Source organism: Perissodus microlepis, chromosome 19 (genome assembly GCF_051167445.1).
Source record: "Perissodus microlepis isolate ML-2025 ecotype Zambia chromosome 19, ASM5116744v1, whole genome shotgun sequence".
In the NCBI taxonomy this organism is placed as follows: domain Eukaryota; kingdom Metazoa; phylum Chordata; class Actinopteri; order Cichliformes; family Cichlidae; genus Perissodus; species Perissodus microlepis.
The window spans coordinates 5,427,106-5,556,838 of NC_140479.1; the positions used below are offsets into that span (position 1 = coordinate 5,427,106).

The following is a 129,733-nucleotide window of genomic DNA, read 5'->3' on the forward strand; positions in this document are numbered from 1 at the left end:
TTGCAGTGCTTTCAGAAACTTTAACAGAATTAGGCAATAGTGCTTTTTTTCCCATCCAGTCCTGCAGAAGCTTACTAAGAGTTGAGTTAGTTAGTTCTCAGAGCTGATCAGGTAAACCTATGTGCCTTTCAGGTGCCCATTCCTTCAGATGAGGAAGTCCTGCTTTCCAACACGCTGGAAGACCTCATCTCTGCTGCTAATACCGAAACCGAAAAGCCCCCTCATCCAGCCACTGATCAGTCAGAAACCCCTATGGAGCTGCAGGAACACCAGTACTGCTCGTCAGCTCCAGACTCCACCGCAGTCCAGACAGTGAAGGAGCACACAAGGAGGAAGACTGTCATTGAGCCAACTTTCACCACGTACAACCATGTCGCCAGGTATGTGTTTGATGACACGAAAACTTCACACCCATGTGACGCATGTTCGTTTAAATTAGCATGTTTTCTTTTGCATACTTTAGATATCTGAGCCACAGGATTTTACCAACGCAAAGCAAGAAAAATAGAAGTGCCTTAAAAAGGATGGCCAAGCGCTTTGGCCTAATAGGTGAGTGGAAAGGGTTTTAAACACAACAAGCAATACTCATTTTTATTTGACTGCTTCAGTGCTCTAAAGGAACACATTAAAGCATTTATAAAGGTGCTGAAATGTTCATAGTCAAACTTTAGAAATATGTCTTTTCTTTTTAAGATGGAGTGCTGATGTACACACGGGCTTCTCGACCTCTCAGCGTGCCACGCAGCAGAGAGGAGGTAATTGCTAGCTTACAGATTTCAAATGAAGACCTTTTGTGCCGGTGGTCAGTGGTCAGCGGAGGAAACACTTTGTTTTATGACAGTTTACGCCTTATTATAACACATCTGGACGTGTTAATTTCAGAGACTAAACACAACCGGTTAAAACCATCATCTAATCTGTATCTTTACATCACTGAGGAGAGGATAATGGCATCTTAAAACTCTTTAAAAAATACTTTAAGGAGAAGAGATTTTCACTTTAAGTACAGGTTATATTCTTTATTTAGTTCTTGCAGAAGCTAACAACAATGAAAATTTGTTCAGCAGTTATAAATGGAATCAAACAAAACAATCAGCCATTAATTTCATCTGACCCTCATCGCTTCATCTGCTGCTCTTCTCATGAACCTCTGAGATTGTGTGAGCTGGCAGGTCCCCGTTTTCTGCAGGTTGTGGTCCTGTATGGACCAGCTCCGACTCATAGTCAGACCACATCAGGATCCTCTTCAGTTTGCGTTGAGAACGCCATCATCTACCTGCTCAATCGTGTCTACACCCATCCGGACGAGCCAGCGAGCACTGTGAGGGTCATGTTTTTTAACTTTTCCAGTGCATTCAACCCCATGAGGCCACACCTCCTGGGTGACAAGCTGACAATGATGCAGGTGGATGCTTCTCAGGCAGATGTTGTCCAGGATAAAGACAATGCTGGACAATACCTCCCACCCACTCCATGACGGGCTGGCTAGTCACAGGAACACATTCAGTGAGAGACTGAGATTACCAAAAAGCACCACTGAACGACACAGGAAATCATTCCTGCCTGTGGCCATCTCCCTGTACAACTCCTCCATCTAATACACTGTAAACACTGCAATAGTTACACCCTTTTTGCACGTGCTCTTTTCTACTCTGTAATATTCTTGTGAGTTATTGATATTTATTTATAATGATCTCTGTTAATTCTTGATATTTATAATTGAGTGATTTGTATATATTAGCGCTATCTTTTTAAATTAGTAAAATCTGTAACATATTGTATTGTTTAAATGGCTTAGTCTGTTACTGTTACTGCCTTGGAGCAACTGTAACCCACATAATTTCCTTAGGGATTAATAAAGTATTCTGATTCTGATTCTGTATGGGCCACTTGGCTCTGTCACCTTTGCACCTGGAGCACTACACCAATCTCCTTTTTGCAATGAGCATTAAGGTGTCTTCGTGTTGTTGGAGGAAGCCTCCTAAGAGCTCCAAAATCCAGGATTTTTTAAATACTGTTAACATCTCTATTTGCACATCTTTCCTCAGCCCATGCCTCAACTATTACTCAGACTGACATTGCATGATCACATAAGTCTTATGTGATCTGTAATTTGCATAATGGTCTTACAAATACTATTAAATATCCAACCATGCTTTGCTAACCAACTGTGCTTCCTTTTGATCCCAGGTAAACTCAATCCTGCGAGAGTTCCATGACAGCAAGGGCCACTATGGTCAGGGGGTCTGCCAGCAAGAAATTTCAAAGCACTTCCACTGGGGCAGCATGACTCGAGACCTGGCTAGTTGGATCGCCAACTGCCAAACCTGCCTTAACAGAACCAAGAGGAAGTGGATGCGCTGCAGTGTTCTTGGGTGCACAAACTGCTGTGGACCAGTAGAGAGACGCCTGGGCCTCACCTTCCACAAGTATGAATCGTTTTTTCTTGATTGTTTTCTGCTTATACTACGAAAGTAAACAGAGAAACACAGAATTAATTAATGAAAAAATAATAGTCCTAAAACCTTTAGGACTTCTGTGATAAAACATACTTTGTTTGCTCCTGTTCTGGTGAGAGTTTAGTGTGCAGATTATGCTTTATTTTTGCTTATTTCTGTTATTTTATCATGAATGTGATGTCACAAAGGCAGATGTTATCCCTCTAAGTTAAAAGTTCAGGCGTTTAAGCTAACTGCTGGGTTAGCAATGTTTTTATTTCATACTTATATGTTGAGCTGTTTTTTTTAAATAGGTTTATCTGGTGCAGATAAAGTACATGCACAAAGTATACAGAGTTTTGCTTATGTTTATACCAAGTGCATTTGGAAGGTGGTCGATCAGAAAATTAAACTGGGTTTTAGAGAGGTTGTTATTGATAAGCTGCTGCTTTTGTTTTAGCTATAAGATGAACCTGCCCTGAGCCAGAATAAGATAATATAGTTTGTGTTTTTGAAATTTGAAGCATGGAGAACATAATAGAACCACTTTAACCACTTCTATATCTTACTTTGTTCTTGAAAGGACAAAAAACCCCCAATAAATATTAGTTTTTGTGCTATAGGTTTTGGACCATTATACATTAGAAATCAGTAATGGTGCATTTGACTGAATCTAATTGGTACACTTAAGAATTGATGTTGCTTTTGCAGCACAAGGATGCCCAAATATTGTTCAGGGAAGGTTTGAAGAGCACAATAGCTTTGAGGTGTTGACTTGGTCTCCAGATTCAATCAATCCAACCAAGCATCTGTGGGATGTGCTGGACAAACAAGTCGGATCCGTGGAGGGCTCACCTTAAAACTTACAGCACTTAAAGGATCTGCTGCTAATATCTTGATGCCAGATACCACAGCACACCTACAGGGGTCTAGTGGAGTCCATGCCTTGATGAGCCAGAGCTGTCTTGGCAGCAAAAGGGGTACCAACACTTTGTTAGACAGGTGGTCATATTGTTATGCCTGATCGGTGTACTCTGACATGTTACTTCTTGGCTACTTAATGCAATACCCCAAATAAGGCTAAAGGTCTGCCCTTAAACCCATATTAATCATGTAGCTGTGACTTCAATGTGCTTTGGTAAAGTGTGCGTACTTCTTCATCATTAATATATTACCCTAGGTTTCCTCTTCACAATGCAACTCTGTTGGCAAAGTGGTTGAAGGCTACTGGCCGTCCAAACTGGCATCCTCGGCTCCGGTCTTCCATTTGTTCGATACATTTCACTGACGACTGTTTCAGCCATAGTGGGGAGGTCATCACCCTAAATCCAGATGCTGTGCCTGCACTCTCGGTCCACACTGACTCCGCAGTGAGCATCACAGTTACTTAGTATTATTAATGCAACAGTGTCACAATTCTAATAACTGATCTGTTTCCTCCAAAGGTCCCATCCAGAGGTCCGAGCCAGCCTGCGGTGGGGGAGGAGGTAGATTTGTCAGGTTGACAAAATTTTATTTGCTGCAGAGATTCATGAACCACATGTATTTACATGATCTACGTCTCTGTGTTAGCAGGCCATTTTTGCCAAGTACGATGCTGTGGAGCTCTACCTTACCAAACGCACTTACCCACCTGGACTGAACTATGTAGAAAAGAACACCTTTAGGAGGTTCTGCAAGAAGTTTGCCATTAAAGGTTCGTACAAATCTGTGTGTTCAAAACTCGGCTACAAAATACTAATAATGCCTGTGTAGTGCATTTTCCATGATAAAACACAGGCATGCATAACAAAGGAGTTTTAATTCCAATATTATTTAGGAAAAGAATGTCAATGTTTTATACTATGCACTGCTGGGAACACAAACTTTAAAAAAGGTGGTGGGAAAAAACTCCTTAATAAAAATAGAACCCATTATGCTAATGTCCAGCTTCAGATTTCTGTTCTTCATCTTTGTATTAGTCATATTTTAAATTAGTGCTTGCTTATCTTATAATGGCCTTTGATGCATTCAGTCAGTTCATACACTGTCTGAAACATGCTGTTTTTGCCTCTCTCTCTTTAAGGCCAGTCACTTAAGCCAATTTTCTTCTGTTTCGCTGCCCTCACAAACAAAAGGCTTAAAAGCTGAACTTTTGCTGTTCTAGTTCAATCCTGTGGATTACAATCCATCTGATACCAAATGTATTTTCAAAAATCCAAATATAATGATACAATATACACAATGGCACTTGTGCCTCTGCTCAAACATAACTGGAAAGACAAAGGTGTCAATTAGTCTGTTTCACACTGTGCTGTAACATTTACCCTACCACTGCTTTCCCAGACGGTGTTCTTCATACGGTGAAGGGAGACCAAATGCGTTTGGTTCTGAGGAACAGGCAGCAGGTTGAAACCGCGCTGGTGGACTATCACAACGAGCTCAACCACCTCGATGTCAACAAGTGTCTCAGACTGCTGAATGAGAGGTTTCCCCTCGCGCTGTTTCTCGTTAGTGACACGTTTCAGTCAGAATCATCAACACGGTCTCAGGTCTGAACTTTCTTACAGATACTTCTGGAGAACCATGAGGCCTGATGTTGTGCAGTGGATCAACAACTGCTCTCAGTGCAGCATGAAGAAGAGGAAGACACCGAATCACCAAGCAGAGGTGAGAGGTTTAGCGGTTCAGACATCAGCTCAACTACAGGAACTGACATCTCATGACTTAGACAGGTAATTTCTATCTTAGTATCTAAAAGTACTAGTGAACTGTTGATATGGTTTCCCCATTTTTATGTATAATATCTACCTGCTCTTCTCTCTCTGTCTGCATGTTGGCAGTGCGAATGATGAGGATACTGATAGTGATGGTGATGCAGAGGAGCAGCTGACAGTGAATTCCAAGGACACAGTGGTGGGTTTGCCAAAGCTTTAGCTCCTTGACTGACCACTTAGACAGGCTCCAAACGTGAGTCAGAATTAAAAAGCACTTTTGCAGCTTCCTACTCAAACATTGTAGGATAATTTCTGCATTCAAACATACAGTGGCTTGCAAAAGTATTCGGCCCCCTTGAACTTTTCTACATTTTGTCACATTACAGCCACAAACATGAATCAATCTTATTGGAATTCCACGCGAAAGACCAACACAAAGTGGTGTACACGTGAGAAGTGGAGCGAAAATCATACATGATTCCAAACATTTTTTACAAATAAATAACTGCAAAGTGGGGTGTGCGTAATTATTCAGCCCCCTGAGTCAATACTTTGTAGCACCACCTTTTGCTGCAATTACAGCTGCCAGTCTTTTAGGGTATGACTCTACCAGCTTTGCACATCTAGAGACTGAAATCCTTGTCCATTCTTCTTTGCAAAACAGCTCCAGCTCAGTCAGATTAGATGGACAGCGTTTGTGAACAGCAGTTTTCAGATCTTGCCACAGATTCTCGATTGTATTTAGATCTGGACTTTGACTGGGCCATTCTAACACATGGATATGTTTTGTTTTAAACCATCCCATTGTTGCCCTGGCTTTATGTTTAGGGTCGTTGTCCTGCTGGAAGGTGAACCTCCGCCCCACTCTCAAGTCTTTTGCAGACTCCAAGAGGTTTTCTTCCAAGATTGCCCTGTATTTGGCTCCATCCATCTTCCCATCAACTCTGACCAGCTTCCCTGTCCCTGCTGAAGAGAAGCACCCCCAGAGCATGATGCTGCCACCACCATATTTGACAGTGGGGATGGTGTGTTCAGAGTGATGTGCAGTGTTAGTTTTCCACCACACATAGCGTTTTGCATTTTGGCCAAAAAGTTCCATTTTGGTCTCATCTGACCAGAGCACCTTCTTTCACATGTTTGCTGTGTCCCCCACATGGCTTGTGGCAAACTGCAAACGGGACTTCTTATGGTTTTCTGTTAACAATGACTTTCTTCTTGCCACTCTTCCATAAAGGCCAACTTTGTGCAGTGCACGACTAATAGCTGTCCTATGGACAGATTCCCCCACCTGAGCTGTAGATCTCTGCAGCTCGTCCAGAGTCACCATGGGCCTCTTGGCTGCATTTCTGATCAGCGCTCTCCTTGTTCGGCCTGTGAGTTTAGGTGGACGGCCTTGTCTTGGTAGGTTTATAGTTGTGCCATACTCCTTCCATTTCTGAATGATCGCTTGAACAGTGCTCCGTGGGATGTTCAAGGCTTGGGAAATCTTTTTGTAGCCTAAGCCTGCTTTAAATTTCTCAGTAACTTTATCCCTGACCTGTCTGGTGTCTAAATCCAATCGAGAATCTGTGGCAAGATCTGAAAACTGCTGTTCACAAACGCTGTCCATCTAATCTGACTGAGCTGGAGCTGTTTTGCAAAGAAGAATGGGCAAAGATTTCAGTCTGTAGATGTGCAAAGCTGGTAGAGACATACCCTAAAAGACTGGCAGCTGTAATTGCAGCAGAAGGTGGTTCTACAAAGTATTGACTCAGGGGGCTGAATAATTCCGCACACCCCACTTTTCAGTTATTTATTTGTAAAAAATGTTTGAAATCATGTATGATTTTCGTTCCACTTCTCACGTGTACACCACTTTGTGTTGGTCTTTCACGTGGAATTCCAATAAAACTGATTCATGTTTGTGGCTGTAATGTGACAAAATGTGGAAAAGTTCAAGGGGGCCGAATACTTTCGCAAGCCACTTTATGGTGGTTGATTTTTTTGTGTGTTTATTTCAGTTCCATTTGGACATTGGTAGCTTTTGGCTCCAAAAAAACACAACAACACAGTGGCAGTCAAAATGCTCATATAGGAAGCAATTTCGTGACATCATCAGTCTCCTATGCCTGATACAAACATTTTTATTAAAAAAAAGAAGAAAAATCTGTCAGCTTGTCTTGGGATCCAAGTTTTTTTTTGTGTTGGAGCTGTTCAGTTGTTGGGCTGCTTCAAGCTAATTGGCCTTTCCATCCAGCAATCACTGGCTATAAATCAGAAACCTCATAAGAGATAAGTATGGCACTCAAAAATCTTGATTTGATAATTCTGCAGCAGTTCATTGAAGAAATTCTAGAGGAAAAAGAAGCTGTACTAAAAATCTCAGACAAGATCAAATCTGTCGCCGGTCAGCTTTTCTGAAAATCTTGTGAATGTGATAACTTAAGAACAAGCCAGCGTAGGATTTTGAAATTGATACCATTGGTGTATCTGCTAGGAGGCTGAGGGCTAGGACTGGCAGCTGGCAGTATTTTTCAATTAAGATTAGACAGATGATTCTATGCATGCACATTTTATGAAACAGAAGTTACTTAGATACCAGAGCTCAGATAAATGGCTGCAGGTAGCACGAGTTGTTTCCAGAAGAACAAAACAGTAACAGTTCAGCCTCTAGTAAAGAACTAGCTCATGCTCTGCCACCTCCATAATTATGTTGTAAGTTATGAAGTTGAACTGACTTTGTCTCCCATCTCACTTGTAGGATGAACCTTCTTCCAGTTTGTCCTCCCAGACTGAAATTCACGATAATCCTCAGCCCAAAATTCCCATCCTCCTTCACCTGAAAAATCCCATCAACTTACAGCCCAGGTCTCCCAAAATCCCCTTTGTCACAAAGCTCTTGTCTATGCAGAGAATGACTTCTTCGCATTTTGAAATACATAAGGATCCTGAAAGCTCTAAGAAGCAAAAAAGGATAGAGAATCCGATAAATCCCCAGCCAGAGAAGCCTGCACAGCCCCAAGAACAGGAAAAAACAAGTAGCCCTCAGGGCAACAATGGGACACAACACTGCATCCAAGCACAGCTTGTTTTAGAGCAGCATGCTCCACTGCAGCACATTCAGGCTCCAAGTCAAAAAAGTCCTCCAGAGGCACATACATCAACACAAATCCAAAGTCATTGCAGTGTCCAGCGCACAGTGAAGAAGAAAAGAGGCCCAGAGGCAGATTCTTCAGCTAAATGGAGCTCTAGCAGTGGTCTGGAGCCTGTGATGGCCCTGAGCACCAAACCCTGGCCTGTTTTCACCATCGGTAGCTCTGCTGTGGAAAAAACTGCAAAACCCTCGCCTAATGCTGACAGGTGCAGCACAAAATATCAGTCTTTTTATACCTATTTTCATTATTTCATATTCTGATTTTGCTGGCAGGTGGTGTTTGTCAGAGGTTTAATGGGTTTGTCGTCTGTATTTGTGTGTCTGAGCAGCTCAGCTGTTTTTTATAGGCCCATCAGGCTTCAGGCCCGAACTGTCATTCAGCAGTGTAGTCACGCAAAGATTAAGCTCAAACCTGCTGTGGATGGAGCAGATGCTCAGTGGGCAGAGGTGGGTGCGTTTGTTTTTCAATGCATTTTATTTAATTAAGTCTTTGTCTTGTCGTGGAAATGTAATAATCATGTCCTGCTGCCCACTGCTTTGGATTTTGGTGTACTTTTATCATACATTTGATTAATACAGTACATTATATTTTGTGTGATGGTGGTTTATTAACAGTTACTGGATTAATTTAATCAATTGTCATAAAACTACTGTATTTAAATCAGTCTAGTCACACACTGTTCGGTGAGTATAACCCCATCTCGTGTGGATATTGAGGTTTATGACTACTCAAACCTTTTCCATGTTCAAAAAGGATCTACAGTGTAACAGGCTGAAGGACGAGGCATAATGTGGCACTTTATTCTCATAATTAATGAAATGTAAATGCTTACTTGAGGTTAACAAAACATTAATGTGTGAGACTTTCTCTGTTTCTTATGTGGGATCCTGTAAAGTACCTAATTAATTATTGTTTCCACACTGTGCCTCCCTCTCCTTAGATTCAGCAGGGATTGGTTGTCTATGTGTGTTTCTTTCACGGAGCCACTGAAGATGTGACAAATGAGATGGGTGAGTTACTGCTGCACATGTTAGCTGACTCACAGTAGCTAATAACCAGAAAATGGTAATAGCAGCTTAGACAAATTAATTTAAATTAACTTTTAAAAGTTGCTCACCTTAAATTTCTTATAGAGATCCAGAAATTGGTCTTTGAGCCACAGTGGAACAAAAAATAGTGTCAAACAGCACTTTGAAAAAAAACCCACAAAACATGTAAAAGTTATCCAAACAACTCAAACACAGTATGTACGCTCACTGCTCTTAAAGGCAATGATCTTATCAGCTAAGAAAAGGAAACTCTGGCTACAGTTCACACAGGCTGATCAAATTTAGACAACAGAAGACTGTGAAAGCATTGCCTGGTCTGATGAGTTTTTCTGCTGTGACATTCTGACAGTAAACAACATGAAAGTGTGGGTGGTGCATGCGTGAGTGTAGGATATTTATCTTGGCACACTCTGAGCTGCTTGGTACCAACTGAGTGTTGTTTAAACACCACAGCCAACCTGAGTATTATTGCTGAACATGTCCATCCTTTAGTGATCACGCTTTACTCATCACCTGATGAGTAAAGTGTGATCATGTGCGATTGTGTTATGTCACAAAGCTCGGATCATCTTAAATTGGTATCTTGAACATAGCATTGAGTTCATTGGTGGAACTGGAGATTCATATTATGGATCAGCTGCAGCTGTGTGATGCTTGCATGTAAATATGAACCAAATTCTCTGAGGAATGTTTCCAGCACCTTCCTGAATTTATGCTAAGAATTAATCCAGGTCTGAAGGCAAAGGGGGATCCAAGCAAGGTGGACCTAATATGAATTTAAGGGGTAATCTTATGTTAACAGGATGATAAATTTATGTATAACTAAACGTAACAGTCAAACAGATTTCCATCTTGTGGCCTAAGGCTTTGTCTGTTTTCCACCGTGTCCTCAACAGCCAACACTCTGATGACTACCAGGCTTTTCCGGAAACATTCCGGGCATTGTGTGTCCCTCCTGGATCTTCCTGGAAGTATTTTATTTGTCCCCCAAGACTCCCTGCTTGGGAAGCCAGCACCCAACAGAAGGATGCAGTACAAGGGTGGATGCGAGCTGTGGTGGGGTGCTCAGCTCTTCTCAAGTCTGGTCTCCGCCTGCAGAGAACTCATGACAGGTTCAGCGAAGTGCACAAATGCAGGTGCAAAGGTAGAACATGGACTCTATGGACGGAAACAAGAAATCGCCCTGAACTCTGTGGAGCCGCAATCTGTGCTCCTGGAGTTCTGAGGTACATCTTAACATCAGTGTGGGACATTCAGTACTTCATCTGGGCTTTCTTCCATCCCTCATGTAAAGGTTAAACTAGTGTTGTGGAATTTTCCTGTTAATAAAATCTGCAACAAGGTCAGCTGTGGTCAAGCTATTTTAATTACTGCATGAAGGAGAGACAACACATCAAATATCAGAGTTCTGCAGAATCTTGACTAAAATACTCAAAACAGTTGGAAGTTCTATATCAATTTTTTAGGACTCTTCCATATTGTATAAATTACAGAAAAAAAATGTTCTAATGAATTTTTATTCATCCATAAAAGTAAAACACTCAGCAAAGAAATGTAACATTAACCCTGTTGAACAAAGGAGTTTTTAAAACTAACCCTTCTGCATTTCTTGCTACATTCAAATTGTAAAGCTAAAAAAAATAAAATAAAAATCTGCAGACATTTAGAAAAATGTTACTCTTCAGAAATAACTGTAGGGCTTGTTGAAAAGCAATAAATGAATAAGAAATAATTAGCTTACACAACCTGAAAGCTGAAATATTGCAATGATCAATTTGAAATCAAAAAAATTAAGTCACCTGGACTCAAAACGTAACAATAATGCGTTTTTGCAGTAACACAGAAGCCGTTTCTGGTCCTGACTTTTCATTGTAATGGTTTCAAAACAAAAATATTTTGACCACTAGACAACTTTGAACCTGAGGTCTTTGTCCTCTTACCCAGTTTAGTTTTTTCTCATATTTCCCCCTTTCTGTCAAGGACACAAAGATCTCCATTATTAAAATAATGAACCTATTTTAGAGTCTTTTCAGCTCTTCAAACTATCTTTAATTATTCATCCAGAAAGCAAAACTCAGATGACCCAACAGATAAACGTTTGCCTCTGACAGATGTGTCAGACACACAGGCTGATCCCAGCACAACTTTGTTTAAGAAAGAATTTTTTAAGGAGTTTTCAACGTAAACTGCCTTCTCAAAACATGACTTGCTGCTACTGTTCTTCATGTGTTACATTAAGTAAACAGTACTGTCAGATCTTACAGAACAAAACAGGCTACTTGAATCAGTCACTTTGGGAACTGGAATAAACTGACAGATCTGATTATTTAAGAGCTTCTTATGTCTTTAAAGACCATGCCTGAGCATGTAAGGCATCGTTTAATAATGCACATAACTAACGTATTTTGTATGTTGATTGCACCATTTTACAAACCAGCCAGACATAACATGATGCAACTTCTACTCTGCTCTTCTGTTTGTTGCCAAAAATGTGTCACATTTCGGACTATTTATTAGCTTTATGACTGAGAAGACCTTCAGTACTCCTGATCCATGGCTGCCTTCATACGTTTTCCTTCAGACAACGGGTGGCTCTTACCTCAGGTCTTCTTGACACTGCTCATTCTGGTGCAGTGCTTTTGGGAAGAAAAATTACTTAATTCCCACATTTCTGCCTCGCACCAGTTCAGTCTCCTTCCCACACACAGTCACATTCACGCAGTGGGTTCCTTTGCCGCATCGTTGTTATGACCGTGATCCTGTTCTCAGACAGCTCCTGCAGCTCACTGATCAGCCCCTGCACAGATGGGCTCGGCCAAGGGTGCCCGTTGAGGTAATCTCGGAGGATGAACGAACGCTCCACGATCAGCTCCAGCCGCACCAGGTGTCGCAGCTTGTGGAGGCTCAGCAGGTCTTTCTCTGGTTCCCGGCGGAAAAATCTGCAGGAAACAGGACAGGACTCGTTAACGTACCTCAAGAGCAGGTTCACAATATCTTATAGGACTGTAGTAAGGTCATTTTCTCGTTTGCTTGTTGAAACGTCTTTAAACAGTAAATGGACTGGTACTTAAATAGCACCTTTCTTCTCCAGCTGAGAACTCAAAGCTCTCATTCACCCAATCGAACACACACACATCCATACAAGTGCTTTTCTATGCCCAGGCGTCTTAATCCAACATCTTACGCACGCACACATTCTGATTAAGGCATCAAAGCAACTTATGGTTCAGATTCTTGCCCAATGGAAATCTGACCACTGACTTTCTGATTGGTAGACAATCCACATCCTGAGCCACTGCCACCCTCATTTACTTATTAATAGGTCTATTGTAGGTCTTTGGGTCATGTGGACCTCATACCCTGTTATACAGATACTAAAAAAAAAAAAAAAAACAGGAAACAATTTTTTCCAGAAAAAAAAAAAAATCTTATAGTTAATTTAAAATAGCTGATGCTAACTGAGCAATTGTAGGGGGGAGTTCCCGATGGACACATGAAACAACTTGCACAAATCAAACTGCCACATCCGATCACCACTGAACGGACTAAGATTTCATCATGTATGGATGCTTTAGTGCCCTGTATATTTTGAGGCAGGTTATATAGAAGAGAAGTGCAGATTTAAACAATCAGCATTTCTTAAATGACTGATTAATGCTTATTTTCATTTTTAATTAACAGTAGTTTGTTGAGACCTCTTCACTGGGATTTTATCCAAATCTTCCCTTACTTAGATCATTACATTTCTTGAAACATAATTTTATTACAGGGATTAGACACATTTAAAAAAAAGAACTGTTCATTCACTGCAGAAAGCTGTCCCCACAGATTTAGTTCCCTGCAAAATCTTGAACTGACCAAATTTATCCAAAGAATTTTGGGTAACCCAAATTTTCATCATCTTATGGGATAATCTGTTAGTTGAAAATGAATCTAAAATGTTTTATAACTGAATACTTGTTTTTAGCCATTCTTAAGGAAAAACCTAATGTTCTCAAATGAGAAGACATTATGCTTTACTTTATGATAAAGCATAATACAGTCTGATCAACATTCTCCTGCTTAGACTGCCAGGCAGAAAAACTAGGATGAACTAAGGCTCACCGTATCCTGAGTGTCTTGAGTTGAGGAAACAGCATAGGGATCCGTCTGCAGAGACTGCCACTGGAGCGGTTCTGTTCAATGTCAAGGTGCTCCAGTCCTGGGACTTTAGGCGCAATAGAGTCCATGTCTTTCAGCGTTATGGCTACTCGCAGCGTCAGCCTGGTCACACTGGGTGGGATGGTGGTGGTATAGGTAGTGAGAGAATTCCCACCTACAAGGACAGAAAGCAGCACCAAGAGTTAAGGAGAAACTTGGATTTCGGGCGATCGTGGCTCGAGAGTTGGGAGTTCATCTTGTAGTCGGAAGGTTGTCAGGTCGAGCCCCGGCTCGGACAGTCTCGGTCGTTGTGTCCTTGGGCAAGACACTTCAACTACCGCCTACTGGTGATAGCCAGAGGGGCAGATATGGCAGCCTCGCTTCTATCAGTCGGCCCCAGGGCAGCTGTGGCTACAACTGTAGCTTGCCTCCACCAGTGTGTGAATGTGAGTGAATGAATGAATAGTGGAATTGTAAAGCGCTTTGAGGGTCTCGAAAAGTGCTATATAAATGCAATCCATTATTATTATTATTATTATTATTATTATTTCCCCAGCCTGAGGCTCAGTTCTGCTTTGAAAACCAGGAATTAAGATACACTGACATTGCCAAATAAACTGCATATAACGATGCAGAAAGATGCTTTTTAAACCTGCGCAAAAAATATTAGTTGCCTAACAATTATGCAGTTGTCCCAGATCAACTAAAAGAAACCCACACAATCTGCAGAACAGCAGAGTTACTCACCGATGATAGCGAGAGATTTTAAGTGTTGCAGAGGACTCAGCCAGGCCTGCAGGCGACACTCAACGCCCTCTCTGATGTACCTGTACCTGACAGACAGCGACTCAAGAGAGGTGAGACTTCTCAGCGCATTCTCTGACAGGGTGGTTTCTGGGTAATCCACCAGTTCCAGAGTGGTCAGCACAGGGCCACCGTAGCAGAACACTGCAGGATCAAAAAGTATGTTTATTTCTATATCCTAGCACAGGGGCGTCCAACTCCAGTCCTCGAGAGCTACTGTCCTGCAGCTTTTAGATGCATACCTACTCCAACACAGGTGAATCAAATGATTGGATTACCTCTTCAGCATGCCATCAAGTTTGGCAAAGTCCTGGTAACAAGCCATTCATTTGATTCAGGTGTGTCAGAACAAGGATGCATCTAAAAGCTACAGGACAGTGGCTCTCAAGGACTGGAGGTGGACACAACGGACTTTGACCACAGTGCTGCACAGCAAATAAAACCATCTGCAGTTGTAATAGTATAAAACGTTGGGTAAAAGTTGCAGCAATTAAGTAAGAAACAGAATACTGCAGTATGCAGTAAGGGAAGCTTGTCTTTAGTCACCTAATCTGCAGCTTGGCAGCAGAAGTATTTTTCTTTTGTTTAATCATCCCTTTCAGGATATGTTAGTTTGTTGATATAGTGGCACAGCCATCTCATTATGCTGGATACTTGTAATAAAAGCATTTACACAAACTAATCTGTTTGGCTTAGTTCTTCTCCTGGTTCTTACCATTGTTGCTGCGCTCGTCCCTCTGGCCCTCGTTTGGAGACAACGCACACTGCTTAAGCTGATGCAGTGGACAATGAGGCCCACTGTGTCAAATGCAGCACTGAGATACAGTAATACTAGCACAGCAGATTGGCCAAGATCAACAATAAAAGGTCATTAGAAAATCTTTAAAAAACAAACAAACAAACAAACCAAAAAAAAAAAGCAGATTCTACACTGTGGTGCAGAATCAACCTAGACCAGGGGTGGGCAATCTCAGTCCACGAGGGCCGGTGTCCCTGCAGGTTTTAGATCTCACCTTGGGTCAACACACCTGAATCACATGATTAGTTCGTTACCAGGCCTCTGGAGAACTTCAGGACATGTTGAGGAGCTAATTTAGCCATTTAAATCAGCTGTGTTGGTTCGAGGACACATCTAAAACCTGCAGGGACACCGGCCCTCGGGGACTGAGATTGCCCACCCCTGACCTAGACTGAAGACTTATCAGTATCATAAAACTGCGGTGGCTGGGAAACAAATTTCTCCAACACACTAAATTAAGTCTAAAATTTGGATTTTGAGTCATTTTCCTTTCCACTGCCATGTTTAAAACAAGCTGTCCCTGTCACTAAACAAATATTTGAAATTGTCATTTGAGGTAAAGTGAACTGACCAGCAGTAGTTCGTGTGATTAGGCTAGATCGCGGATTGCATTTAAGGTTTGTCTATGTGTAAGAGTGCAGGTACAAAGCACACTTCTACAAAAAGTTGTTTCAACCTAGACAAATTCCCAGGAACAACTCAGGGCTATGTGGCAACTTCAGCGTCGTCTGTACTGGGATTTGTAATGCTGTAAGATAATGTACACTTACAAATAATAGTCATAAACATTATCCTAAACACACTGCATTGGTGTTACTGGTGTTGCAAGTTTGCAAATAGGGCATTTTTATGTAATTTACAAGCTAGATCATGTCTATGTGCAATATTAGAATATTTACGGATTGTTAATAGTGACCTCCTGAGCCAACGTGCGTTAGGTCTCTTGATGGATGTGAAGGATAGCATAGAAAATCTTGAGGACAATGGCACAGTTCTTGTCTTACCAGCTCTAAAGCCTGGTTTTGATGCTTTGATAGCCTATACCACAGCAGTTTCCCGTTGGATGAGTGACGAGACTCACCTGGTTGGTCCGGGTCCGCGGGGTTGAAATAATCATCTGGCAGGGGCTCCGGCGGCTCCCCTTTCATCCCCCAGGATAGGTGTTTGAGCTTGGTCAGGTTCAGAAGCAGGTTGTGGAAAACACTGCAGGGCACCGGCCTGACCGTGTCCAGCCCGTAGCCCTCTCCCTGCTGGTGGAAGAGCAAGTACCGCAGGTTGACCAGGTGCGACACGCTGTTGATGAACTGCACCGTGTTGGGCAGACGGACGTTGCACACGCTTAACTGAGTCAGCCGCCTCCCCAGCTGGACTGCCAGATTGTGCCCCAGAACCGGCTCGTCCCAGATAGCGTTTCGCACCCCGACACCCCTCAGGTCGGGGAACCTGGAAAGGGCGTCCAAGTATTTCTCCTTATACTGCCGTCCTCCGTCCACAAACACAATGGTGGAGAGTGACGGGAGGAACTTCACGAGGCGTCGCCACTCTTTGCGCCCCAAATGCCGCACCGTTACTCGGGTGAGACTGCGGTAGCTTAAAGTGTCCCAGAAGCCGTACGTATAACGTCGGAGGTCGGACAGCACTACCGTGTAGTCTCTCCACAGAGACGGGTGGTCGACGAGATTCTTTAGGTGCTTGCAGCAGAAGCGGACAGTGTGTTTTTCCTCCGTGTTCAGGTAGCTGAGAACATAGACCCAAACTTCTGGTGGCAAAAGCTGTATCTGTTCCATAGTTAAGCTAGGAATTAACAACCACGGCTCTGTTTAGAGTTTTACGTTAGCTCCCGCCTACTGGTGGAAATTCAATCAACGGGGAGAGTGCATCTCTTCACTGGGCCAATAGCGTTTCACTCCTGGAGGTCGAGACTATGTGAAACTCAAATGCCGATTGGTTTAAATCTTGGTTGGAACCGGAAAGGGAATAGTCACCAAGTTTAGTAGAGGAAAAAAACAGACTTGACACAACCAACTTAAAAAAAACCTACGTTATTAATTTCCATGGTTATTCAGTTGTTTGCCAACCGCCAATAACATTTTGAAGAAGAAGAATTTTTGTGGTTGTACATCCTCGAATCTGTAACAGTCGTAGAATTTATGCTAACAGATTGCAAACACTGCATATCATTTCAGATCCATAATATTTTTTTATTTTTACAGTGGTTAGAGCAGGGGTGTCGAACTCCAGTCCTCGAGGGCCGGTGTCCTGAAACTTTTAAATGTGTCCCTGCTGCAACAAACCTGAATTAAACTAGTAGGTCATTAGCAAGACTTGACTTTATGCTGAGGTGGCAAGCCCCTAACCCTAGGGTAAATTTAATAAATGTAAGTAAATTTAAGTGTTTGGAAAAATGAACTTCTAAGAGTACTTTTATTGCACCATGTTCATTCATTCACGAGCTGCTGTAACATGAATCAAATGGCTGAACTGCCTCCTCAACATGCAGTCAAGTTCTATAGTCTTGCTTAAAAAAAAAAAAAAAAGACTTCTATAAATTATTATTATCATTTCGTTTCAACAGGTATACTGGAAACTGATCTGCAAGCATAGCTTTAGTCCTCATAATATTGTATTTGTATGTTGAATGTGGTATTTAGGAAAAAAATCTTTATTTTATGGAAACAGGCCCAAAAAATGAATGTGGTCTGAAATTCAATAACCGAATTAAAGTCGCTCAACATCACAATCTGGAAAGTTTTTATCAACGAATTTCATTTATGATGTCTATGTAGTCCTTTATTTTTTGTCCAATGTCTGATATGTCCTTTGAAATTGTTATGCCATATATATTTATATGGGGTTTGTTTTAGTTTTTTTTGTTTGTTTGTTTTTGTATCAACAGCTATATTCACCTTGGGGAAAAACGCGTGAGGCCAAGCAGCCAGACCCAGCTAGGTCTGGATTCATGGATCCAGAAGTTTCTTCCCTTTCATGGATTATTCATTATAATATTTAGAATTTATTCAGTGTATTATGAGAACTACAAAGATGAGATAATGCTGCAGGTTTCCATTCAGGTTCAGTTGTGCTGCATTGTAGTCACCTGCAGGAAACCAGAGCAAAACAGAAAGAGGCATTATCACCAGTATTTTCATCAGCTGCCTTAATGTTTGACAGATTAGTACTTGTTGTTAAGCTGTACAGAATACTGCACATGTAGTCTAGATTTGTGAACAATACATCATTAAGAATCATTCAGACTGATTTGAAACCTGAACATTTGAAATAAACTCAGTAAAAAAACAAACAAACAAAAAAAACCACTGGAACAGCTGTCTTACAGTTTGTGAGTGTCAGCCGAGAATACTGTGAGAATATTTACAGTCCTCTCAGTAATTCATCTTTTTTAAAATTCTGTGTTAAATCTGACATTAATACGGGATTGTCGAAGTGTATGCTTCTATTTATTTTAGTGTTGCTCTCCTTAAAAGTGTGGAGAGAGGCAGAAACACGTTGCTGTTTGCAGATCTTTAATAGTCCAATCTGCACAGAAGCTGAAGAAGAGTCCAGCATAATGCATAATATTCACAATAAGTGCAGTAACAGTTATTAGTTAGTGACCTGGGAGGCCCGATGACTCTCTAGTTGTAAACAATTATTAGAAGCGAACATGCTTCAGGTCAGTACAGTCAGTGAAGTACAGCTAATGTTTGAACTTCAAACAGACTTCATAGAATTCAGTGTCTGGTGGGACACTCCCATAGGGCTTAAAATCTCCACCAGTTGCTCTTAGAACTGAAGAAGCTTCTCAGATGAGAGGTGAAACGTCTTGAAGGAAGCTTAAAGATGTCCAGACGCTTTTCTTTCAAAGCTCCTTAGACTACAATGACTGATAGCCTTCTTGACAATTCAGTGTAAAAGCATGTCCTTCGAGCCGGATTTGAACCAGCGACCTAAGGATTTCAGCTACTGCCTCTACAGTCCTCCGCTCTACCAACTGAGCTATCGAAGGTACGTCGATATTTCCCCTCACACAGGACAGGCTGATGGGTTCAGTCAGGGTGAAGTTATCCATGCGTGTGGTTTGGCTAAGGAACGCCGGCTTTCACCTGACTGCTCGTCTTTAGCTAATGATGTTTCCTTTTTCCTCCAGCACGTTTGAGGTTTGTGGTGATGACCACGTGACTGATTCAGGAAGTGGTTCTCAGGTTTGGCGTGCGATTCAAATTCTTCTCTTTTCTTGGCAAATCTTTTGTGTGTGATGAAACCAGCAAGAAAGCGGAGATTTTCCCCTCTCTGGGGAGATTTTGAACTGATCTCGCCTGATAAGGTATTGCTTAATAAGGTCATTTATTAGTAATTAAACTAAGTAATAAAGTATAAAGAACACAGCGGATCCCGTGTTGTTATTTATTTCTTCTAATTTCTGGTATATTAAAAGGCGAAGTGTCTGTTGTGTTCAAAAGAACTTGGATTCAAAAATCCAGGTAAGCCGTTTAGGACGCAGTGATAAGACTGTATACAAACATAAAATTGCACAGTTCGTTTGTATTAGACACCATTAATTTATGTTTAAAATGTGACTTAATTAGGGACATCTGTAATTGAATATTGCCTTTTTCTTTCCTCATCAGGGGAGAAGAATTTTCTCTGAAAACTATGGTTTTCAGGACACACATCCAAAGAGAAAGCCAAGGTCATTGTGTCCAAGGCATCTGCAGTTAGTTCATCAGATATGTGGACCCTTATCAACACTGATGCATATCTAGCTGTGACATGCCATTTTATACATGCAAGCAGCTCTTTGCATTCTGTTTTCCCTGCAGCAAATGCTGCTGAAAATTTCGCAAAAGTAGAAGCAGCACTTGTGTCAGAATGGGGTATTACACACACTTTTAATGCCTTGTGACTGATGTGCGTGGCACAAATTATTGTGTGGCGCAAAGTTTAAATTGACACATTAAAAAGGGCTCCTGACTATATAACTCTGTTGCCTGACATCTGGGCAAACTGTAGGAAGACAGTGGATTATTTCAAGAGCACTTTCCACTGGAAACATCACTTTACTTATTTTATTGTAATATTCTACACAACACCATGTTGTTTAGGTTGCTGCTGCAATGACACTGGAAATAATCATTTTTGTTGGCTACTTTTATAGAGGCTGACACAAGTGCTGGAGCAAATGAGCCAGCTAGCACTGAAGCTAATTCAAGAGGTGGATACATGCTAGAACAGCACATAGCATAATGCGCCGACGTGTTCATGACCTCAGGGAATGTGTAAAAGTAGCTTTGGCAGACTTACACACTGACATTGCCCCACTCTCATCAGAACACTTTGAAATTATTGCAGGATGTCTAAGAGTGCCGTCCATATTTAATGATACCACAGGTAAGCTGTTAGAGGAGAAGAGAGGGTCATCATCAAATTTCAGTCATTCAGAGGTTTTACAAGGTAAAGCAGGAGATGCAGGGAAGAGGCTAAATTCTGAATATACTGCTGTTATAAGAAACAGCGTCCTTCCTCCTCCTCCTCATCATTACAACCCCATATATCAGAAGCATTTCAGCCTGTGACTCAATGTATATGGATACATTCTAATTATTTTTTGTATTTAGTCACTTGGAACCTGTTTGCTTTGGTAGCAAACATCATTTGGACCCCACAGTACTGCAGATGAGGAACAGTACTGTGGAAAAGATGTTATTTTTGTTCACAAATTAATAAATGTTGTCCCTATTTTACATGTAGCATGTCCTTAATAATAAAAGCACATTCACATCACAACTTTCTCCCTAGTTTGTTTCCACCATATTCATAAGTTCAGAATTCATGTATTGGCATCACAAACATTCATTTCATCAATTCAAAGCTCCCTCCTGGACTCCCACTCTCTGTTGGGCTCACTTTTTTTTTCTTTGCAAGTAACATTCGTCCCTCAAATTTTTGCAGGTGCACTTTCTCTCAGGTCAGTAGTGATAGTTTCATTAAACTCCCTCTACTTGCTGATTACAAGTCCTTATATTAAGGCTATGAATATTGTTATACTGAGGTGATGATTGTTATTTGCTCACTGATAAATTAAAAAACTGGTGAAAAAGTATCTTGAAATGCACAGAGGAAATCAACAGCAGGCTGGTTACAGTGTATCTACATGCTTCATTTAACACAGAATCATAAGTCCCCCATCTGTTTGCCTGGTAACCAAATACCAGTCGATCCAGGTGGTGTCCTGTGATGCTCCTCAGATGGGTCAGCGCCAGATGTTCATACGCCTGCATGACTACAAATGTCAGTGATACAAGCCTGTAGTTATTTAATGCTATGATGGATGTGTTTTTTGGGGATTGGAATTTAGGTGGACCTTTCAAAGCATGATGGCGTTTGACAGGGTTGAAAAATGTAGATAGAAGCCAGCAGGTCAACACAGATGTGGAGGGGTGAGGTTTGTGGCTCCGCTGCAGAGGAGGGGGGTGACAGGGAGGCTGGCAGGGCATCTGGGAACTATTTGCTAATCATGCTCTCCCTATTTCAGTAGGGACACGACAGCTGGAACGTTGTCATGAGCAAGAGCTGGAGTTTTTGTGGTGTAATCACACTGAAAAATAAACCATCACTTCCCTGCAAACACAGGCTGTGTGTGTGTGTGTGTGTGTGTGTGTGTGTGTGTGTGTGTGTGTGTGTTGTACTTGGTCTGTAACACCTTTTGTTACAACAGACTTTAAAATGAAATGGCAAAACTCTCTCTGGGCATGATGCTTTCCTAATTTTGTGTCACTTCACTACTACTTCACTTGTTATGTATGCAGGCTGAGTTTCAGGAGGAAGGGTAATGCTTGGTTTATGCTTCAGTGGGAAATCTACGCCATACCTTGCACCATAACCGGAAACTTCTTTTAAACCTATGACGTAACCTTCCACATAGCCTGAAGTGCACCTCCACAGAAATGTAGCTACATGTCGGGTCAATGCAGCCTGAAATGACCCAAATGGCATTAAAGGTTGCGGTGTAGGGTTAGAGGAGTTTTTGTTTATGTCGTAAGTGAGGACATACGTTTCCTGTAGAAGTCTAAATCAAGTTTAACAGAGGCGTATTCTTACCTGAGGTGGGGTAGTGTGTGGACAAGGGCAGGAATGTGTCCCTTTTAAAAGTGCATTAGAACATTTTCTAAAGTTCTTGGCTGGAGGGGGATGGTTTCCTGTAGTCCTGTAGGCTTTTCCACACTGATGCAGGGTCATTACTCAAGAAACCTGCTGTCAGCTTTTCAACACAGCGTCTTTCGGCAACTTAAATCTCCTTTCAATTCCCCAGTTTGTTGTCGTCTTGGTGCTTATTTTATCGAAATGAAATTATCATGTCTTTTTTTTCCTTTTTTCTTTGAGAATTTGGGGGAATGGAGATGAGGAGTAGTCAGTGCAGAGCAGCCTTGAAATAGTTTTCTTACCAGTGTTTCATATCTTTATGCAGCTAGATGGAAATAAAACGACCACGGAGAGATGCAAAATGTGTTGGGGTTTTTTAATTTTGTGTCTCTTTTAATCAGTCTATGTCACTAATACCAAAATAGACCAACATATGCAGTGTGTGTGCTCTCTTACTGTCATAAGTTGCCTGCATGTTTGTAAAACCAGTGTGTAGACACCTGACGTAGGAAGTCTTTTTTTGTCCGCTAGTAAAAACATATGGAAGCATAAGGTAATGGTACTTTTCAAAAAATGTTCATTGTGAAACATTAACTGACATCAGGTCAGTTAAACAGTTGTTTTTTTAAATTTATTTTATTGATTTAAACATAAACATAATTAAATGAGAAAAAATGAACCCACGGTCCTAAAGGACAGTCCTTCGTCTACTGACTGGTCACATAAATTAAAAGGGTGAGATTGTGTTTATATAAATTTAAAGACACAATCATTGTTTTGTTTCTTATCAACTTAGTTTCAGTTACTAATTTCCTACCTTCCCCAGAATGCCCGTTCAAACCCAAAAAATACAGCTGCAGTACATTGTGGTCTTAAATTTTCCATTTATGACCCATCATCAATATGCTGCAACAAAACGCTTATGAATGAAGAAGCAGTTGGTCAGGTGTGTAAAACTAATACAATTCTCTCTTCTCTTTCACTGCTAGTTCTCCCACAGATGTGACTTACTTGATCCCAGCTGACCAAACCAACCCAAATACCAACTTTCTTATTTTTGCTATTAGCTCAACCTTTAAGTTAATTTCTTTATTCATATTTGTTTTGTTTTTACCTTTAAAAACAAAATCCAAATTCTAAGATCAAACAAAGTCCAACTGAAGAATTAAAAGTCAAATCGAAAAGTTAACTCCCTCCAAAATAACATAAATGTACAACTTTTCATCTAACTTTTTTACATTTGTCTCTTTATCACATCATTTAGATTAAAAAAATGTAACTTGGAAAATGTTTAGCCTATTATTCTTTTTTAACAGGTTATTTTTTATTCTTCATCTCATTTCAAGGTTGGGTGAGTGAGGCCTGCGGTTCAGAGTAGAGCCACCGCTCCTCCACATCAAAATGAGCCACTTGAGGTCATTTATGGACCTGACTAGGTGAGCTGTTTATGGTACGTCCGACCAGGAGGATACCCCAGGACAGACACACGACACGCTGAAGAGAGCAAATCTCTCAGCTAATTAGGGAGCGCCGAAGTATTCCATCGTAGGAGCTGGCAGATGGTTGGGAAGAGAGTGAGCTTGTCATCTCTCCTTAGACTTCTGCACCTGTGACCTGACCTAATCTCTATTTTAAATTTTAAATCCAGAGTACAAAATAAAAAATAAAAAAAAAACTAAATTATGATTTAAAAGTCTAATTCACATGTTGTATGAAATATCACACAGAAAATGTTAAAAATTCAGGGTTGTTGTTTCTTTTTAAGTTTGTTTGCCTGATGATTTTGAATTTGATATTTTTATTCAAGAGATAAAATCTGATTAAAAACATATTTTAATAAAAAATGGATGAAATAATGATTCTCTACATTTCAAATGGTTATTTTTTCTCTTTTATAATTTCTTTAAATTTTTTACTTGAATTATTTGAGTCAAGTAAATTAATCATTTTATTATTTTACAACAACTTCTTTTCTATTGGCATACATGGTCTTCCACACTTATCATCATGCCTGTTTCACAGGAAATACCTGCTTACTACTAAAAAATCTAAGATGTGGGCAGAGACTTTATCATATAGTTTCTTTATTTATAGCTGATAAACCCCTGTCTAATACTTTTACTCAACTGTTAAATAACTGCATCCTTAACTCACTGTAACTGTCAGTAATAAAGCCGGATCTGGCATTTTTATGGTTTGCTTTGCACGGTTTCAAAGAGGAAACATTGATGGAAAAAAACAAAAAAAACAAAAAACAAAAAAAACACACAAAAAGCTCAAACCAGTCTACCTATAATCATCCATGTCAACTCTCCCCTGTCCACTGAGACAAAACCCAACAAAATACAAAAATAAAATAAAAGAAGACTTAGTGAAGGAATTAGTTAAGCTGCATAATCAGATCAGCTAAATGTTGTTAAAAATTAATTCAGTGTGAAAATATGTGCTGTCCATGTTCTTAAGACAGGAGATTTCGATCACACCCAGAGAGATCAAGAGAGAAAGAAAAATAACCATTGTAGCCCTGGTAGTCCAAACATTCATGAAGTATTTCCACATACACATTTTTTCTTTTTACACAACATAAAACACATCAGCGACACAAACTGGAAAAATAAGAACATATTCATCAGCTTTTCCACTCTGCAGCCCAACATTCCCCACTACTCCAGAAAGAGTCCTAAATTTGGTGTCCTTCATGTCTAAATGCTGTTTCAGAATTGCTCACAGTCAGTTCAGTAGTTATTCATCTTTGTTCAAAGGCAGATTCTGGTATCTGTCTACGGTTGTAGACGTTCCAAGAAAACCTTCGCCTACTGTTGCGGCGAGTATGTCAAGATCATCCACGCAATCACAAAGTAGAAGAGGAACACCGGGTACACCACCAGTGCCTTGCGGTTGGGAGGCTGGCTGTCGGCGAGGAAGGCTGTGGACGCGAAAGTCGACCAGCCGAAGGACGCTGTGACCACCGCCAGCCGCACTGCGAATACGACCCTCCCGGAGCTGATGACCAGGACAATCCTACACACTACCATGGCCACTGTAAGAGGCATGATGCAATATCCCAACACGCACAGGCTCTGGAAGAAAGAGATGGTGCCACCCAGCAGCTTGGAGTTGAGGGTGATGATGATGGAGCCAAACCACACGATGACGAAGACCTGGGAAGAACAATATGTTTTTGTTAGCAGGGAGTCAGCAGAGGCATTTACTTAAAATACAGAAAAACTGCACATTTAATCCCTGAGGTATCTCAATATATTTGAACAGTGCGTCTCAGCTGTTCTACATAGTAAAGAAATGGTGCTGTGGTAAATGAACGCAACAACTCTTTGGGCCTAAATTGTAAGAAATAAACGTTTAAAATTACAGAAATAAATTTTGGAGCTCAATGCCCAGACTTTCCTGTAATTATAAAGTAGAATTCTTTTGCTAATTCAATTCACATTTTCCAAAGACGTCCAGTGGGCTGGACTGGCCAATTTTGGACCCTGAGCCTTATGTTTGACTCCCCTGCTCTAAGCTATTGCACTTTTGGCACAATCTTACACATAAAAGGAAAAACACCGCCACTTTTCGCCTTTTATATGTGTTCTCCCTTCATTTTAGTCCCTGACACGCGGACACTGTGATTCACCTCCTCTCAGAAGCTCTCGATCTGTAATCCTGTCATGAATAATCTACGATTTACATTTAGCTAATAATACTTTTAAGAATTTTCATACGACACAGTGTATGTTACTGTTCGATATTAGTAGTAATGAGCAGAATTCACTAATAACTTTATAAATGTGGTTGAAACGGCTCATTAATTCACGGAGGGATACGCAGTAAAGTTTGAACTGTTGGATCCAGAGATGATGAACCCTCTAACCTCAGCGAACTGCGGTCCTCCCTGGTCCTCGTGGTCGGCCGCACCGCCCTGCAGCAGCAGAGCCAGCGTCACGCAAAGCAGCAGCGGGCCCCACAGGTCCCAGTCCCGCAGCAGAGCCGAGCTCCGCTTCGGGTAGAGGACGTGGATGAACTTGTTCCCCACCGCCCGCAGGTCCCTCATGATGGTGTCCTTAACCGGTTCGTCCAGAGTGGAGAATTCATCATCTCTTCTAGACGGGCCGACGGGCACCGAGATATCCCCTTCCACCGGGATGTCCTCCGAGATGGAAACGTCTGACAGCCCGCCGAACGGTCTGCTGGCCTCCTCCGATGCCGCCATCTTACCTCGCTGAGAAGCTTTGTGAAAACGTCGTCAGAGCTTCTGGGAGATTAGTCAGAAAACTTCATTTAACTTATTTAAAAGAAAAAAAAGCAGACAGAGCAGCAGTTACTGGTGAGTTTAAATCCTGTTCTGTGACTTGGTCTGACGGCGTATGCTCCACGTCAGCTGAGGATTGTTTACTTCCGGCAGACGCTGGATATCCGTGTGGTACGTTCAGGTTCACCTGCGTCAGTTCCACCAGCTATCGTTAAACAAAAATCTGTTCTGAAAGAATTCGAGAGTGAGGAAATTAAATTTATACGAAGAATAGATATATTTACTTCCCATTCATCCTAAAGTAAAAGAAGTAAAGTCCAAAGTCATAAATGAGATGTACCGAATAAATGAATTCCTAAAATGAAAATGTAATCTAGATGGGAACAAGTGTATGATCTGTGAAAATGAGAAGTCTGGATCACTTGTTTTTCTGTTGTGAGTCGGGGAAAGCTGGAATGACGTGTAGCTGGCTACAGTCCAGAGGGATTCGGTTACCACATTTAGCAGTCACTCTAATTACATTTATGGATATGTATTGCAAATCTAAATTTGGAGTCTGTTATCAGTACAGTGTTGTTATTAGGGAGATATTTTATTCATAAATGTGGATATTTTAAAGCTAAACCATGCAACAAATGACTGAACAAATATAAACTCCCGATTAAGAGTCAAAACTTGCAAATAACACGGTTTGCTCTATTCAGTAATAGTTTCTGTATTCAATAAATTAAATTAAATTTTAAGATGACCCCACCTTTTCCAGATACAGTGCAGGATTTGTCATTTCTTCACATTTTGTGTCTATTTTTCACGTTTCACTTTTTGTTATTCTTTTTTCTTTCCTTTTTAATGCTATACTTTGTGTATATTAGTTTCTTGAATAACCATTGTTGGTGCCTTTTTGTCTGTAGCGAGGTTCATAAATAAAGTTCTTTAAAAAAAATGTGACCTCCATTTTTCAAGACGGTCAGTGAAGGTGTCGTCAGCCGTCGAGGACTGGTGACGTACTAAGTGGTCGACGGTTGTTTAATCTTGTGTTTAAATTTCGGTCTCGCTAACCAAGAGACATTTTCTCGCTGCAGAAGCTTGAAAATAAACGTAAATAAAAATAAAAGTCGATGATGTCCACGACGTAAGCTCCTTGGTGTTGTGTTTTCACGTTGACTCGTGTGTGGAGGCATCAGGACGATGGATTTCTGCGGGAAACAGGTGAAAGCAGACTGCGAGCAGCTCCTGAAGCGCTTCCAGCGAACACAGTCCGTCCGCTTCGAGATTTTCGCCAGAATATGGAGAGAGATGAAGTTCTCACAGATTTTCTAGTAGGTTTTCTGCTCAAAACATCCCTTTGTTTTCCACCAAAGGTGTTTGAGTCTTCTTACCCAAATTCTTTTGAGGTTTTTTGTGTGTCAGAATGAGAAAGCTTTTCTTTAACTTCATGTCACCCTTATTATCTTTATTATTAAAAGGCAAACATTTCACACACAAGTGTCCAATTTATAGACACACTTAATTTCCAGGAAAGCAAAGTACACAATAATTAAGGTGAAAGGGCCATGAACAAATAATCTCAATGGTGAAAACATGGATAAACACACAGGAAACAACAGAATAAATTACATTTAAAAAATTAAACTGGAGATCATGTATCACACCAGCAGCAGCACCACTGAGCTCTTAGACCCCTTACTGGTGAAATCCTTTCTCAGTGTTGTATGTTTCTCTCGCTGTAGTGGCACTGTGAATCACGAGAAGCGAAAATTCAGTCGTCTGATACTGGACGTGGCCTCTGTCTTCTTCCTGCCACCCTTCAGCTTCCAGATCCGAGTAGGAGGACTTTACCTCCTGTACAGCTTGTATCAGTGCCAGAATGCGTCACCCTCTGAGCAGGTCAGGACCGACAGCACATGTACTTTCTCTTTAAAGTGATCAGCAAACTTGAAATAAAGCTCTTGCTGTGTCTCTGGCTGCAGATCCGTCTGGCACTGAAGGACTGGGCGGACGTGAAGACGTTTGAGAAAGACGCTACAGTTGCTCAGCACTTCGACGTGATCTACATCCTCCAGCAGCTCATGTTCTGTAAAGCTTTCCACTTCACCGCCACACCCTCTCTGGTTAGTTTCCTGTCTAAATATTTTAAATATATTTTAATGTGGATCTATTTTATTTTATTTTCAGCTTCCATGATATTGTGCCCACAGCAACCTCAGAATTCTGCTCTCAGCTGACAGGAATTGTGGTCCATCCAAGGCTAGAAACATTACATCACCAGTTAGAGTAGATATATCTTCTTTCCTTCCCCCAGCTCACCTACAATAAGAAGAGGAAGGTGGAAAGGTCGCCAATGCATGAGGAGTTCATGGAGCGAGTGTCCCGTCCACAGGAGCTGGTTAACATCGAGCTGCTGGAAGTAAGTCGATCCTTCCTTCCCCCTACTACCCAAACCCCACCAAATGTAGTTACATAGCAGTCAAGCTGCATCACATTTCAGGCTGCATTTCTCTGCAGAAGCATCCTATTCTCTCTGTGACATTAAAAATACTCAACTCAAAGTGATTTTAGCTGCATAGGAGGGCAGGAAAGTGAACACAGGAATGACATGGAGCATCCTTTCAGATTTCAAAATAAAAATACTGCGGTTTGTGAAAAGGGGGGTGGACATCAACAACACAACATCACAAACAGGTATCTTTGTTGTCTTGCAGGAACTGGACAACATTCACCAGCACTATGAGAATCTGAAGGCATCCACCCTCTCTCTGACTTCAGCACAGCAAGATCCGTCAGTCAGCCTGATCCGTAAAAACCTCGTCCCTCAGCTTCGCAGCGCTGTGGTCGACTTCTACAATTGGCAGAAAAGGAAGGTCTGAAAACAGAACATATCTCCTGTTGTTACAGTTTATTTTACCATGTTATAGCTTCACTTTTTGTGTGTTTTCCCACCTCTGATGTGATGCTGTGTCATGTTTTGTCCTGACAGGACAGTGTGGATGAAGAAGAGGACAGCAGTGAGGGAACATCATCCCAGCAGGAGGTGAGATAGCCATTTCAGTGTCTTACCTCATGTCTCTTGCAGGTTTAGGTGATGAATCACAGGAAGTCAGTCAGTTTTCCAAAGATGCTGTAACTTTCTCCAGAGACACCTCTGTTGACCCGCTGTCTTTGTGTGTGTCCTCAGTGCTCCAAAAGGGCAGGGCTCCTTGCTTCCATCAAATCGAAGGCGTACGGACAAGCAGCAGAGGTTTGTGTCAGTGGATACAGTCTTTACTGATTTTTATATTTATTGTGACAATTTATTATTTTATATATGTTTTTTTCCCTCAGGCCTCCAAGTCAAGGCGTCACCGCCAGGTGGAAGTGGATTTCACCAGTAACGAGGCCAGATCCGCCCCCACGTTAGGTCGCTCCAGAATAACCAAGCCGTCACTCAAAGCCAGAACCAGTGAGAATCTCCATATTTCAGGTAATCTTCCTGTAACCACTAAAGATAAACATTTCACACTCGTTCCTGCTTTATGTGCGATCCCAGGCCCTGACATTGACAAACTGGTTTGCATTAGACTTACCTTCAGTAAGTTGTAGGAAATTATCAGCATGCTTTAAGATGCCATATTTTAATAAATAAATAAAAAAACTATTATTGCTATCCCCCTTCTGTTCTTTATTGCGGATATAATTAAGTCCTCCGAGGCACCGGTAAAATTAAACAGTGACACTGAAGTGCTAAAAAAACACACAGAAACAGCCCGGATTTAATCTATAAAGCGCCTCAGTTAGGCTAATCACTGCACATGTACACTATGCTTTATATTTTCCATCTGCTGATTATTAAAATAGAATTAGAATAGAATTTTATTACATGGAAACTCTTTATGAATGAATCCTTTGTACTTCTCAGGTGACTTGTGGACGGAAGCAATGACGACCACTAAGATCAGTCGGCTTGCACAGCTCGAGTCTGCTCGTGATGGTAAGCGTGATTAGGCTCGTTTATATTTCATGTGTTTGCTCACTGGCCTCTGCTGTGTTTTCGTTGGCTGGCTTGTGCTCTTTATGTTCTTTTTCTTGCAGATAAACCGAAACAGTACAAAAAGTTCAAGTGGTCCTGAAGAAACTGCACAACACTGGAGCTGCTGTTCAGAGCATCCACTGAAGTCTGATATGTGCTTTGCTATTGTAATAAATCATGTTGACATATTTACCTTTTTTTTTAATCATGTTTTTAAATTATTTTTTAATCAGTTCATTGGTGGTTACATTACAGTTACAGTAAATTAACAGAAACATTGTTCATAGTAAAGCTTATCGCTATGTAGCTTTCTCTCTGAAGGAAACACCATCTGCTGAAGCATTTTCATTCATGTGTTTATATATTTCAATATTTGATAAAATTTGATAGTTTAATATAAAAACTCATTTTTTTTACAGTTACAGTTGTCTGTCTCTTTCTTGTGTAACATTCCATGTGTTTGAAAATGTGGACATCTGGTTTTCAGTAGCCTGTCTTGCTATTTAGTATAACCTCAAATTTGTTTTTCATTATCTTCTTTTTGCTTGATTTGTTTTTCCTCGCAGTGCTTATAATTTTTGGGCAAATGCCAAGATGTCATCTGGAGGGAGGTTTGTAAATGCAACTTTAGCCTAAGCGATGCCTAAGCTATGTTTAGCAGCTTTAGAACTGTAAATTTACTATTTAGCACTTTGTTTTCATTTTTTTTGGACATTTTTAGTAATTAATAAATTAAGTAATGGACTAATTAATAAATAATGTATGACAGATTTTTTTAAATATGACTTTTATATGCTTGAACTATACATTTTGACAAAATGAGAGCCCAGACCTCAGCATCAGGCAGCAAACATCCAAGAAAGCTGTGGTGGAAAGTCTGCAACGAGGTCAGCTGTGGTCAAGCTTTTTAATTATTGCATGCAGGAGAGAAAAACAGACATCGACCATCACAGTTACACAGTCAGGAGAGCTCTGCCCTTGAGACGTCGCAGCTCCCTTTTCACACACAACTCTCTGTATCGTTTCAGTTACAATAGTTTCTTGTCGACCTGCGCTGTTGCTGGGCAGAGAGCTTCCACACTATGCTCCAGGAAGCACCTGCCTCCCTGGGAGTTTCATACAGTCAGCACAGCAGATAACATAGTTAAGCTAAGCTAAGCAGGTCATATTGACACATGCATCCTTCACCTAAGAAATAAAAGGCTATGCAAAGTTCTACAGTGAACTTGAAACCACTTAATCTAAATGTGAGAATAAACTAGAATTTTGCCTTCACGCGTTTTTAAAATGTCTCTGAAGAAGCCTGGAGAACTGTTCCTGAAGACTATTTAAGGAAATTCCAAGAAAGCTCGCCTAAGGAAGTTCAGGCTGTGTTGAAGATTAAAAATTGTAATATTAAATATTGACTTTCAACCTTATTAGAACTGTACAAACTCTGCATTTTGGTGTGTTTGCACAAGACTTTTACATAGTACTGACTGTATGTGTGAAACAATATTGTTAACTCATTATAACTTACACCTATTTGGCCAAAAAATAAAATAAAATAACAAGATCACAAAATATTGAGTTGTAAAACAAATAACCGATAGACTATTTAAATTAATCAAATGTCCCACAGTCAGTGAACGCCTCACCGCTCACCGCTGTGTGACTGCAGATCTGCGGGTCTGGAGGATGAGGAGCGGCGGGGATGCTTGCTGCCCCCTCTCCTCCGATGATACATCCGATTCTGCTCGTAGTCTGAAGGGAAACAGCCACAGCCATGGCCTCTGACAGTAAGTATACCCACCTCCTCACCGTGTGACTGCATCTAATGTTTTTAGTTTGCTTTTTTCTCTCCCTGTCTGCTGTTTTCAGGCTCCCCTCCTGGTTTATTTTGACTGACTGGGAGCGCCAGTACATGAAGGCCAATTTATCAATTCCTTTGATTTGCTACAGATATTTTTCATATGGAGCGAGACTGTTGCTCTTAAAGAACCTTTTCCAGTCATCATTTAAGCGAATTTAATTAATTATGTCAATCGTTCTGCTGGGGCTTACAGCAAATTTGTGATACTCCGGAGAGTTAATAGTTGCCTCATCATGGCCACTTCAAGGACGCCTATTTTGCTCGCACAGTTGGGTATAATAGCTAATTGCACATGAAGAGCATATAATATGAGAGACATTGCAATATATATCGGTAAGGACCTTGATAGAATGTAGCGGGATGTGCTGGATGTTACACGGGGTTTCCCTTTCTTCTGCCAGTGGGTTTCCCAAAAGCAGAGCCTCCCTTTAGGCTGCTCTGTCAGTCAGGCGGCGCAGGTGGTGGGGACAATGATGGTTTGTCAGGTAGAAGTGGTTCAGAAACAGACACGGAGACGTCGTTTTGTTTCATAAATTAAAGCCAGAAACACGTGTCACGTGTGTTGCATAAAAATAGTTTGCAAGTTCAAGTTGAACTGTCGAGTTACCCTGTGTCTTTCAAGCAGAGTATTAGAACTACAGAACTACAACATGGCATATTCATTCATTCATTCATTCATTCGTTCATTCAAATAGAGAGTAACTCAACAGCTGTACATATGATATCTATGCGAGGCTTGCTCTTCAACGACTTTAAAACTGTAGCCCTTTGTATGTAGAAATATTTTTGCTGTCACTATTGTTAATAATAAAAATTGATTTTGAGGAAATAGATGTTGGTGAAATGCAACAAAATGCAAGCCATGTTAGGGTAAAAAAGCATAAAGGCTTATGTGCAGGTCGGTTAAGTCGGTATCATGAGACTTCAGATGCAGCTCCAAAAAGCTGATTCTGTTCATCTGGGCATAACGTGAATATCCTGCAGCAGTAACGCCAAATGGCCATGTTAGGTGACAGGCAAAGTGTTGTTATTTTTGTTGTAGAATTTAGTTTACTGATAACATTTTATTTAATATATTTTAGTGTGCAGTCGATTTACTTAGACAAAACAAAAAAATCATGGGCACTGATGCATGCAGGAGGACATTGCAAAGCATAAGTGTGCTTCCTCGTGCTCAGGCCACATTTGCAATAGGTATTGTTAGCTCTGGTATATTTCATATTTGTCAGGAGGCTTGACTACTAAAAAGATCCTTCTGTCAAGATTTAGAGGACACTTACTTTGACAGAAGGAGACCAGATAGTTGCTTAAATACATGCAAGTGTGGGCTGTGTGAAAGACCACAGGCAGGTTGTCATGTTAAGATTTAGTGTCTTTTCTTTAGCCTGGTGATGCTGGTGTGAATAGCCGTTGTATTAAAACCCACCCCAGGTGAGACACCGACCAAGGAATAGGCTTATTTCTGCTTAAATTGGAAGTTGTCCTACATGAGCTTCCAAAAAACCTTTCACATACAGTTTACTGTGTCAGCTGTGACTTTGAGAATGAAAAACATGTTACTGAAAATGAGAAACTCATCTGTAAGTCAAGAATTATTGGGGATCATAAAAAATCTATAGATGTGTGGAACAGCAGTCAGAGACTTTTTGAGATGGCTTATACTGGATGTTTACATCTTAACCTGTCAGTGATGCTAAGACAAGATTCAGAACAGCATCAAAGCAATGCTCAGCATGCTCCGCAAAACAGTAGGAAGCAGTTAGCCATGCACGAGAGGCTGTTTCTGGTTATTGTGGCCTAGTTACAGACTGCTTCAATGTCTTATTCATGGCTCTCTCCTCCCCGCTGTGGAGGAGGGCTCTCAATACGATCTAATGTTGCTGCTGCTGTGTTGCTGTGTGTGTGTGTGTGTGTGTGATTAGCAGTATTAGGACATTTAAACTGCCTTGAAACCCATTTTCCCCTCGTTTTTAAGAATAAAGGCCTAATGGTGGAGTTATAGTGCCCTACTAGAAAGAAGGCCCACATAGCCAGTCACTGTTGCTTTGCCTTACAGGCTTATTGAAGTCACTAAAAATTTCTCGCAAGAGTAGATATTAGTAGAAAGTAAACTGAAGCTACAGCAGGTATCGGCCACAGTCAAAAGTGTCCACAGGGGGGCACAAGAGTTCTTTTTTGGCTGTCCGGCAAACAGTGAAAATTTGGGTCCACTGTTCTCTCTGGTTTAATTTTGTTTGGGGGCTTTACCACCCTCTGATGGAAATATCTGACTTATGATGAGCTCAGTGTTCCTCTGTGTTCAGTAGTCAGTCTTTAGCTGTCTCTGCTGCTGAGCAGGTACTGTGTGTGTGGATGATTTATTGGCGTTTGTTTGCTTGCTGCAGCTCGAATGGCTAAAACCTACGACTGATGCCCACATTAACAATGAATAATGGATGAATCCTGAACTATTTTTAATTGCTGACATGCATCCTGCTGCATCTGAGGGCTAGCAGCACCTGTCCAGTTTAACATTGAGCTCAAAGCCTGGTTAACCTGTGCGTCATGCTGTTTAGCGTTAGCGCGAGTATCAGTTAGGTAGATTAATGCATCTCTATAGTTTGTGCTCCATGTAGCAAAAAGGAAAAAGCTTTGTTTTTATATGTCCTATAAAACTTGTGTCTGATACCGTAGCGTACTCCTGTGGCCACTTCAAAAAAACATTGCATTATCAGTTAATCCATTTTAAATGTGCCAAGTCATCAACAGCATCATTAATAATTTAATAATATATGAATTATGTTGCCTAATTTAATGACATTGTTTTGATTATACTGTTTACTTACAAAGCATAACAGCAAACCCTGGGAAGATGTTGCCAAGGCAGAAACTAATGGAAGTCCTAATGATTAATAAACAAAATCCAAACACTAAATATTCCACTTCAACTGTTGTTTGTGCTGCCCCAGGTGGCCAAAAGTTGTTATTGCAAGTTCAGTCATACCTATGTTTGGGGGAGGGCAGGCATATTAAATGCTGTTATTGAACTTAAAAGTTGTGTTAAACAACTAAGCTTCTCATCCTCACTCACCTTCCTGATTCTAAATATAAAAACAAATATTACAAATAAGCGGTTGTGAGCTCTGTAGTCCAGTTGTGTATTCGCTTTCTCTGCCTTCCTCCTCGTTGTTGTGCCTTGGTGGTATTCAGGAAGACACATCTGCCTCGCCCACTGGGAGACAGGAAGGCTGCGCTGATTGATGGCTCACACTGGGCACAAAGCAGCTCAGACTGAGGGATCCGGTTGCATTTACAGGAGCAGGAGGACTGAGGGATGAAGGAGGGAGTGAAGCAGTCAAGTTCTTCACTGGTCAAATTGTAGAGAAGATTAAAATTAGAGTAGAAGGAAGTGAGGAAGAGGAGAAACGGCATGGCCAGGGAAGGAGGAATCACTGAAACTCCGCCGCCAGCAAAAGAAAGTAGGTTAAAAGTTGGAGAGCTTTAATTTCTCAACATTTTCCTTTGATGTATTCTGTTCATTAGGGATTTATACTCGGTATTACGGTTGGTGAACGTTACAAAGACTCCAGAGCTTGTTTTACCCTGAGACATTACCTGTTATGCCTCTAAACTGCGCGGTCAAATTATATCCCCTATATTTTCTAACTAAGTTAGAAATGATCTTAAATAGGAACACAAATGAAGGAGTCCAGAGATTCTCAAGCTGAAACGTACAAATCAACTACGAATTATGTTAAATCGGGACAGTAGAAACAAAACACAAAAAGTTGAAGTCAGCACAGTGAAACAAACCAAATGAATCCAGGTTGTTTTTTAGCTGGTGTGAGGTGGACGGGGAGAGACAAGCTTCTTTGGCTTATCCTCACCCCATCTCCTCGCAGACCTTACCTTCTCCCAGCATGTGAGACTCACCCCAACCAGTCACAGCAGATGGCCCCGCCCCTCCCTGAGCCTGGTTCTGTCGGAGGTTTCTTCCTGTTAAAAGGGAGTTTTTCCTTCCCACTGTCACCAAAGTGCTTGCTCCAAGGGGGTCATCTGATTGTTGGGCAGAGCAGGTCAGGAAGCACAAGTTAGCATGAAAAACACTCGGCAGGTGCCTTAATTAGGTGCTGAACCACTGATGTTGCTCTGGGCCCTCTGCTGGGACAGTGGCCACTTTCTGCCTCTTTTTATTTATCTTCTATTTATTTCTTTGATGCTTGTCTTGTGTAAGCTTTAAATAGTGTTGCTTTTCTTAGTGGTTTGTTAGCGGATTTGTTTAGTAGTTCGATAGACTTTGCAACAAGAAACTTTGGAAATTTCATTTAGATTTTTGTTTTACATGATATAAAATATTCTAAAGTGTAGGTGCTGTTTTTCAAATAAGAAAAGAGAAATATTTATCTGTAGTAATAGCAGAGTCATTTAAGCTCTCATTGCTTCCGTGTACATGTAGTTACCAGTATGGGCGTAAGAGCGAGGTGGCAAAGGCTCTGTGTAAATTAGTGTTGGTGCACAATTGAATAGATAATGTGAGCACTGCTGTTTTTTATGTTGTAAAGTTGAAGGTGTAGTTGGAAAACGGAAAATTTTCAGAGATTCAATCAATATTTTCACTTCTATTAACATGCTTTTAATATACCACTTATGATCTGTATGTGGAACATGCATTTACTTCTAACTCCTAAAATCATAAGTATTAAAATAGTCAGCATTTGTGCTTGAATTTTTTTAACTGTGTGGTAAAGGTTTTACACTGAGAAATGTAGCTAATCATTCAGTTTGACTTAATCTCAAGCGAGCGAGTATCGATGATATAGTCAGTAGTGAAAAAATAGCAACTTCAGTCATGTAGTTGTTTATCTGTTACTGAATTACTTTGGTGTATATGAATGGCATTCAGTTAGTTCTTTATCAACATAAAAAGCCGTAAAACTTATGAAAATACAGTTAAAAGTCAAACATCTGCCCTATCTTGATATTTTCAGCTCCATCCGATCTTATGTCTGACACCCCTAATGTAAAGATTCACAAATGTCAGCAAATTCCTTGAGTGGGATTCCTGAAACTCCTGGAGTGGACGTGAAGGAATGTACAAACGTGGTGAAAGATGTCTTTTCCCTCTGGCAACAGAAATAAACTTACCACAACAAAGAGTGGGCACTCAGGAGGGAAAAGTCCCCAAAGTCCCCAAATTTCATATGTTTCTATCAGAACTGGCAGCACATATAAAACACTGGGACACAACCACACTTTAATTAACACATAATGCACCACATAATGCCGGCCACAATGTTGGCCACTTGCGTAGGTTACGTCATAGGCTCTATAAAGACTCCCGAGCCTCCGGTGTAGCAGCGGAGTCCTCTGGTGTTGCCGTGGTAATGCAGCATTTTACCAGCAGATGGGAGCTCAGCACTAGTATTGTAAATCCTGGTTTCCCAGCAATGCATGAAGCATTAATAGTTTTGTTGCTAAGACATTTAAGGCTTAGAATACTTCACAGGAAGTCATATTCAAAGAAAATTTCACAGTACATCGCAATATAATCAAGTTATTCCTCAGTTAGACAAAAATACGTGCTGTTGAGGGATATCTTTGATTAAAGTTAAGGCTTTAACCAGCTTCATACAGCTCCTGTTCTTTAAAATAAGACAAGCTAGTGAGCCACGCTGATTGGAAAATGTTACCTGAGCGTTTCCTCACTGACACATCTAACCGAGACCAGCTCCTTTTAGAAGCTTTGCTGGAACGGTCATTCACCTCACAGGGATAGACTGGCTCAGCACACATGGCAGCTTCCCTGTAAATATGGCTTTGTTTTGGTTTTTGATTTTTTTAGTATGTTTCAGATAGCTGGTGAAAAGCTGCATGTGGTTAATAATTCATTGAATAATTCTTTGAATCTTTAAATCAGACTAACAAAAAAAAAAAACTGGCTTTACTTGAAAATATTTCTCTTATCAAAAGAAGACGTCATAAAGTGGTAAAGCTCGGTGGTGTTATCACCATCATTTAGGTTTGCTTCAGCTCAAAACAGCTACGGCAGAATATTTCAGTGAAGCTCTAGCTCATCAATTTTGTCTCTACAAAGTATTAATGAGGAGACTTTATGATTCTCCTTCTTCTTGCAGTTAAAAATGCTCAGATTTGCTCAATACCTTATGGTGAGCGTGTTTGTGCCGTCTCCTCATTCGAGTTCACAGGAACCACATTTGGGACCTCAGGGTTGCATGAATAGAGCATTTGCACCTGGCTCAGTTCTGCATATTCATAGACTAGTGAACCCAGAGCCCAGGCTGTCTGACTGTCTTTCTCGGAGCTCCGCTCCAAATGAAACCACTTTTGACTTGTTTTTTTTTCTTCATCATCTCTCAACCCCGAGATGTTCTTGTCCTCCCAGCCAATCAGGACAGACAGATGGCACCATGGTAACATGAGACCTTCTTACATGTGGGTGGGAAAAAACACATTCATTATACCATAATAGAGCCAATGGACTGTTTCCAAGGAAACTATGATTTTCAGGTGTGTGTGTGTGTGCATACGTGCTCTTTACCTTGTGGTCAGTGTGTTTGACAATGAAAACATGCTGTGCCGATGTTTCTGTGTTTCTTAGGCTCCTCGTGGTTGGTGCTGGTGGCTGATTGCTTTTTGTCAGGGTGTTGAACCACAGTTCGGTGTCTCGCCCTCTATGTTCATATACATGTAATGTGATTACTTTGTTGAGGAACAGGTAGTGCACAAGACAGTTTGAAATTTGTGATGAAATTTCAGTTCCAACTTTGTTTTCTTTTATAAATTGTTGTGTATGCGCGTGTGGTGTTTCCTAATGGCAGTCTGCTAGGGACCGGGACTTTTTGCACAGCTCTCAGGCTGACTGAGCACTTTCCGTGAGCCAGACATTACGGGAGTTAGCGTATGTGCCACTGAGCAACCTTTATTCAAAGAACTGAGCCATCCAGTATCTAGTTGTGCTTAATAAATTGACTGGACAAAACATTACTTTTAGAGGTGTTTTGTGGTGTGTATAGAATAATAAAAGAACAAGCAGGAAAAAAAAATGATGATAAATGTAGCCCTACTGGGATACTGAATGGAATAAAACAGGTTTTCATAATTAGATTGTGCATGGTGTTGCTCAATTCCAGACAGAGAAATAATCATCAGGCGTCTGCCTTCATTACAGTGAGAAGAGAGCATTCAGCTGTGTGTTAAAGTATTAATTTGTAGACAGAGGATAAGGAGACACACAAAGAGGCCACAAGTCTTGAAACTAATTACCCACATTAATGAGTGACCTTAGAATGAACTGAGAGAGACAGCATGTACTCCTTATGCTTTATTCATGGCTAAAAGAAGAAGAAGAAGAAAGGAAAAACTACAAAGCAGCATGTTTTTCCTCTTCAAGACCACTCATATCCCTGTTAATGAGTGGTAACAACGTGGCATTCGCTGCCGCTGCTGCTGTGTGACTTCTTTTTTTTAACTTTCTTTTCGAACGCTCAGATCAAAGTGCTCTCTTCTCTCCTCTGGAGCTACTCACTTCAAAGGCGAGGCTGGAAAAGTCAGCAGCTGCATATTAATCAGCGGATAAAGATTTAGCATGCACTGATGCACAAACAGTCTTTCACAACAGAGGTCTGCCGCAGATTAGCGATTGGGAATTTTTCGATTTCTGCATCTCATTACTCGGATCTGATATCTCGCTAAGATCAGCTTGTGAGAAAAAAATAAATAAATAAAATGTGGTCTTGCCTTTTATAGGTTTGCATGTTCAACAAACTGTTTTTAGCTCTTGGTTCAATGAAGAAAATCATCTTTCACAGAGATTATTTTAGATTATTTTCTCATTCAAGTATTTTTATGTTTGAAATTCTGCCTTGTTGAGTGGCACACATGTGCGCTTGTGTGTGTGTGCGTGTGTGTGTGTGTGTGTGTGTGTGTGTGTGTGTGTGTGGCAGGTGTGAGGGCAGACTTTGACCAAGGGTTTCTTCCTGTCCATCTGCATGTAGACAGTGGGAGGCTCTGAGTTTCCAACACTGAGCTCAGTGTCTGACTGTCAGAGCAGCTGAGAGGGAAACTCCAATTTACAGCCACACCCGAACACACCATCCAAACATTTACCGTCACACTGTGTTCACTTCTGCATCTCTTGGGAATTAATTTATTAGGAATTCGTTACTTTTCGGGGATAATCAATATTTGTATAATTCCATTGAAAGGAATTAGAATTCAGTTACCATAACATGTATCGTATATTGTAAATAAATAAGGAGGAGCTGTCTGTTAGCTTCTCCCGTTTAAAAGTAATGTAACACTGATAATGCAGTGAGGTGCGCTCTCTCGGTCGATGTCGTCACAAGCCTGTGAGTGGAGAAGTGAGTAGGTGGCGTGATGTCTTTCAAAGTGAAATTTGGACAGCGTTATAGCCAGAGCAGGAGTGTTCCCGTGCTGCATCTGTCATGCACACTTGCACACTTCTCTCTCTGTGGGAGTGAACAGAAGCTGAACATGTAGAAAGCTGGTGGCCTGTCTGCAGAGACTGTGAGGAACTGGTGACAGCAGCATTTCTTCTTTGAAAGAAAAAAATGCACAGTTTTGTTTTTCTTTGTTACAGTGGTTACAGTTGGCAACTTCACTGAAATAACCCTATATTTATCCTTCAGTCTCTCAACCTTGAGAGACAGAATCATGTGGTGAAGCCCTGCATTGTACAAACTAAGCAATTTGCTTCTGAACACAAATCAAGAATTAATACGTAATTCCCTTTTATGGTTTGCAAGCGTGGAGGAGAAGTTCAGTAATTTTGCTCGTTATTCTTGAGTCTTACTTGTGAGATAGCAGCTGGTGAACAGGCTGTGGCTGTGGTGGGCATTTTCTTAGTAGGCGTTATCCTCTGCACGGACACCAAAACAACATCACTGGTGGTACGCAGATGTCGTCTCTACATTGTCATGTCTGCAGTGTGCAGTTCAAGTGGAACCAAGTGAGAGAAGGTTTGGTTTTCTCTAGTGTTGTTTACGTGAACCAACATCCAGCTGTGGATTTACTGGCAGAACATTGTGCTTTTAATGATGTTAAGTTGAGCTGAGAAATGGTGCTCCAACCTGCTGGTGATATATTTGTATAGTTATGATCAGTGTTAAGGTTGTCACTCAAAACAATTAATTATTATTCATATTTTTAGTATTATTTAATAATAATTGCATTACTTTACTTAATTACTCATTTTGCAACAAAGTAACTGTAGTTGTTGCACTACTTCCCAAAAGGTTGATTCTGTTCATCTGGATATAGCGAGAAACGTTTCGTGACTCATCCACGTGAGTGCACAATGACTGAAACTAGCACCACTGAGTGAACAATGGGCTGTGAGGTCAGTTCCTTGATCATTAATATGCAAATTGTCATGACCATTGATCAACAACCACTGATCAAAGCCCATTGATTACATACCATTGATCAAAGACCACTGATCAATGGTCACGAGTACCATTCACAGAGAGTTGGGGAATGGCTGCAATTATAGCATTTTAAGATGGTGACAGATGTACCTTTAGGGCCCTTACTCGATTCCCTTTTCACGTAAATAACCTCCTTGACTCCGCGCTCAAACCAGCGTTCCTCCCTGTCCAGGATGTGTACATCCTCATCATTGAAAGAGTGTCCACTGGCCTGTAGGTGTAAATAGACTGCAGAGTCCTGGCCTGACAAGGTAGCTCTTCTGTGTTGAACCATCTGCTTCATCAGAGGTTGTTTGGTTTCCCTAATGTATAAATCATAGCAATCCTCCTGCACTTAACAGCGTACACTATGTTACTCTGTTTGTGTTGGTGGACCCGATCCTTGGGCGTGGGCCAGTTTTTGGCGCATCATGTTTTGGCATTTAAAAGCTACAGAGACACGGTGTTTACAAAAAATGTGTCTCAACTGTTCTGATACTCCTGACACATACGGGATCACTGAGGCATTACTAGGCAGCAGTTGTCCTTTTCTCCTGGATTGGCTGGAGCGTTCTTTAAGTGCCGTCCCAGCTTTGACAAATGTCCAGCTGGGATGTAAAGGGTCTTCTTGATGTGCTGTTCTTCTGCCTCCCTGGCCGCTGTGTCTGTGGGGATGGTGTTCGCTCTGTGTTGTAGTGTCCTGATGACACCCAGTTTGTGCTCCAGTTACATCATGGAGCCCTGCTCTCAAAAACTGACGTAGATGTAACACTGTCTAAGGAGCAGGATTTAAGAAATAAATTGAAAAATGTTTATGAATTTCATGTTAGGAAACCAACGATGTACTGTCCACTTTCACTCTCTGTCTCTTTTTCAGTAAAGTTGGTTGGCTAGCTGCACTCAAACAGGAAAATCCATCTGTGAGCTGTAATGTTTGGGTTTGTAAAGCACTTCATAAATGAGGACTGTGTGGAGGCCTGTTTGAGTCAGGTTACAGGTTTTTCACCCGGACCGGCAAGTTGGAGTCAGAAACTCTGATTTTGGCTGGCTGTACCGAGCAGTGCAATCAGGTGTTGTGATCAGCGCTATTTTATGCAATGAATTCTCTTTCTTTGCCCAAGCCATTTCAAACAGTTTGCTACATACACAACTACACCACACCACAAACGTGGATATCCCATCAGCATGTCTGCAGGAAAAACACGATGTATGTGATGCATTTTCACTTGTCTTCGATAAGAAGCAGTTATGTTTTTGGTCTGATATGCATCTAGTAACCTGTGATATTGTAAACTGCTTGTATTGGTAAAAGCGAATATTTTATTGCATAAAATTGTGCTGATCGTATCATTCAAACATCTGCTTTGCCAGCTGATTGCTGGCACACCTGGTCTGGTGAGGAAAAGCTGGAGTGTTGGACTCCAGCTTGTTGGTCTGGTGATCAAACAGGCTCTCCTCCACACTGTGCTCATTTATAAAGTGCTTTACATACCCGAACATTACAGCTAACAGCTGGATTTTCCTGTATGAGTGCAGCTAGCTAAACAACGTAGAGCCACTTACTGCTAAAGAGACAGACAGTGAAAGTGGACAATATGTCCTCGATTTCTTAACATAAAACTCATTGTTAAAGCCAGGACAGCACAAAAGTGATCTTCTTGAACTGACTTTTAGCTTTAGTCTTCTCATTTTCTTTTGAGTTATCGATTCTGTCTCTAGCTGACTAACATAAAATAAAATCTTTTAGCTGCAACCAAACAACCAACCAACAACATGACATCATGTTCCACACAGACAGAAGATGGCGTTAAACATGTTTTTAAAACGGAAACTTGAAGCACTTATTTGTTAAATCCAGCTTCACTGATAGTATCAAATCTGTGTCAGTTTTTAAGAGCAGGGCCCAATGATCCAAATTAGCCTTTATATGTGCAGTGTCCATGCAACAACTTAAATCCACATGTATAGAAGCTTCATTTTAGTTTTTACAATATGAACACAAGTTGAAAATCGGCCCAAAACAACTTTAAAGTGAGAGTGGTTCTACTGTAGAAACAATGGCTGCTGGACTGGAGTCAGCATGCACTCAGCTTTAATGTCACTCTGGGTTTTTTAGGTGTTAGCATGCTGCCTTTGCAGATGCTTTCAGTGAGCCAAAGTTGTGTTAGCAGTAGGGCTGCCACAAACGATTATTTTGATAGTCGACTAGTCACCGATTATTTTTGCGATTAGTCGACTAATCAGATCATGCATCCATTGGACGTACAACTACAGCTTATTGCACCAGCAGCATCTGCTCTTATATAACTATCATTAGCTTACAGCTTTAAGTGTTTAAGGTATGTGCTAACTAAAAATAAAGACAAGATGATAGTTTGTTAAATTTTAATGAAATTTGCAGATTGTTTCGGTGAAGTTTAATAAACTCCTTGCTATCTAAAATATAACGGGACACCGGAGTATATTCTCGAGCATCTCACACTTTTGATAATCAGTAGTCTGCTTGACGTTTATTCAGCTGTGTAAAAACTATAACTTTAATCTCAGCCAAACCGATTTACTCAGGAACAAATAAAATATTAAAAAAGCCAAACAATAACATTTTTAAGTTATCTAAATGACTTATATATCATGTTTAACCTGAGTAGCGAAAGACGGCGGTGGGTTTGAAAACAATTTGCCGGGAGTCCGGTGTTCTCACGGGCTCCAGTGTTGCCAACTCCTCAGTAAGGAAAATCGCTATTGGCTGTCCTAAAAGTCGCTAGAAGTCGCTAAATGACGTCAACGCCTAATTTGCATAATTGGTCATGCTAATATAATTGTAACCTACGTTGTTGGAGAGAGAAATAACCAGTGTTGGGTAAGTTACTTTAAATTAGTAACTTAGAAGTAACTAGTAATGTAACTATCAAAAGTAACTCAGTTACTTCAAGTTACTCGTTACTTTCAGAGTAACTAGTTACTAGGGAAAGTAACTTTGGTTTTACTCAGAATTCTCTTGTTAATGTGTTGCTTCTGTAACTGGATACCCAGCAAGATTGCCAGTCTTCTAGCTTGCTTACTTGCCACAAGTGCACTGTGCCACCTATAGAAAGGAAAAAATAGTGTGCACATTTCCACGAGAGAAATCCCACACCTGATTCTATCCTAGCTTGCTTTTTACATCCAACACAAAAACTGCAGTCGTGGTGCTTTCGATTGTACTAGGAACTCGGAAATTCTGCCTTCTGAATAGGAAGATGTAGGTAACACCAGACTGCAGATGAGCTGCGTACAGGGCTGGACTGGGACAAAAAAATTGTCCCGGGGAATTTGACTATTTGACCATTACAGGAAAAATCATAAAGCCTTTGAATGAAAATAAACACTGTTGTGACAGTGATGTACACTGTTCTGATGGTATATATGTATCAATCTATCAATTGTTTGTTGTAAGACTCAGATAATTATTTTTTTAAAAGTGAGACATTTTAAATGAGAATAAGAAAGTATTTCCTTGTGCCCCCCTTTCCCTGTTAATGCCCTACCTGCCCCCCTGGCAACACTTTGCTAGATCCGCCCCTGCACAGTTACCAGCTGTCAGCTACTTAGAAAAGGATCCTGGTGTTATTTGTCTCTCAGAAACAGTTCATAACTTCCCTTCAACTCATTCATGTCACCTAAAAGGTAAACCTGTTTCTCCATCACAGCTCTGATGATTCAGTAAGGACATCTCCTGGTTTCATCTTCATGTTTCCCTCTCACCACATATCCAAACCGACATCATGACCAGCAGCTTTACAGCTGTGGCTCCAGCAAACATCAGCTGATACTAGAAATTAATATTAAATACATTCTAACAACAGCTGATCAAGCTTAAACGTGCTGCTGTTGTTTAGCGCGACATCCGCTGGTTTCCTCTTTCTGGCGCAAAGTGGGCGATAAATAAACGAGAGAGAAAAGCCAATCAGCTGATCATTGATCAGTTTCATGATTGAAGTAGAAACAGGAGAGGGAGGGTGAGAGAATGAGAGGAGAAGAGGCAGCTGACAGCGTAAAGACAGAATAACTCCAGCTTTGTGTCTTTTTCCATTCTAGCTGAAGTCCGGGACAAACTGTGTTCCTTTCCACCTCAATACGAAACGCGTAATATTTTCTCTGAATACGAGACGATTCCGTTTTTTACGGGATGGTTGGCAACTCTAATAATTAACCTTATGAACAAAATAAAGTTCAACATCAGTAACATAGCACCCACCCAGCTGTATAGAAACTCCGTCATGCTAGCTAGCACGCAGTACGAAAAAGTCAGCATAACGAAAATAAACTCCAACTAAACTTGGTTTATATCTGACCCAGATAGACTGCAGGTCATAACGTCTTACCTGAAGTTCAGTTCACCTGACACTCTCGGACCAGCGGCCGCTTCGGGTCTCTCCTCTTGCCTCCCTTTTCCTTCATCCACCTGCTGGCTTCCACCACTTGCTAATGTTATTGAATCTGTGGAAGCTCCGCGATAGCCGCCACACGAAGTAACGAATAACGAGCCTATCTAAATCCCAGTAACGAGTAACGCGTTCCCGGTTTTGGCATAATAACTAGTTACCGTGCTCATTACCACAATAATAACGTAGTTACTGTAACGCGTTACTTAATAACGCGTTAGTCCCAACACTGGAAATAACATCGTGGAAGAGACATAAAGTGAGTAAAAAAACGTCCTAAATGCATTTAGAATTTATTTAGAACTACAAATTTAATTTATTTTAGCAATTATTGTTTTTTGTAATGTCACAATTCCAACCCTGCTCCTTTATCCGGGCTTGGACCGGCAAAAGTGACCCGAAATAGGCACTCTGGTGGAGTTACTGTGTGTGTGTGTTTATAAGTAGTTTTAAACCTGATGCACAAAACAGCATAACAGTAAAAGAAGAACTAACTGCATTACAGTCAGTGCAGGAGCAGCAGCTTCGCTCATGCGCGATTCATTTGTAGTTCGGAGGCATAGGTGTGAACATCTTCTGCCCTGATAGCAGCTGGGGGAGGACTATCCTCCGCCCGTGAGCGCTTTGGAACGGGCGAGGTGCCCACTAGTGATGTGCGATACCACTGATTTCCTTTCCGATCCAATACCAGTTAATATTCAGGGTGGTATCGACGATACTGATCCGATACCGATACTTTGTACAAAAACTTATTTTATTTATTGTATCTCAAATTATAGCATCATAATGATTACAGGACATCAGAGTACTTGTTTCCAACAATGACGGCAGCTGCTTGGTTTTAATATTACTCTTATTTCTCTTTCTCTGTCGCAAAAAAACTTTTAACATATTTTCAGGTGAGAATGTAGCTGTGTAAACTTCAAATATCAGCCCATCGACACATCGTCTTCAAACCCCCGCGGTCTTTCGCTACTCGGGTTAAACATGATATATAAGTCACTTAGATAACTTAAAAATGTTATTGTTTGGCTTTTTCAGTGTTTTATTTGTTCGTGAGTAAATCACTTTGGCTGAGATTAAAGTTATTAGATTAGATTAAATTAAATTAAACTTTATTAATCCCTCAGGAGGGTTCCTCCGGGGTTTTCACACAGCTGAATAAACGTCAAACAGAAAACTGATTAATCAGAAGTGTGAGACGGTCGAGAGTTTGCGCCAGCGCCCGGTTATATTTTAGATAGCAAGGAGCAGACGGCAGCATTTCACTCCACCGAGGGAGCTCGTGCCATATACCCGGCTTTCTTTAGACCGCGAAGGCCCGGGTCCTCAGGTGGAAGCAGCCTCTGAATTTGGACCCCTCCGCTGTTTCCGGACATTTAACGTATTTTATCCGATAAATAAACACTGTAAAATGTAATTATCCCCCCCCACCCCAACAGCCTTTTTGAATGTCTCCCTAGTGTGGCCACAACACCTCACGTTTTTGCCACATGTATCGCAAACCACGTCTCAGTTTTTGTGGAGGTAAAATAGGTTTGCATATGACTCCAATTACGCTCAGCCATTGTTGTGAGTGTGCACGCCAAGGGGCTGCAAGACAGACAGCCTATTTCGCATATGACTATGAAAGGCGGAAGAGGAAGTAGTTACTTTGAATGTAGACAATCCGAATGTTATAGTTTCTTTCCACTGTATTCCTGTTAATGATAAACTACAAATTTACTCTAAATTACTAAAATATCGATATTTTAATGTGAGAATCGATTCTAGAACATAAATGACTGGTATCGGAGGAATCGATATTTCAGGATCGATCCGCACATCACTAGTGCCCACGGCAGCACCGCTGCTTGTTGAGAGTAAAAGCCATAAGCGCTTTCACGTCAAAAAGTCGTCATAAATAAGTCTCCAACAACATCAGAAAAAGTCGCCAGATTTGTCGCTAAGGGGGTCTGAAAACTCCTAAATATAGCGACAAAGTCGCTAAGTTGGCAACACTGATGGGCTCTAGTGAGCCTTGCCCCCGGCTAGCTATCGAGCTAGTGGGTAACAGATGTCTCTGAAAACGTCGGAGCGCTTTTGAAAATATGTGGTGTCTTGATAAACTGAGCAGATATTTGAGGTTTACTCAGCTACATTCTCGCCTGAAAATATGTTAAACATTTATTTTGTGACCCAGAAAGAATAATAACAGTAATATTAAAACTAACTAGCTGCCGCCATTGTTGGAAACTGAGCTGGGCTGCGCTATGAATTCTGGGACAGAGCTACTTCTTCTTCGGGGTTTAACGGCAGCTGGCATCCTTGTACATGCAGTGCTGCCATCTTCTGTTTCAGTCCGTTATTACACTCTTAAATCCTACTACTTATTCCTGCGTCTTTTGGGATCTTACGAAGCTTCAAACGACGCATCGACTATAAAATCAGTCGTCGACAATTTTGATAGTCGACGTAATCGTGACTAGTCGACTAATCGTGGCAGCCCTAGTTAGCAGTATTATTCAGTCAAGGCATCAACTGCATTTCCCCATCATGCTCTTGTCCTTTCATGCAGTACAAATACAAGTAAAAAATACATCAACCCATTCCTCATAAGTCGTAGACCATTCCACAGTTGTCTTCTTGAATATGTATTTAAATTAGCTGCTTGTAGTGCAAATGTGCAGGAAGAAAAAAAAACATGTTTGTTTAACTTTACCTGTACCTATAATGTAATTACTGAATTTAGCACACTACATTGCCACGTTACTGAAAAATGTGAGTACAGTAACGTGTTACACGGGTTACGATTAGTCTCATGTTCCCTATTACTGACTGCAGTTCTGGGTTCACACTAGCCACTGCTATTGTCAACAACATTGTTTGCACATAAAAACTAGAGAGCCACAGTTGCCATAGTGACGTCACCTTCTCTAACTCAGTTGCTTACTTTGCATTTCTTATTGCTTCTTAGGGAAAACTGAAGAATGCTCCTGGAGTTTAATTTTCATAAACTTTTTCACTAAATAGTTCTGAAGGCTTTTCGTGAATAAATGTTAAATGATAAAATGAATGAAAAATATTAGTTTGTCTAGCAAGATAACTAACTAGCAGAAAAGATACACAAGTTGGGATTGTGTTACAACCCAGCTTACATTAGACTTAAAAATGCATCAAAACATAATACCAAAAAAATATAGAAAAAATACGTGTCTGATACACTACAGTCTTTATATAAATAAGAACTAAGCTGCATGGCTTTGTTGAGAAAGGCTCTGTTCCAGTGATGCTTGTTTACTGAATAGTTAAAAATAACTGTGAAGTTTTGAATAAGTGTTTCTTATTTCTGAAATATAGCAATGGAGCTCTAGTTTTATGTCTTCTCTCTATAACGAGAAGAAAGGAAAGGCTCATGAGTCACAATAACAGTATTAGAATTTCTTAGGAGCTAGATCCTAAATAGGAAGAAAGTAAATAAGGATTAAAGTCTTTTTAAGCAGTCAAAACCTCTTCTCAACAGAAACCATCTGCTGTTGTTGCTCATTATTTTGCCGTCGCGTAGGAACACACAATGTGGGTGGAAGTCTACGGTGTAGATGAAGGTACATCAGGTACGTCTGTAAAGCGTGGGAGTTTAGGTTCTCATGAATGAAAGTTAAAGAGAGGCAAAAACAAAAGGTGGAGAGTTAAAAAAAGGTGTATTGAATCCTCACCACCTACACTGCCGAGTGCTTTCTTTGGCGTCAGCTCCCAGTAGAATGTGTACTCATGTTCATTTAGTTCCATTGATTTTTGCTCACTGAAACGTTACCGTGGAAACAGGAAAAGGCACCTTGTCCCTCATCCCTTTCATTTCTTTTCATCGTGCTAAAGGAGACTAAGGCACCTCATTGAGAGCAGAGCAGAGTAGTACACCCTCGCGTTTCTCTTCATCTCTGCCCATGTCTACCTCAGTTTGCCTGTCTGGTCACCCGTTTCTTAGTTTTGACCAACTTTCATCACTACTTTCTTACATGACAATGAAATATAGGTGCACTAATTTATTGAGGCATGTGCAAACATGAAAATAGAGCACATAAAGCAGAAAAAAATCAAACAAGCATGAAAACAAATATTTAATGATCACCTTTATTCTTCAACAGCCTGAACTTTCTTAGCTAAGATGTCTTCTAATTTCTTTAACCCTCTCGAGGCAGGCGTAGCCGATTTGCAACAGTTAAAAACAACCTGATTACCCCACATACATATTTTATGAGTTTTTTTTACTCAGAAGTACCACTGCAGGACTTGGTTGTGCATTAGCAACTAAAAGTTAATTTGAGCCTGAGAGGGTTAAGTTATTTCTTTAAGAATATTTCCCCCAGGCTGATCTCACACTGCTTCAGTAATGTCGAGGTCCAAGCTCTCTGGGGAGGCCAGTCCATGACTGATAGTGTTTAGAATTGTGTGTGTATGTTTTGGGTTTCTTTCCATACTCAGGTATGCTTTTTCTGCATTGCAGTGTGTTTGGGAACATTGTTATGCTGAAAAATGAAGCCATTGACAACCATATGCTTTTCAGAAGGGATTGCATGGTGGATTAAAATATGATGGTACTTTCTGCATTCATGATTCAATCAATTTGAATAAGATCTCCAAGACCACTGGCTGAAATGTAGCCCCAAACCATAACACTCACTACCTCTGTCCTGAACTCATCTATGCATATTGATAATGATTTGAACCAGAAATTTCAAATTTAGATTAATCTCTCCATGAAACCCGTTGCCACTGATTTTTAGTCCATTTCTCAACCTTTTCTCCCTGTTTTCCTCTTCACCTTGCTCAAGGGACTCACACAGGGATTCATCTTGTTGGTGCAAAAATTAATGCGAACAATTGACACGTTTTTGCAACAGGATGGTGGTATCAGAGTGCCTAACAATGCTATTTAAAGTTTGTCCTATGTTAAGTTCCCTGTTATTTACAGCACTAATCCCTTGAGCTAGGCACCTTTTTTATACTTAAATGATTCATAGCTCAGTGTTAAATGGTTTAACAAACAAAATATTTTCACTGAAAATGGTCAGGTAGGATTTGAAAGAAATAAGTGAATGAACTGCAGCAAATAAAAGAAGAAGTTCTGGAGAACTGTTGTTTAAGACAGCTTAAAAAAGTTTTTCAAAAATACAGATCCTGGGAAACAAAATATAAAGAAAGGGGAACTGGCTCACTACTTATGTGTAGTAGTGTACAGGCAGTATATAGATTAGCAATATGCAGCACATAAAGTGTTAATGCACACATCACAGATGGTAAATGGATGGGCTTGTGATAAGTATTTATTTGCTGAGAGCTTGCTGTGTTGCATCTAGGATATTTATTGATCCAACAAAGTCTCTCCAGATAATCATTCTATAAATTTCTCCTACAACGAGTAAATACAGACTTATACTGTAGCTCTGCAGTCCTGATCACACACAGCATGTTGTTGTGTGTGATCAGGATTGCATCGTGATTCTTGCCACTCTTTCCCTCTTTATACTGACTCTGTTTTTTTTAACACTATAAGTTTTAAATACTTTTCAGAGGTGTATTAGGTGTAATGAAGGTTAATCAGTAGCTTTTGTCATCCACACCTGCCTCACCACATGCAAGCTGCAGTGGTTAGCATGGCCAGCTAACTAGCTTACTTACTGTTCTTAGCCAGATTCTAGCTGTTAGGCTAATGCTAGCACTTTTGTCCTGCTATTCATTCAACACAGGCAGTGTTTGAAATCACTCACTAGTCTCTGGACCATAGACTGTTTTTATTGTTTTCCTGTCCCATTTTATAGTGAATATAAATTATATAGTGCACTTGGAATATTCCAAAATACTTCACAAAAATAGCATACATGTAATAAATGCCAAAAAGATCACTCAAATCATATTACTGTTTTTTCTTACTGGTAATGGGCTCACTATTACATGGTCCTTCTCATAGAACTCCCTATAGAGGGAGTAGGGAATTAGTGAGTGATTTTGGACACAACCATACTGTAGCAATGAACTTTGACCTGTAATTGGCATAGAATGGACCAGCACAGACTATGATGCGAGAACTGGTTTCTTTAAAATACGCTTCTCAGTGCTCTTGATTTGCTGGTTAAGCATAGGAAACAAACTGTGAAACTGTTTTTGCACTGACTCTGCTCTTGAGCAAGGCACTGAAGATATTTCAACTACTAAAGTTTCACCTGTCTGTCTGTGTGTATCACATGTACCATGCGTACTGTTGCGTGCATGTATGTGTGTGTGTGTGTGCACGTGTGCGCATGTATCCAGGCTGTCTGTTTGTGTGGTCTGATCAGTGTGTCATTGTGTGTCCCCTCTCCCTCTCCCTGCTCCTGCCAGTCACCCCAGAGGCCATCGGCTTCCTGTCGGCGGTGGGTGTCTTCATTGTGGCGTTGGCCGTCCTCTTCCTCTTCATCAACAAGAAACTGTGTTTCTCACGTGTCGGCGGTCTTCCCTGCCTGGAGGTACACGGTCGTCGCAAGAAAGGACGGGCTGGAATCCGCCAGGGCCTCGGTGAGTGACTGACAACTCAATGACAGTAACATGCCTACTCGTGTAGGAGAGCCAGGGTCCATAATTATCACGTATATATTTTGTCATAAATTCACAGGACAGCTTCCAAAAATGATACATTTTACTGAGAAGCAGCAAAACTGTGGTGTTTGAATTTTAAGTTTTACTAGCCAGTGAGTCCTGCCACACTTAAGTTCAAGGTTTGTCTCAACTAGAAACATCTCAGAGAGAGTACACGTCTCCTGTTTACAGTTTGACCCCAATTAAAGTGTTCAGCAGCAGAGAGAGAACGTGGGAGAGTTTGTATTTGTCCAGTGATTTCTGTGGGCGAGTTTGTATCTATGAGAGAGGGAGTTGCGTGACTCAGCCGCATACTGCTACAAAGCTGTTCACGATTAAAAAATGTTAACGCTGCGAAAGCTTTATGAAAAAGTCCACCTCCGAGGAAATTCAGAAAGAAACGCAGAGTGCAGGATACTCAGGGTGCAGCTTTTGTTCCCATTTTTGTCACCCACTTAAACTTTTTTCCTTCCTCCCACTTGTCAAACAGTGCAAACACGCAGAGCAAAGGTTACCATAGGTTAACTTTTATTTAATGTCCCATAACCTGTCTTGCAAACATGACCATGAGCCACGTTTACATTGAAGACAACACTTCAAAATCAAATACTGTGTACTCGGTTAGAAATATAAAGTAGATGGGATTTTTTTACAACTGTGCTACTTCTACTACTTTATTTTCTAAACTATATAAATTTCAAAGCTTGTAATTTGATTAATGATTAATGTTTTTGAAATTCACATTTGTATGACGCAGACTTTAGTCAAGATGGAATACATTTGTCATTATTGCTAAATAAAGCTGTGCCTTTCCTACTTTGACAAAGGCCTCTTCCACACCAGAGTTCCTGCTGTGAAAACATCTATTAGACCTGAGCCAACTGGGAAGACGCTAACATGGTGCCAGTTACCTGTTTAAAAACCTGTTTTATTGCACCTGACCCATCCTCACCTGTGTCCAGTCCCAGTGTATTAATAGCTAACATATTCCCACTGGTCTTTGGCACATTGTTCTTGTTATTCCGCTGGGTTTCATTCCCGACTGCTGCTTTTGATCTTTTATTGCCACATGAACTGTTCATGACCTTCATGGTGAAACCTTTATCTTCAGCAACACATCACTGAATCACCAAAGTGGTTTAAGGTTAGCCCTGCAACAGATTGGTGACCTGTCCATGCAAGGTGCTCTGTGCCTTTCGCTCTATGATGGCTGGGATAAATACGAGTCCCCTGCAACCCTCAAATTTGTACGTGGAAGAAAACAAGATGATTCCGGAATTTCTTGCGTAGAGTTTTTCTTCAGTAGTAACAATTTCTTTCCTTAGCCTAATTCTTAAATTGTATATTGATGAATGTAATTATTTAATTTGTATTAATGCTGACAGAAATTCTAAAAGACCTGCTGAGAGCTTCCTGAAGAGGGTAAATCCTTCAAACCAGCTCGGATCTGGTTGAGAGCCTCTGAATCATCTTAGCATTAAGAGCAAATTGAACTAGTGGTCAGCAGAGGTAAACCCATATTTGCTCTTATTAAGGAAGCAGAAATGAAAGAAGGGCATGTTCACATTTGCTACAGTAGGATGGTGGAGACTGTGAGTCAAACTGTGAGCAAACATTGGCTTGTTAGTTTTTCACCTGTAACAGGTGGAGCCTCTGCTATTTCCAGCTAGTTTCCTGAACAAACAGCATATCCTGTTTATAGTCTCTTCATAAGAGTCACAGCTGAACTTCTGTGGAGTGTCACTGGATGAGGTAGGAGCTGTTTAAAAACTCAGGTTCAGTCAAACTGTGTGCGGAAACAGGTTTAACTTAAACTCTAGTCTCAGGCTTAGCACAAGGTTAAAAGTTTAAGGTTAATTTGACCTATATTTTCATCAATATTCCAATACTGAGGGCTAATAAGCTTAAGTATCTGGTCTTTTTTAACTGTTTGCCTTAGTATAACATTTGCATTAGGGTTAGAACATTAGAGTTCAATTCAAACTGTAAAACATGGCCAGAAATGTCTTTTTATCCCTTGCCTTGTGACAACTTGATATGTTGTCTTGTAGATTTTGAAAATCATATACAGGTTTATGCACAGGGTATGTTGTTGAGAAGTGACAAGTACAGTACCAGTGAATGTCCTGTTAACTCAAGAGCTTATCTTTATCCTATTCTACAGAGTTAAAAACTGAATCACATTGAAGGAATTAAGTAATAAACAAATGTATTTAAAACATTGTGTTTTATATTTTGTATTCCTAGTAGCTCAACCAGCATCTGGCAGTGTGATAGCTGCTGTGTTTTCTGTGTGGGACGAAAAATGTTTTTATTATAACTGAATAAATGTATAAATAAATACTTTTATACAGAATTAAATAAATTAACCAAAAAATGGAAATGAGAAGAGCATTGAATTAAAATGTCTTTTCCTTACAGAAACAATTATTGTGGCTATTTTGTGATTTTTACTTTTCTGTTATTTTATTTTTATTTTTTTCCTTTTATGTAATTTCTTTGTTGTTCTGTCTGTATGTGAATTAGCTGGGTAGTCCTGATCGTAGGCAAAAGCAGAATTCGTTTTTTCTGGGTGAATCAGACATAAGCAAATAATTCTTATCAACTACACATGCTAATTCTTAACCTAGCCTTTTGTAAACAACAATCAATGGCTTTAAGGTCAGGCTAGTGTTTCTTACCTTATGAACACTCAGACACAAATAAACAAATGTATAAATGTAACATACAAAATATAAGATTGTTTATAAGGTTGGGGAAACCTGCAGTCAGCTGAGACTGAAGAAGTCACCTGGATGAATGACGAAACGTTTCTCCCACTGAAAACGCTGCGTCCAGATGAACAGAATCAACCTTTGGAGATAAATAAATACAGCGACATGTGCATAGCTGAATGTAAAAAAAACCCAAAACATGTTGAATTATGTAAAATTAATACATCAGTTCTTTATAAATAGAAATAGAATAGTAAACGTAGTAAGACCTAAATAAGAAATAGAAACACAAAAATTGCTTTGAAAAAAGAAAGAAAGAAAATAATGACGTGACCTATAAATATATAACTAAAAAAGAAAATATTAAATACAGATCTAATGAATAGAACAACAAGTAAGGCTATAAATACTACAGTAATGATACTTACAGTCCTGCCCTGTTTTAATACATTTGGATAGCTGTTGAACTCAAACAGGCAAGATTAAAACCAGCACAACACTTGAGCTAGCATGTTGTATTTTCCTTCATTTACCATTATCAGCTATGATCTTTCCAGGCATCATCATTAATGATGAGGAAGATTTCAGCACCATATTGGTATTTTTTGTCACTCAGAGGATTCCTGTACGCATGCTGCTTACAAGAACACCCAAGTCTCTGTTGCCATAGCAGGCTCACTCATCGTGACCTGTTCACAGCATAATTTAACACTGTTCTTTGCTATTTTAAAGAAATCAGACAAAAACTAGAATTAAGGACTGAAAACAACAGGACTGTAAACACATCAACACTGGAAACTTAACAGTTTTAGTCCAGAACTTCCCTTAAATGGAGGTCCCTGCAGATTAAAATCTTTGTATTATTTCATTTTGAGTAATATTTCACACCTAACTACATAATTTCATGCTGTTTAATATGCAGCACTGAGTACAGCAAAACAAGTAGTAGGTGTGGCTTAGGCTGTGGAGCATTGGGCTTTAGCCTTAAGTTTGGACCAGACCTCTCTGAAAGGTTGCTTTTTTGTTACCAAAATATTTCTTCTTTTAAATTTTGCTCAGTATCTATATGTTTATATGTCTTTGAATATTAAAGCTTCCCACAAGAACAACAACCTTTAAAAGAGATAACATTTGTATTTGAAAAGAGGATTGTGTATAATGAATAAAAATGGAAAGAAAAAAGTTTTTCAGTTTAAAACAGAAATTTGAAGAAAATATTTTATTCTGTATAAATGTCAAAATCATAGTGGCTATCCACACATATGAGCATCTCCCTTCAGATGCAGTTAAAAACCTATTAAAACTATTCTGTTAGTCAGAATTATCCCAGGTTTTATGTTTCTAGCAGACAAGCTCCTGAGTTGATCTGAAATGTGTTTCAGCCAGTATAACCACTGAGTCGCATTGCTTCACTGTAAAAGTCTGCAAAAAGAGAGAAGTTAACAGACCAATCAGCCTTGCTCGCCCACACAGCGTGTACAGCCTTGTTTTTGTTCTGTATGTAACCATGGCAATTGCTCAGGCAGGTACGGTGACCTGCACTTTGGAGAAGAGGGGGCTGATTGCTCCACTGCCGCGTCACTCATTCAGCTGTTGCTATCTAGTTATGGTGAAATTATAAAGGTAGTGGAGTGACCCTCAACCCCACTAATGCTAATACGCGTCGTTATTTTGAACAGACTGAGGCTGAGCACAGCTTTAAATGTGATCTCGCTTATTTACCTCTCGTAGAGGAATTATTTTCCTCCTCCGCAACACTGAATGGTTTTAACATGTTGGTTGGTAGGTGGTAGTTAATTGTTCTTTCACAAAAAACCTTTTGTGTTTTTGACAAACACACAGACAACAATGGCCATACAGTCAAGTGCAATTAAATTCTAGTTACAGGCATATGACAGAGTAACAGAGTAATTAGACTTTAAAGTCTTAACTGGCGTGTACACCAAACTGGAGGCTCTTGACCTTCTTAGTTCTGTTGGTGTCCTTTGGGTCTGTAGGATAGTCTGTCCAAGAAGTTTCTCCTTTAGTTTTGTCAGTGTCTTTTCAAATGTTTTCCTTTCATCTGGATTTCCTCTCCTCCTCTCCTGAACTCTCCCAGCTTTTCCCATTTGTGAGTCCCTCTGTTTCCCTGTCTTTACCTCCCTCCAGTGAACAGCTACGGTGACGACGACGACGATGCCTCCAGCTCGTCAGACAGCGAAGATGAGATCCTGAGGCAGTTTGAGATGTCCGTGTCTCGTTCACAGAATTTTCGCACCGCAGCAGCAAACATCGGTGAGCAGCAGCCCCAGCAGACTCACCTGTCACTGGGTCGACGACACAAATTTACCCGACTATCAGACCAGGAGGAGGGCAGCACTGAGCCATCAGACTGTGAAGGTACTCATCCAGCTACTGATTTGGGAATAATGATAGATAAAAACTTAGCCAGCAGTAGTCTTCTACTAATCTGTCCTGATGAATCCAAAAAGCCTCAAATACTGTTTTTCCTGGAGATAAGAGGCTGTAAAGAGCTCAGGGAGAGAGCGTGGAAAGATGGAGGCATATGACACTTTGTGCTTGTTGGTTTGTTTGTTTATTTTAAGAAAAGCCCGAGGATAAGGAAGAATTAGAACGTTGCAAACAAACCAGCTCTCTTTTTTTACACTATTTTGTTTACTCTATTTGTGGTTTTTGTAGATTTGTTTGCCAGTGGATCAAATGATCAAAATCACTCATTATCACTATCTCATTCACACCTCGCTCAGCTGCTACATAATTACTGCACGAACAGCACCCTTATTTGCTTTTTTACAGCAATCACAGACAAATGTTTAGAAAAATCCTGAACTTACTCTTCATTATAACATGAGCAGCAGGTGGTTGGTGGGGGTGGTGACATGGTTTGGTCAGGGTCACTCTGTTTCAGCTTCTGTTATATATTTCCACCTTTATAAACAACATACACACACACACACAGAGGATGATGACTTACCTCAGCTTGTTGCTATGGTGAACTCTCTATGCAGCCATTGATATAACAGTCAGGCCGACCTTAATGACAGAGAATTGGAGATAATTGCTATTGATTGGTCTGAGGTACGGCTTGTTCTCCGAGTGTTCCTGCGTTAGGAAAAGGCCAAGGGTTGTCAAATTGCACAATATCCCTCCTGTTAACACACTGCTGTGCTAAACAAGGTTAGAAAACTGCATTTAGACCTTTAAGACTAAATTAGATGGTATACTAGAGGAGATATTCATGTCCACCTAGGTCTAATTTCAGTAATTTGTGTTGATGTAGGTGGCAGCTATGTTTACATGTTCACCTCGTTCTGTTAGGAAGAGTTTCACTGCTGGATTACTGCACAGAGAGCACATATATTAGGTGAGGATACATACTGTTACACATACATTTTACATTCATGATGCAAGTATAAGTTTCTTAATCAAGCTGAAACATTTGAAGCACCAACTCACAGTTTTCCAGTTATTGTACGTGCAGACCTGATGTGCAAAAATTTCCATTGCATTTTGCCGTAACATTTCTGAGCAGGGTTTTAAGGTTCTTTTGAGAAAAGTCAGTCTTTCTTGGTCAGCGCTCTCTCGATCCATGATGATGTAAAACTTATTTCAAAGGGAACATTGATGCTACTAGTTTACAAGTAGTTTCGCCTCATCTGAGGGTCCCAATTTGCATTTTCTTCTAGACTCTGGCAAAGTGGTCACACATCTAAATAACTTGTACTTATGTATAGTTGATGATCTTGGAATCGGCTGTTGTTTTAAATAGGCTGTAAAAGACCATATCTTCACTGACTTCCTGGGACTTTCCCATTGTTCTGAATATTGGTCATACAATGAATGCTGTCAAAGAAACTACCAATTGTAGTCAACCATTTAAAGGACATCGTAGAACCTTCAGCACTACTAAACCACTAAAGGATTTAGGAGAATGTATGTATATATTTGAGTCTGTATGTGTCATTTTGGCCATGTGTGGGTTAGAGAAAATCCCAAATAAATTCTAACTTGTGCATGCAGTTCTTGCTTTTTGAAATAATTAAAGATGTGTCGTGCAATCATTTTAACCTGGAAAAAGAACAGTTCAACAAAATAATTAAAAGCCATAAATGACCTTGACATACATACATTCTACACATTCAAATAATCTAAAAATTATTAGTAACTGCTTGTACATCTTCAGTGCTGTGAGTGCACAATAATAACTACTGTAACATTTTTGTTACTTTTTTTTGTTACTTGTCCCATTAGGAATTTTGCACTTTTAACCATAAAAGTGAGTGAGATAAAAGTAGGACGATGAAAAGTTCCAGTGTAAATATAAAGTATCCTTTCACCACCAGTTTAAAAACAAGTGCTCTTGTTCCTGCAGAAACGGCAGCTCAAAGCCAACAGGGTTTCCAGGATCCGCTCTCTGCGGTGGTAGAAGCAAAAGAAGGGGCATCCATGCTCTCTTTGGACAGCCCTGCAGGAGACCACCCACTGGCCTCCAGTGACTGTCCCACTATGAGTATGGACCAGCAATCTACGGAAGCAGTGGATCATGACAAGAATGAGGTCACAGAAAGCCCCTCCGCCTGGACCCCAGAGGTACTACAATCAGACATTAACCATTTCTGGTCATTGGTGTGTTTGATAACACTGGACCTTGTAAAACTGGAGACAAGCATTAAGTTCACACTGTCTTACATCTATTTAAATGAGAAAAGAAGCATTTATTGGATAAACGCATCAGAGAATTTTCTTAATTTCAATCAATCAATACTGCAATACAGTACTGTGCAAAAGTCTTGAGCCACACCTCATGTCTAGGAAAATGGGAAACAAATGCAGTGATTTATTCACATAAATGACCAGAAAGTTAAAAGTAAATAAATGAATAAATAAATAAATAAAGGAAGTGGTGCATGGATTACTTAACGGGGTCATTGAGCTCACCGCAGCCGTGCTGTTCCCATCATGCTTGGCAGAGGTATCATCGTCACTCAGTTGTGAGAGGATTACCACTCTGCTGTGGTAAGCCGCTCAGGTTCACTTTGGAAGAAACAAACCAACCACGGCTCTCTGAGATTTCACATAAATTGCTGATATATTCTTTGCTTATTTATTTGTGAATAATGGTGTCGTACAATCCAAAGCAAGACTGTAGATCCATTGATTCAATATCATCCTCCAAGGAGGTGAATGACCACCTCCTAGATCTGTAATGGGACACCTTTTACCTGCAAGACAAAATCACAGGCGGCCATACTGCCGTGTTCCCAATACCTTGGAATTTGGGAGTGATGTCACTCCTGAGTTAGCACGTTCCTGAAAAACGAGGAAAAACAGGATTTGTTTTGGTTCTTATCAAGATAGAGCTATTCAAGTATTGCTAGCATCCCGAGTTATGACTAATTCAGGAATTTACCAGTTATTGTCAGGCTCTTTTTCACTCCTACCTCTGTGGTGGCAAGCCTGCTCTTCACTCCTATGACCTCTCCAAGCTCCAGAGCTTCTGATCGCAGTCACTAGGAGCAACAACAGCAGAGCATGTTAGCTCAGAGTGCTAACGCAGCTAACAAAGAGAAGTTCGCTGTGTGTCTGGGCCAGCTGAAGTCGAGCACAACGCTTGCTTGCTCGGATCTAGCACATGGAGTATCACTCTGATCAATGACTGATCCACGATCTAGTAAACCTCCCTGGTACATCATAGTTTTTCATAACACATGGTTAAGAGTATGGACTTTCATTTATTTTATGATGATCTTCTTAATGGTTTTGTTCCTGCGTTTGCTACATACACCAAGGTCTTGCATGCTAACTACCAACTTTTATTATTGAGCTGACACCATTATTGCACATAATCACACCTTTGCACATGGTGAGGAAATGTAAGGATCCTGCCACACGTGCTCGTTCTTCTCTTTGGTCACTTGTTCAGCTATGTTGCAGAAGAAAGACACACACTTCTCTCTCTGTCTGCCACACATACACTTGCTTCTTCTTTTAGTCTTAGTCCTTAGTGAGATCTTTGTACTAATTACTTTAGTAAATCACCTGTCTTTAATGCATATGCTGCCGTAATCAGTGTTGTATAGGAGTGAATGTTGCCAACCTCTGCTTATGCACACTCAAATCCTTCAACCTCAGTGACTATTGAGATATAACATTGATTGTAATTATTATTTTAGTTATTAACCACTTTCTAATCAATCATTTATTTTATAAGACTGATTATACTAATAGCTCATCTTGATTTCTCATTGATTTTGAGGATTTTAGTTATTAATTTATGTCCCCAAGTTAATGGTTAATCATTTGAGAGGCTAATTGTTTTATCAGTCCCTAACATTAATGTTGGTGCTGTCACAGTTATAATTGTGTTAGGTAATATCTGCTACATTGTCTGCATATGTATGTGTGTGCGTGTGTAAACAAAGCATGCATACATATGCAAATATTCCTGCTCTGTGTGGTATTTGTGTTTTTTGTATATATGTGTATATCGTTTGTGTGTTTGTAGAATTCACAACCTCTTAGTGACCGAATCACACTTTGAAATTGGGCGCAATCTGTGCTGTAAACACCTCCCACACACACACACACACACACACACACAGGGTGATACTGAAATCTAGAAACGCTTCATAAATAACAAATGAGGTTGGATCAGAAGGGCTGCAGAGCTACAGAAACCCAGGAGAGCCTTTTTTTTGTTAGCAGTTTATTTATAGAGTTATATAACAGCCCCGCTCATGGTTAAAGATACAGCAAATATTACAGCTGCTAATAATACCACCCTTTCTGCTATGTTTACTGCCGTTATACCTGTTTCATACTACCTTCAAGTTTCAGGTTTGTCTGGAACCCACAGACACAACCATAAAACTTTTTAAATCTGTAAAACCACATCATGCATCAGTAATAGATTAAACTATTATCACATAACCAAGATAACCATCATCGCCCACCAGTCAACTCTGATTATAAGTATTTATGGAATATGGTTGTTACACGGCAGCATGTGAAGCCCACATAAGCAAAAAAGCATCTATAAAACACTTGATGGCAAAATACAAGAATGTATAAAGGAACATTTTTTAATGTAGCCCAGTGCTATTTTTTAAAACGTTCACTTGTAGAAGAAACTATCAGTGACAATTACACACCTTTACTTCAGTGTGTGGACACCAACAGCTACAGTTTGTTTAACCCTGGAGAACCCATGGGGTCAAATTTGACCCCATGGTTTCCCTAGTAAACCAATGGGGTCGGCTCTGACCCCATTGGTTCTCCAGGGTTAAACTTGAAACCATGGCTTGTGCAAGTCCAGTGATGAGCAACCTGTATATTTAATGGGAACCTTTCCTATTAAACTATTAAGCATTAAATTTGTAAAACTGAAACTGCTCTCCTTTTAAGCTGACTTTCTCCTGATTGGCTGCCCCTCTCAAATAAATTTGAAATATAGATTACATGGATGGGGGCTGCTGTTCTTAAGAGCAGGGTGCTATGACCAAATTACTTATATTGGCTCTCAGTGCCATCATAAAAAAACAAGGACATGTAGAGATATAAGCATTTAGAGCAGTCTGAATCTTGTGGTTTTTTATTTTTATTTTTGCCTAATAGGCCGTCTTTTAGGTCGATAGCAATCAATAAGCTTTAAATATGTGGTATTCTGAAGTTCACAGACATTGCTTGTGATAGTCAAAGGAGCTTGCAAAGAAAAGCGTCTGGACTTCTTTAAGTTGCTTGAAGACGTTTCACCTCTCATCCGAGAAGCTTCTTCAGTTCTAAGGTCAAATGGTGGGGAGTCCCAGATTTAAACCTAGTGGGAGTGTCCCCCCACAGAGGGACAAAAGGACCCCCTGATGATCCTCTAATCGCCTGAGCCAAGGTGTGAAACTGGGTGTGGGTCCCAATCATCTATGTCCACTGTGAGCGACCATCTTTGAACAGAGGCGGTGGTTTACGACACCAACTGTCTGCCATCTATAATCCAGTTTTGAGTTCCCTCCCCAGACGCCTTAACGCCCACTCACATCCTGGGCCATCTGACCTCAGGAATTCGCATGATAAGGTGGGGCCAGGTTTCACAATGAGCTCACCCGAAACCCTGGCTGATTGGGACCCACACCCAGTTTCACACCTTGGCTCAGGCGATTAGAGGATCATCAGGGGGTCCTTTTGTCCCTCTGTGGGGGGATACTCCCACTAGGTTTAAATCTGGGACTCCCCACCATTTGACCTTAGAACTGAAGAAGCTTCTCAGATGAGAGGTGAAACGTCTTCAAGCAACTTAAAGAAGTCCAGACGCTTTTCTTTGCAAGCTCCTTAGACTACGATGACCTGGATGACTGAGAACCTTCACAGACACATTGCTTGTGATAGTTTTTTTTTAAACTGTTACTTAGGATTATTACAGATGTCTCTGATTTTATTTTTATCTCAACTAAATAAAAAATATGTTAAAAACAACAGCTAGTGAACAGTTAGTAGGAACAGGTGGTGTAAAACTTAATTCTCATATTTTAGTAAACAAAATAGCAGAAATGTTTTTTCGTGGAGATCGCTTTGTAAGGTAATATTCCTTCATTTAACTTGGGCCACTAATGATAGGTCTGTGATGTTTAAGTTGAAAGTTATGCTTTTACTGTTTGCACATTTATACTGATGCCACCCCACTGCTACATTGGTCACATGAGCTACTACTTCCTGTTACTAGCAGCAGTAAACGTTAATGCTTTTTTTCAGGTGGAGGTCCATTCTTATGTTTTTATCTTTTATGTGTGCATCTCCTGACCTGCACATCCAGTAGACCTCGGCAGCCCTCTGATTATCTTATCTCCCCAGTGGTTGCCATGTCGACAGCAACACTCGGCCCGCTCTGTCAACACTTGACACAATCGATGTTGTGTTTGCTGACTGCACGGGAGCATTTAACTGCAGGGGAGAAGCAGGAGGGGGCTTATGTATGCTTCAGGATCGCATTTCTGCTCACTTTGTCTCTCTGGACATTTAAAAGAAAGTGATTATTATGACTGACAGGTGAATAAAAAGCCAGAAAATCCCTTGAAATAAGAAGGTGACAATCAAATTTTTTTTGTACTAATATACTTTTGCTTATTTAAGTCATAAACTGGTTACCACTAGAATCCACTGACTGCAGCTGTCCTCCTTAGCAAAAGGTTAAACTACAGGTTGGTGTAGTGTGTTTGTGATGATTTCTCTCCTTACTTTGCCAGAAAGAGCCACCTCCTCTTGGCGAAGTCTCGTCTCAGCCAGGCTGTTCTTCCCCTCGAACTCCTATCTCCAAGTGTGGAGATCTGGTCCTCTCCCTGGAGTACCGTCCTGCCGCAGAAAAACTGCTGGTCACTGTGATTGCGGCCCGAGATATCCCCGACAAGGCTCGAAGTGGGATGAGCGCCTGGCAGGTGCATGTGGTCCTGCTGCCCTCCAAGAAACAGCGACACAAGACCTCCGTGCAGAAAGGCTCACTCCCGCACTTCAACGAGACGTTTCGCTTCTCGCGCCTGGAGCCATCCGACCTGCAGAAGTCAGCTATCAGGTTCAGGCTGTATGCGCTGGGTAGCAGGATATCACGTGAGCGAATGATGGGGGAGAAAGTGCTGCGTTTACGAGGACTTAACCCAGACGGGGGGACGATGGAAACGACAGTAGTCCTGGAGCCTAGAAGTAACCTGAAGGTAAGTAGGAAAAATGCCGTCAAGTTTTGGGTGTAACTGAATTTAAAAAGGATTTTGGGAAGTTTCTGTTCAGCGTATCTGTAGCCACCACACTTGTTTTTATTCCTCAGAGTGTCGACTCCCAGCTCAGCCTGTCTGCCGTCTCTCAGAGCGACAGCGCCTCATCAACCCAGTCTCTGACCCACGGTGGCGTCCCTGAACTGCTGGTGGGTCTCTCCTACAATGCCACAACGGGACGCATGTCTGTGGAGCTCATCAAGGGCAGCCACTTCAGAAACCTTGCCATGAACAGGCCACCAGGTCTGCAGGGTGCCTCTCTCACACATACACACAAACAATTGAATTATATACATTTGGTACACGTGTTCACTGTATACATGCAAAAACATCCAGCCAAACTGAAATGGCATTCATAACAATCTCTTCTTTTCTTCATCACTTCTCCCCTTCCCTCCTCCCCATTGGTCCAGACACCTATGGACGACTGACTCTGCTGAATTCAGTTGGTCAAGAGATCTGTCGGACTAAGACGACAGTACGCCGTGGTCAGCCCAACCCCGTGTACAAGGAGACATTTATCTTCCAGGTTGCTCTGTTCCAGCTGTCAGATGTCACTCTGCTGATCTCTATCTACAACCGCCGCAGCATGAAGCGCAAGGAGATGGTGGGTTGGATCGCTCTGGGCCAGAACAGCAGCGGCGATGAAGAGCAGCTTCACTGGCAGGACATGAGGGAGGGTCGAGGACAGCAGGTCTGCCGCTGGCACGTCCTGCTAGAGGCATAAAATAACTGTCGGGCAGGACTTTACTTTCTTCTGTGGTTTTTCTTATATTTTTTTATTCTGTAGTTAGACAGATTTAGAGCTTTTGGAAAAGAAAAGGAAAGCCTTGATTTAGAGAGTGGATTATTAAGGTTAAGATTTCAGGCCTCAGTGATTCACAGAATCTCCCCAATTTTTACATCCAGCACAGATGGTTAGTTTGTGTCAGCATGCAGGACAAAGTCATCGGTCCTCAGGCTGTAATCGGTTTAAAATACAAGCTTTCAATTCATGTTTCAGGAAAGAAAAAATATTTAAAGACTTTAGGCTATAAAAAGACATTGAAGGCATTAAATGTACTTCTGAATTGGCAGATAGAAGTCAAATATTTTTGTCTTGTTATCTCTCACACTTCACTGCAGGACATTTGTCCTCTGTAAACTAAACTGCAGAGAAGAAATAGGGAGATTTGACATTTTGGAAATATTAGTGGCACATCCTGTCAGAAGTGTCACAGATTAGCATTTTTGTTATGGGTCGAGAATGATCAATGTTATATGAGGAAGTTCATTTAGGTCACAAAAACTAGCAAAATTATTCAGTAAGTGTTCAGTGAGCTCTGCAGTACATCAGACATCTTTTCATTAAGATCTTATGATGTAACGTCATTTATATCAGAGCACAAGCACATGGCTGCCCATCAGTTTAACCAATTGTATACTCACTGGTTAAATCCCACTGCTAGCCTGAATGGAGTAATTTAAAAGCATAGAGACTTGTGAGAAATACATTCAAGTGAAATGTTACTGCAATTTACATCCTTCCACTGAGCTTAGAGAACTTGGTTAGCTGGTAAAATGCAAATATCTGTAACTGTAAACACAAAAAAATGAAACTATTATAACAGTAGACATCATGTGATTTTTTAAAATAGATAATTTATATATAAATATATGTTAGCTTCTGTCACAAAAATTAAAATGTTATTATTTTCAAATTGGATGACGTCAGTTACCTGTGTCTATACTTCATTGGCATCTGTTAATTAGGGGGGCTTTGTTTTGTTTCTTTAACCAGCCTCCAAAGTTTTCTACACCGTCTCAGTGGATTAAAATCAGACTTTTTAATAAGGCTGGGCGATCGGACGAATATATCGACTATTGACGATATAGTTGTTGTGATTTGGCGCATCTCAAATAAATAAATAAATAAATAATCTAAAAAGTAGCTATAGTAATACTGAAACAAACAAGAAGAGACGGTAAAATATTCCCTCCAAACAAAACGTATAAATTCTAAATGTGCAAATCAGTCCGTGCATGATTACTTTGTTCCGCGCCTGCGTGAATATATGGTCTATCGTTGGATTGTCAGATTGTCGGTTGGAAAATTTTTACATATCGCCCAACCTGACATTTTAACTAAAAAAATCAGTGAATAATCAATTCTATTTATTTTAACTTTATCAGAAATTTGACCAAAAAACGTCCTGAAACTGACAAAAAGCAGATTTGTTGGGAAAAGCTGGTGGTAATTTGTGGATTCAAGGGCGCTGCTGGACAGCTAATCCCACAGAAACCAAACTGATGTGGTTTTCTTAGAGTTTAAGTGACAAACGACAAAAAAGTAGCTAATCTGACTCATTTGGATTCCTGTTTAGCAGGTCAAAAATCAACTTTTGTGCTTAGTCAGGGTGTTGTTTACTCCAATAACTCCACATGATCAACAATACTAAATCCAATACAGTAACCCTTACTACCTGTAGGCAAATTGTTATGTAATCTGTAACAAAAAGATACAAATTGAATTAAGTCATCACACAGAAATTTAATGATTCAAATAAAAAAGGGTTTCATTCAAATTGGTGGTTCTTAAAATTAGATATTAAAACCTCTGAAGAATGTCAATTTACATATTAAATCATCTTTTCTGTAACAACAATTAAGCCAAAATGCAGAAGTACTTTGTGAAAAAATACACCCTTGCTGCTTTTATAGGAATTAAGAGGGAAAGTAGCAGTTAGGTGCTGCTGATCAAACGCACAATAGTAAGTGTGAACATGCCAGTATGGTTTATCTTTGCCAAGCTGCATTAAACCAGAAGGCTCCTGGAACAACGTATTTTAGACTGATGAGACCAAAGTAGAGATGTTTGTTTATGATGAGGACGATCATGTTTTGGTGACAACCGAACAGCCGCTCAGCACAAACAAGCACGGTGGTGGCGAGGTGGTGATTTGGTAGAGACCAAAGTATTCTAGAGTACTATCATCTTTGTATTTACATTCTCTGGATTGCAGCTGTTGTAAACATGCTAAATGATAAGATTAAAGGGCTAATTTAATCTATAAAGTTTACTCACAGTGAATGCTTTGTGAAAAAGCTTTGTGTAGTTTAAATAAACAAGATATAAACTTACTAAATATTCAAAGGTGATTACGTTCAAACAGTGACCTAAGCAGTGCAGTAAAGGAACAGATCACAAGACAAGTTTTTGGGCAAGTGGTACTATAACCGCAATAACATTTGGTGATCTATTTATGTCTTCTTTTTTTGTTTTGTTTTTGTGCTTACCCTAAAATTGCAAGGCAGCTCTCACTGACATTTTAGTTGCGTTTTTCAGTGCAGAAATATGACTGAAGGATCACGTACCCGTGACATACTTGAAAAAGGAACCAATATTTTCTGATTCAGTTGGAGAAGAAGGATGTCTCATTCACATTCAGCGCTCATTCATATTCTCCTGACGCTCGTGCTACAACAGGCAGGAAGACCAGCAGCTGGAGGCTCTTAAACCCATTGGGATGAGTCTCATCAATCCTGAATGATGTTATTTGGCTTCAGCTCAGTCTCCTTCACAGGGCAAAGCTCATTTCAACATCCATCAATGCTGAGCTCAAAAGAGGCTTTAAATATCTCACTGCAGCTGTTAAGAACCGCCAATGAATTACCCTGGAAGTGTGTGTGTGTGTCTGTTTTTTCCCCCCAGTTACACTCTGTGTTAATTGGTAGTTATGGCAGTGAAACCGTACAGTGTGATGGTGATGAGGGTAATGCTGCTGCTAATGCTCTTCCTTTTCCCATCTGAGCATCTTTGAGTCATAAGGCAGAAGCGCAGCCTGAATCTGGGGATTATTTTTGTTTGTGTGGAGAAATACTGTAGCTGAACCCTCAGGGGTTCGCACACTGAGAGCAGAGATGTGTTTACTCGAGCGTTTGTTTTCTTTGGTCAGGTGACAACACAGTCTCTTTAGCAATTAATAAAACTGTGATCGGAAATGACTCGAGGTTGGTGGCAATGAGGCGACACCATGCATTAGAAATCAGGGCCGATTCGTTGTGTTTAAACTGTTGGCATACCCCCTCCCCCCTCCAAAAAAAGGACTTTCACCTTTTTAACATGCTTGCCGAGTTTTTCCATTATCCATGACCTTTTTGTAAATCTTCAGAAAAAGGAAATGTCAGCGTGTGAACAAGTGCTTATCAAAAAAGTAAGCCACAATATCTGAACAGCTTCTGATTACTCCGTGATTTGTTATGTTTCGTTCAAGGACGTTTCCAGCAGAAGAAAGACAACTTTTTATCTTTTTTTCCTTTTATATGAACATGAGTCACTTGTTGAGGGACATAGGTGAATGGACTCATTTTGTATCAATTTAGCACAGGAACCAAGCTGTAAATGCTAAGATTGTAGATGCGTAATGACAACTACTTCAGGTGTACATTATACGAAGCATGGATGATGATTAGGAGTGCTGCAGTTACCTTACATAGGCATCCAGATAATTTTTTTATTTTCTACACTGTGACGTAGTTCAGTTTAAACCCTCTAAAGCCAACCAAATCTCATCAATGTTTGTTTGATATATAGACAGCTGCGATTCGCCCATAAATATTTTTAATTTAACTATTTTTTTCTCAAATTAATAGTCATTTTGAAAAGTATAACAATGTTTTTGAGAAGAATGTACAAGTTTTTATATATGTGGAAATCACGGACTTTATTTGGGTGTAACAAGCAAGTAATTGTGATTCATAGAAAATGAAAAACCTACCAAAGTGTCTTAAAACTGCTGTAATGACTGCATACGTGATAACATGCCTCTGTAATTTAGCTCTTTGAGAGTAAGGCTAACATGACATTGATTGGACATATGTATCTTTCCTAGCTAAAGAAGACATGGAAATTATAGGGCATTATTACAACAAAGAACCAACACTGTCCAAATATAGTGAGAATTAGCATAGTGAGGTAAGGTTGTTGGGGGTTTTATAAACAGTATTTTCAACATTGACTTTTATTATTACAGCTAACCAATGATTTGTTAGCCTCTTGGCTAACATTAAGACTATAATCCATAAATTCAGGAAATAGATAAAAAAGGTCCTGGTTAGTACTGCAGGCATCCCAAAGTTCGCATCTTGCATTGTAGCCCAAAAGAGTAAAAATTTATTCTTTGAAATTCTGCTCCTGTGGTTTCACTTTGAAAACGAAAAAAAATATAAAAACACAACTGTTAAATCATCTAAACTTACATTTTGTTGTCCAAAAGGCACTGAACTGACAATTACAATTAATTGACAATTAACTAATTTAGGGGTTTAGCAAAAAGGTAAGTTTTTCCTTTTAAATCAGCTATCTAGAATTCCTAAAAAATGTGTCTTCTGCAGATTGGGATTATTAATTACTTCCAAAGTATCCAAATCCTCTTTGTTGCATTAACGTTAGTGATGACACAGCGCATCCTTAAATGTATTTATTCTTCCTAATCTACTATGATCTTTGGCAGATGAGTCCGAACAATCCACATTTGATAATCAGTTTTATTTTATAGTATGTAGAGAGAAATTTGACAATCCCCCGTGAAGAAGCATTTCTCTGCAGTGGGTAAAATAATATCAGCACTCCTCTTCAGCCGGCTTCGTACTTGTGAGTGTGAATAGTGACATGAATTATATTTACTGCACAGATTATATATATTTTATGCATGTTGAGTTGTTGTATAGAATCTATCATATCTATTATATTTTTAAAAAATAGTAAATGTTTAATGTTTTTAAATACATCCCAGGATTGTATTTATATATCTGCATGCCCAGTTCAAGATCCCAGGTTGTATTACAGATGTGAAACATTGTGTGATCAGATTGTGCTGCAGATGGAATACTGATGAAGTGCCTGTAATATTTTGAGATGAAACATATCCACCATGACAAAGAGTTGATACACATCTGCATGAAGCCTCCTTGTTGTTCTCTGTGAATGCTGCTCTAGGACTGCATTTGCCTGGAAGGTTTATTTGTCAAGGCCCTGACCAGGGCTGAAGTCAGACAACTGCAAAGCCAGTGAGTAGAGGGATGAAACAGTTTCAGAAACCAAGACCAAAAAGTTTTATTTCATGCTTTAGCAAATTCAATTTTAGAACATTTAACAGAATATCCGTTTTAAATTAAATCTACTTTTGGCTTCTTCAGATTTATTGCCCACATTGGCCTTGTACAAACGAGAACACACATACTTTTTAAATAGGTAAGCTAGCTTAATTTAAAAAATATTTGAATTGGGAGACAGCATAGTTTATGCTAATTATGATAGCATAGTTTTACCTTTTATGGTAAATCAATGTTTTTGTGCATATTAAACACATATGGTGTAAGTGTGTCAAACTATAGCAGTGTTGTTGGGTTTATCTTTTTCTGTGGACAAAGTCTGGTTAGCTATATATTGCTACTATCAGTGTTTACGCTACGCTAGGCTAATCACCTTCTGGGTCTAGCTCTGCTCTTAAGACACAAACATGAAAGTAACTAATCTTTTCATGCAACTGTAATGTGCAAGTGTAATTTCTTAAAATATCCAGGTATTGTTTTTCATGTTTTATTATTAGAGTAAAACTTTGCTTAAAATTAATAATTTTAAGATTCCTGTGATTAGTGGTTATATTTAGGTACTGGCAGGTTTTGGTCATGGTCTGCTTTGAGGCACTCACACTGATTAAAGACAATGTTTTTCCATGCAATTAGACCTGACCTCAGTGGTGTGTAGGCTATGTGTAAGGCTAATTTGATGCTTTATTCACACCATTCACAAAATCTCGAGCTGACTCCATAGTTTTGGGCTAACTGGGAGAGAAAAACTGAATAGCATTAAATTTCCACGAGACAAAGATAAAGCAATGTGTCTAACTTCTATCTTGTCTCTGGCTTCCCTGAGAAGTATACCTGTATAAGGTCAAGTTCATGAGGCATTTCAGCGCTGTAAAGAGACAGTAGACATTGATCCTGATCCTGCACTGACTATTCTGCAGCCCTGGTCTGGGCTGTGCATGCTGAGCTCCCGCAGCACCCAGAAAGCACTTTTTGTACCAAGTTGTCATTGCCAATAAAAACCAGAAGATCCCTGCTGTGGCAACGTCTGCCTGCCATCTGTTTTCTTGGGTCCTCTCCTCACTTGTGAGCATGGCTTGAATGTCTTAATTCTGAAAATTAGGCTTTTGTAGTTAAAAACAAAAACATACGTCACTGTGATTGAATTTTAAATCTTTGTGCTTAAGGACAAGAGCAAATCAAGAGTGGATTAGAGACTGAAGAAAGCATCTTATGTTTTGTACTTGTTTGTGCAGAATATAGCTTAACCTCCTAGGACCTGGCGTCCACATATGTGGACATCACATTTTGGGTTATTTAGACCAAAATACTCAATTTTGCTGTACAAGGACCTTAACCCACAAATATGGATTTGTAGCTTGTTAGCTATTTCAAGTCCATATTCAGAGTCTTTGTTTTATTTTTTAAAAGGGTTTGATAGTACACATTTATGACTTTGAAGTGGCGGACGAGGTCCTCTAATACAGCTAGTTTGATATCCTACTAGCAATTGTGTGATTATTTATCCACTGTGCACACCAGCCTTTAGGTGAAACCAGTGACAGTGGAGACCTGAAACTTAATGATCTGTGTGCCTGTTATTACTAAAAGTGGATTGGTTTAAAGACACTGAATCATCAATAGATGTCAGGTCGTTTTGATGTTTGTATTTTGGCAAATACAGCCTAGATTTTGGTCTCGACACCACCAGTGTTGGTCAAGTTACTTGAAAAAAGTAATCAGTAACTAATTACTGATTACTTACCCAAAAAAGTAATCCCGTTACTTTACTGATTACTTATTTTCAAAAGTAATTAATTACTTAGTTACTTAGTTACTTTTTAAAAACACGATTTACAACCTGAATAGGTGATAAAGCGATAGATCTGTCAGGCCAATTCTACTTTTTCTGCATAATCCATCACAAAATGTAATCAAATGAAAAGGTCCCTTTTTAAAACTTGTTTTATTAGTTTTAATCTTTTAACTTTATGCATCAAGCAAAAATTTAATTATATGCAACATTCTCTGACTTGAAAATATTAGTTTAACATTTAAACCTATTTTCCGCACATTCCAGCACATAAAATATTTTTTTGTGTGTGTTTACACTCAGTCTTTCAAATAGATGCAAGTAAAACACAGCAGAAAATAAATAAAGTCACAGACTAGCGGTCCTGTTGCTCTATTTTCACCTGTAAAGCAGGAGCAGGATAGGCAGAGGTTTACCCTGGTGCAGGTGTGCCGCAGCGGTCAGTGGAAGAATCCGCGAGTTTCTCTGTGAATTTCCCATTACATTGTAGCGCACTCGCTTAGGGGTTTTTTTTCGCTGTAAAAAGAAGTTTTCTTCCCATGCACAACTGACACTAATGTTTTTGTCACTTTTTATGGAATCAAACTCAAAGTAAGGTCAGTACTTCCAGCTTTAAACGCTGCACGCTCATACTCTCTCCCGCACTCGATATATTATCCATTGTTGATCTGCACACAGCTGTTGTCACAAACGTTGCACTCGCTTACGTCACTGTCGTGAGACATTCTTGCAAAAAAAATCACGGTTTTAGTAACGCAGTAATGCAGCGTTCCTACGGGAAAGTAACGGTAATCTAATTACCGTTTTTGCAATAGTAATCCCTTACTTTACTCGTTACTTGAAAAAAGTAATCGGATTACAGTAACTGCCCATCTCTGGACACCACACTGTTTACATGCAGGCAAACAAAACAGGATTGGGTTAATTCAAAAGTGGACATTTGTTGCACACAGATATTTTGCTTTGGCAGCAACTTAAACAACTGAGTTAAATTAACACAAGTCACTCAAACATGAGGCAGTTGTATTAAATACAAGATGCTTACATAAATTCAAGAGATCTCGTTTTTTCAGTGAAACTATGAATGAACTACAAACCCAGAAAGACTCCAGTAACAAAAAATCACACATTCTCCATATTCATGTGCATACCGCTGTTATATGATCGCAGAGCGGTCATAAAGAGGCACAAATCACCCATAAAGATGCAAGATGAGCACAAACAGACACGAAATGTTTAGAGGGATGCAAAAGAAATACACTCAAAGCGACCAAAAGCAACCACAAAGAGTGCAAAAAAACATCCACAGGGACACAAAATGCCTGGAAAAAAAAAAAATCACGTCTGGATCCTTGGTAAGTGGGGTAGAGGGCCATGGCCCCATAACTTTGCACACTTTACCTGACTGATTTCCATCTCTATTACTCATTAACAACACACAAAATGCCAAACAAACCAAAAGGACTTGGATTTAAAAACTGTCCGTGTCTTTCTTCCCAGTGAAACCTTTAAAACTCGCCTCTCCCAACACTTTCTCCATGCTGTGGTTAAAAAAAAAAAAAGCGCGAAAACCGTGCGTCGGCTGGACTGATGCTGGAACGTCATCACCGCGCTTACTCTGTTTCTTAGCAACAGAAAACATCTACCTCCGCCAGGACCAATGAGGGCAGGCGCTGAGCGGAGTGTGTTGTCTCCTGTTGCTGTGAACGGGATATTTTAGGAGTCTGGAGAGCAGCGAGCGTCTCACCCCGATAGGAGCTCGAGCTCTGCGCACGTCCGCCCGTCTGTGTTTCTGTTTGAACCCACACAGGCTGCGACTGCAGGCGAGCTGGAGAAGCGCTAGATCGCTGTGAGTACGGTGGATGAGGCACCCAGGAAAGGACATCACGGTGGGCAGAGGAAAGGAGGCTTTAAAAACTGCTGCTCGACAAAATTATTGAAAGGTAAGAACCCGTGGCTTAATTATAATTGATGTATTGGTGGAAATTTTTTAGCAAAACAGCTGTTTCTTTCCTAAAGTGTCCATTAAAGGCGTTTATTTACTGAAATGTGCTTTTTTTGTTTTTACTTCGGGTAGAAATCAACTGAAATAAACGAGACAGGGAGTTCGAACAATGCATATGCTCTTCATTGAACAATAATAATAATGATATAAATATTTAAACTCTATGTGATGAAGGACTGGCATCTTGATTTAGGAGTGTTTTAGGGATGTAAGTAAATGCAGGGATCGTCACTATTATTACAGAAGCTGCTCTTTTTTTCTCTTTTTAATCCTAAATATACTCACATCTTCAAGTGCTGCTTTTGCTTCAGAAAGAAGACTAGTACCTGTGTCTGTCTGAGCTGCAAACTGTTGACTTCAGCTGGCAAAAGGTTTTTGATGCAAGTCATTAAAAAAAGAGCTTTTGTTATTTGCCAAATATTCTTCAGATTGTAAAACTCCTGACCTCCTACTCCAACATATTCCGCTTTTAGCGAAATTATTTTCAGCAAAAGAAAAGACAGCAGGCAGAATGCGGACAAACACACTGACACACACTTCCCACGCAGCCTCCATCTCTCTCTCTCTTTCCCTCTGCTTCCATCACCATGCATCATTCTCGGGATGCAGTTGGACGATAGAAACTGCGTGAGTCACCACAGCAGCTTCAGGGGAGCCGGTGTGAATGTTTCACGATGTAAAGCTTCCCACTCTGTGTTTATGATTGATTTATGGCATTTTAAATAACATCACCCACACATGCGCACGCATTCAACCCTTTTATCTCTCCTCCTCTCTTTTGATCTCTCTTAAATTCAAATGAGCGGCTTTTGGAAGCAGCGTCTTTCGATACGTTTCGCCAAAAATGCAGCATCGTGTAACAACATTAAAGGATCAGATCAGACATTGTACGTTGCACATACAGTGTGTGGGTGCTGTAGTGTGGGAACGTATACATCTGAAAGATGTTTTTTTAATGCCCCAACATGAACTCGTAGTTCAGGTTTATCACTTGTTAGATGCAAATGACAATGTATAGAACAAAAACTCCAGGTGAAGAATGCGAAAGATTAAATGTGATCAAACATGAAGCTTCTTTGTTTGTGTGCTGATGTTTTGGTCCTTGCTGATACTCATTTGTCTGTGTGTGTATGTTTTCCAGCAGGAGTCTGAGGGCGATGTGGAGGATCAGATCAGCTCTGATTTAAACTCCGGTCTGAGAGCTGAATCGGCCGTGGCCCAATCGGCAGCAGGTAATCAAACCTTCTGTCTCTTCCTGCAAACCAACATCTCTCAACCAGGAATTAAGAGTGATGTGACAGAAGTCTGCTCTCTTAATGTTTATAGCTCACACCTTTCCATAGATTACATTAACTGGACATGACCTCTAGTGGCCGTGTGCATCACAACCATTGACTGAATGCAGCAAAGGCAGAAAGGAAAGTTTTCAAATAATAAAATTACTGAAAATAAAATTGGTAATAATACATGGCAAAATAATACACGCTTATTTGTTTAAAATAATACATTCAAATCATGAAAAAAATCTAACACAAACTTAAAAATATAAAAACCAACTGAGTCAAATACCTAAAAAGAGAGAAAACGTTACATAAAAATATAGGCACATTAAATAAATTTAAAGAAATTCCACAAAGTGACCCAAACTAACTAAACAAAGATGAAAATGACCAGAAGAAGAAAGGGACCAGCTGTTGCAGGTAGACAGAGAGACACATTAAATCAATAGAAAATGATACAAAACCAATAAAGCGGACACGGATAACTGTAAAGCACCATAGAGCATTGCCATATGCAGTGTTAGAGGATTGAAAAAGTAAAGAAATGACCTCAAAAACACATGAAAAAAGAAATAAACCCTAAACTAACCAGAGATGGGATGAAATCTGACCACAGAGAGTGAGGAATGACCTGAAAAGGAGGCAAAATATGACAAACACGCGTGCATGATCTGCAAAACAACTGTGGGAGCAAAAAAAACGTATCCACAATGACTCAATAACCAAAGCAAAGCTGTGGTTTCAGTCTTTAAGTCTGTCCTGAGAGGCTGAACTGTCTTGCAGTCTGTGCAAAAATGTACATATATTGGATTTTGGTGATATAGATAATTATCACCAGCTTTAATCCAAGAATACAGAGACCAACATTCACCTTAAATCACATGGAAGCAGTTTTTGCTCTGGATAAGCACTCAAGTTAAAACCAGCCAGTGAAATCCCCTCAGTGTAACACAGAGGCTTCAGCACATTATGACTGTGGTGCTGTGGTGGCGGTAGAAAGCAGTGATCTCTGTGTGGTTGCCTCCAGCAGCTCCTTCCCCGTGAGAGAGACCAAACCATTCAACAACGTCGAAAGTTGCTTACTTCAAGAGGAAATATGCGGAGGAGGAGGATTTACACCGAGGCCTACGTGGATATTTTCAAAAAGTACGTGTTCTTTTCTTCTTCTTTTGTTGTTTTCATGCCAGCGTGACTTGATTTTCTGTGCCTGAAAGACCTTAATACAACAGCTGAAACGTTTGGTGACTTCATAGCTGAACAGGCTCGCCAAATGTTTCTGGCTTATTGCTTCTTTTCTACTGCCTCTTCCTTGTTTTGTCTTCTTTCTTTGCTTCTGTGCATTCTCGACATTCACAATTCTCTCCATCACTTTAACGGTTTCACTCTTTATTAGCTGGCCTTCATCACATCCTTCAACTTTATTCTGGCATCCACTGTTTCTCTGCTTTGAATACCTAAAGTGTTCACTCTACTTTTAAAGGTTTATGCATTTCAGGCATGAATGCAGTTCTACAAAAAGAATATGTTACAAATAAAAGTCGTGCAATAAAAAAATGATACCTAGGAATATATACAAGTATAATCAGGAATTGGGAAAATATTCTAGTTCCCTGTTCCAGCTCAGTGAACTGCAGCTATATATATATATATATATATATATATATATATATATATATATATATATATATATATATATATATATATATATATATATATATATATATATATATATATATATGTTAATTAATAATTAATTTAATTAATTAATAAACGACATCATTTAGCCAAAGTCACAATCATGGTGCTTATTTTTTTCAGTCTACAGTCTATTTTTTAATCACTTAGAGGAAAAACACCCAAGGTTCACTTTTTGAGAAGCTAGAAAAATGTGAGATTTGTCCAATTTTTCTATGATAACGCACTTTTGCCCTTCTATTCCAGTCAATCATTTCCTGTCTCAGCTCAGAGTTTCACTTCATAATAAAAGCACCATATGTTGGAAGCGCTTTAAAGACTAGCTAAAGCTGCCATTGTTTGTAATGCAGTAAAAAACTACAGGATTATGTTTGAAAATAGCAGCATTAAACATTACAAAAGTATTTCAAGTATTGGACAGTTTTATTTAAGGATGGTGCTCAAAATGTGCGTTCTCCCATTGCCTCCTGGAAAAACCTATTTAGAAACTTTGTGGGCAACAGCCATCAGAAGCATTTTTTAGGAAAACTATCAAAGATTTGTTTAACAGAAATGTTCCATTTTTGAAATCTTCTCATTTAAGTTTGCTTGCTTTACAATTTTAAAGCACAACTGCAGTTTAATCACGAAAGGTGGACAAACTAAGCAAACTGGATGGAAACCCTTTTTCTACATGTCTACATAGATAATTGATTGTGTGTATTAGAGAGGTAAACTCAAACAATTTTACATAAAAAATACAATGGGATTAAATGAAGGCAGGAGAGGGAAAATATCTCCAGCTAACTTTATTTTAAATAGGTCAGTTATAAAATACATTATGTTACAAAGGTAAAGTTTGCTGTTTAAAACCACATTCAACCCCCTTTTTAATGTACGCTAAAATACCTTCAGTAATAATAATTAAAAAATATATTTTTTCTGATGTTTTTTGAAAATTCTCAGTATAAATTGTCAAAATAAAAAAAAATGTAAAGACACAAACTGATCTGCTGCCTTCACATTTGCCACTTGCAGCACTTGATACTGCAGGAGGACCGGAGCTGCATCCTGAGGCTGTCCCTGGAGAAACTAAGGTTCCTGGAAGATCCCGAGGCCTACCTGAGGCGCTCCGTCCTCATCAACAACCTGCTGAGAAAAATCCACCATGAGGAGGAGGAGCTGGAGGCTGAGGAGGAGGAAGAAGAAGATGAAGTAGATGAAGAGGAAGAAGAGGAGGGGGTTATCGGGGATAGGGGGCAGCGGAGGCTGATGTACCCAGACAGGAAGAGAGTGAAGGTGCTGGTGACAGACTGCTGCTCCCCGGGCTTTGGCCTGGAGGAGCTGCAGCACTACCGGCTGGTGCCGTGTTACCCATCAGCTGGTTGCCTGTACAGCCTGGGTACCTGCCCGGGCCTCACCCCAAACCACCAGGTCCTCCTGTACAACCTGGATGACAATGGCTGACTCTCTGCTCCTCACCGCCAGGCCTCTTTTCAAAGCTGGGAACTGCAGCGTCGGTTCATGTCACAGGCATGTGGACTCGCACTGTTTGCTCCAACCAGCAGGAGGAAGGCTGCTGCTGCTGCTGCTGTTTTTCTCCCTGTTCGCTAAAAATGCTTTGAGGGGAATGTGTCGCAGGCTCTGTTTCGTGTATCAGCAGGACGTCGCCTCTTCTCGTGACCTTGCTGAGAAGCAGTGGTGGATTCAAGAATCTGAGAGACCATTTTCTTCTACTGCCTCAGGAGTGTTGATATTAAACTCTGCTGCAGCATTACTGCTATTTACTGTTTGTGCAAATGTAAGAGACTTTAAGCAGGCAGCATTTTTTTTTAATTCTTTGCAGCTGTAGTATTATTGATTTTTATTGTTACTGTTGCTCATGTAAACTGTGAGCGCATTCAGGGATTTACAGACTGCTGGCTACTTTTGATGCACCTTGGCTTGCGTGGAGAATATTTGCTGATTTGCTTCTGTTATCTTTTTATGCTACTGTGTGATTTATGAAATATTCTGTGTAACATTCCCTGGATCGTGTGAATTCTAATGCTATGAAGAACTCAAGGCACTCATTCCCCCCGGGTGCGTTTACTGCCTGTGGGAAGACTGTTTTCTCTCTGTGATCGATGTCCCGTGATTATGTTTTCATCTTGCAGCACTTTGCTGCCCTCTGCTGGTGAACTTTTTTTTTTATCTCAAAGCATTTATTAGTAGTCTGTGTTCAAATAAGAAAACAGAGGAATGCTCACTTTAAACCTCACTCTGATTTAGCATTAATAGATGTTATATACAGATTATAACCCACTATAGATGTAAAGAGATTTGTCAACAATTATAACATCTGCTGAAACATACAATATAGCAAACATTTAACACGTTTTCAAATGAGTTATAACTGTTGGCAAACACTATTATTACCATACTAAGCACCAACCTGTTGTCTGCATAGTCTAAATATCCCAGATTATACATATATGTATAATAAAGAGAGATAATCCTAGTGGCAGTAAATACCTAAATATAAAAGATTTTTTTTTCTTTTGCTATGTAAAAAGGAGGAAATATTTTTTTGTCAGTTCTATGAAGTCAAAATACTTTTTTTCTGATACCAAATATTGCTTTTGTGAATGCATTTCAGCCTCGTGGTGTTTTAATGCTGGATTTCAGAGACCAGAAGGCCTTTAACTTGATGTTGCATTCCATTTTTTTCTTACTATGGTTCCAGCACCAGTAGTGTTTTCACAGAGGACCGAGGTTTGCTAAAGTGGTCAGAAAATAGGTTATTTAACACGGCACATTGGTGCTTTATAAAGCCGACTTACCTTCTGTATGACAACAACGATTAATTATCCATCCTTCTTCTGTGTCTTTCCGTGTGTTCAGTGTCTATCCAGGAGTTTTACTGATTTTTGCAATGTGCATCTTGATAACAATCACTTAAATGGAAAAATAAAGGAAAATAAGGTAAAACAACAATGACAAACTAAAGGCAACTATTAAAGAGAAGCTTGATATTTTAAATCAAGAATTTATATTTTGATGAATATGAATAGTCTGTATTTAAGAAACTATTTTGAAAAAGGGCCGTTAAACTTTTTTCATGTGATTGATTATCAAATAAAGTATGTAATGTGACATTTTTGTTTCATTTTTTTATTTTTCGACCTCTCTATCAACAAAGCGCGGTCACGTCACGCGTTTTCAGTTCCGTTGAATGTTGTGCGTGCGCGCCGGAACCACCGTTGCTTTCAAGTGCTCCTAACAAAGACAGACTTTACATCCTCACATCAGCAACCGTCACCTCTGCAGAGAGTTCGTAACAGAACAGAATTACGTCATTTGATAAAGCACAACTTTTAAATATTATGCTAGAACTTTACACAATTTAATTTCAAGCCTTTATGAACTGGAGAGCAGTTACGTTTATGCACCCACAAAGCAATGACTGAGTTATAAACGCATATTTCACTTTAAGATATTTTTTACATATACGAGAAAAATGATTAAATACACAAACTAAATATGATCCAGTATTTCTAGACTTTAAAAAGAAAAAACATCTATTGTGATATATATGTAGCCTCTGTTTGACTGATCGTGGTCTCCTTTCCTTCTTGGCAGATTCCCAGCGCTTTGCTTTATTTAAAAATGCATTTTATTATTGCCACTGATATAGCACACTTTGCAGTACACACGTGGCAATTTACACCCGGTAAACGGTAAAATTAAACGGTAAAATTCTAACTGCTCATTGTCAATCAACGTCCTGATTACTGCATCTAAAGCGATCTAAGCGGCTTCCTGTTACTTCAGTGGCTGTCCGACCTCGACTTTGGTCCTAAATCTCTGTACGTTCTGAACTTTACTGGGTAAAGAATTGTGACATTTCATGCAGCACCTGAAGGCAACGGGGAAGGCGCGTTCCACGGACCTCTAGTGGATCTGACAGTTGCACATAGCGGAACGTTTATCGCATCCAGGCTCAGACGAACTGAAGGAGCCCTCCGGTTCTTTATATCCGATACGGTTCAACTGAAAACGGGATTTCTTATTTTAAAACGACTCAAGTTGTTGTCATATTTTTTCTACCGTTTGCAAATGCTTCAAGGGTTCACCTTTGAGTGCCGCTCTGCCATAATGTACGGGTTAGCTCGCTAACGTTAGCCGGGGAGCTAGCATCCACAGTTCGGAGAAAGTAACGGAGTACGCGTTTCTTCGGCTACTTGGGAGTCGTCAGAGGGAATTAAAACATGGAGAAAATGAAAGAGCTATGCCACTGCCTCCAGGACCCTCACCTTGTCGCCCGCTTTCAGAACATTTGCGGGGTACGGAGCACGTTTACGACCACCGGCAGCAGCAAGGTAGCGGACCGGGCTCACTCGCACAACAACGGCGCTTGTCATCATCGCGTCGCCGGAGAGGATGACCGTGAAAACTTGTCCAATGTAGGAGCTGGGGAAGGAGAGAAAATGCAAACGGTGTCAGCGAAGCTTCGGAGAAGGATTGCGGACTCTAACGTTGCTAATAACTTTAAAGATGAAGGTGAAACCCCGTCACAGAACGGGACAGCGGTGTCTGCGGCGACCGCCGGGGGAGAGAGGGTTGGTGTGGGCAGCAGCCTCGCGGGACCGGGCGTCCGCAGCGGGTCCGCGCAAGATTTATCCCGGGCAGCCGATTGTGAGGAGAGCCAGGTCGGAGGAGTCTTGGGTCCCCCACGGAGCAGCAAGGTAAAGCCACTCCGCAAGAATTCTCTAACGGGCGACGACGGGCAGGAGTTCCTGATCGACAACCGCTTCTTGTACTATCTCTTCACTTTCGGAACCGAGTTGGGAAACGAGACTTTCTACATCACTTTCTTCCCATTCATAACGTGGAACGTGGACGCCTTCGTCAGCAGGCGACTGATCATGGTGTGGGTCTGGGTCATGTACCTGGGACAGTGTACCAAGGATGTGCTCGGCTGGTCCCGACCGGCCTCACCGCCTGTGGTCAAAGTGGAGGTGTTTTACAACTCCGAGTACAGCATGCCGTCCACGCACGCCATGTCCGGCACAGCCATCCCCTTCGCCCTGTACTTCATGACCTACGGCCGTTGGGAGGTAAAGTCCCTTTTCACACACACAAACTGGATGTCACACCGTTGGATATAAGAGAAGTGGTTTGGAGCCACTTCCTCTTAATTTCAGTGAAAAAGACGAAGGAAGTTGGCTTTGTCATATTTTATAATATTTTGACAGCATATTTTTCCTTATACGCAAGTGAAATCATTAGGGTTCATTTGAGAGCACAGGAAACGCAGGTGGAGCGACAGAAACTCTGCCACGTGGGTAAAATCGAATCTTCACCCCTCATTTAATGTACTCTGTTGCAACCCTGGAAACTGCACACACACCAGCTGCAGACACGACTCTTTACAGACGGAATATATCTAATATTTTATTAAAAGGGGTTTTGTGTCAAAAGAAGATGAAAAAACAATTTCATTTCTGTAGCTTTTGTTAAATTACACAACATATCTGCTTATTACTTGATTACCAACATTTAATTTTTTTAATTATATACATTCAAATTTTTTTATATACTGTTTATTAATATATTTTTATTTGCAGTACAGTGCAACAGCTTTACTCAAATCTAAACTATTATTAATTACTTGCTTGCTTTCCCTCCAGAAACTCCCAGTTCCTCCCACAGTCCAAACACATGCAGGCAGTGGGGTTGTATCTTGTCTCTCTGTGTTAGCCCTGTGACAAACTGCCAAACTATCCAGGGTGTACCCCGCCTGTTGCCTCAGCAGGGATAGGATAAACTTGGATAAGCAGAAGAAAATGGATTTATGTAGTATTTAAAGCAGCAAAGTGTTTCACAAACTAAGAATTTACAATGAAGACACTGGATCATATCATATTCTAAGTTGTGAGATCATGGCAAAATAGCAGAGCTTCAGATACTCCCGCTGGCATTTTGTTTTTTACCACATACGTACAAATACCGATGTGTATGTAATGAGCCCAAATTTGTGGATTTATTCCATTAGTTGGGTCCAAGTTTAGGAAATAGTGAAAATTGTCCACAGTTAAGTTTAACCTGCAAAACCAGCAATTCAGTTGAAACTGAGACACAGCATGCTCATATTTTAGCAAATTGTCAATTATAAGATAGGCATACCCTAAAGTATACAGCGCTTAGTTCCTTTTGACTCGAATGGGCACCAAAATTGTCAAAATGGACATAATATTGTACTCCGTAAGAACTAAAACTAGCAGTGGAGCTCATAAACACATCAAGAATATGTTTACTAAAGGTCTAGATCGTGAGCGTTGAAAGCCATCTCCCCATAGATTTCTGTTCAATCAGATTTCTTTTTACTACCACAAAGCCCCCACCTGTCTAACACATTGAATGCATGTTGAAGGCACTTTGCCATTAGCTTCACTTTCTAGACCTGGGAGCTATGTCCTTATTTTATACATGTCTGTAATTTGATGTCAGACCTATGATCCTCCATGTAATCACCTGACCATGCACCCTTTTGCTATTCGCAACCCATGTGACCACGTGCCAGTCTTTTCTACAATGTCACTGAGACTTTGCCCTCTGAAGTCAGTCTTCTGAAGTGCCATCATTAACAATTAATGAGCTGTTGGGTCAGTGGATATAGTGACAGCAGCTGTGGGGTGACTATGGAAGCTGCATGAAGACAAAAGCTGACTCTTGACTGGGTAATTTACTGCATGAAATCATGCTTGCTATAGTTACAGCAAAGACTGAAAGCCTGACTACAACTGACTGCCCTATGGAGGAGAACGCTCCTAACACAGCTAAAAAGAAAGCCCAGAAAACCCATTACCAGTTTTGATGATGTGATATTTGCTAATTTTCTCTGATATTACTCTGCTGGTTGGATAAAATAAGCAGCTAATGTTTTAGAATTGCCCATCTTGGATTTTGGGCAATTCTGTGACTGTTAATAGTCTTTTAACAATTCTGTGACTTTGGAATAATCGTTTTAATACTTAAATGATTATTGCAAAAGTGAGGAAGTTGGCAAAAGGTAACGTGATAATGTAAGTCAGCAGCATCAGTTATGCAGATCAGTAGTTACACAACTGATGATAATTAGCTGAAAGCCCATATTCAGCTTTCTATTTTTTGGCATTGTTAAAAATTTAAAAACATTTTAAAATGCTCCAAAATCATTCGAATAACATTAATGCTGAAATTCTGTTTTAACAAGCCATTTCTGTTATTGTTTCCTTCATGTCCTCCTATTCAGCCTGGAGGAACAACACCACACTCTGTCCAGTCTGTAAAAAAACAAAACAAAACCTCAGTCTGTGAGTCCACTTCTGTTGTCTTACTGTGCATCCACACAGTGAGGAACATGCTCGACAAGCTGTGGGACGACTGTTTGATTCATTTAAAAAAAAAAGGAAAGAAATAGAAGACACTCGACAAGATTTTAGCAGGCATTTTTGTTAGCGACAGAAACTTTTCTAATTTCTACTTTTTTAAACTTTTTATATGGTTCTCCGATAAATATGAAAAAGTGTAACCTGAAAGTCAAGTGCAATTACCACTGAGCAATTACCCAATGAGTCGATCAACAAAACAAGACTAAAGAATCCTTTGAACAGCTGATTAATCTCTGAATGATATATCTATAGCTGCTGCTGATTTTCTATGAGTATACTAGTTGTTGTTGTTCTCAAACGATTAATTATTAGCATAGGACATAAAGGTGAAATGACAGGATGAAGTACATTTATCTGAAGTGGTTCTTGCTGATTGCAGGACTGCTTATCTACATTTAACTGCATGTCTAAGGCAGTATTGCTCAAGGGAACTGCTCTGCACGGACTGATCACTAAATCCTACTCTGGCTGTGGTCAGTGAGGATTTTCTTTGTCATATGTGACGCTAAACTGAAAGTTTTGGTTTGGACTGTAGGTTAAAAAATCTGAAGATGTGACCTTAAAAACCTTTTGCTGACATTTTATAGACGAAATAACTGAGAAAATAATCAGCAGCCTAACTGATAATGAAAATAATCATTAACCACAAACCTTGGACAGTATATTCTGTGGTGTGGGTCATTTACAGAGAGAAATGTGAAGATTTGTAAAGTGAAATAGGTGGGATTGGGATTGCTGTCTTTTGAGGTTGAAATCACAGCAGAGTTAGTACTGATTTACTACACTCAGCCTCTCTGTCTGAGCCGGAGCAGGAGAGCTGGCCCCTTGACCTTCCAGTGAACAACTGAGATAAGACTGTTCTCTTTCACAGCATTCGTTTCGTGTCTCACTATGGGAACGCCTCCTGCGTGACCTCATCAGAAGCTCAAATACCATTACGCCAGCCCTTACAGGCTGGCTAGGTAACGCCCATGTCAGGAGGGGCCAGTGCCTCCCTATATAATAGGCTGACATAGCGTCAGCCGTCATTCAAAAACCTCTTCTCGCTTCTCACAGAAGCCTGTAGACAACTGTGCTATTGGGTGCTAAAGCTAAACTGTCCACAGATTCGAGTGAACAACTCGGTCGCCGGGCGCTTTGTTCCCAGCTTTTCAGTTGTCCACTAGCATACAAGCAGTAGCAATACTGTTCTGTAGCTAGTGCGGGTGCCAAGTAGCAATACTTTCACCCAGGGAAGTAGCAATACTTTCCGAAAGCGAAGTAGCAACACTTTGCTAATAAAGGTACCCCTAGCTTCACCATCAGGTAGCAATACCCTTCGACGCTAGCGGTTTTACACATTAGGTAGCAATACCTGTAGAAAAGTAGCAACACTTTTCACCCCACGTTAGCGAGGAATAGTAATATTCTCCGCACTCAGTGTCAGTCTCGCTAACGTGCGCAACCCTCTAGCTAACCATGGCTACGACGGCCAACGAAGTTGCAAAACTCTGTCCTTGCGGCAAGAAGATTTCTGCCTGGGATACACACCCCGTGTGTGCGGCATGCCTGGGTTTATCTCACGCTCAGGCTGCCTTGACACCCGCACAAGACTGTATCCACTGCGCGGCTTTCCCACGCAAACTACTCCGCCGCAGGCTAGCTCGCCAGGCTAACCTGTCGGGTGGCGACCCTTTGCTGTGTGAGGCTGCTGCGGCGCAAGGAGAAACTGAGATGCCCGATGATTTGGCCGCAACGCCAGGGCCGAGCTGGGCAGAGGCAGACCCTCAGCCCATCGCGACCGCTTTCCCGTCGCTGGAGGCACACGGGGATCATGTGTTTTTCCCCGATGCTGGAGTCACCTGGGGAGGAGATGCCAACGAGGACGGAGATGAGTCGGCTGGCTCAGAGCTCCTGCTGTCTGACGACGTCGGCCAAGGAGGAAGATTCCACCTCCTTGGCTAGCATCGGCTGGGCTGCAAAGCCCTCGGCTACCGGCGAGGTTGAAAAACCGACACCGCCGTCTCCCCTGGATCTCGACATGCAGGACATGTGCAAGCGCGCAGCCGCTAGGCTCAACATCCCATGGCCCGCCATACAAACAGAGGTTGTAAAGTCTCGTTTTGACGGTAAGAAATTGCCGAAGGCGAAAAAGACGGGGAAGCATGTGTTGCCTGTTTTCCCTGAGCTACTCGATGAGATAGCCGTGACGTGGAAAGCAAAACCTTACAGCGAGAAACACCCCATCGTGGGGAGCTCCCTGCTGGATTGTGAGGGGATGGAGTCTGTCGGCCTCCGCCAGATGCCACAAGTGGAGCCGTTGGTGGCGAGCCATCTTCACCCGAAGACGTCTCTGTCCTCATCGGCTCCATCTCTCCCCTCCAAAACAGACCGCTTCCAGTCTAGCCTTACAGATAAGTGCTACAAGGCAGCGGCTCTGTCAGTAAGAGCCCACAACGCCTCTTCTATGCTAATGGCTTACCAAGCTGAGCTAGAAGAGGACATGACAGCTAAACCGGATACCACAGTGTGGGAAGAAATCTGCGTTATAACTGACCACGTCCTCCGCCTCCACAAGGTAGCCATACAGGCTACTGGGAGAGCCATGGGCCTCATGGTTCTTCAGGAGCGAGCACGCTGGCTTGGGCTCACCAACCTGACGACCAAGGAGAAAGAGGAACTCCTCGACACCCCTGTCGTCCCTCACGGTCTCTTCGGTGCGGCTGTTACATCCATGCAGAAGAGATGTGAGGAGAAAAAGAGAGATGATGAGGCTCTGAAACTCTGCCTGCCGAGGAGGGCCCAGCACGCCACCCCAGCAGCACCGCGCCAGTCATTCGCGCAGGCAGCGCCTCGCCCGGTCCCCGCTTTCAAGATTCCCAAAGTGCCTAAGACGCAGGCAGCCCCCCAGGCTGCTGGGGCCCCTAAGAATCCATGGACTCGGAAGCAGTCTCCCCAGGCCAGACCTCAAGCGGCCCCTCCTCCTCCCCCCGCTGCCGCGATCGTGAGGAGGAAGAAGCGGCCGGCCTGACAGCCTCTCCTCTAGGCGGGAGCGAACCCAGTTTCCCCCCTTCATGGGCCACCCTGCCGCCTCCCAGCTCCGTTCCAGAGCAAGTTCAACGGGACATGTTCCACACTGAGTGCTTTACTCGGGCCGGCGTTCCTGTCACCGGACCCGCCAGAGGGAAAGAGAGCCAAAGTTCGCAGTGTTGTTTCACAAGCACTTCTCTCATGCATTCTGTATTAAAAAAGCCCCGACACGCGCATCCAGGCAGTTTGCCGAGGGCGCTGTCGAGTGTTGCAAAACGCATGAAAAAATCAAACATGCTGAAAAACAGAGCACCGTCTGCCATAACGCAGCCCGTGGAGACTCGCGTTTCCACGGCTGTGATGATGCAGATGAGCCCGTCACCTCGCTCACCTGTGACAGAGGTGACGGGACACCGAAATGGCGTATGTTTCGCGCTGCGACCACAAGGGGGTGCCAAAACGCCATATTCGGTGGAGTGGCCAGTGAGCGCTCTGTCTCTCCACATGAAGAGCTGGGCCACCTGCACTCAGTCAGCATGGGTGCTGAGGACATTGGAAAAGGGCTACAGGCTGCAATTCAGTGTCGCTCCGCCACATTTCAAAGAAATCGTTTACTCTCGTGCTCTGGGCGAGTCTGCCAGTTTTCTCCTGGAGGAAATTTCCACCTTGAGAGACAAAGGAGCTATAAGAGTTGTCCCTCCCGAGGAAATGCACAGCGGATTTTATTCAAGGTATTTCCTTGTGCCAAAGAAAGGGGGGAGGGGTATGAGAGCCATTCTGGATCTCCGTGCCCTGAACCGGCATTTAAGGACATACAAGTTCAGGATGTTGACGCACGCCTCGCTGCTACGGTTTGTACGAGCGGGCGACTGGTTCACATCAATCGACTTGAGGGATGCTTATTTCCACATCCCCATATATCCCCCACACCGAAAGTATCTGAGATTTGCTTTCCAGGGGATAGCATACAAGTTTGTAGTCCTGCCTTTTGGTCTCTCGCTGAGCCCAAGGGTGTTTGTGAAATGCACTGAGGCAGCAGTGGCCCCGCTCAGGAAAAAGGGCATTCGGGTGGCCACATACATCGATGATTGGCTGGTGCCAGCCCTAACCCGCCAGGGAGCGACTTGTCACACAAATGCTCTCATACACCATCTGGAGAGTTTGGGTTTCCAGATAAACGTGGAAAAGAGCACATTGATGCCAACTCAATGCATTACTTTCATAGGGCTCAGCCTAGACTCCCTCCGGGTGAGGGCTTTTCTGTCCCCGTAGAGAACAGCGGCCATACAGTCATCCCTAGCACTGTTTCGCAGAGGCAACACAGTGACCCTCAAACAGTGCCAGAGGCTGCTCGGTCTGATGGCCTCTTCTCTAGTGGCGATAACACTGGGACGCCTGCACATGAGAGGCTTTCAGCGCTGGGTGGGCTCGCGGGGACTGGACCCTCACCGAGATGGCCACCGTCGCGTGAGAGTCTCTGCAGACTGTTCACTCGCTCTCCGCGAGTGGAAGAGGCCAGGTTTCTTGTCTCAGGGCGTTGCCATGGGGGCAGTTTCAGCCAGGAAAGTGATTTCCACAGATGCCTCTCTTTCGGGCTGGGGGGCCACCCACGAGGGCAGAACAGTGAATGGGGAATGGGGCCCTCACATGCGCTCCACCCACATAAATTGTCTGGAACTGCTGGCGGTTCACCTGTCGCTAAAACACTTTCTCCCTTGGCTGAGAGGTCATCATGTTTTAGTGAGGTCGGACAATTCCACCGTTGTGGCCTACATCAACAGACAGGGGGGTCTGGGGTCCCCCAAGTTACACACACTGGCACACAGACTGATAATCTGGAGCAGTGTCCACCTGCTCTCACTGAGAGCAACTCACGTGCCGGGGATCTTGAACTTTGGAGCAGATCTTCTCTCCAGGGGCAACCCGCTGTATGGGGACTGGAAGCTTCACCCAGAGGTGGTGAAGCAGATCTGGCTGCGATTCGGTCAGGCGACCGTGGACGTTTATGCATCCAGGGAGAATGCTCAGTGTCCCCTGTTTTACTCGCTGCGCGATCAGAGAGCTCCACTCGGGGTGGATGCTCTAGCTCACGAGTGGCCGAGAACCCTCCTCTATGCTTTTCCCCCAGTGGCCCTCATTTCTCCAACTCTGGCCAGAGTGAGGGAGAGAAGTCACTATATGATCCTGATAGCCCCGCACTGGCCAGGGAAGCACTGGCTGGCGGAGATTTTTCAGCAGCTGTGCGGCCCACCTTGGCCGTTACCACTACGCAGAGACCTCCTGTCTCAGGCACAGGGGGAAATATTCCACCCCCACCCAGAGAGGCTAGCTCTATGGGCTTGGCCCGTGAGTGGTTTAACCTGAACACGGTGGGGCTCCCTCATAGTGTTATCGACACTATTCAGTGTTCTAGAGCATCGTCTACTAGGACGCTATATGAGCACAAGTGGCGTGTGTTTGAAAGCTGGTGCGTCGAATCACAGGCCATCCCTTTTCAGTGCTCTGTGGCTGTGATTCTGTCATTTCTTCAGGCCCTGATTGATAAGGGTAAAGCCTTCTCCACCATCAAGGTGTATTTGGCAGCAATTTCAGCCTGCCATATTGGTTTTGAGGGCAAGACTGTTGGCCAGCATCCCTTAATATGCCGTTTCATGAAGGGTGCACGGCGTAAATTGCCTACGTCTAGGCCGTTGGCTCCATCGTGGGACCTTCCCACAGTATTGGCTGCCCTCTCCTGTTGCCCATTTGAACCCCTGGAACAGGTTGAGTTAAAATTTCTGTCCTTGAAGAGGGCTCTATTAATTGCTTTAGCTTCTGCTAAACGTGTGGGAGAGATCCACGCTCTCTCAGTGCATCAGTCATGCATTTGGTTCTCCTCGGATAATACGAGGGTCAGTATGCGGCTCAACCCTACCTTTGTCCCGAAGGTTGTCGGCACATGTTCCCCTATAGAACTGCCGGCCTTTTGCCCACCGCCTTTCTCCTCAGAGGAGCAACAGCGGCTGCATACCTTGTGTCCAGTCCGTGCTCTACGCATTTACATGGACCGAACCCAGAGTGTCAGACAAAGTGACCAGCTGTTCGTGTCCTGGGCTAAACCACATATGGGAAAGCCTGTGTCTAAACAGCGCCTCTCCCATTGGATAGTGGGAGCAATTGCCCTGGCCTATACTAGCAGGGGCCTTCAGCCCCCTGCTGGCTTACGTGCGCATTCCACTAGAGGTCTGGCAACCTCATGGGCTCTCTTTAGGGGAGTTTCTATTCAGGAGGTGTGTGCAGCTGCATGCTGGACCTCACCTCATACGTTTGCTAGGTTTTACAGGTTAGATGTGACAGCACCTAACCTAGCACATTCAGTCCTCAGTGCAGGTTCTTCCCGGGTGGGGGCCTCTCCCCTGTGAAGTGCTGTTGGGGACAGTTGTCTTCTTAACAGGCATGTCTGGCAATCCGGGAGTCAGTATTTCTCCCATAGTGAGACACGAAACGAATGCTATGAAAGAGAACTTAAGGTTATGTATATAACCCCGGTTCTCTGAGTAGCATGAGTGAGTGTCTCACCAGACCGCCCTCCTTGCTATGGAAGCGAGGAGGAGGTGGGCTTGTTTTGAATGACGTCTGACGCTATGTCAGCCTATTATATAGGGAGGCACTGGCCCCTCCTGACATGGGCGTCACCTAGCCAGCCTGTAAGGGCTGGCGTAATGGTATTTGAGCTTCTGATGAGGTCACGCAGGAGGCGTTCCCATAGTGAGACACTCACTCATGCTACTCAGAGAACCGGGGTTATATACATAACCTTAAGATTTAGTGTGTGGGACTCTGCTTTTATCTTTACTGTCACTACAGCTCTCTTTGTGTTTGACAGTCTAAATTTGAAACGTGTAAGAAGTTTGAAAAACTTCTTTCACACTACACGCTCTGAACAAGCCAAACTCTATTCAGCACCAAACAATACAAACCACTGACTCGCGTGTGTGCAACACCAGATAAGATGTTGACCTCTGTCTCACTTTTTGAATCGGATTCATGTATTTGTTTTCTTCTCATGTTTCTCCTCAGTGTTCCCTTAACTGGGGGTTTAAAAAGGCCGAACACTGAAATTTTCCAGGCTTGTAAATTTCTGAAAATTATGCAAGCTGGTTCTCAGTTGGTGTATGAAGAAGAATTTTTTCACACTAATGTTTGTATTGTGTGTCTGGTGTGTGTTACAGAACGTCAAGTGAAGTCCAAAGCTGTCATCTTTTAGATGTTTTGACATCTGGTGGCACCAGCTGTCTGGCCATGTTAGTTTTGCTATTTTAGCCACAAAAAAATCTGGTTACATTTTCAGGCGCTTAATCACACAGCAAGAAAATCTAGCTTAATATAGACAGATCTTGTCATTTTCCAGCTAACCAGCTAATCAGCTACTGTAATTTCCTCTGTTGTGTAGTGTGACTTGTGATTCATTAAGAGCATCGGCTTGTCTCTGACGTTTGGTGGTGTCATCACTTTACAGAAATCTGTTTAAAAAGGAAAAAGAAACTATGGAAAATAAGCCCCAAAGGTTTATAGCTTGTTTCTGCAATTCAGAGTTGTTGTTAATACCATTATCCCATGCATCCCTCCAGTTGTTCTTTGCTGCTAGCCTCTCTGTGAAGTTTCCTTCTGCTTCCCTGGTCGACTTGTCTGAGCAGAGCAGGAATGTTTGGATTTAGATGGACCGCAGCCATTCAGTCTTCCCATCCCACCACCCTCCTCCTGCTCAGACAGTAACTCGAGTCAGATGTCGGGCTATGGAAGATACTGTAGATTAAAGTTGAAGGAGTTGATGAAGAAATGGAAAGAAGCAGTTTGAGAAGAGAAGAGAATGAGGTTGAGCCGAGGAAGAAGAGAAAAGATTAGCTAGTGAATGAGAGGAGATTAAGTAAAATTAGACTAGAGGACACGAAACAGAGAAAGCCCTGAAGTGTTTAGAGACACGGAGAGGGGTTTAATACAGTAAAGTGCAAGGAGGAGGAGGACTGAAGGGTATATAGAAGGCTAAAGAGGGAAACAAACTAGTGGAATTTGTAATAGGCTATAATATTAGCCGTGGAAAAAGAGTGCTGTATATACTACAGAAGTTAGTGAATGGCTGTTAGCAAGTTTTGTGATGTTGTCCAGTTGATTCAGAACACAAACAACAGGCTTTGTGTGAGACTTCCGTCTTCAAGCAGGAACATAAGGTGGGAGCATTGCAGCTTTTCCTGCCAGCATGAATGAGTTTAACAGTATAGCATTTCCTAACTGCAGCTTGAGCTTTACAAGCTGTTTTGCACTTTTTGGAAAATGACAGGAAGTCTGGGAATAAACAAATCCAACAAGGAATGCTATTCACCAAGTGAAATTAATAAACTGTATCAATGATCTTTTTGAAAATTATTATTTTTTATAATAATGTTTTTATTATAAAATAATACATTTATTTATTTATTAAAAATATTTATTATTTTATTATGATCACCAGGTTTGAACTATAATTGTTTAAACTTGGTGTAAGAATTGATACTGGGCTCACTGGCCACGTAAATATATTATGATATGATTGATAGTGCTGATTCATCGATTGTGGGGCCTACTGTGTGGCACAAACGAAAACAAAACAGCACTACTCCTGATGAGAGGAAGAAGAAACGCATGAAGAGAAAGACTTGTAGGCTTTTTCAACTGGGACACATAACATAAACATATTTGTCCCTTGTGTTTTTCTACTACTTTCACTTACATCAATTCCTGATAGTTTCTGCAATCTCTCTCCAGTAGTTTGCTGACATTTGTGAGTCTTTATATTGATGCTGTCATTATGACTCCTTATAATGACACAATCCTTCTTATCAGTTGAAGCACTCTCGACTGTTCTCTAAACCCAAGCGGCGGTTGATGTCTGCAGATCACACCAGGCCATCTGGCACCAACAACTATGCCATTGTTCAAAATCACTTAAATCACCTTTCTTCCCCCTTCTGATCAGGTTCAGCAAGTTGTCTTGACCATGTTTGCGTTCCTAGATGCAGTGAGTTGTAGAAATGTGATTGGCTAATTTTTATTTTTGCATTTAAAAATCAGCTGAACAGGTGTGTGGAACAAAGTGTCTAGTGAGACTATAAATGTAAGTTGGAAGTCTTCAGGCTTTAGATGATGCTTAGTTGCCCAATGTAGTTGATTAAACTGTAATTATGTTGGTAAACGGCTGATAAATTGATGAAATATTATTTTCTTTTACTCTGATGAGAACGCATAACTTTAAAATGCAGAAGGGCCTTTTCACTAGTTTTAGTGTTTTTTATGAAATGAATAATGGACTAAAGGAGAGAATCATTTTATAGATGAAAGAGTTTATGATTTAGGGAACTGGAAGATTGACTGATAATAAAAGTGAGGAGTGCTTGTAACTGTTTCTTTGTTTATTACTGTTTAATGTTTTCTCAAGCAGTAAGTCTGTCCATTTTTTTTATTGTTTATGCTTATACAAAGGTGTGGCCGGGCCTTTTCCAGCTTGTAGGTCTTTCTCTCCAATATTAACCTGAACCCTGCGCTTCGACATTGTCCATCTCTGAAATGTTATTTGGATCGTATTCAACCCAAAAGTGCGTTACCCAAAGGTATGGTTTTCAGAGTATCTAGCAACTACTTGAGTATAAGTGCCTTTACTGACTGACATCACCTCAGAAATGTGTCATGTAAATATGTTAAATAGATGCTCCTAAATCAGGTAATCAGTTGAGCGTGGACTATGTCTGATATGTTAGAAATGAAAAGGGAGCAACTAAAACAATAGTTTCTTTCAAAAGATTCCAAATCTCCTTTAACAGATCAGCAGCTCACATTGTTAAAGCCTTTGTTTTTCTGGTTGACACTTTGAACTGCAAATGTTTCAAGCTGCAGTTTCTAGCAACCACACTAAACACTATAAATCGTATTATCACTAATCAGGTCAGGGCTGTCCTACAGTGCGGCATTATAGTTCAAACATGAGAATGTCATTCACAACTTTGGTTTGTGCATAGCCTCAACTCAGTTCAGTTTACATCTTGGCACTATTCTAAGTCAAACACAGCACACCTTGGGAACTGTGTGCTTTGGATGTGTGTGTGTGTGTGTGTGTGTGTGTGTGTGTGTGTGTGTGTGTGTGTGTGTGTGTGTAGACCTATGTATTTACAGTATATGTCATGTGGGAGAATACTGAGAAAACTCAGCACTGAGGCTCAGCAAGCAGTGTGCAGGGAACCACAACCCACAGAAGAAAGCTCACCATGTCCATAAAGCTTTGCATGAGGCAACCGCCACACCACTGCTGTGGTCACAGACACGAGGCCAGAGTGGATATGCAGACATGAACCAGAGACACGTTTTGTGTTTATGCGCAGCCAGAGAACAGTGTTTGATGGTGTCCTCACATCCCCCGCCCCCCTCATGAAGTTCAGCTGATTTTTCTCAGTCTCAGTGTATCTGTGTGTCAGGCTCCTGCATCTGACTTGGCTTCACAGCTAATCCACACACATAAAGGCGCTTTATTTTTCAACCAGCACCTCCCTCTGCGCTGACCCCATTCTTGAAAAAGGTCTTAGAGTTTATAATTGAAAACTCACTGGTTAAAAAGACACCTGTAGAAGAGTCTCGCGGGAGTCTTGCTAAATGTAGGATATGCTTTAAAGAGTCGCCTTTCTGGTGCAATATTGTACTTTGTCCTCAAGAAAGATGCCTACTGCTCACTCCGAATGTGGATGGCTAAAATATAATTCCAGTGTCTGTTAGGCAGGTGTTTAGTGTTTTTGATATGTTTATAATGTATAATGTTCAGCATCCTAATGTAGCATGTTGTCAATTATGGATCTACTGATCTAGTATTTCTCAAGTCAGAACTGGACTAATATCCATCCAAATACTGGATTAGTAGATTGGCATTAGTCCAGCTCTGATTTGAAGCTGGATGAGATATTGTCACCAATGTTGCCACCTATGGCTATTCAGTTCAGTTACATTTTGCTTACTGCATAGAGCATCAGCAGCAGTGCACCGTTAACGCTAAAGAAAACAGTGTTTGGAAACCAGAACACATCCAAAATTATTGTGACAGTGTGCAATGAACTTGAGTCTTGTTGCCATTTAAATATTTGCTTTAAAGATGGGGACCAGATCTGTAGACAGTCAAAGTCAGTTCTTTGCAGCTTTGGTGCATGAAGGAGCAGTAAGAATCTACTGTCAGTTTATGATCGAATCAGTTGAAGTTAATACTACGATTAAGTGTGATAAATAGGCAAAAAACACAAAGCTGTTGCAAATCAATTGCTGTTTACATACAGATATTTACATTAAAATACTTGCAGTCAAATAAGAACCTCATAGAGCTGAAACAGAAATTGCTCCATAAATAGTGACGTAATTGATTTAAGTGCAAAATGACAGTTGCTTGGAAATCTTGTTCATATATAGGAATGTAACCAGAGTACAACCAGATGGCAGCCTTGTTAAGTCGAGTCCCCTATTGCAGAGAGACCCATTGCAGATGAGCTGTGCTCATCAATCACCCAGACTGACTCACATTAATTGCAGTTGCATTAGTTAGCAATATGTCTGTGTTTATAAATTGAATTTGGACACAGGTTGTGTCCAACCTAGTAGCTTGTCCAAGTGCCATTAGTTCAGAAGTGGTTGAGGGTGTTACATGCTCAACCTCTGGGAAACCACTTGGTCACTGCAACTATTTGCTGTCAGTCGCTGAATGCAAAGGAATTCAGTGCAATCACCGGGCAACCACTGATGTTTCCTGGTCACAAGGAGGTTCCCGTTTTTATCTACCGTGACTGAGGAAACTAAGAGCAATGATTTAGATGCTAGTGAAGTTCACTGCATAACAAAAATAAGTCCTGCTTGGTTTCCACAAATGTCATAAGTGTGAGTAGAAGGTTTTCTTTAGTGTGCCATTTGGTTCATTTTAAACCCACTGATCTCTAGTGTGCAGGGTTAGCCTTTAAGTTTAGTTAGTATACTGTTGTCATGAAAAATAATCAAAAACACAGTAACTTGTGCCCTCTGACAGCCTATGTGGAAATTAAAAACCCCACTAAAGATAGGGATGAACCGCAATTATATACACAAATATATGCATATGATACGTTGCAGTGAGAGCATACCTTTGAATAAAGGTGCTGCTGTGGTTAGCTGTGGTTTGTCTGCAGTAGCTACATTTTTAGGAACAAATCATATCTTTTATTACAAAAACAGTTGGTTCCATAAATTGTAAATGGAGAAAGTTGGAGTAAAATGTATTTTTAATATCAGTCTCTGTTATGTGCCATGACCCAGAATTTCACACTGGTGCCAGTCATTAGTGGAAAAAAAGCCCTAGAAATGCAACAAAACCCTGATAAAAGCTCTTTCAGGTTTGTTAGAATGTGTTTAAGCCAGCTGTCTCATAGCTGTATATTTAGTAAGGTTTCTGCCTCATCTGCATTGAGCAACTGTTTGCAGTATCACAGGATTATTCACTGGAAATTGGTGTCAAGTGTGTCACCCCATAAATCAGTATCTTATCTCTGTTTAATCAGCCTTCACCAAGCACCATCAGGTAGCTCTCATGATTCATTTTCCCCTGAAGGCCACAGTGCTGGGAGATGCTGTGATGTTGTGGGATTAGTACTGTAATTCTGTTCTGAGAGAGGAAATATGAGCCATCTGAACTCAGAGTATCCACAGCAAGGAACGGAAAAGGTTTTTAGCAAGTGTGCAAACCTCAGCAGCTCACTCTATCCTCTGCCTTCTCTTCCAGTCAAACTGTCACTCATTGTGTCTTTTCTCAGTCTTTCTGCATGCTGAATCTGTGGATGCTCTGATCCAGTTAGGCTTCGGGTAACTTCTGATACCAAATACTGACCCAAAACCAGCATCAAATGAAAAAGCTGGATGCCTCACTGCGAGGAAAGACTTGCAATCATTCTTTTCTCTGCAAGGTACCATAAGGCCCAACTTAAACAGTGCTTTCCTAACTTTGTATTACAAATAAGTACATACTGGAATATAAATGTACTGAATTGGTATTTATTAGTAAATTAATAGAAATTTAGTGATGTACATAGAACTGCACCTACAAACATAACTTCCGGAAATTAAAATTAGCAAGCGATACCTCAATGCTGATTCAGGTGGAACAACTGAAAACAGCCCTTTGACTTTGGACATAATTACATCTTTATGGTAGGCAGCCAAGATTGTACCATAAACTTCGTTGACATTCAAATTGTTTAAACATAAATATATATCTATATATTTTTTGTCCGATAGATACTTTAGCTAGTTGGTAGTTGCCATTAGGTATTTTTTTTTCTTTTCCTTTTTTCAAATCCTATTCATCTGTATTCAAATTTCTATGTGTTTCTTTTATATTTTATGCCTTACATAAGGCTGTTATTTTGTGTTGTTCAAAGGTGTTATACAAGTAAACACGCCTTGGCTCCCTTCTCTCAATGCTGCAGGCCAGGAGCATCTGATAAGGAAGTGGCAAAATTACTGAAACATTTATGAGGACATTTGAGTCTGGTACACATTAGCAGATAATCATATCCACTACATCACAGAAACATTTTAAGGCTCATTATAAGCTGCAAACTGAACAAGTTCTGGATGAAATTCTACTCCCACGACATGAGTTCTTTTGTTGACATGCAAATACAGAACAATAAACACAAATTTGATAGGTTAGCTTTGATACAGTGACTCACTGACAGATACAGTAGTGCACTTTTTGATGTAAAGCAAAGCATGCTCACGCAGTGCAGTTCAGAATACACTTTGTTTTTTTATTTGTATTTTGCACTACATGCCTTAAACATTGTGTCATGCATAATTAGTTGTTATTGTAAAGTAAAAATATTAAACATGTATATGTATGTATATGTGAAGATTTATTTGCTTCTGTGTTTCACCATCATAAATTCAGTTTTTTTAGGCTTTTTAGATGTCTTTAAACTTTTTTCCTTTCTCCTCCACAGTACCCGTCCACACTGGGATTCATCTTGGCTCTCTGCTGGTGTCTGCTGGTTTGTTCCAGCCGAATCTACATGGGAATGCATTCGGTGCTGGTGAGTGTGATCGATCTCTTACACACACACAAACACAGACTTGTAGTGTTGCCAAACGAAGGACATGTTTAATATCATCTTGTGTTTTTAAACATCATAGCAGGTCTGTTGGACGAACAGCAACAGTAGTGATTTGTACCAGTGTGTGGGCACGTAGTTAAGGTTAACTGTTAACTGTGAGAAGTCGTCATCTCAGGGCATGTTGCAGAGTAATGCAAATGTATGGTTATGAGGAGTATAATGAAGGAGTAAGTAAGTAACTAAGAGGAGTAAATAAGTAAAGTAATACATTATTTTTTGAAGAAGTAATGAGAAGTACTTTACCTTTTAGAGTAAGAACTCCAGCACTGTCTGTCTTACGTTTTTGGTGCTGTTTACCAAGCTAAAGTATTTTGGTGTCAATTCGTTTTTAATATAAGAACCTGTGAAGGGTAGGCCTTTTAACTTTTACTACCAACAATCTGACCTTTCTTCAAAGGTTCAACCCTGTCTCAGACAGCTGTCCATAGTTGTGATATGCTAGCGTCATTTACCAGAGGATCTTTATTGAGAAAGAAAATGTATTTCAACACTTTTTAAAGGCTGTTGTAGTTTTTGGCTTTGGATGCATTTATTTGTTTATATTTTATATGTTTGTACAGTGATCACTAGTCTCACAGCACCACAGACCATTTACCGGTTCAGCAATTCAGCAACGGCAGGCAAATAATTGACTGTGTTATTGCTCCTTTGGGATAGTAGTGTATGACGCACTCCCATGTGGCAATAAAAACAAAGAAGAATATGTTTTTAAGACAAGAAAGATATGTGTAATTGTTTTATTTTTTTAATAAGTTACCATTTAACAAGTTGTCTATTCTAGTTCACTTTTAGTTATGTCATTGTGTAATAGTGGTTGTTCAAGTCTCTGTGCACTTTAACAAAAAGGTATGCTGTTTTCTTTCTCTTTTTAAAACTTTTGGGACTAATAAATATTTAAATGTCACACTTGGAGGATGGATTAGTGACATTTCAAAATCCTGCTTTTTTGTTCCTGTGTTAACCTCAGATCTAAGGTGAGCTTAGAAAAGAGGAGAACAGGTTCACTGCACATACATCAGTCCAACTGCAAGGGAAGGAACAATAATGGAAACATGATTTTGAGTGGATGGGAACTTGAAAATGTCTTTGTTTTATACTGTGATTAACAGCTAGGCTCAGGAACAGGAAACCTCTCGAGCTGTTGATGTTAAGCAGGAGGTGTATTCTGAACTTTAGTCCAAACAGTAGCTTTCCTGTGTTAAAATGTTGAGAAGGCAGCTAAAGGTAACAACAAGAAGGTAGGTGAACCACTGCAGTTCTGTGCTGTTTGTGGAGTTCATAGTTATGGAAGTGCATCTCCTCACATATACCAAACTGTGATGTTCACAATAAGTCATCAAATGAACAGTAATGGTTGTTTCATATCAGACATAGTTGTCAACTCCTCAGTCTGACACTGCTTCCAAACTAACCAAGTACAGTGAGGAAGTGAAACACACCGCAATATTAAAAATGCAGGCCAGTAGATGTTGTCGCCATTGCTGTTATTATTTCACTTCTCATTCTCTCATTTTCTGTTTGTTATTACTGCTCCTTGGCACTGGCACACAATTTGACAACAGTGTTAGTCCCACTCATGACTAACTGTCTGCTCAATTCTGTCAAGGTGCCACATGAATCAGCAAACTGGTGGAGTAGATGGATTCAAAGGTCAAGAGACAGGCAACAAAGATGGCAAAGGAGCTCAACACCAGACAAACTTAATATTGTGCAGATTTAAGTTCAGCTTATCAACAGTCCCAGTTTTTCATGTGGTCCCTTACCCACTCCCTGGTTTAGAGCCTACCTGTACTAACCATGCCTTTTAGCTAACCTGGACCAGTGATTCTGTCATGAGCATGCTTAGGCCTGTATATACCATCAGTGTGAATTAGTAGTGGAACACTTGATGTTTTTGCCTGCAAAAACTTGCCCTTGCTTCTTTTATCTGCTCTCACGTTAACGGAGTACAGTCATAACAAATCTATCACCACAGAGGTGTGCATACCTCAGGTTCCCTACAGCATTAGAAGTTTTCCTATAGGAGTCCTATAGGTTGCAAGAGATGGGGGGGGGGGGGAATGAAATCAATCAGTCTGAATCAAGTTCCTTTTGCAGTTCATACATATATATTAGATAATCATGAACCCTGGCTTAAGAAGTCAGACTCGGCTTGAATGCCAGATGTTTTCATGGATTTATTTTTAAGAAACACATCAATACTTCTGTGGTGAAAAAATCCTCAAGAGTCACCACAGATGTTTTGGTCAGATGTCTGGTAGTCTGTACGGGGGTAAATCTCACTGGTAAACGACGTCAGTCTTGGTGCACTTGTGGGGTTGGGCTGTCTGTTGCAGAGGGAACATTCTCCGTGGTCATGACTGTGTCAGTGATGGATGGTGGTGTGAGACCAGCAGACATTACAGCACGCTGACCATCTTCCCAAACAAACTCAGAAAGTAATTCCACATCAGAGACCTTTAAGAGCTTTCTGTGGGTGCCCACAGGTGGTATCGCTTTGAAAACCTGCACCTCAGAAACCACATGCACATCTGCCTGCTCACATGGTTTCATATCTCTGCTGCATGTCAAACAAAAAGGTCCAGTTTTCTCCACAAATAGACAAGCCTGACCTATAAAGGTGTTTAAGATGATTCATTTAGCAGTCAGTCAGATTACAGTTCAGTCGAAATGAGCGCGCTGAGACGATTGATCCTGACATTTAAGCAGAGCGACAACAATCAGCCTTTAAAATTACAGCTGCTTGAGGAGCAGCAGTTATGCCCCAAGGAGGAGCTTGTTACAGTTTTTCAAGAAAAAAGCTGTCATTAAAAAAAAAAAATTAATTAAAAGAAAAACATCCAGGACTGATTCAATGTTTATATGTGATTTGTCAAAATAGTGAGCATTCATTTAAATAAAGACAAGGAAAAACACTCCCTCATGGGTCCCACGTTACTTAATGAGTTCTCAAAAGATCACATGAAACTGTTAAACAGAGGAGTTGTGATTTCTAAAGCAAAAGAATCTGCTGTTTTCCTGTATTACATTGATGTGCACGTACTAAATTTCTCTCAGTATAGCCGTACAATGTAGCCCTGTGAGACAAATTTGTCATTTTGCCTACATAAATAAAGGACCAGTGGCCCTATATTAAGAATAAATGGGTAAAAATAGCTCATAAATTAAAGCTAGACTCCTTCACATTAAGTGCACCTTTAAACAGTAATATATTTTTTGCTTGTGAGATCAATAAGACTTAGTCAGCTTATCAACAAGTAATAACAGTAAATGCTGGGTTAGTGGGGTGTGGATTTTGCTCAGCTGCAGCAAAAGAGGTGGCACAGAGTACTTCAGGGAGGGCTGATCAGCACAAGCTGCGGCACATTCACTAATTATGCAGTCAGGTGCTCGGGCCTTGATGCTTTAACATTGTTTTGTGTCATGAAATGCTGTGTGGCAGGCAGGAGATGTGGACCCAAAATGCAGGCGCTCAGACTCAAGGTGTTAACTCAAAGTCACAGCTTTATTGGCTGGCAGGAAAAAAACATACAAACTAAACAACAAACTAAAACTCACAGTGAGACACAGGGAGACCCACACAGCATGAGGGACGACGTGACACAGACTCAGAGAAACACAGGGTTTAAATACACTGGGAAGTAACGAGGGGAATGAGACACAGAAGGAGGGCACAGCTGGGAGAAATCAGGACTGACGAGACAAGCAAAGCAGGACGCATTCACATAAGACACGGACCTTCAAAGTAAAACAGGAAGTATCATACAGAGACGCGAACTTAACACGGTGGAGACAGCAACTAAGAAACACAGAGACATAAACCATAAGGCAGAGGACTCTAAGAACCGAAAGACACAGAGGTAAACTCAAACATGCAGACACAGACATACACAGAACAGAGGGGACACAGAGAAACATGAAGGGCAAGGGATCGAAACTAGAAACCATAGAATAACTCACACAAGTACAATAATACAAAAAATCACAAAGAACTAAACATGCTGGGTCATGGGACCCAGGACCCTGACAGTTTTGTATGAAAACTATGTGAAATACTTTAAATGGCATGTATTTGTCTGTCTCTCATATTAAAGTCCTCATCGTTCTTGCAGCGTGACCGCTTACTGTTCTTGATTAAGAAGTATTTGTGAGCAATCCAGAAACTCCTGCTGGCTCTCCTCACTGTCTCACCATGGATATGTTAAAAAGAAAAAAAAAAGTCTGTAACCATAGCAACTGTTGCAGTACACACCAGGCCTGGGTTGACTTTAAGCAATGATGTCAGTTTATCTATAAGATCTTAATTGTCCCTTAAAATAACCAATTCCCCCTTAAGTAAGCCTTAAGAAACCATGTCTTTGCACAGCGGTCCATGACATCATAAAGACACACCATCTGTATTTTAACTCCTCAGTTGAACTATGTCATACTTGTACTGTGTGACATTTAGCCAGGTCAGCCAGTGCAACGTATAATGACATTATCATATAATCTGTGAAAGGTGTGCACATGCTTTTCACCATTTCACACAAAGCTTGAAATAAAGCCATGTGTGGTGTAGTAGTCACATAGATTTTTTTTTTAAATATCAACAGTGCTTTTGCAGTATTGGGTATGGATTTCAGATTTTGAGAAGCTGAAATGTAAGAATATTTGTTTGCTCAGTAGGTCATGCTTTTGTTGTATTGATTTGAAGTTCTGGGGTTTGGGTATTCTTATTTTAATATAGAACCACATCCTTATGGATTATTACGCTTCAGTTCACCTCATTTCCAGCATGCAGACCGCTACATTTTGTGATTTAATTTGATTTTTCTAAGAATTGCCTCCTGAAATATTTATGGACAGCACTGCCTTGCAAATGGGGGTCCTGCTGTCCCACTCCACTCGCAGATCTCTCTCCTTCTGCTCCGTTCAGCAAATGAGAGCGCAGCAGGATGTGCACGGCCTGAGAGAACACATAAAGACCCTGTCACTAACTTTCTCTCTGAGTCAGTGATAATGTTTGACTTGGCCATATTTATGTTTAACTTGTGTGTGTAGTGATTATGTCACAGTTAAAAAAAATCCCTTGATTATCACACCAAAGTCCTAGAGCTCAAAAACCATTGAGCTTAGAGGTGACATCATTTTGTACGGGAGGTTTTATTACATAGGGTTGAACCAGTTTTGAATTTCAAGCCTTATACTGTTGTTTGAAAACAAGAATTGGACAAATATGATACCAGTATTTTTTTTTCAGTCTTTTTATTTGGTTTTCTTTTTATTCCATGATAACAACGATTCTTTAAGACTCTTTTAGCTTTCGATAAAATATATATTCAATAAAAAATAAAGTTTTGGTCTGTATGTAAGAACATGATTTGTCTTTACTTGAGCAATTAACAACCATAATGCTTTGAGGAATATAAACAAGAAACATTTATGGCGTCACTTGTGCTACAGTATAAGCCCCTCTATTTTAGTAAAGTGGGAGTTATTTAATGAGCTCTTGTTTAGCTGTCTCATTTAGCCAGCTTATAAAATTCTGAAGAGCATCTTTCTACATTTTTCTAAGTTGGTTTCTTCTCAGTGGTACAGATACCCCTGAACATTGAAAACTGGTGTGACTCTGAACACGTGTGCGTCATGTCTGCCTATTCAGATTTGATTGGATTACGGGGGAAAAATGGGTGTGAACTTTAAGGTGTGACTCGCCTGAAAAACAGTGACCTCAGAAACACAACATTCAGGTCAAGAGAAAAGACGTGAACCTTCTTGAGAATGCTCGAGCTGCTGGTGCACAGGCACAGAGCTCATTTCCTCCTTGTGACTTAGCCCGACGGCTGAAGGCTCCACATCACTGTTGGGAATCAGGGACTGGAGCTTGAATACTTGGTGAGCTATTATCGGTCTGCTGTGCCAGGCCTGCAGGGCACTTAAAGAGATCTGGAAATCATCACGCCCAATCAAACTGCTTTTCCCCCTCCTTTGTTGTACAGGAAGAGCTTGCAGACAAAAAGCTGTTCTGCCCCTGATAATCACGGTGTGTTCTGCAAACTGATTACTAGTTCATGAGAACTGTATGCCATTTCTAGCTCCCTGTAATGTTTTGATATTTAAATGCAACAATTTGTTTACTATTATACTACTGCTATCTTACAAATCACATTATTTATAGGATTTTGAGGCTTTTAATATGTTAGTAGGCCCAGTAGTCTGATGTTACTCCACTAACTTTATTTTTTAGTAAACTTAGAAACATACCGATCAACTGTGTATGTGCCCACATCCTGTTATTTCCCTCCAGCTGCTTCCCTGTGTCTTCTCTCAAAATTTAAATGATTATTTTTTTTGCCTTTAGTGGACAGATGCAGTGAAGATGGACAGGAAAGTGGGCAGAGAGAGAGCAAAGACGTGTAGCTAACCCAGCATTGAGTATTTTAAAATTCAAAAAAGAAAATCACAATGTCAGTGACTAACTTTGTGATATTTTTTAAAGCCTAATAATGAAACAAGAAAGTAATGAGTACTATTGGGAATTCTCTTTAGTTGCACTGATTAAGAAATAATGCTGCAACTGTTAATTTACATCATGTACTTGTTACTGATGCGTGAATTGAACTTGTACATCATTTGCAGTAATTTTGTGAACAGGCAGTAGGCACATGTGGTTGTGTTTTACAGAGAGAGTTCTTAATGGTTCTTTCAACATTTAGGCCACCCATTCTGACAATTTAATGCTCTTTTATTTTGTTGTAAAGATTAAGGCATCTACTGAATGACATGCAGTGTGTTGTTCATTAAGGGCACACCCTCTTTTTGGACAATTTTAGTTCAGGCAGCACATTGGTGTCAGTAGAGGAGAAAATTACAGATGGCTGAAAGCTTCCAGCCTCTCACTGTGTGTGCTATTAAGAGAGAAGGCTGATACGGGATGGCACTGGCACCAGTTACCTTCTCAGAGGTAATTTGGTTATCTCACTGTTGACTCATTTTGATATGGTCACACAGGGAAATGTGTCCTTATAGTGAACCATCTGTCAAAAGTGGAACTGCTGGGACACAAGTTGTTGCTGAGCTACAAACCATCTGACGCCAGCTCTGCGGCTCTGGCGCTCGTGCCTCAGCACGGGCTACTAACTGACTGTTAGCTCAGGGCTTACACGTACCACAACATGTACTTAAGCAGCCAAATAGATACTTAAACTCTAACAGGACCTCAGTTTCCTTCCAGTGCGGCCATTCGAGTGGGCTGACCCTGCCAGAGACGGCTGCAATGTTCCAGTGTCTGGCTGGTGGATGGAAACTGGTGTAAAGTTACAGTGGCTATCATTGATTTCTCCTTCCAGGGAAAGCAGACACTAATCACAAAAGTAAATAGTGTACACACCCAGCTTAGCAAGATGAGGAATGATAAAGTGTTAATTTACAGTGTGTGCACTCACGTTATAGCAACGTACCCAACGGAGTCTCTTCGCTGTAGGCATGTGCGTAAATGGCCAGGAAATCTGAGCCTGTCAGCAGAAATGGACTTGAGGGATTCCCATTTTTCATTCTTGTAATGTTTAAGATACGTGATTACTACTAGATCTCCTGAATAGCATAATGATAGCAAACGTGTAAGCCACAGTATGCTTATGTAAAACATACAATAAAGGAGAAAAATAAGTGCCACTGATGGCAGTGCTCAATATACACTCTGCAAACCAGTGTGACCTGATTAGGATTATTCATTACATGCCATAAGTGTGCATAATTGAATAAACTTGGGTACTGTGTCAAGTTTGCCATATGCATCCTGCAGGATGATAACGCGAACTGAAACATAAGCTTTAGTTCCTCTACCGTTACTTCTTTTGCTACACCCGTAGCAGCTGGAGGATGAATCAAACAAAAGAGGCTGCTGCCACAGTGTAACCAGGTTTTTTTTCTTTGTCGGAATTCCATTCATTGCACGCAAGCCTTTGCTTAATTTTTTTCCCTACGAGCGCCAACTGTGATCAGGCTCTGATCGAAAGACCTCTCCTACTATGTAATGCAGGATCACCATTTAAAACCACGTTCAAAGATTGCACCTCGATCCTTCCACATCGGTTATATAATTAATCTCAGACAACCCAAAAAAATGTCGTTTTACTGTTGCATATTATCAGTTCTAGTTTAGTGCGTCAAAATCAACTCCAGAAAATGCACAGAAAATTACAAATGTTGTTTTTCCCCCAACCCATAACCAAAGTGTAGCCGCACACACAGGCCAACATTCAACTTGAAGAGCTGCTTAAGTTGCCGTCTGCCCTGTGGTGCTTCAGGAAATGTTACTTTTCCTCCCACAGGTGCTAACACTGAGCATTATATCAGCATACACACACAGCCAGATACATGTAAGAAAAGCAACAAAAGAGAGACATAAGAACATGCAAGAATAAGGCTTCAGTGTCTCAGAGGCGTGGGAACAGGTTCGGCTTAGGTAAAATTTGTATTTCATGTCATTTTTGTAAAGTTTGTTGGTGGAACAACACGTTATCTAGAAATAAGGTTTAATTGTGAATTAATTTAATATGGGTACAGTGTTGCAGATGAATGTCTGTCAAGTCAGTCGGGGTTTTGATTCTGTCAGTGTGATGTGGGAACCATGTCGGGTAGTAAGGATTCTTAGATTGGTAGTCGACTGATCACAGAATGCCGTCCAGATACAAGGAGTCACTTATTTCAGAAACAGCTTGGAGACGTTGAGCAGGAGCTGGGGTGAAGTCAGAGATTTGAAAGGTTTAGAGGAGGCAAGAAGCCAACTGTCAGTTTACTCCAGAGATCAGTAAATAAACAGCTGTGTGAGAACCTTCACAGACAAACAGCTGTGACCTTTGTGTTTGAGTCCAGAGTTCGTCATCATGTAGATCTTCCCGTTTTCCTGTTTCCTGTCAATGCTGATCCACTTCCTGTTCCTATCTGAAGGAAATGCTCCAATAAATATCCTAATAATAGCACTCCTTATCTGGTAAAGGGATTTTGCTGCTGAATCAGCTTGTGCAGGTTTAAAATTTTAATCTGCTGCTTGTGTTGTTTCAGCATTTATTCACAGAATGCATGATCAGTATAAATCATGTTTTCTAGCCAAGAGGGAAGTTTGTTTTGCAGTCAGGTCACACTGGTTCGCTGAACAAGCCCATACAATCAGAGAAGGCTTTGGAACTGAGCGCTAATAACAAAGCACATGGGCTTTCTCTTCTTTTGTCATCGACCGCAGACCAGTTTTCCACTTTTCCTCAGTCCATTTTAAATGAACTTTGGCTGAGAGAAAACATTTCTATCATTTCTGTCCCAACTTTATTGGAATTGAGCTTGTATTCTCCTAGATGTTTGTTGAAGAAGAACCTAGAAGGATACTAGAACATGGTTGATATTTACAGTCCCCTTTTCAGTCCCCTTCCTGACTTCTCCACCCTCTGACATTACACACTTTGTTTCAGTCCAAATTCACAACATAGTTGCTTTCATCTGCACACATGTGAAACACATGTCAATGACAGTCTCAGCTGTGCTGTTTTGTTTACAGTTTCTGTCTTTGTATTTCCTTCAGGACGTCATCGCTGGGTTTCTGTACAGCATCCTCATCCTGTGCTTCTTCCTGCCGATACTGGACCTGATCGATGGCTTCAATTTGACCTGCCGCTACGCTCCAATCATCATCATCTCCCTCCACCTGGGCCTGGGCCTCTTCTCCTTCACCCTGGACACCTGGAGCACCTCTCGTGGTGACACCGCTCAGATCCTGGGCACTGGTGCCGGCATTGCCTTGGCTTCCCATGTCAACTACCACCTGGGCCTGATGCCCGACTTGACACCAGACCAGCTTCCCCTCAACATGCCCGCACTTAGCCCCAGCCTGGTGGCTGTTGTAATGCTGCGGCTCGTTGTGGGAGTGCTGGTGCTGTTGGCCACGCGGGCGCTGATGAAGGCCATCACCATCCCACTGGTGTGCAGAGCGTTCAGAGTGCCCACTGATGACCTGAGGAAGGCCCGGCAGCACATGGAGGTGGAGCTGCCTTACCGCTACATCGTCTACGGGACAGTGGGCTTCAACGTGATCTTCCTGGTCCCACTGCTCTTCAGCTACATGCAGCTCTCCTGATTGGATGTTACTTGAGTGTGTGGCCAGTCAAAGTGAAGTAAAAACCTAAATGCTGTCATCAGATCAGTTTTGCTGCTTGTTTTCATCCACAGCCTAATCCCTAGCTGGAGGTTGCTGGGTTTGGGACTGATGAAGGTACATTAAAGCCTAATTGCTGATCTGGATGCAGAGTTTTTATCAGATTTTATGTTTTTGTTGTCTCAGGTTACTTTTAAAGACGGGTGAATCCTGAGCGATGGAAAATGGGCTTAGACTGTTATCAGTTCACTAGCGATATCTCTTTGTTCTTTAGATTTATTTAAGAGTAAAATCCAGTCAGATAATGCTTTGACACTCTCAGAGCTGGAAAGTCACTCCTCAACTTCAAAAAAGCATTTCAACAGTGGCCTCTAGAAGACTAAAAATGCAGGTCATGACCACTAATAGATGATGTGCGTTAGTATTTGCATTGTTATGACTGATGTTGTTATTAAGAGCTCAGGCAAAGAACCATAGAAGTATTTTTTTAGGAAAACTTAAATTATTCCAACAACTCAAGTGAATGATAAATCTTCAAACGCCTGACAGAAAATGTTGAAAATAAAAAGACTTAGTAAGTCTCACTAACAGTCTGAAAGCCAAAGATATCCAGGCACATGATGAATAAATAAATAAAATAGAATGTCTTCTTTTAGTCGGATGTCCAGATGGATCAATGGCAGAATGAGTTTGGGTTGTAAATTAAGTGCTTAGTTTAACTAGTTTAAAGAATGTTGTAGTTTGAGTTCAGTGTCACTGTTGAAACTTTGTGTGGTTCTTTGTCTAGTAGCCTCTTAATGTTTCTGTTTGATTATACTCTCCTTTGTCTCAATTCTTAAAGCAATAAGAGACCTTTCATTTTATGATTCCCGTGTTCCTCTACTGGATCGGAGGAACATTTAGTCTTTAACCTCTGAACCCCCTGCCTGCGGAGAGGAAACCAGTTTGATTAAAATTTTTGATTTGTTGTTACGTCTCTGATGTCTGAGAATTCAGCCACATTGTTTTTTCAGGAGGTTAGATTGTGTTTTCTTAAAGGGCTTTCCCCACTATTTGAGTTCTGAGTTTGACTGCTATTCCTGCAACCCGACGGGAGAAAAAACAAAAATACCAGGCACATACTGTACGATGCAAAAGGAAAGGAGAATGCATCGCTTTGTTTGGGAAATGTACAGAGAGGGTTTTAATGGTTTTATTTTGTTCTCTAAGAATGACTGGAGCACTCAGCTCAGCCTGTTTTTTTTAAATGTTATTTTTAAACACGGTAAACTTGCTTCCTATTAGAGATGTCGGCTCACATCCACTTCCTGTTCTTAGCTGAGGTTCTTTTGCTGATGTCAGGTGGGAGAAGGTGGTGGAGATAAACCGTCCGGAGGGAAGTTTTCTCACGTTTCTAAAATTGGAACTTCATTGACAACTTTTTTGTGCACAACAGGCGCGTTCTAAAAATATTAGAAAGTATACGACTGCAAGTGCAACATTATTCACTGTTTTATCATGCATGAATTTGATACTTGATTCTATAAATGTAGGAAAATTTTGTCTTCAAATTTTGAATACAAAATTGCTCCAGAAAAGCGGCGTGAACGTAAACTTTTTAAGTGCCTTTGACAAAAGTAATCAAACACATGGTTGCCGTGAGAAGTCAAATGCACTGCAACATAAGGAAACGCCAGCAAATAGAAAAACAATCCAGAAAGCACACAAAACACAACAGAAGTTGAACAAAATGCAATGGAAGTAAACAAAGAAAATCACACAAATCACAAAAGATATGCTTCTGGGGAGGTGATAACATGATGGAACAGCTACACATGTGACAGAAACCAAAACATGTCAGCTTTTGCACTGAGACACTAAAAAGAAGCAGAGTTGTTGTATAACATGGAGAAGAAGATGCAAAGTACAGAATTACTGATTCTGTAATATTGTGCATACATGTTTGCTATCAGCTGTTTACCATCAGGTTATCACTTCCATCCGTCACGTTATTGTCTCCCCAAAGCACATCTGTTGTGTTTTACAAGGATTTTTGAGGTTTTGCTGCATTTTGTTTTTTTTCTATTTCCATTGTGAAAGAACTATTTGATTCAAATTTAGCTTGATAAGATGTCAGAGCAGAATCTATCATCGTAACACTCTGGTGATGTTAAACTTGTTAAAAAGCATTTTACATTTGCAATAAAAAAAAAAGCTTCCACTCGGACTCTTACCTGAACTTTGTCTCCTCCACACCACAACTAGTGATTAATTGGTTAATTAGTTGATTAACAAAGCTTCCTTCGACCACTCTAACCTGAACCTGAGTATAAGGACCGAGGCCAGGAGCCCAGATGCCTGCTTCCTGTTTCTAAGCTGTGTGTGCCTTGCTTAAAGGCACATTTAAAAAAAGTTTTTCTCCCAGCAGGATGCTGCCATTGACAAACATTTCTTTAGTCTTAATTTCTTTTTTTTTCTTTTTTTGCCAAGCTGATTTATTTATGTTATTTTTGTGTACGGTACTCTGCTAAAATAAATGCACTGTTCCCAGAATGCACTGTTCCCCCTCCGAGCCAGGCAAAAATAATGAAGGTGGAGCTGGTCCTCAATGCAGTCCAATCAGTAGTTCCCTTTGATTTGTCGTCTTGCAGTTGGTTGGTAAACACTATGACTAGTGACCGTTATAATGAATAGATGCTTTACTTACATTAGCACCTGTTAGCTAATGCAAGTAAGATTCAGTCATTTACAGACAAACTGTGCAGTAGCAGAGAAATTTTCCAGTATAGCAGCTTGAACCAGCAAACATCTGGAGTCTTCCCTTCATAAGTGACCTTAACTGTCCCTGGATACTACAATTTTCTGTGGTATGTTTGAGGTATTAGAGTTTATTGTTTTTCTGTAGTCGACTACTTCTGTCTGAAATGATAATCCAATGATGTAATGAGAGCTGCTGATTGCATTGGTTTAATTCTTTAGGATGTTCACATATAGTTTAGTATTTTAACTTAATCCAGCTGCAGATTTGCCTCTAATTAACCGACTCATCAAAGCCAAACGGACCAGCTTACTCCCTGCATTTGTCAGCCACCTGGCTCGTTTCACTTCCTGTGGCCTTGCCTCGTGCACAAATATGTTTGTGTTTGTCGGAGCGTTTGTATATTTCTTGACGTTTTTGTGCGTGTGTTTGGACATGCGGTTTTGTCTCTGTTCCACAGAAAAGAGAAGTTTATTTCTGTTTCAGTGACAAAACCCAGTTTGTGTTAATCCTGTGGCTGAGCTGAGTTTGTGTGAGTGACGGACAGAAGCTCAAACTGCAAGAAGTCGATGACAAAGCAACATTTGTCATCTGTGATATTTAAGGACATTTCCCCTGCACATCGACAAAGGAGATGAAGCTGAACTCCCTGACACCTCTCGCTGTTATATGTTCCTGTGTTTGGAGACTGGTTTCCACCTGTGGATGTTCTTTTTTGTGGAGTCAAAGCAGGGCTGGCCTCGTGATGTTTGACGAGCCTAATTATAAACTTAAAGATGTATATTTGGTACAACATCTTTAAAATGCATCATATAGTTTTGTTTGGCTCTGTTTTTATATCATCTTAATCGTGATTTTTCTTTGTTGTGATCGTGATCTTTTGTTGATATTATTTCGGTACATTAATATATTTTTGAAATCCTAAATTCATCTGTCAAAAATATATAGTCTGTGTTATTTTCTGTGGTATGATGTGGCTGAATTACAGAATTTCTTTATTATTTGTAATGTCATTAGGAGATGGATGGACAGAGTCACCAAAGTCTATATACTGTAATAACACAATAAGCTTGTCAAATTGATCCTAATTTATTATTATGATAACTTTAGTTCTTGCAATACAATATTTAAAACTGTTTTTCCTTAATCTGTTCAATGATTGGTTTGGAGCAGCCAGCTCTGCTTTGTCAACTCACAAGATCACAAGATTTGATTTCTTTTTTTTTTTTTTAAATACTGGATCTCAGAGGAAAAAACGTCTTTCTTGACCAAATATGCAGTATTTAAACTGTGTAGCTAAACTGCCCTACACGTCAGTGCCTTCCTCTGTCCTCAGCTCTGTGCCGTCATGTTGCCTCTTGCACTTTGTAGATGTATATAAATATGGGATGATGAGAATAAAAAAACAAGAACAGTTTTTAATATTGCCCCTACTTTTGCTTTTTAGTTGCTGTCTTGAGGAAAATTTGCAAGTCTTTGTCTTTAAGTCTACATGTTTGATTTAGTTTGCTTCGCAGAAATGAATTTGCCTTTTTCTCCCTGATAATTCGCGACTTTCATTCCATATCGCAGTCAGAGAGTAGAGAGACGAGGTGAACTCTTGTGAGTTTCAGCTTGTAATCAAACCCTTCATGATTCCTTCTTTATTTGTTAAGTCTCGCTCACTTTCACAGTATTTTCTTCATGTTTCTGCAGGGCTTTATTGTTGGTTTTCATCTGTGATTGAAAATGTGGCTTATTTCTGTCTGTGTGAATTAACTGAGAATAATAAATGAGAGAATCAAATATGTGCCTGCTTGTCCTCAGTTATTCCCTGCAGTGACAGGCTGCAGAATGAAAACGTCCGTGTGCGTGTGGAGTTTTGGACATGAATGTAAAACCATTTGAAAGTTAAGTTAAATCTTCCTCTAAGGATGAACATAATGTAGTATACTGAACACACATTTTGTAAGATTTACAAAAATATATGTGTTTGTAGTTTTGCCTCTGCGCACCACCACTGTGGATTTTAAATCAAATAAGATGTGAGTCAAGTGCACACTTGGAACTTTAATTTGAGGGGTTTTACAAACTTTTTGAATTACAACATTTTACATTACTTTGGTTTCAACTACAGATATGTTATAATAGTCAGAGGATCAAAACTAATTGGGAAAACTAACATAATTTGAAATGTAACAAATGTTTTTGATACCTGGATGAATCCTTTTGCACTCGGTGACTGCCTGACGTCTAGAATCCATGGACATCACCAAATGCTCTGCCAGGCCACCTTCAGCTGCTGGACGTCTGTGGGAGGAAGCCAGAGTGAACCCACGCAGACAGTCCCCCGGCCAGATGGTGGATTTGACCTCAAAGCCTTCTTGCTGTGAGGCAGCAGTGCGAACTACGGTGCCACTAAGCTGCCCGCTTTTAAAAGGTGTTCAAAGAAATTTTCAACAAATAACTTCATCCAGGTCCACCTAAACTGTTCTGTGTGATGTCAGCTCTCCCATGCTTTGGATGCAGCCATCCCAAACTTTCAGTGTTTTTTGTTTTATCATGGATAAATGATTTGTGTGTGTGTGTGTGTGTGCATGTGTGAATGTCAGCCCAGCTTTGCTTTGAGGCATGATGGAAAAACTAACAGACCTCTGATTCATCTGTCACCAAACTGCAGCAGCTTTAATCAGGAAGTCTCACAAAGCAAAACCTGTGCTGGTGAGGACAGTAATCCTGAAATGGGTCAAATTCAGTCCACATGTAAAAGAACATGTGAACAGGTGACTATTTGCATAAGAACTTGACTGTTTGGGTTTTTTTGTTTTTTTTTTGATGACGCAGTCTCTTCTGTGTTTGTTTCTCCTGCTGCAGAGCTGTGATGTGTCACAGGAGGACCAACTTTCCACTTTGTTCTGCCAAAGCTGCTCAGCTGAGGAAGGGAAGAGAAACTCCAGCTACTGGCCTGAACATGAAAGACTTTCTCTTACTTCTTTTTTTCCTTTGCTTTAGAACGTGACAGCGCTCAAGACTGCGGCTGAAGCCTTGTGGATGTTTTACTGGGAAAGACGAGTGTGTCAGTCTGGGCTAAAGCAGCAGAAACTTCACACACCTCAAACTGTAGTTAACCTTTGCTCACAATCCTTCATTTGTCTCCAGGTTAACAGGAGACACTGAGGTTCACAACACAAACAAATTGAAGTTGCAGACACACACACACAAAAAAAAATGCTCAAAGAGGCACAAAAGAGCCATAGAAACACCAAAAGTGAGAACAGAGACATAAAATTACCACAAAGAGTCATCAAAAAAGATGAAGGACTGTAAAGATGATAGATGATACCAAAGTGAAGTGTTGGTGCAAAAAGACTCAAATGGACCATTGAAGAACACAAAGCACACGTGACAAAGTAATGCAAAATAAACAAACTGCAAAACAAATATGATAATGAGTACAAAAGACCCACAAAAGGACTAAAATGTGCCGCACAGGGGCACTGTGTCAAAAACCAGAATACAAAGTGATGCACAGTGAGTATGAACACACATTAAATGACCACAAAAAGATGCAAATTGAGAGACAAAGCAAGTAGATTTGTTTGAAGCAGATGCAAATATGAGGAAGGTGGGATTATATAAAGAGCTTTGAGAAACACGAAAGACTTCAGAACAAGAGTGAGTCATATCAGCTGTGTGAGTGTTGTCTGAAATGACGGATAATAAAAAGGAAAAAGTCTCCTTCACTCTCCTCCTCTTACTCCAGTACCCCCGAAGGACTGAAGTTGTCTTTAATTTGTTTCTGTGTGGCTCCAATGTCAGATTTGGGTCAGCTGGAAAGCCTCGAACAGTTTGAGACCTCTGAGAGCTGCTCCTGCTGCCACCTGCTGGACCACACAGGTATCACACCTGAATTTATTTCATCCTAAGGCAATCCTTCTAGTAGAAGCAGATCAGCTTTGCCCCTTTGTTTTGATGATATTTTTGAGTTTCTTGTTCTGTTCCCTTTTTTAAGTATGTCTGTAACAAAAAGCCATCTGAAATTGCCAAAGGCGAAAAAAACAGATTTAAGATTTTAAATTGAAGAAAAATATAATAAGAGATTGCTGCAACGCTTCATAGGTCGTTTTACATATTTAATTTATATTTGTGATGCGCGGCAGCTGTGTTTCTTGAATAAGCTGATTAATCTTTCCTCTGCAAAGTAAATTAGACGAAACCTCGGTGCATGATGAATCAAGTCTCAGTTTAAGGACCTCGTAATTTACTTGTTGAGTATAACGTCTCAGTTCTTCTCTTTGATTAAATCCAAGCCTTGAGACTGGCTGACTCACTGCAGAGATACATTAAACCCTTTAAATTCTAAAGAGAGAGAAAGAGAGAACAGACATTTTTGCACAATTTTTAGCTGAGGTAAATTAAAAATCAAGAAATGTAAATATATACAGTTTTTATGTCTTTTCTTACGTAAGCACAGTGTAATAGTGACATTTCCCACATTTTTCATTTTATTAAAAAAAATAAATATAAACTATTCACAAGCAACGTTATAATAAAGTGCACTGTGAGGGAAATAAATTCATAATAAATATTTAAAAAATAAAGATCAAAACAGAATATGAAAAAAGGAATAAGTACGAAACGCACGAACGGAACTATGTCATGAAGAACGTTTCCACCCGGTCTGTACACACTGTGACACAAAGCACTTCCTCCATGCGTAGTTTTCGGTGAAATGATCTCAGTTACGTGTTTTTAAGAGCTTTAACGCCAAAGTCTTTTATTGTAATAACGTGGCAGTGGGCGGTTGTGTTGTGTCCAGAATGGCGGCGGACGTGTCCAAACACTAGTGTGTAACACACCGGGAGTTTCCCTTCATTTGTAGCAGGTAGGAAGGTCGGCTTTAACAGCACGCGACACGATAACATTCACTACACAGCGATGAGCGATGAACGTGGAGCTACAGAACCCAGCGCTAAACTCTAAAAAAAAGTCCCTAAAACTCGTGTTTAGAGCTAAAACATGAATAATGGAGGGGTTTTGGAAGTGTTTTAATTTGGGGCCGAATGACAAAGTTGGATTAGACAATTTATTAAACATCATCAGCTGTGTTCTCATATGCGTATGTATGTAGCAAATAAAGAAAGCTGTAGATAATATACATTTGCTATTGAGTCTTGTTATAGAGACTGAATTGTAAGCAGTTTTACTTTGGTGTTTCAGAAAGAAAAGGTTTAGGATATATTAAAAAACAACAACAACTTTGTATTTTCCCCAGTGAAGCTACACACAGACTGATAACACTGTGGTGTAGGAGCACTGTTATTGCTGCATAATTTAGAAGAATATTCACAATTATCTGTGAGTGGGAGAAACTGTTCCCACAAGTCTCCTTCCACATGAATAAACATGGGCACATTCAGACCACTGTGGAACTGCTGGTTATTACACAGTTGTAGAAAAGCAGCTCTGTATTAGATTATCAAACCGATGAGTTGCAGGCACAGGTGGATCCCAGGACTTGCAGGGTTTTAACCACTGACAGGAAGTGAAAGACAAAGTTGCTGGATTTGCTGATCAGAGTTCTGTGTCTTTTTAATTATTCCATCTCATTAGGAACTCATCAGGAGCTTCCATGGAGGGTTTGGAGGAGAAGCTCAAAGTTCTGTCCATCGCTAGGCGGTCCTGTCCGGAGGAACCCACCTACCTGCTGGATGTTGCCTTGCAGCCGAGTGGCCTTCTGGCGGTGTCCTGCTCCAACTTCACCATCCACCTGCACAACAAGGACACTTTGAAGCAAGTGGGAGAGTATCAAGGCCACAACGGGCGGCTCTGCGGGGTCACGTTTGGCCACACCTCCTCTGACCTCCTGTACTCCGGTTCTGCTGACGGGACGGTCCGCGTGTGGGACGTCCGCCACCCCGGGACGGAGGCAGCCCAGAAGTTTAAAAGCGATGCAGCGCACTGTTACTGCAGCTTCGACCTGAGCTGCAGTGACATGCTCCTGTGTGCCGGCACTGAGCAAGTGGACAGCGAGGACAGCTTCCTCATTTTCTGGGATTCCAGGAAACCGGCAGGTGGGCTTCTTGGGGTATACTCTGAGTCGCACAGCGATGACATCACACAGGTGCGCTTCCATCCCCGGGATAAGGACCGCCTGGCTTCGGGCTCCACAGATGGCCTCGTTAATGTTTTCGACCTCAGCCGGGGGGCGGAGGAGGATGCGCTGCTCGCCACCTGCAACAGCGACTCATCAGCGAGCTCAGTGTGCTGGTCCGGGGCCAACTACACCCAGCTGCTGTGCCTCAGCCACGATGAGGGGCTGCACCTGTGGGATTTGGGCCAGCTGGATACAGATGAGCCTCTCACCATCTTCAGCACCTCCGACGCTCGCAGCCTGACTCTACTGGCTGACGGGCGAGGCGTGGACTACCTGGTGGGGGGGCGGTGGCTAGAGGACACCCAAAAGCTGCTGGTGGTCGGCGGGAAGAACAACGGAGACCTCCACCTGATGGAGTGTGACGCCAGGGGTCTTCATCTGCTCAGGAGCCTAGAGGGTGGCCACGCCTCCACGGTGCGCTGCTTCCTGTGGGATGCAGCAGGGGAGGCGTTGTTCACCGGGGGGGAGGATGCGCAGCTTTTGCTGTGGAAACCGGGTGGAGAGGAGCTCACACCAGGGAAAAGGGAGTCTATGAAGAGCGAGTCAGCTCTAAGACTCAAATCCAGACCTCATAAAAAACACGGCTACCACAGAGAAAAGAAGACGGCGTAGCAGAGGAACAAAGTGAACGATGACCTGACTGAAGCAGCCCTGTGTCCTACAATTTAAAGCAGCTCAGCTGCTGAGGACGATGTCAGTAAGCAGATGAAATGGTGTTCATCTTTGCCTCAGCTGTTGATAGATGCTGTTGTTTTTACTGTGCAGTTCTGTTTACAAGCAAAACATATTCTTGTGTGTCATAGCAGCCTGAATGTGGACCTTTCCAGTGTTTACAAAGAAACCAGCTTGCAGGAAAATTGTGACCAGGTGACTTTGAAAGGCAAATTGTATTTTAGTCTTTGATAAAGATCTGGTGGCCCCAGCTAACAAACAGGGCAAGTATTTTAATATGAAGAGAGCTGTGTGTGTTTAATAAAAACGTTGGCATGCTGTGTGACTGCACCACAACAATCAGTCTTTATAGTTATTATATTTGTAGCACGCAGGACTGTAGCATTTCTCTAGAAGCACATCTCAGTTTTTAGGCTACAATTGCTGTTCCAGCACATCACCAGCCACCATCCTGAGAGCTCTGGACAGCCTTAGTTCTCCTTGGGCTGGACATTTTCCACTGATTGGTTTAGTGATTTATGTTCATTGAATCATAAAAGCAGGTTTTTACGTCTGTATTCTCACATTCATCTGTCCTGTGCCCTATGTGCTTGCTTGCATCTGATGTTTTGCAGAAAGCGACACAAAGCGGACGAGGAGATGTCACTGTTTGTTGGTATCATAATCGTATGCTGCTGGGATTCACATTCATTGCCACCCTTGCTCTTTTGTAGCTATTTGACAGGTGTCACTCATGTTTTAGACTAGAAATGATTTGTCAATTAATAGAATAGTTAATCAACCAAAAATGACTAGAATTTAAAACTAGCTCCAGTGTCAGCTCCTGACATGGTACTCTTGAGGACAGAGGACCCTCCTACCTGCTGTTTCAAATTTTCGTTTGACTTAAAAGAATAGGAGTTAAAACAGCTTGTTTGAGACAGATGAGAGAAATAAGCATTATTCTAACACTGGAATCATGCAAAACTACTCAAGCAAAGTCGAGTATAAAAATCTGGAGCTGGAAATGAGCAGGAAGTGTCCAGTTTCTGTAAAAAATAATGCATCAGATTTTCAGCTGTTTTTGATTAATTTTGCTGTATCGCAATCATTGGTTGGGCAATACAGGACTTTTTATGATTTCTCAGCTTTGAAATATTGATGTGGGTATTTGTCTTACATGGATCAAATGAACAATCAATGAATTTAAAAAAGAAGTAATAATCTGCAACCCTGCTTGGCATATTCTCACATTTACTACTACTAATAAACAGCATATCCCTGCCAGTCTACTGACACTGAGCATTGACATGATTGAGTCTCTGGTTGATCAAACCCACAATGAGAGCTATTTAGGCCTACCCCCCAATAAGGTCAGAAATGAGCAGAATAACTACAAGAAAAGTAAACTGTAGTAAAGTAAAGTTGCCCAGATTATCTTCCAACACTATTATGGCACATATTTAAGGGTTTCCATGGCAGAATACTGGTAAAAAGTGGCACAGATGTGGCGCAGTCAATAGTAAATAAGAGCCACCGTGTGCAGGAATACATCTCCAAACACAAGGATTCATCTCCAGGACAAGGACATCTTAAAAACAGCAAACTGTTTGTTATAATTGAGGTTTAATTACACTGGTATTGTAAAGTTCCCCGATGACTGGTTTCCACTAAGTACAATGAAACATACTATGCATTAAATCTTGTTACACTGTATAGTATGACATACTGACAGCTTCCTCCTATATCCATTTTTACACTTTCTATCTTCTAGTTGCAATGATTCCTTCAGCTGGCCAGCTGTTATTACTGGATTACTTCCTGAAAGTCACCCGAGCTGCCCGGCACAGTGTGATCACGCTGAGACTGCAGCTATCCTTCTCAAATGGCAGCAAGTGGAATAACTAGACTGGCAGTGCAAGTGTCTGTGTGTGTGTTTAATTCTAGCCAGTGGAGTCATGCGGTGAATCTCATTCACATTAGCGATCATTGCAGTGACTCAGGCTTCATCTTTGCATTCTTTTAACCATTCATTACTCTATGAATTTTTTGCAGTGTGTAAACATCGGCTGAGTCATTACATTCTATTAGTAAATACAGACAAAACAAAGACAAGTCTTTTTGGAGTCTCACTCTGGAAGCTAAATGATATTTACATGTAAAAGGAAAGAAAAAGCTATCCAAATTTGGTGTACCTAATCACCTGGTGTACCTAATGTACTCAGTTTCAGAGAGGACTTCACATCCTGTGTTTTACTATAAATGTTTGGTACCTTAATGTGAAGTTTTCACAGGACTCTGTGGAAACTAAGTACACCCTCACTGCTTCCACAGGATTTAAGAGAGTAAGTAGCAGCCACATGCTGCTGATCAGATACACTCGATTAACTGATCACCAGAAAGCGTGAGCAGCCCTGTAACAGCAGAGGTTTTGGCGGTTTTGGGTGTGCATTAACGTAATCCCACAATCTTCCCAGAAGTGGACATCACAGCAAATTCACCCCAGGGTCAGACTGTGCAACGTGAAGAGAAATGACAAAAACCCCCAAGAGCCACAGCTCAGAGTCTGCAGGCCCAGACAAGTTAAACGTTAAAGTTCATGACAGCACAATTAGCAAATACTGAACAAGTATGTCTTGTTTGCAAGGGTTGCTAGGAGAAAGCCTCTTCTCTCAAAACAGAACATGGCAGCGTGGCTAAAGTTTGTGAAGTTGCATCTGAACAAACCACAAGACTTCTGGAGCAACATCCTTTGGACAGACGAGAGGAGAGGGGAGATGTTTGGCCAAAATGTACACAGCCTTGTACCAGCATATCAGCACAAATGCTAATAATAAAGCACAGGGTGATGATCTGGGCTAGTTTTGCAGCTGCAGGACCTGTCCACCCTGCAGTCACCGACTCGACCACAACTTCCTCTGTACACAAAGTTTTCTTAAGTCAAATGTTAGGTCATCTGTCCAACAGATTGGCTGCAAGGGTATGGTCCAACAGGACAATAATTCCAAACACAGCAGCAGATCTACAACAGAATATCTGAAAAAGGAAAGCATCAAGCTGACTGAAATGCTGCTTAAATAAGCTCAGTATAAACGAATGCCCAATGAACTGAAACAACATTTTGAAGACGACTGGGTAAAATTCCTCTACAATGATGTGAAAGACTGATAAAGTCATTAAAGCCATAAAGAGCTATTTCTATTAACATTGGTTCTACGAGCTACTCAGTCACAGGTTTTTCAAACGACTGCAAAGCCCCATGAAAACTGACTTCTTCACATCTGTATATATATAATTGCACAGAAAAGAGTAAACTTAAACTGCAGATATTACTGAAAGACAGTGATGGAGCCACACAGTTTTTATAGAGTGACCACAATGAGACCATTACTGAGAATGGGGTGATGGAGAAACATCATCTTTTCTTTTAAATATCTGTTTATATTCTTGATAAGTCACTGTATGCCTAACTGCTCATTTTTGGTCACTCACATGCTTATTTGTTCACTCATATGATAACCAAATTGATATGACCCCTGACTGCTTAAAAAACATAATACAGAACTATTTCTAAAGTCATTCTTTTAAAATTGTTGATAAAGTCCATGATTCCTAATTTAGCAGTGTAGATGTGATGCTAACTTTGCTACAAACTAGGTTTTACTACTAAAACGTGTTGATATGGGAAATACAGCTGTAGAGAAATGGTTCCTCTAAGTTGTGTGAATGTAATTTTACTTCAGTTAGTATGAACAAGGCCTCTAGCAGGCTTCTTTGTTACAGTGGCAAAACCAAAGTGTGGTTTCACTGGTCAATATGATGCAGTTTTGCTATTTCTGTCCTTAGTGACAATGGTGAGAAAACACTTCACTAGAGATTCTGCTGAGAATGCTCGCTGCCTAAGACATACCAAATCTTGTGGAGTTCTGAATAAAGCAAAAAAAAAAAAAAAAATCACAACCAACATTACACTCACCAAAGATACTCCTTGAAAACTATGAAACACCAGGGTGACTAAAAAATGCCAAAGGACTAGAAGAGAGGGAAATGATAACAAAACAGCAAACTCAAAGAGACGCAGCTAGAAGGATGAAAATGATGAGGAAGCAGATGAAAAAAAAAAATCACGAATAAGTCGCAGGAATCTCTCAAGAGATGCTGTGACTACATAAAATGAGGAAAAATGACACTAAAATTACGACTTAAAAAAGCAAAGCAACCACAGTCATAGAAAACAGCTACAGAAAAACACTATGGGGTATGAAGTTTTTTGTTTTTTTTTGTATGAAATGTGCGAAACCTTTATACACGGCCTACTGCCTCATAATTGTCCAAGCCAGTAATCCACACGTTAGATAAAACTACCCCTGGACACAGTGCGTTAATACTAATAATTATTGCTACTTACACGTTAATGCACCAGTAATTCAAATACATAAGATATAGCTATGCCTATGTAACACTTCAGTTGACACGTTTCCAGTATAGTGACTAATATGAATTATATGGTATATTGTTTTTTTTAATAAAAAATTGTTTGTATAATTTGCTGTAAAGTTGGAGCAGAAACTATTTGCAAATGTGTTATTTTAAAAACCTAGCAAGCGAGAGAAAACCAATACGTGAGCGAGTAAAGGAAACACCCATGCATGCCCTAGCATTAGCTATATAGCGCATTCACAGACCTATATATCAGTTATGTAACTCTCGCTGTGTTCCTCTCTAATTTCGGTTCTAGGGCTGAAATGCACTCGTCTTTCACACAGCACTGCCTCGGCTGTGAGGAGGTCTTCAAAAACACTTATAAATGTGCAATAAACGATTGGGCAGAACGAGCGTTAAAATGCGGATACATAGAAGCGAGGTGCAGGGCCGGGCCTCGGACAGGTTTAGCCTCATTCCAGCACGCTGCCTGATGAAGCCTCCACACATACACACTGTACTTCGCTCTCTGCCTCGATCTTTTTCCTTGTCCCTTCTCCTCTACCTAACCGACGGATTCGGAGCCTCGTTTCTCCGTGTTGTGATTGACAGTTCTGGCTGTCCAATCACAATTGCGGACATCGCTCCCTGCAGCCAATCAGCTTTGTACGTGGTTCAGATGCTCGTCCAGCACGCTGCGCTGTGTCTCTGTTATGTGTGCCATGGTCTCAACCCAGCAGTGTTGACAATAGGGTGAAAGGAAACAGCCCCGGATCATAGACGAGCAAAGAAAACGCCAAAATCCAGGGTTTTTGGGGAAGACGAGCGAGTGAATCAATAACAGGAATGTAAATGCGTTAACGTAATCGTTTGTGTGTATCGTAGGTGTATTTTGTAATTAATGGGAGTTTGAGGATTATTCAGTTGGAAGGAAGGCTACTCGTGGGTTTGGCTGTTTCAGGCCAAAGATTTTCCTGCTGCTCCGCCGCTGCTGGGGAAAGGCTGTTCTTACCGAACTGGAGGTAGCCTAACTAATAGCCCGATAGCTTTCCAAACATAGGATAACTCCTCGCCGCCGTCTCCGTTGCGAACCGCAGAGGATCAAGGTAAAGTACTACGATTGGAGGGCTACCAGCCACTTGGTCGGCTGCAGCTTGTCGGGCTCGGGTCGGGACTCGGGACGGTGTGTGTCTCCCAGCCTGGTCACTCTGTCAGTCTGTGAGCGCTAGCTAACGGTAGCAGCATTAGCACTGCCCCGTATTTACATCTGGGATGATGGGTGATCGCCCGAGCCCGCCCAGGTAACTCTATCTTATTAGCACACATTGGCTTTGATATAATCGCAGGTTTCATTCTTTTAATCAGCTTCTTGTGTTTCCTTTGACTGGTGGCGGGTCTTAAGCTAAGGCTACATGTTCAACTTGAGCTAACCCGCGGTAACCGTTGCACTAACGTTAGCTAGCTACCAAAAATATAATTTTCTAAAGTAAAGCTTCAAAGCTTTGAAATGAAAGCCGCTTTATCTTCATGGCTATACTATCTTAGAGCTTTATGTGTTATTTGGAGACGACTATCTAGCGTTCAATGCGGCTTTGTAACGGTTAGTCGGGATGCTAACACTGCTAGCTAGTTAACGCTAGTGAGGCTATCGCGCTGTCAAGTTTTGAATGCTGCGCTGCCTCCTCCTCCTCCTGCTGCTGCTGTCGCTGCCAGGCCCGATTTGCCCAAGCTAACGCCAGCTCTCCCGAACGGCTTCATTTTTAACCTTAGAGTTGATGGCCTACTTTGCTGCTCTAGCTGATAACAGCAGCAAATATGTGACATCAAATTGCACTGTACGGGAACTGGGGTTTATTGAGTTATTTGCTGTATGCAGCGGCCCACGGGCTGGTTCGCTCAAAGTAAATGCTGCTGTTTAATCCTCGTGAGTTGAAAAAGCCCCATGAACCCAGCCTGAGACAAGTTTAGCTTTCCTGTCAAGTGAAGCCAACTGTCAAACGGTGTGGCGATAATCCTACATGAACTTTGACTGGCTGTGCACTAAGAGGCTGTTTCTGACAGGCTCGTACCTCTAAACTTGTCATCTTATATTTTCTTGCACAGACCACCATTGTTTCTACATGTTGAGTAATGTGTATAGAACGGTTAGGAGGGAGAGAGAGATAATCACCACTAATAACAATGTAGTGACATTGTAGATGAGAGGTGGGAGCATGGTGATGAGTGGAATGCATCGGGCTAACTTTAAAGTATTATCGTACTACTCCTACTTTTGCTTTTATTTTGCCTAGTCTCTACATCCCCAGCCATTTACGGGAGGCCAGGTGTGGCCTTTCATATACACATATTTGCACTGTCTGTGTTTTAGGAGGGTTTACTCCTGTTCTGTGTCACATCTGGCTCACCTTTAAGGTTCTAGAGTTTAACCATGTTGTTAACAGGTCCAACCTTAACTCGGATAACTTAACATCCAAAGTCTTCTGTGTTTATGACAAGGCTGGTACATTAACTGCCTCCTCCTTATCAGCTCTGTGTGGTTTTGTGTGTGTGTGTTTGAAAGTTGCTGAGTTCATTTGTACTTAGATGTGTGAACAGCGCAATTCACCCATGAATGAATCACACCAATTAGACGGGCTGTCAGGTTGCAGCATTCAGCTGATAGTAGCAACAGGAGACTTTCGGAAGTATGAGGATTCAGTACAGTAAGCCAGGGATTCATACTGGTATTGTTAGTTCAATTTGTTAGCAATTTTTATTGGATGGATATGTAAAGTAACCTGTCTTCTTTATGTTGCTGTGACTTGCATGATATTTGCATGACTCTGGTTTTTGGGAGGCAATAAAAGCTGCAAAGCAGGATGAATTATTGGATTTAAGGGCATATCGTGTGTTTAACTTACACAAAGGACTGTTTGATATCGACTGCTTATATGTCGAACTGCACCATATATTTTCAGTTTTGTTGACTGATAAGATGACATTTACTGCTGGCAGTAAATATTGAAAAACACTTAAATTTTTTTTTACTTATTATAATGAACACTTATGTTTTCCTTAGCAAAAAAAGTAGAATAAATAACAATAAAAGTACGTTAAATAAAACAGTCTGTGCATTTATAGATTTCTTTTGGTATGGATGAGCTGAAAAAATAATTTAATTAACAACCAAAAAGTGTCTTTGAGGATCTTTTTTCTGAAGCAAGTTATTATCAGAGTCATGTTATTGAGTGTTGGCCAGCCAAACCAAGACAGCTGTTGTTGTTGCATAAGGCTTCATTTATTTATGACTTTATTTAGTTTTTATTTTCTACTACTTCTGTGACGTTTAATAAGCCGAATGTACTTCTAACAATGTAGATAATGATTTTGCAGGCCTATATCAAGGAAATGTTTTTATTATTATTTTTATTTCCATGAAATAAAAAGAAAAGCAGTTGGGCTGTACCAAAATATGACTCTTGTCGTATTATGAAAATTTTGGACACTGCAACCCTGTGAAAAACTAAGTACACAGCACAATCAATAGCTTGTGCAACCATTTAGCAGCAGTATGTTGAATAAATAGTTTTCCGTATGCCTTTATAAGTCTCTCACATCCCTTTGTAGGAATTTTTGTCCACTCTTCTTTAGAACGTTGCTTCAGTTCATTGAGGTTTGTGAACATTTGTTAATGCATACCTCTCTGTGATCAGGGTATGGTCTGCAATACCTTGATTCTGTTCTTATTCAGCTATAGTGTTGTAGATTTTCATGGTGTGCTTTGCACCATTACCCTGTTGCATGACCCAGTTTGGGTAAGCTTTAGCTGTCAGACAGATGGCCTCATGTTTGACTACAGAATACTAGTTCATGGTGGACCAGTTCAGATCCTGTGGCTGCAAGACAAGCTCAAATCATCACCCCTCTACCACCGTGCTTGACAGTTAGAATAAGGCACACAGCTGATATGCTGTGTTTGGTTTTCTCCAACCATCGTGCTGTGCTTTATGGCTAAACATCTCCACTCTGATCTCATCTGTCCAAAGGACGTTGTTTAAGAGGTTTTGTGGTTTGTTTTGATGCAACTCTACAAACCTGAGCCATGCTGTCTCGTTTTTCTTAGAGAGAAGAGGTTTTTTCCGGGCAACACTTTGAAACAAGTCATATTTGTTGAGTATCTTTTTTAAAAATTGTACCTTCATGAACTTTAACATTTAACATGCTAATTGATGCCTGTAGAGTCTAAAATGTAGCTCTTGTGATTTTTGCAAAAAACTCAAGAGACATCCACCCCATTGCTAGCACACACCCAAATCCTCAAGACCAGCAAACTGCTCAAACTTCTGTTTTTATTGAGGTGCTCACACTTGCTAATGATCAACAACCAACTGCATTTGATCAGCAGCATGTAGCTATTCTTAATTCCTTAGAAAGCAGTAAGTGTATACTTAGTTTTTTATAGGACTGCATAGTATGTTTCAAGCTGGTATTCCTCTCATCCACAGCACTGCATTCCTGTACATATTTGCGTGTGCATTTTTGTTCCCTTACTCCAGCTCCTTTCTTTCGGCCTTGCCATTGCCTGTTTGTTGACTTCCTGTCATACAGCAGCTCCCTCCCTCCTCTTCCTCCCTCCCTCCCTCCTCGTCCTCCCTTTCGGTTGGTCTCCCTGTTGCTTGCTATGCACCCCTCCTCTCTCCTTCCTCCTTGTTCTTTAATCCCACCCTCACCAAGCCTGTTTGGATGTCATCTGTTCTCTTATGTAAGAGGCATGGGAGGAGAATGGCTTTGGTGCTTGGGTGCCATACGCCTGACCAGGCGGCATAGTCTTGCTCTCCCTCGTGTATTGCGTAGTGTTGTCGCCATTAGCTGCTTAGTGAGAGAGAACGATTGAACGTGAGGCACTGATGGTTGTACACAGGGATTCCAGTGGTCCTATCCACAGGTAAGAAAAGTAGTGTGGCTGTACAGTTTTTAGATTGTTCCGAAGGTGACTAATCGCAATTTTGTCACTTTCAGTGGTGCTGCAGTGGAAAAGCACCAATTTGTACTGTTTACTTTTACCATTTGTGATGTAGCAGGTAGAAATTGAAATTAAGTCTTTGCCTTGTTTCTTTTTTATTTTATTTTTTTTAATTTTTTGGAGCTGAATGATGCTCTTTGTCATCATAGCAGAGATTAAAACTTGTATTGCCTGAAATCATGAACACAAAGAGCTGGAAAGTCTCTCCATAATATTATGGTGGAATCTTGGAGCTGATATGGACCACCCTTGCCCACGCCAAAAAAAACCCAAAACAGAGCAAGAATATTAAAATGTAATATTATATATTACTAGTAAAGCGCTGTACAAATACAGGCCATTTACCATTTGCCATTATGAAAGACAGCTGGAAGTGCTGATTTAACCATTTATAAGAGTAAAACTTGATTATCCAAGAGGTGTCAAAGAGTACGTACGTCAGAGCTAGTCCACTTTCAGACATTAGCCGGGGATTATCGCTGAGTGCAGGTGATTTTTAGACGCCTCAGCCTTGCTTTGTCTGGTATCTGTAAGGCTCTGTACCCACAGCAACAGCACAGAGAACAAGTTGCAAGGTGTCAATTTGCAAGGGTTTTTGTTATGTTTATACTGTAGGGTATGTCAGCCTTGTGATAAAGCCGACATACTTTTTAGGCTCACATTTGAATAGTTTCGAAAGGCAAAACTATGGCAGGAAATCTTTCAACAGAGAAAAAACAAACAAACCAAGTCTATATCGTGTGTTGTCCTCGACCATAGTTTTGTTTTTTTTTTAAGCAGAATTTTAAGTTTGTTAGCTGCCAGGCTGACTGATGCTAACCAACCACAGGAGAGATCAGTGTTTAGCTGGAGGTATTTTCCAAGACCGGTGATGGTGCTGATGCTAAACAGAAGGCATTCACACAGCTGGATCATTAACTGCTGAGTGACAATGAAAGTGAAGACCGTGAATAGTACTGACAGATGACTCTCTTGTCATATAATTGGTGTTGTCATTT

The 129,733-nt window shown here is 40.9% G+C and overlaps 8 protein-coding genes, 1 long non-coding RNA gene and 1 other non-coding gene across 15 annotated transcripts in view; 7 read left to right on the forward strand and 3 right to left on the reverse strand.

The window, feature by feature from the left end:
• Window positions 1–10,663, forward strand: part of LOC146365231 (uncharacterized) — a 15,317-nt gene extending 4,654 nt beyond the window's left edge. Inside the window, exons 6-19 of one of the 2 annotated variants that reach the window (XM_084914891.1) lie at window positions 133–380; window positions 464–549; window positions 694–755; window positions 2,191–2,429; window positions 3,619–3,808; window positions 3,884–3,925; window positions 4,011–4,134; window positions 4,764–4,905; window positions 4,988–5,152; window positions 5,261–5,333; window positions 7,875–8,473; window positions 8,597–8,714; window positions 9,209–9,278; window positions 10,214–10,663. In XM_084914891.1, the coding sequence (XP_084771017.1) occupies window positions 133–380; window positions 464–549; window positions 694–755; window positions 2,191–2,429; window positions 3,619–3,808; window positions 3,884–3,925; window positions 4,011–4,134; window positions 4,764–4,905; window positions 4,988–5,152; window positions 5,261–5,333; window positions 7,875–8,473; window positions 8,597–8,714; window positions 9,209–9,278; window positions 10,214–10,542 (2,487 nt within the window). In that variant the 3' untranslated portion in view covers window positions 10,543–10,663. The remainder of the gene's footprint in view (window positions 1–132; window positions 381–463; window positions 550–693; window positions 756–2,190; window positions 2,430–3,618; window positions 3,809–3,883; window positions 3,926–4,010; window positions 4,135–4,763; window positions 4,906–4,987; window positions 5,153–5,260; window positions 5,334–7,874; window positions 8,474–8,596; window positions 8,715–9,208; window positions 9,279–10,213) is intronic. The other variant, XM_084914892.1, reaches the window with a different exon arrangement.
• Window positions 10,664–10,665: 2 nt separating this feature from the next.
• LOC146365232 (uncharacterized) lies at window positions 10,666–17,054 on the reverse strand. Its single transcript, XM_084914893.1, has 4 exons — window positions 16,142–17,054; window positions 14,205–14,405; window positions 13,422–13,632; window positions 10,666–12,256 (listed from the first exon to the last, which is right to left on the reverse strand). Exons 1-4 carry the CDS (start codon window positions 16,845–16,847, stop codon window positions 12,004–12,006), a joined length of 1,371 nt encoding a protein of 456 aa, XP_084771019.1. The 5' UTR covers window positions 16,848–17,054; the 3' UTR covers window positions 10,666–12,003.
• Window positions 17,055–18,979: 1,925 nt separating this feature from the next.
• trnay-gua (transfer RNA tyrosine (anticodon GUA)) lies at window positions 18,980–19,066 on the reverse strand. The gene is given in 2 exon segments: window positions 18,980–19,015; window positions 19,030–19,066. It is a non-coding gene; the product is annotated as a tRNA-Tyr (tRNA).
• Window positions 19,067–22,562: 3,496 nt separating this feature from the next.
• On the reverse strand, window positions 22,563–26,604 carry yipf6 (Yip1 domain family, member 6). Its single transcript, XM_084915185.1, has 2 exons — window positions 26,075–26,604; window positions 22,563–25,361 (listed from the first exon to the last, which is right to left on the reverse strand). The coding sequence occupies exons 1-2, from the start codon at window positions 26,411–26,413 to the stop codon at window positions 25,014–25,016; spliced, it is 687 nt and encodes a 228-aa protein (XP_084771311.1). The 5' UTR covers window positions 26,414–26,604; the 3' UTR covers window positions 22,563–25,013.
• A 161-nt stretch (window positions 26,605–26,765) lies between these two features.
• On the forward strand, window positions 26,766–30,876 carry snapc1b (small nuclear RNA activating complex, polypeptide 1b). The gene is made up of 10 exons (XM_084915184.1): window positions 26,766–27,771; window positions 28,183–28,339; window positions 28,423–28,563; window positions 28,755–28,859; window positions 29,155–29,313; window positions 29,430–29,483; window positions 29,628–29,690; window positions 29,774–29,912; window positions 30,348–30,419; window positions 30,521–30,876. The coding sequence occupies exons 1-10, from the start codon at window positions 27,641–27,643 to the stop codon at window positions 30,556–30,558; spliced, it is 1,059 nt and encodes a 352-aa protein (XP_084771310.1). The 5' UTR covers window positions 26,766–27,640; the 3' UTR covers window positions 30,559–30,876.
• A 1,223-nt stretch (window positions 30,877–32,099) lies between these two features.
• On the forward strand, window positions 32,100–72,331 carry syt16 (synaptotagmin XVI). Of its 2 annotated transcripts, none has more exons than XM_084914286.1 (7): window positions 32,100–32,236; window positions 52,448–52,690; window positions 57,613–57,843; window positions 59,837–60,054; window positions 64,695–65,156; window positions 65,267–65,456; window positions 65,627–72,331. In XM_084914286.1, exons 1-7 carry the CDS (start codon window positions 32,224–32,226, stop codon window positions 65,938–65,940), a joined length of 1,671 nt encoding a protein of 556 aa, XP_084770412.1. In that variant the 5' UTR covers window positions 32,100–32,223; the 3' UTR covers window positions 65,941–72,331. The 2 variants fall into 2 exon arrangements, with proteins under 2 accessions (XP_084770412.1, XP_084770413.1); XM_084914287.1 differs by having other exon boundaries at window positions 52,517–52,690.
• Window positions 72,332–74,774: 2,443 nt separating this feature from the next.
• On the forward strand, window positions 74,775–81,189 carry LOC146365237 (uncharacterized). 2 transcript variants are annotated; one of them, XR_014798574.1, is made up of 4 exons: window positions 74,775–75,038; window positions 76,242–76,332; window positions 77,408–77,526; window positions 79,093–81,189. It is a non-coding gene; the product is annotated as an uncharacterized LOC146365237 (long non-coding RNA). The 2 variants fall into 2 exon arrangements; XR_014798575.1 differs by having other exon boundaries at window positions 74,780–75,038; window positions 77,411–77,526.
• Window positions 81,190–81,958: 769 nt separating this feature from the next.
• LOC146365238 (sphingosine-1-phosphate phosphatase 1-like) lies at window positions 81,959–114,311 on the forward strand. Its single transcript, XM_084915118.1, has 3 exons — window positions 81,959–83,153; window positions 99,488–99,577; window positions 109,218–114,311. Exons 1-3 carry the CDS (start codon window positions 82,305–82,307, stop codon window positions 109,767–109,769), a joined length of 1,491 nt encoding a protein of 496 aa, XP_084771244.1. The 5' UTR covers window positions 81,959–82,304; the 3' UTR covers window positions 109,770–114,311.
• A 2,884-nt stretch (window positions 114,312–117,195) lies between these two features.
• On the forward strand, window positions 117,196–120,603 carry wdr89 (WD repeat domain 89). Its single transcript, XM_084915694.1, has 2 exons — window positions 117,196–117,388; window positions 118,117–120,603. Exon 2 carries the CDS (start codon window positions 118,136–118,138, stop codon window positions 119,270–119,272), a length of 1,137 nt encoding a protein of 378 aa, XP_084771820.1. The 5' UTR covers window positions 117,196–117,388; window positions 118,117–118,135; the 3' UTR covers window positions 119,273–120,603.
• Window positions 120,604–124,428: 3,825 nt separating this feature from the next.
• Window positions 124,429–129,733, forward strand: part of ppp2r5eb (protein phosphatase 2, regulatory subunit B', epsilon isoform b) — a 50,912-nt gene continuing 45,607 nt past the window's right edge. The window contains exon 1 of one of the 3 annotated variants that reach the window (XM_084914020.1): window positions 124,429–125,034. In XM_084914020.1, the coding sequence (XP_084770146.1) occupies window positions 125,006–125,034 (29 nt within the window). In that variant the 5' untranslated portion in view covers window positions 124,429–125,005. Of the gene's footprint in view, window positions 125,035–128,471; window positions 128,658–129,733 lie in introns of those variants that run through there. The other 2 variants (XM_084914021.1, XM_084914019.1) reach the window with 2 other exon arrangements.

Excerpts from the sequence above, each read along its gene's own strand:
- LOC146365232 (XM_084914893.1), bottom strand. The coding sequence starts at position 16,847 with ATGGAACAGATACAGCTTTTGCCACCAGAAGTTTGGGTCTATGTTCTC. Across the intron at positions 14,406-16,141 it reads CGCGGACCCGGACCAACCAG|TGTTCTGCTACGGTGGCCCT; the intron begins GTGAGTCTCGTC and ends TTGATCCTGCAG. Across the intron at positions 12,257-13,421 it reads CTCAAGACACTCAGGATACG|ATTTTTCCGCCGGGAACCAG; the intron begins GTGAGCCTTAGT and ends TGTTTCCTGCAG.
- yipf6 (XM_084915185.1), bottom strand. The coding sequence starts at position 26,413 with ATGGCGGCATCGGAGGAGGCCAGCAGACCGTTCGGCGGGCTGTCAGAC. Across the intron at positions 25,362-26,074 it reads GAGGACCGCAGTTCGCTGAG|GTCTTCGTCATCGTGTGGTT; the intron begins GTTAGAGGGTTC and ends TGTTCTTCCCAG.
- snapc1b (XM_084915184.1), top strand. The coding sequence starts at position 27,641 with ATGGATTTCTGCGGGAAACAGGTGAAAGCAGACTGCGAGCAGCTCCTG. Across the intron at positions 29,484-29,627 it reads GAACATCATCCCAGCAGGAG|TGCTCCAAAAGGGCAGGGCT; the intron begins GTGAGATAGCCA and ends GTGTGTCCTCAG. Across the intron at positions 29,913-30,347 it reads TGAGAATCTCCATATTTCAG|GTGACTTGTGGACGGAAGCA; the intron begins GTAATCTTCCTG and ends TGTACTTCTCAG.
- syt16 (XM_084914286.1), top strand. Across the intron at positions 52,691-57,612 it reads TGGAATCCGCCAGGGCCTCG|TGAACAGCTACGGTGACGAC; the intron begins GTGAGTGACTGA and ends ACCTCCCTCCAG. Across the intron at positions 65,157-65,266 it reads AGCCTAGAAGTAACCTGAAG|AGTGTCGACTCCCAGCTCAG; the intron begins GTAAGTAGGAAA and ends TTTATTCCTCAG.
- LOC146365238 (XM_084915118.1), top strand. The coding sequence starts at position 82,305 with ATGGAGAAAATGAAAGAGCTATGCCACTGCCTCCAGGACCCTCACCTT. Across the intron at positions 83,154-99,487 it reads TGACCTACGGCCGTTGGGAG|TACCCGTCCACACTGGGATT; the intron begins GTAAAGTCCCTT and ends TCTCCTCCACAG. Across the intron at positions 99,578-109,217 it reads TGGGAATGCATTCGGTGCTG|GACGTCATCGCTGGGTTTCT; the intron begins GTGAGTGTGATC and ends TATTTCCTTCAG.
- wdr89 (XM_084915694.1), top strand. The coding sequence starts at position 118,136 with ATGGAGGGTTTGGAGGAGAAGCTCAAAGTTCTGTCCATCGCTAGGCGG.